The sequence below is a fragment of the Strongylocentrotus purpuratus genome, unplaced genomic scaffold, assembly GCF_000002235.5.
Source record: "Strongylocentrotus purpuratus isolate Spur 01 unplaced genomic scaffold, Spur_5.0 spur5_scaffold_14, whole genome shotgun sequence".
Classification (NCBI taxonomy): Eukaryota; Metazoa; Echinodermata; class Echinoidea; order Camarodonta; family Strongylocentrotidae; genus Strongylocentrotus; species Strongylocentrotus purpuratus.
This window is the reverse complement of record NW_022145599.1, coordinates 37,543,503-37,687,681: the sequence shown is the minus strand read 5'-3', so window position 1 is coordinate 37,687,681 and position 144,179 is coordinate 37,543,503. Positions and strand designations below refer to the sequence as shown.

At 37.2% G+C, this 144,179-nt stretch overlaps 4 protein-coding genes across 9 annotated transcripts; 1 reads left to right on the top strand and 3 right to left on the bottom strand.

The window, feature by feature from the left end:
- Window positions 1–40,242: 40,242 nt before the first annotated feature.
- LOC585817 (dual specificity mitogen-activated protein kinase kinase 6) lies at window positions 40,243–54,946 on the top strand. Its single transcript, XM_030984901.1, has 11 exons — window positions 40,243–40,697; window positions 43,339–43,419; window positions 44,014–44,083; window positions 45,124–45,286; window positions 46,224–46,328; window positions 47,440–47,559; window positions 48,344–48,523; window positions 49,223–49,300; window positions 49,861–50,000; window positions 51,008–51,053; window positions 52,429–54,946. Exons 2-11 carry the CDS (start codon window positions 43,407–43,409, stop codon window positions 52,519–52,521), a joined length of 1,008 nt encoding a protein of 335 aa, XP_030840761.1. The 5' UTR covers window positions 40,243–40,697; window positions 43,339–43,406; the 3' UTR covers window positions 52,522–54,946.
- A 1,748-nt stretch (window positions 54,947–56,694) lies between these two features.
- Window positions 56,695–102,595, bottom strand: LOC585805 (protein tweety homolog 1-B). 6 transcript variants are annotated; one of them, XM_011666599.2, is made up of 15 exons: window positions 102,150–102,594; window positions 91,484–91,659; window positions 80,756–80,867; window positions 79,900–80,144; window positions 79,410–79,505; window positions 78,717–78,789; window positions 78,231–78,306; window positions 76,219–76,274; window positions 72,689–72,781; window positions 71,432–71,565; window positions 70,729–70,830; window positions 69,977–70,147; window positions 67,625–67,669; window positions 65,863–65,989; window positions 56,695–61,887 (listed from the first exon to the last, which is right to left on the bottom strand). In XM_011666599.2, the coding sequence occupies exons 1-15, from the start codon at window positions 102,294–102,296 to the stop codon at window positions 61,774–61,776; spliced, it is 1,767 nt and encodes a 588-aa protein (XP_011664901.2). In that variant the 5' UTR covers window positions 102,297–102,594; the 3' UTR covers window positions 56,695–61,773. The 6 variants fall into 6 exon arrangements, with proteins under 6 accessions (XP_011664901.2, XP_011664902.2, XP_011664904.2 ...); XM_011666600.2 differs by having other exon boundaries at window positions 67,625–67,666; XM_011666602.2 differs by lacking the exon at window positions 65,863–65,989 and having other exon boundaries at window positions 102,150–102,595.
- Window positions 102,596–112,561: 9,966 nt separating this feature from the next.
- On the bottom strand, window positions 112,562–115,015 carry LOC100892019 (mediator of RNA polymerase II transcription subunit 7). The gene is given in 2 exon segments (XM_030984899.1): window positions 112,562–114,916; window positions 114,919–115,015. Coding segments are annotated over 2 exon segments (702 nt in total). The 3' UTR covers window positions 112,562–114,311.
- A 14,269-nt stretch (window positions 115,016–129,284) lies between these two features.
- LOC593690 (ras-related C3 botulinum toxin substrate 1) lies at window positions 129,285–136,398 on the bottom strand. The gene is made up of 6 exons (XM_793160.5): window positions 136,184–136,398; window positions 135,281–135,352; window positions 134,469–134,586; window positions 133,692–133,754; window positions 132,664–132,798; window positions 129,285–130,898 (listed from the first exon to the last, which is right to left on the bottom strand). Exons 1-6 carry the CDS (start codon window positions 136,216–136,218, stop codon window positions 130,740–130,742), a joined length of 582 nt encoding a protein of 193 aa, XP_798253.3. The 5' UTR covers window positions 136,219–136,398; the 3' UTR covers window positions 129,285–130,739.
- Window positions 136,399–144,179: the final 7,781 nt, after the last annotated feature.

Here is a 144,179-nt window from a genome sequence, read left to right as displayed (position 1 = left end):
AAGAATAAGGCAAAGAAAAGAACAAGGCAAAGAAAAGAATAAGGCAAAGAAAAGAATAAGGCAAAGAAAAGAATGAGGCAAAGAAAGGAATAAGGCAAAGAAAAGAACAAGGCAAAGAAAAGAACAAGGCAAAGAAAGGAATAAGGCAAAGAAAGGAATGAGGTAAAGAAAGGAATAAGGCAAAGAAAAGAATAAGGCAAAGAAAAGAATAAGGCAAAGAAAAGAATACGGCAAAGAAAAGAATAAGGCAAAGAAAAGAACAAGGCAAAGAAAGGAATAAGGCAAAGAAAAGAATAAGGCAAAGAAAAGAACAAGGCAAAGAAAAGAATAAGGCAAAGAAAAGAATAAGGCAAAGAAAAGAATGAGGCAAAGAAAGGAATAAGGCAAAGAAAAGAATAAGGCAAAGAAAGAAATAAGGCAAAGAAAGGAATAAGGCAAAGAAAGGAATAAGGAAATACACAGCCTCCACTGGGCAATGTTTCGTCATTCTCCTAAAGACAATCAGAGCGAGATAACCAAATCATCAAGAACCAAAGGGCTCTTACTTAGTACAGCTCACTGACCCTTTTCAGGGCTCTTCTTCCTTTGAAAGGATGACAGGACGAAACCTTGACAATTTAACCTCTGATTCAGTTTTTCAACTTTAATAGTGTTGCTGATAATTTTCAGTTAAATTAAATCATAATAATCATTACACTTTGTACTTTTTTTTAAAGACCAAGATGAGAGTAGCACAGGATCTTGCTGCAAGGGCATGGATTGCCAAGGTAACAAGGTACTGTAGTTTCATACCAAGTCAACATTAGCCAAGCTGGCATGCATTAAAGAGGAGGTTAGGTTCTGGGGAAGGTGAAGAAATAATAATATTGCTCTCGTAATGGAAATATGATGCTTAACAGCTAAAGGTTGTGGACTGCAATTTTTATGCCACATGTTTGTGTAGTTCCACATACCCATTTCTGTGTACAGTGCATGTGACCTATTAGGTTTAGCAATTAAAGCTAGGGCTGCTAGGCATATCATTTTGAGGATTTCAAAACCTCACATATTACACCAATACTTATCTGCCACATGAGCCGCCTTTTCAAGTAGCTTCCACACAGTTACTTTCACAATGCAATCGCAGGACCTGGGCCCCATTTTATAAAGAGTTGCGATTGATCGCATTTTATTTGTGATTGATATCAATTGCAACTATGTACATAAGAGATAGGAGACAGCAAACTTGTATTAATTGTAGGACTTGCGATTGATTCGGATCAATCGCAACTCTTTTTAAGACGGGGCCCAGAACTCAACTTTATCTGTAACATTTGATTTAGCCCAAACAACTTTTCTTATCTACTGGTACCCTGTACATTGCAACATATATGTTTGCTATTATATTCATTTTGATACTTTCTGGATGCACTTGTACCATATTACCGAGTACATCTTCAATAACATCCACTTTCTACTACTGACCTTTGCCCTATTGCTTTCATAATACAAATACAAAAAGAAAAGTTGACACCAGATCTCAAGGCCTTGTAAACTTGAGTTCAAATGAACAAGTGATGAGTGAAGGTTAATTGGATACTGCTGGTATACTCATTCATATCCAACCTCTCTCGCTGGGTTCAGCTACAACATTGGCCTGGAAGGCATCAAGTCAACATGTACATAGATACAATGTAAGGGCACATAAATTATCTGGAACTTCTGCAGTCCAGTATCAACATATAGTTACAGATCAACCAATCTTTCTCTTTCTTCAAACGGATAATCAAAACAACTGGATTATAAATGGTACTCTTGTTTTATAATCAAATATTAATTACTAAGGATCACTCTCAAACAATTTCATTTGCTCTTGGTGGATTAGAATCAAAGAAATCAAGAAATTGTTGATGTCTCAATGTTCCCTAACCCTTCCTTTATGAATAGCAACTGTGACTCATAGAGTAGTTCATTTTTGTACTTATCATGGTGCCAAGATCTATTGTGTATTACTATAACTGTAAAATTTCTTCTTGATATTAATATGTGTCTAACTGAATATTTTCAGATTGTCCAACCTCTTATTACCTCCCCCTGTTGTCTTGTGTTCATTGTGTGCTGTGCCTATTGTCGATGTGCTGTAGTCTTTTATTATTTCTCATATTTTCTCTTTTCTCCCGTCTTGTCTAGTCTCATCTCTCGTTTTTTTTTTTTTTTTTTTTTTGTGTGTGTGTGTACACTTCTTGTTTATTATACCACCTTTTCCCTATTGTATTCTTAGGTAGTCACAAATATGTACTCCCAACATGTTTATCTGGCCCAGAGGGGACCCTAAAACTTACCAGCTCTGCTTTCACCAGGGTCTCCTCATCTTTCTTTTAGTTAACTTTGTTTTTATCATTGCCATAATTTTTTTTTTTTTTTGCATTGTAAATGTGTAATGATCTAATGTTATGTTCTATGTGTTATAAAAGAAAGACAAATAAATATCTTATCTTATCTTATCTTATCTAACATGCATAGAAGCAAACAGCTTAGACTGGATGTTTTCTGGAGCTTGCTTGTGGGCATGACATGAGTATACAGATCTATCGCCCTTGCCATGATCTAACACACATCTTGATAACTTGATCAGTGCTTGGGATAGGTCAGTAAGAACTTTAAATAGAGATATCTTTTAACACTGTAAAAAAAAGTAAAGGTTCTCTCCTTGATAATGATAATAGGTTTGAAAAAGGAATCTGTTTTTTTTTTTTGCAATCTTGAGATGGATAATTTGTTTTTGATGGAATGAGAGATGCAGTTTTTCCTAATGGCTATATACTGTACCTTTCACTCCTTGAAATACATTTACATCCCTCTTAAAGATGAAGTTGAGTTCTGGTCATGCGATTGCATTGTGAAAGAAACGGTGTGGAATCGACCAGAAAAGGTTGATCATCTAGCATATAAGAATTTGTGTGTATTGCAAGGTTCTGGAATCATCAAAATGATAAGAAATTTGGCCAAGTCTTGGTAAAGTTACAAACACTTGCACAGAAAGATGTATATCGGACTACAAAAACACGTGGCGTCAAAAGCCGGCCCCCGATTTTTACGATGTTACATGCATATTTAGAATATGAAGGCATTTGAGGAGCCATGCTTGTCAGGGAACATGGGGGAAATGTTTTTTCTGATGTTCTTCCACACTTGCATAATAAGAATGAGTAATGCTCACAAATTATTTTTCACCTCTTCCCAGAACTCAACCTTCTCTTTAATAGGTTACAAATACTGATCGGCCAATACACACAAAAATGCCTACCTATGTAAAAGAGAGAGAGAGAGACAAAGAGAGAGGGGGATGCTTCACTTCATTCTTCATGATTCTTCATTTCAAAGCAAGTCTATTCAAACAGATATGGATTCAAAGAATCTAGTACCCTAAGTTACAAGGGATAAAGTCTTGTTACTTCTGTAGACAGTTTTATTGAATATATGCGATTATATGAACAACTGTATGTTCACTGAACCTACCAGCGTAATACACAGACTGTTAAATCAAATCAAGTCTGCCCCTTGCTGTATGTTATATGGCACTAGAGTGGTAGGTTTAATCAAAATACTAGGTTACCATTCCCTGATTAAACAGCTTGGCCCTCACTGCAGACCATGTTATTTAATCCTCAACCAACTTTGTGCTTGTATGAGAGATGGCCACCAGGGGCATGTCATTGTTTGGTGTGAAAAGGACATAAGATTCCAGGGAGTACCTCTAAGATCTAGTTTCAATCATCAATATCGCTCTCTAACTCCTTTAGCTACTTCTACCTTACTTCAATATGAGTTCATGGAAATATAGAATTACTGAATAGCCCTGTAGGCTGTACACTATTCTCCTTTTAAGATCCTCAATAGAGAGCTCTGTCAGATTTATACAAATGTGTGGCTCTTCAAAAAGATTAAAATCAAATCGTCTACGGCTATTTAACAAAGAGCTCATAATAAGTCTCTCTACTATGACAAAGAATCAATCATAGAGTCAGCGGACATTTTCATTTTTACATTACATTAAAAAAAAAAAAATCTATGAGTTTTTAATCTTATCAGCATTAAAGGTAAAGACAAGTATTGGAAACGCCCCAATTTCAAAAAATGAAATGAAAGCTCTTATTACCAATCATGTGAAAGAATATGTTATTACCAATCATGTGAAAGAATATGTTTTCCAATATTACATGATGATAAAAATTTTGACGGGAAACCGCCTACAAATTGATATAGTTGGTAAATTAATGTATCTCTCGCCTTTTGAGAGATATGAAATGCACGTGTCGCGCACATGTGTGTGTGTGTGTACATCTTTCTGTGTACAGTGCTTCTAACTTTATGAAGACTTGGCCAAATTTCTTATCATTTTGATGATTCCAGAACCTTGCAGTACATCTATGCTAGATGATCAACCTTTTCTGATCGATTTCACGTTTTTTTCACGATGCAATCGCATGACCATAACTGGTCTTTAGCTTTAAACCAATGGATATCTTAGCTTTTGGATGATACATGTACATTATTACATTTCCATACTTAATCTGAAAACATCATTGAAAAATGATGAAGTTATTGTAAAATTATGAAAACATGTTTGAATACTCATGGCAACAAGACAATTTTTCCTAATATTTTTTTTATAACACACAAGTTTATGGAAGAAATTTTAATCACCAAGATGTATATTTTGAAGAAAAAAAATAATTCAGCCATGACATGTTTTTGTGTTGGAAAAACAGTAAACACATTTAAAACTCAATGCAAAGATGAATGATAAAACGTGAATGATGAAGAACAGATTTGCAAATTCACAAAATGCAAAACAGTGTAGACATTAACAAAATTATCAGTTTCAAACTTTCAATCAATTAAAAATGTTCATACATGCCTAGGTACTTTTCAATAAATAGCACAGCATAATTATTATGATAATCTCATCAATCTATTTCTTCAGCTACTAAGGGGGAGGGGCAGGAGACTTTGCAATGAGATGGTCCACGACAGAGTGTGTATTCAACTATTTAGATGAAATAGGGCAAATATAAGACATGCAAAAGAAAGGTGGTCATTTCAGAGGCAACATTAAATGTACTTCTAAAATCAAAATGTGCCGCAAAGTTGAGTAAAATTGAAAGGCCTGGGGGCATGTGTGGGGGCATGTGGCATTTTTCAATTCTTTTTGTTTAATGAGTAAATCACCAAGAGAAATAATTAGTATAATGCTGTAACATGTAGAACACAAAAACTTGCCCCAGATGTACTAAACCGGTAAAGGGATTGGATTCTTTACACATAGTCTGATAGACAGTATCTTACAGATTACTCATTTTCATCACTTCATTTGGTTCCATGGAAATGACTGATTAGTTCTCTTTGCAATGGTTTTCATTGAGTATGGTATCATCAATGGATCTGATCCTGCAAGCTTTTGTTTTGTTTTATTGTTTGTTTGTTTGTTTGTTTGTTGTTCTTTTTTTTCTTTTCTTTTTTTTTTTTTTTTTTTGGGGGGGGGGGTCATTCTGTAGTATTAAATATGATGATATCATTAAGGAACATAAATATATATAGAGTGATATCAGCAATTTCCCTGGCCCTCGACCGACCCCATAGATTCAACGACTCCAATTAATATATCACTATTTTGGAGAGTAATTAAATTAAGGGAATACCCATCACATGACATTACAGGAGAAGAGAGGGCATGGTAGAAAAAGAGAGTGTGTGTGTGTGTAAGGCTGCGTTCATGCTTAAATTTTGAAGGCAGAATGAGCGATCTGAAACGCTCATCGTAAACGCTCATCGTGATCGCAGTTCCACGATGTAGTGTTCATGCTTACTTCTCTGGCTCCCCCAGGCAATTCTCAGTGTGTGGCCTTAATTGGTCTTCCAGCTGGATTCGCAAACCTTCACTGTGCATGCTACGTAGACCCACTAGAGGTCAGTGCGTTGACCCCATTTAAACGCGTTTACAAATTGTAAACGCATCTTTTTGTGAGTTTACGATCGGCGATCGTGATCGCCGTTTTTCAGTGATTCTACAAAAGTGAGCTAAGACGCAACCGTGTTTTAAACTAAACGCGTAACAGATGCCTGATTCTGGCCGTCAAAATCAAGCATGAACGCGCCCTAAGAGAGACAAACAGAGAGAGAGATGAAGGGGCAAAGATACATTACATTCTCCTTGAGCCCAGTCCTTGTTTGATCAAGAAGCTGGGAAATTCTTGGTTTGATGGATATTATTGCTCTTTTACAAGCATTGTTTTCATCCTTAACCTTTGTGTCATCCTAAAGCCTGTTCATATTTTATTCAAATAATTACTAAGCTTAATTATTTTTGGAATCATCCTTGGGCTTGCTAGTGTTTTATTACATTGCCCAAATGACAATCATAAAAATGGGATATGATACTGAATATGAAGAAAAAACTCATAAGTTTCAATATTGATTGTTTCTAAAGATGAATTCCTTGATTACTGACTTCGATTCAATTGCTCTATTATATTTGATAGACATTGTTTACAATTTCAGTTTACAGTTCAATTCAAAATACGACATGGTCATTAACAAGCATTGTTACTAGTTTGTTAATATTGAATCTCAAAACAGTTTTAGGACATTTTTCATTTCTTGCACTCAAAAGAAAGTCATATTCTCTAATGACCTTAACTTACTATGTTAAGAGTGTGATAGCATATTCATCAAATGCTGGTACATGTACGTTTGTAGGTAGGTAGGGGAGGGCTAGGGTGTTGTTAGTAGAAGGGCAATGCAGAGATGGAAAGGAAAAATCAATGCTCTGGCGAGGAATTTGTGCAATGAGGCTTGAGCTGGAGAAGGGCTTGCCTGTAGGCAAATCATTACTTGCTTTTCATTATAGGGATGAAAAAACAACTGTTCATGCAGGTCTACACTCCTGGTGCCAGACAACACACTTTATGAATTAAACAAATCATGTTAGCACAGATGAGGAGGGCAGATGAGGAGGGCATCACGAAACAGAGCTCCGTTTGATCACTCCTTAGGCATCCTCATTCTAGCATCATCCATCACTATAGAGAACATAAAGAGAAGTTCTCATCTTATGAACTAAGTTTGCCTCTCTATAAACATTGTCATTATTGGCCCTAATTACAAAAATAGCCTATTGAAACAAATATAGGGTAGTATGTTGAAACTCAATTAGCTTGAGGCTTGAATTACACATAATTTGAAGTGGAGTCACAAAAAAACAAGCAAGGAATTTAACTAGGGCTCAACATTAACTGGCACTTGGGACACATGGGCTCCTAAAATCTCATTCCATACCAACAAATTGCAATATTTTGACAGAGAACATGCAGACACATTCTTCAATGTTCATTCCAAACTGCTTCCCAAATAGTTGATGTGGATTTCACTTTGCATCCAATGGTTAGTTACCCTTGACTGGTAGGACAACCTAAAATTTGTGTTTATGAAACAGAAGTCGATCTGTTTTCCTTTTCATCATAACTACATTTAAGGAAGATGGTCAATGGAGGTAAAAGATAAGAGAGCAGAGATGTATATTTTGTACATGTGAGATGAGAAGACAGAAAGCAAACTAGGATTCACAGAGAGAGGAAAAGATAGATAAAGGTAGGACTCTCTAGTCTCTACTTGCAAGCAAAATGTCTAAGGGTACGTTTATGCTCAGCTTTTTCTGGCCGGAATGAGGCATTTGTTACGCGTTTAGTTCAAAACACGGTTGTGTCCTTACTCATTTTTGAAGAATCACAAAATAACGGCAATCATAATCGCCGATCGTAAACTCACAAAAAGGTGCGTTTTGGATCAGCGATTCTGGGGAAGCATAAACGCACAATCCTTTGTAAACGCGTTTAAATGGGGTCAACGTAGCATGCACAGTGCAGATTCTGGCTCTGAGACCGAAACATGCCTGGAGGAGCCAGAGAAGTGAGCATAAACAGTACACCGTGGAACTGCGATTACGATGAGCATTTACGATGAGCGTTTCAAATCGCTCATTCTGCCTTCAAAATTAAGCATAAACGTACCCTAAGTTTAGCTGTTGGGGCACTTTAAGGGTGCAGCCCCCAAGTCAAAATATGAAAGTTCCAAGGCAAATTTACACAAAATAATCCTGTTTGAAATAAGAATATTATTAACATCACAATACATATCTACAAATTAAATGGTGCAATATAAGCTAAGATAAACTACCTAATATAACTTAGTTTCCAATTGACTGGCCCAAAAGTGGTCAGATTTTAGACCCTGTTATACGCTGCCTTTTTAAAAGCTATCCAAGGCCGGTTTCGTCTGCTGCTTTCTATTAGGAACCCAAATACAATGTCATCTCCACATGTGCAGGATAGATTGTTAATGAATAAATACTTTTTAAATAAGAAAAAAAAAATTCAACTAACCTTAAATGACCTTTGACCTGAAATGTCCAGCACATTATTTGTGATACTCTACAATCATTGTGTACAAGTCTCATACAAATTAATCCATTCGGTAAAAGTGTGATCAGCAACAACAAAATGTCTGCCTCATTGGCTGAATTACGCATAGATACTAAGAAAGGCAATTTTGAAAGTTTTGAAGAAAATAATGACCACTTAGTCTGTAAAAGAGACAAATTACGTCAATTAAACAGAGGGTGTGATCATGAACCTACATGTACATGGTGTGATTCAAAGTGTACCAAGATGTGCTAGGTATTCAGCTGGAGCTTTGACTTTGAGCATAGGTAGGTGGTCTATGCTGCCTTGGAGCATGGACCTACTGCTTTGAACATACACGTCATTGGTCATTGGGCATAGACCTAGCTACCTACACTATGGCAAAGGCGTGGGCTCAGCTGTACTGGGTTTTCAATCATTTCATAATAGTACACAAAGTATGCACTCACAGAGTGTGGCAGTGTTGCATGTGACGTTATGTACATGTTTCGCACCAACTGTCACCAGAAAGCTGAAACGTGTGGTGTTTACTACTTTCTTAATCATGAGAAATTTTTGGCTTGTAAAACTTAATTACATTTCAGAATACAAGCAAAGTTACAAAATCCCGTAAACATTCAGTTTCATTTTCATTGAATTCTTTAAAAAAAAATTATTCTTCATGATTTCCAGAACTCAAGAAATGTTATTTAGTAACTAATTTACATGTATTTTTACGAGTTAACGTCTGAAAGAAAAAAAGAACAGAAGACTTTTCAAGTGAATAAATGAATATAATATACATTTACAAAGCACGGACGCTGTGCAAACATATTCTACTGTGGTGCAAGAGCTTCTGATATGCTTAAATCTAAAATAGTTTTAATGAAGTACATGTTAATTAGAGTAAAGTATTCTCATTTTGTTTTGGTAAGATGATGATGCTTCGAGCAGAGCTCCAATTAGACCTTAATTGAGATGAGTAAGCAGACTACATCAATCTCGGGTTACTCCTCATCTAAAAGCATTCCATGTTGACTGCTCAATGCACTTTCCAGTCAATGCTACCTGTACAGACATCCATACAAACAGGCTATGGATGTATTTCTAATTTTCAATTAATATCACAAAAATTACCATTCAAAATTCATTTTTTTTTAAATAATTTTCTGTCATAAAATCAAAAGGCAACGAAAAATGTCCAGGTTTATTCATGAACTCTTAATTTGTAGGCTTGTACGGTACTATGCCATCATGTAGGACTTACAAGTATTTTCATGAATTAAGAATTATATTCCACATACTAAGAATCTTGCTCTACGATTGGTCAAAAGTAAATCATGTGATGAAAGATAGTTCGCCCATCATTGATGGGAGAAGCAAAAAGTTTGTTACACTGTGTAGATAGTACTACTATCTACACAGTGCAACACACTTTCACTGAAGATTATCCAAAAGCACACTAAACAGGCGCACACCGTACCCACAAGAGGTTGGGTTAAACCCAAACTTTTTTTATGTGAATTTGGATGTAGATGCACACACGTCCTTTTATTTCTGTAGTTAAATTGTTTCAGATGTGGAATATAAAGCAAATAATCACCTTTAGGTTTCAGGCGATGGCAAACTATCACTTCCTCGTCGATCAGAATGTATACGCTATCTTTCCTCAGCTTCGCTTCGGAAAGATAGCTACATCCAGATCGCCTCGGAAGTGATAGTTTGTCCCATCACCTTCACCAACGGTAGTTATTTGCTTACTATCTCCATCTTATCAAGATCTACACACATCTTAGCACTCCCCTCATTAACATGGCTTCTTCCTATGAGGTAACCTGTATTGATACCCCTTTCATACTAATATGTGCTTCATTCACACATTTGTTTTCAATGTTTTCCTCTTGTGTGAATGGACTCATAAAGTACAGTACATGCCAACTCAAGTAGTATGCTGCTTTATAAAGGAAACCTCACTCTAAACAATAAGCAGGCGCGGATCCAGGATTTTCCAATAGGGGGGGCCGGAAATTCGAAATTTGCGCAGACCGTTATTTAAACTTACCAATACTGACAAGGTCATATTAGAAGCACTGTACTTTAATAGTGTACTGGTACCTACAAACGGGCACCATTATTTTGGAAAGGGGACATGCTCACGTCACATCTCTTGTCCGATATCAACATTCCCCGTTTTCAAGTTATGCTCGCACGCAATTTTTTTGACATTTCCATCAGTGGGGGCTGAAGCCTCTTGCTCCAATATCTGTTTCCTGGTTTAATAATTTGGCTAGCGAGCGAAGCGAGTGAGCGGAAATTTGAGCTTATGTATATATGTTGTGAAAGTGTTAATCGTCACCAAAATATACGAGATAAGATATAACAAATGCATATTGGTATTTTTTAAATTTTCGGGGAAAGAGAGGCTGCAACCCCATCCCGCATTAAACTGCAGGTGTTTTGAAATCAAATCAGACTCCCCAAAAAAGTATAAACCAAAACGCACGAATCCAGTTTCAAAAATCCAAAAAATGTCAGCTTCAGAGGGGGGCACATCACCCCTCAGACTCCCTCTAAAAGTATTAACCAAATCGCACGAATCCAGGTAAAAAAAATTCAGCTTCAGAGCTAGAGAGGAACCCCCCCCCCCCCTCCGCACACACCATGTGTGTCGATCCTCACGTAATACTTATTCATCAGGGGGGGGGGGGTGAATGAATAGATCATCCCCCCCCTGATGAATAGGTATCAGTGACAGATCGACACCCATGCCACACACACACACACATACAGACACCCCCTGTGCGCGCAAGCGCGAAATTAACGCTGGCGCTAATGCGTAAGCAGGGGCAGCGGAGCTATTTCCAAAGTGGAAAGCACCAACAAAAACGGGCACCTACAAAGCGAAATCTCAAAGCGAAAATATACATTTTTTTAGACATTGGTATATACCCTTTCATTGTGATTCCATTATCAGGGACGATTTCAATATTTGTTTTTCTTTATAAAAAGATATTGCTTAAGCATCACACTTTCGGCTGGGTGTGATTGTCTGAATATTTATTTGCGAGCGAGCAAAGCGAGCGAGAACAAAATGTAAGATCTGTGAGGTCGCAGAGTGAAAAATTACATCTTATAAAGAGGAAAAAAACAAATCATGATGGGGTTATAAGCATCACGGAAGACTGAAAAAACTTTGTTTTAAAGTGACATATATTTGTATCATCTATAAATGCGAAGGAGCGAGCGAGCTTTAGGGGAAATTACTCTTAGTCGCTTTAAATTAGGTGCAAGACTAATGATGAGCAAGTTAGGGGGGCACGTGCCCCCCCCCCCCCCCCCCCCCCCCCCCGTGCCCCCCATGGCTACGTGCCTGATGATGAGAGGTTAAGGGGACACTTATCGAAAGGGATAAAGACACTTATTAGGAAAGAAAAGGAGCATGTGTCAAGGTACAAAGAGTAATTATCAAAGATTCAAACGGGGCACTTCTTACACCTGAAAGGAGGCACTCACCAGAAATGAGATAGGGCACTTATGAGTATGGGAAATGGGCATTTGTCGACGGAAAAGGGGCATCCATCGGAAATTGATTTATCAGAGGTGAAAAGGGGCATTTATGAAAAGGGGATAGGTCCCTTATTAGAAAGGAAAAGGGGAACGATTCAAAATAAAAGGGCAGTTAGCAAAGGTGAAAATGGGCACCCATCATAGATGAAAAGAGTACTTATCAGGAGGGGAAGGGGTACTTTTCAAAGTAAAACGAGCATCTCTCAGATTTGAATAGGGGCAATTATCGGAGGTGAAGAGAGCACTGAAGTGAAAAGAATTAACTTCTCATATATGAAAATGGTCATTTACCAGAGATGAAAAGGGACACTTTTTATTTATGAAGGGCCTCATTTTTCTAAATAGCCCTTATCAGATAGGAAAGGGGGCACATGTGTTGATGAAATGTGCGCTTATCCGAGTTAAAAAGGGGAAGGGGCACTTCTTAACAAAGTAAAAGTGGCCCTTTGGGGGGTACTTGAAGAGTGGGGCGAACTTTGCCCCCTACCCCTGCCACCCGCCCCATCATCTGAAAATCCAAAATGATGTTGTAGGGGCCGGGCGCGGCTTTATCATGAGTGTTTTTATGTGAACCTCTTTTTAAAAAATATATTATGCTGGATTCCGACCCAGATTGCACACTCTAAAATGAAAGTATGATCATCCCCAATACGCTTGCAGTTCACGTATGCACCCCTTCCTCCTAATCCATCGTTACCGTCACTGCCATTTACGTATGGCCGGCCGGTGTCGTGGCGTTATGTGTCTTAGCGAATTCACGTCTGTACAGACGCATATCGCCAGGCGATACGCGTCTTAGAGACGCGTCTCGCCGCATTCCACCGGCGATATGCGTCTCCTAGATGGGCGATATGAGTCTGCGATTGGCGAAAAGTGTCCACTCTATTTGTTAACGTTTATTTTCAGAAAAACCTTAAAACAAAAAGTTTGGCGTATTATTTAGTTGTTTTTATGTTTGAAGTGTTATGTTTTTATAATGGGGCGTTGCAAAAAATGTTGAGTTGCAATCGATTGCAAATAACTTATATTTTGCAACTATATCAAACGAAATATCTACATTAAAACAAAATGGTGATATATTTTCAATAATTAAGTTTAATGTCAGTATAACTTAAATGTCAATATATTTCTAATCATCCTCGGGACAATTATTCACTGCACAGCCATTAATTTAAATCGTGTAACATGTCTACATGCATGTATATTCGGAATACGAGTCTGAATTCTTAGACTGGGCGCGCGGAAATGTACGTACGTACGTACGTACGTCCAGGCCGCGCATATTTTTTTTATTGTTCAGTCAAGTATACTGTGCGAATGACTGGAGACAGAGTCTATTTTTGGATTGCTGGAGCTGTACATACTCGGGCGTGTAGCTAGCAGCGGCTGTGATTAGCCACATTAATTGTAGGCAGGGGCGGCGATCCCAGGGGGACGGGGGACACGTCCCCCCGGAAATCCGAAAAAGTGCAAAAAATGAATAGCAAATACTGACTACAGACTGCAACACACTTATAAGCTCTGGAGGGCCCAAGAGTACAGCGTTTAGACTAATAAAAATGCAAACAAATATTCTCGCTCGTTCGCTATAGCATCCCTTGCATAATATCCTTCAAAACATACAAGTAAATATTGTAGAAAATCTATATATTCCATTGGTATCACGTAAGCACAGTTTACACTGTATATTTACAAGATTAAGAGTTATAGAAATAGATCAGTGCTAGTGTGCTACAAAAATGAATATTCCGCTTGCTCTTTTCAGTAAGGAGTAATACAACATATTAAGTGTATATATTTGCCAGGCTGATAATTTAACATCGGTAGAGCAGTGGTCTTGTCATCCGGTGACCCGGGTTCGAAACCAAGTCAAGGCGCTAGTGCCCTTTTGGAAGGCATTAATCCTCATTACCAGGCCCCTCGGAGAGGACCTAAAGCCGTCGGCCGTCTGGTTGCTTACTAACAAAACAAGCATTTATGCTTTCTTAGCAGTCAGGTAAAATAACCGCCACCAGGCTGATATTTGCCATTTCAACTCCCATAGCGATATCAATATACATGTATATGACAGAGGTCTAGAGTGGGAAATCGAAATCCCATCCATGCCCAAGCTTCCTACTGATACTAAAATTTACCTCCTAAACTGATATTTACAACCCTTCGGACTGCCCACTAGTTACCAGCAAAGTAAAAGAGGTATATTGCTTGGTTTTATAATATAGTTTTGCTAAGGAAAGTAATTTTTTAATACAACAAAACTTAAAAAAACCTGTGAGGGGATAGTCAGTGCCGTCACCTTCGCCCCTCTCGTTCTCGTCCCTCGCACTGGCGTACTGATGGGGGCTTGGGGCAGTTGCCCCCCCCCCCCCCCAAAAAAAAGAAGATTCAAACGTATTTCTCACTTTTTTGTAAATTATACTGTTGTATTCGTTTATGGAAAATTCCCAAATTTACAGTCAGCCAAAACTATGCTTATTTAGAAGCCTACGTGTCCAGGCCCGCGGATCGGGGGCTCGAGCCCCCCGCCCCCTCACTTTTTTGAAAAAGTGTCGCAATATATGCTCGTCTGACCGTAATTAAATACCTAAAATGTCTGAGCTTGCGGGGATCCACCCCTTGGGTCCTACAATGGACCCTAAGGCGGGCTCCTGGATGCTTATCTGACCGTAATTAAATGCCTAAAACCCCCGAGCTTCCAGGGGCTCTGCCCTTTGACCCCACTAAGGGCCATAAGGAGGGCCCCTATATGCTTATTTGACCGTAATTTAATGCGTAAAACCCCTGAGCTTTAGGGGGCCCCTTGACCCCACATCAATTAGCGACCTGACAGTGTCACAAATAAGGTATCAAAATATGCTTATCTTACCGTAATTAAACGCCTAAAACCCCTGAGCTTCAGGGGTCCACCCCTTGACCCCCTTTGGGGCTTTTCGCCTGGACCCCAAGCAGTAAAGGCAATATAGTCTCAAACAAATCTACACATTCAAGCTCACTCACACATGATATATTGCTTTCAAAGCTACTTATTATTTCAAGTTCATGTCGTCGCCGTTTTCACGAACCGGCACAGCCCAACGCGCAACGAAATAAGTACATTCTGAGAAAAACGCGTTTTACGTTTAGCCCGTTTTGAATTCGCCAGAAACATGCCTTATGTCAAATTTTATATCACAAAATACATATCAATGAAAGGAAAATATTCTGTATTTTCTATACATTCCATTTGTTAAGCATAATGACAATTACTATTAATATTACGAAGCTTTGGACTCTCGTGCCGGTTCGTGAAAATATTATTTTGCTGTTTACGTAGCAAAAATATTTTCACGAACCGGCACAAGCCACTGTGTCGTTTTTCCTATGTAACTTTACGCGCAAGACAAAAGCGCTCGCGCTGTCTTAGCGCGTATTTTATTTTCACGAACAGGCACAGCCGCCTGTGTCGCGTCGTCTAGGTCTTGTAAGCGCAAAGATATTTTCACGAACCGGCACAGCCCATTGACTTATAACGGCGCGTGCCGGTTCGTGAAAATATGAATCGTGCTTTTTGGCTCGTGTGTCGTTTTTGTCATTTGTGTAACCATGGATATCTCAAAAACTAAAGCGTTTTGGATGCTGAAATTTGGTGAGATGAAAGATTGTTGATAACTTATGCTAAAAATGCAAAAAAAATAAAAACTACATTTTGAAGGGATTTCGGTGGCTTGTGCCGGTTCGTGAAAACGGTGACGATGTATATACAAACGGCAACAGTTTCAATATAAAATGTAAGTTCTTCTCACTTAAAGGACCCATGACATCGAATTACAAGTGTGTTCCTGTTGGTGTGCAGTCCTGCAAACATCACATATTTTGATATGTAAACTTCTGAATTTGGTTCATAGATTTTTAAATATTTGTTGAAATATTTGTTTTTCAAACTTGCTAAGCTCCACCCCAAAAACCTCCAGATCTCATTCCCCTTGTGACATCATCTGTCAGTCATCAATGAGCTAACTTGAGAAAATGGTATGTATCTTTGCCGAAGTCGACCACCTGTTACAATACGTAATACAATAGCAACATATAAGTTGCTATGTCAGACATGCTGTAGCATCACCAGGAAGACAAAGGCAATGATGATGTATTGTACATTATGTATAGAAGCATGCAATTCTATTATGAACGTGTGCAAAGCTGGGGGAAATTACATACCATTGTCTATTCTAAAATATTAGTTTAATCTGACATGTCTGACATAGCAACTTATATGTTGCTATGGTTTGTGGTATTGTAACAGGTGGTCAACTTTGGCAAAGTTACATGCCACTTTCTCAAGTTAGCACATTGATGACTGACAGATGATGTCACAAGGGGAATGAGATCTGGAGGTTTTTGGGGTGGAGCTTAGCAAGTTTGAAAAACAAATATTTCAACAAATATTTAAAAATCTATGAAACAAATTCAGAAGTTTACATATCAAAATAAGAGATGTATGCAGGACTGCACACCAACAGGAATACACTTGTATTTCGATGTCATGGGCCATTTAAATCATTGGTCTGGAAACAATTATTTGCCCATTGTTGCATATTGTATTACATTTTCACTAACGATGAATTTACATTGTAATGCAATTTTCACGTTTCCCAGGTCTATTTAGGAGAATAGAAGATTGATATTGTTAAGTTGTTCGATAACATCACTCAATTCGATTTGATTGGAGATATATCTCAGTAAAGGCTACTATACTCTCAAACAAATCTACACTATTAAACTTCAAGCTCACTCACACATGATATATTGCGACACTTTCAAGGCTACTTATTATTAGGTGGTCTGTCAACGACAGATCACCTATTGATTTCGCTAGAATTTTCTTTCTTTCTTTCTTTCTTTATTTTTATTTCTTCCGTACACTTTTTTGTGCACACGTTTACTATGAATTGACATGGTCAATTTCCTTCAAATTTCTGTCAGTCATCAAGCCCTATAATATCAAGTTCCTAAAAACTTTTTCAAGTTCATGGGGTCATCGTGACGTCATCCAGGCGCCATTTTGTAAAAATCAGGTCATTATCATATCTCGATAACGAGTCATCAAAAATAAACCATATTTGGTATACATCAACTTCAGGTCAAAGGTCAACTAAAAATGTTAACAAATTCCGCGCGCGCACCTCTACGCGCACGTACGCACGCATCAAAATTTCATAATGCTCCGATTCGTTTAAAATTAATTTTGCATACGTTTCAGGCCATTTTAAGCATTTTTAAAATTTGCGCGCGCGTAATTATGCGCGCGCGTTTACGCGCGTATTCGCGCGTCCTGGCATTTTGCAACATAGAATCGCCAAATTTTTTCTGTTATCATATTTATTACATATTTCCAAGCATTTTGATACCTTGTTTACCATTTTCCGACCAGTAATAACGCAATTAGCGGCTGTCAAAGTTGACGCACGCGCCGACCTGCGCTATCTGTATCCACAATACATGGGCAAAAACATGCCTATACAAAATTCATTTTAACTCTTCAGAATGGATAGATACCCCCCAATTTCTTTCATATTTAAATAGATTATGAGTTTGAGATATGATTTCATGTCTCATTTGACCCTCAATTAACTCATGACGTCATTATAATGGCCTCCGAACTCAAAATTTCAATTTGCATATTATGACGTCAGCAGATTTTTAGAAAATTGATTGTATCTCTGTAAATATTGATTAATTTTCTTTCAAATTTTGATATGTTCTACCTGAGAATATTCTCTACAAATGCAGTCTACATTATATTTCATTTTGACAATGGTATCATGGCGTATTTTTGCGATTAAAGGAGGCATGTCAATTTTTCACATTTTGCGTGTATTCTCTATGGGACATGACTTTTTCTCAAAACTGGATTCTACATTCTCGTCTTTCGCGAGCAATATCTCCGTCGTTTTATCTTCGTTTACGCTGAGCTTTGAGTATGTTGTAGCTGAGACAACAAGCTATCACAAGTGTGCCCTTTATTTTGCGATCAGATGCCGGGATCATGCTCATATTTCACTTACAAAGTGGGATTTGAGAATTCCATTTTCCGTTTGCGCGCACGTTTGTGTTCGTAATGGTCGTACGCAACCTAGAATCTCCTTTTTTTTGTCTATCATAGTATTGCCCATTTTATTTCGAACAATTTGATACCATGTTTATCTCTTTATGACCAATAATAACGAAATGAGCGTCCGTTCAAGGTAAAGTCCGTTCAAACACTCAATTAACTCATGACGTCATCATGATGGCCTCCGTTCAAGGTAAATGTCCGTGCGTGCGAGCTCTTGTAATACATAGCATATATGGGCAAAAACATGCCTATACAAAATCCATTGTAGCTCTTTAGGATGCAAGATGAGCCCAATTTTGTTTTCATATCTTGATAAAGTATGAGTCGGAAATATGATTTCATGTCTCATTTGACCCTCAATTAACTCATGACGTCATCATAATGGCCTCCGAACTCAAAATTTCAATTTGCATATTATGACGTCATCATATTTTTAGAAAATTGATTGTATCTCTGTAAATATTGATCAATTTTCATCCAAATTTTGATATGTTTTAGCTGAGACAATTCTCTACAGATGCAGTATCCACGAATTTTCATTTTGACGAAAGCATCATGGCGTATTTTTGCGATTAAAGGAGGCATGTCAATTGTTTACATTTTGCGTGTATTCTCTATGGGACATGACTTTTTCTGAAAACTGGATTCTACATTCCCGTCTTTCACGAGCAATATCTCCGTCGTCTTAGCTTTGTTTTCGCTGAGCATCGAGTATGTTGTAGCTGAGACAATAAGCTATCACAAATGTGACATTTATTTCTCGATCAGATGCCGGGATCATGCTCATATTTCACTTGCAAAGTGGGATTTGAGAATTTTATTTTCCGTTTACGTGTAATCGCTATGGGAAATGTTTTGGTATATCGGTAACGCACTTGACTTCCGACCTCGAGGTCCCTGGTTCGAGTCCGGGTGTCTCCAACAATTTGTTTTCTTCACTTTTTTTTTCTTTTTGACCTTTCACTGTACCATCTCCTTTGAATATTAAAACACGTACAATCGCAAATAATGTAATAAACAACCATATTTACTTTATTATCCCCTATTATCACTTGATCCATTACTTTTTGCGTGTAGTCCCTATGGGAGATGGCTTTTTCTCAAATCTGGATTCTACATTCCTCTCTTTTACGAGCAATATCGCCGTTATTTCCGCTTGGTTTTTGTTGATTTTGGAGTATGTTGTAGCTGAGACTATATGCTATCTAAAAGTGTCCCCTCATTTTTTTCAATCAGATGTCATCATGGTCTGTTGATGATGATCATCAACATCATCATGATGATCATGATCATCATCATCATCGTCATCACCATTACTATCAAGATCATCATCATCATGATCATCATCATGGTCATCATTGTTTACATGTCTATATAACTTGAAGGCAGACCACCTTATTCGTCCTCGTGACGAATTAAATTCTAGTTTTTATTTCTTCCGTACACTTTTTTGTGCACACGTTTACTCGAAATCGACAAGGTCAATTTCCTTCAAATTTCTGTCAGTCATCAAGCTCTATGATATCAAGTTCCTAAAACCTTTTTCAAGTTCATGGGGTCATCGTGACGTCATCCAGGCGCCATTTTGTAAAAATCAGGTCATTATCATATCTCGATAACGAGTATTAAAAAATAAACCATATTCGGTATACATCAATTTCAGGTCAAAGGTCAACTAAAAATGTCAACAAATTCCGCGCGCGCACCTCGACGCGCACGTACGCGCGCATTAAAATTTTAAAATGCTCAAATTCGTTCCAAATTAATTTTGCATACGTTTCAGGCCATTTTAAGCATTTTGCAAAAAAACGCGCACACGCACATGCGCGCGCGTTTTCGCGCGTACTTGCATTTCGCAACGTAGAATCGCCAAATTTTCTCTGTCATCTTTTTTGGCACATTTTTTCAAGCATTTTGATACCTTGTTTACCTTTTTCTGACCATTAGTAACGGAATGAGCGTCCGTTAAGATACGCATCCGTGCGTGCGAGCTCTTGTAATACATAACATACATGTGCAAAAACATGCCTATACAAAATTCATTGTAACTCTTCAGGATGGTTAGATACCTCCCAATTTCTTTCATATTTAAATAGATTATGAGTTGGAGATATGATTTCATGTCTCATTTGACCCTCAATTAACTCATGACGTCATCATAATGGCCTCCGAACTCAAAATTTCAATTTGCATATTATGACGTCAGCAGATTTTTGGAAAATTGATTGTATCTCTGTAAATATTGATCAATTTTCTTTCAAATTTCGATATGTTTTAGCTGAGACAATTCTCTACAGATGCAATTACCACGAATTTTCATTTTGACGAAAGCATCATGGCGTATTTTTGCGATTAAAGGAGACATGTCAATTGTTTACATTTTGCGTGTATTCTCTATGGGACATGACTTTTTCTGAAAACTGGATTCTACATTCCCGTCTTTCACGAGCAATATCTCCGTCGTCTTAGCTTCGTTTTCGCTGAACATCGAGTATGTTGTAGCTGAGACAATAAGCTATCAAAAGTGTGACATTTGTTTGTCGATCAGATGCCGGGATCACGCTCATATTTCACTTGCAAAGTGAGATTTGAGAATTTCATTTTCCGTTCACGTGTAATTGCTAAGGGAACTGTTTTGGTATATCGGTAACGCACTTGACTTCCAACCTCGAGGTCCCTGGTTCGAGTCCGGGCGTCTCCAACAATCTTTTTTTTCTTTTTGACCTTTCACTGTACCATCTCCTTTGAATACTAAAACACGTAGAATCGCAAATCGCGTAATAAACAGCCATATTTACTTTATTATAACCCTATTTTCACTTGATCCATTACTTTTTGCGTGTAATTCCTAAGGGAGATGACTTTTTCTCAAATCTGGAATCTACATTCCTATCTTCTGCGAGCAATATGGACATTATTTCTGCTTGGATTATGTTGATTTTCGAGTTTATTGTAGCTGAGACTATATGCTATCTAAATGTTTCCCCATTTTTTTCAATCAAATGTCATCATGGTCTGTTGATGATCATCAACATCATCATGATCATGATCATCATCATCATCGTCATCACCATTACTATCAAGATCATGATCATCATGATCATCATGATGATCATCATTGTTTACATGTTTATATAACTTGAAGGCAGACCACCTTATTCGTCCTCGTGACGAATTAAATTCTAGTTTCAAGTTTATGTATATACAAACGGCAACAGCTCCAATATTAAATGAAGTTCTTCTCACTTAAATCGTCGGTCTGGAAACAATTATTTGCCCATTGTTGTATATTGTATAACATTTTCACTAACGATGAATTTACATTGTAATGCAATTTTTAAGTTTCTTAGATTTATTTAGGAGAATAGAAGATTGATATTGTTTAAGTTGTTCGATAACATCACTAAATTTGATTTGATTGGAGATATATCTCAGTAAAGGCTATATAGTCTCAAACAAATCTACACCATTAAACTTCAGTTTATACAAACGGCAACAGCTTCAATATTAAATGAAGTTCTTCTCACTTAAATCATCGGTCTGGAAACAATAATATTTGCCCATTGTTGTATATACTTGTCACTTGTTATATTTGTTATATGATACTAAAGCAAATCGTTACGCTTATCGATAGGATAATGTGAATAACGTGTCAAATAATAACATCATTGCGTGCTATTATTAACCGGACTAGACATGTAAACAAAAATTTAAACATGCATACACTTTTGCCAGCAAGCAAGTTTTTCAACAAAGAATACAAAATGTGAACAACGTTTTACATTTTAGTCAGGACAGATTAGAAGATGCTTTAAAGCATGCCCTATAGTTGAACTGTAACAGTTGTCTTCTAAAGTCTTCCATATTAAAGGAGGTCAATAATCATTATGAAGGTTGACACATCAATTATATTGTGTATACATGTAACAATTTGAAAATATTTTTTCTTGGGGGGGGGGGGGGGGGGTGAGGGCGTGGGCAATTCAGAAAGGGACCGATATGTGAAAAATTGGGTAGTACTACTAGCCCATGGACTGTGGCCTAAAATGGAGGTTTACTAATATCCTTCAAATGTACGAGTAAATATTGTAGAAATATGTATTCTGTTGGTATCACGTAAACACAGTTTACATTGTATGTGTACAAGATTAAGAGTTATAGAATAAGATCTGTGGTACAAAAATGAATATTCAGCTTGCTCTTTTAAAAAGTCCCTTCCTGCCTACTTACTAACATTTACCTAATATATATTTACAACCCTTCGGAATGCACACTAGATACCGGCAAAGTAAAATTGAAGTGTGAAAAAAGTATATTGCTTGTAATTTTTATACTATAGTTTTGCTAAAGAATGTAATTTTGTAATACAACAAACCTGTGAGGGGGTAGCATAGAGCTATATAATAAGACTTATCATATGGCTCTATGGGGGTAGTCACTTCCGTCACCTCCTCCCCGTTCACTGGCGTACTGATGGGGGGGGACCAGTACCCCCCCCCCCAATAAAATCAAACATGGTTTATTTCTAATTTGATACCAACAATTTACAAATGTTGCTAAAATGGCATTATATTCCCCTGGAATCCCGGGCTCTACCCCCTGGACCCTTCCGAGGGCCCTAAGGCGGCCCCTAGATGCTCATCCGTCTGATCATAATTTGATGCCTTAAAACCCTGAGATTCTGGGGGCGCCGCCCCTAGGCCTCACTCCAAATTAGTGACCTGCCAGTATCACAAATAAACCTTATCAAAATGCTCATCTGACCGTAATTAAATGCCTAAAGAACTCCTGAGCTTCATGGGGCTCCGCCCTTGACTCCCGCCGGGGCTTTGCCCCTGGACCCCACGCCAATTTAAGCTTTTTGCTTCGCTCGCTTTGCTCTACCTGATCGTAAACACTTGAGCCCCCCCCCCCTACACCCACACACACACACCCCAACGTTTCTGCTCATTACGCCACTGGCCCCTCTTGCTCACTATGTTCCCTCGTCCCTCGCATTTCGTCCGTCCCCCCCCCTGGTCATGAAAAGAAATCGCCGCCCCTGATTAAGATTGTAGAAGCCCTAATTGATTGGAGAGCCAGTCAGCTAGCTATTTTTTATTTACACGCTAGCGAGGGGAATTTCTCGATTAATTCCAATGGAACCGCTTAAAATTCCAATGAAACCGCTCGCGAAGAGTCTAGCCTGGATCGGAGAGCTCGCTAGTGCTATACGCTAGTGTGAATTTAAAAGACAATTTCTAAAGACAATTTCTCTCTTGAAAAGGCTCTGCCAGGCCCCTCAAGCTCTTCCATGTTGTATGGATCCATTCGAAAGCAAAATAAGCCCACTCAATAAATAATATATATTAAAACGTCATAGCGATTCATCCAAAAAATAAATCCATGTAAGAGGCATTTTGAAAGTTTTAAGAAAATTCCTTCAAATTCCAGGATATTGGGTGTTATTTTTCAGGAAACTTTATTTAAACGAGTGGAAGCACTGGCGGTTCTGTTTTTTTTTAAACTGTAACAATTCTCCTTGGATCAGATTAAGACCAAAAACAAGCCTCATTATCTTCAGTATACAAGTGTCATTTCGGACCTTACAGCTTTCATAGAATTCGCTTCTGGACCGTCAAAGAAAAAGTTTGAGAACCCCTGGTCTACACATTATACACATCAGGACCAACTTGACAACTTGACACAAATTTGAGGGGGGTTCGACCCCCCCCCCCCCCCTTGCGTACGCGCCTGCATGTGCATCCCTTTCCTCCTTATTCCCTTATCCATCGTTACCGTCACTACCATTTGAGTAGGGCTGGCCCCCTCCTTAATAACGACTCCCAAGCCATCAAGAATGACCCCATAATTTATAGATTACCATTCTGCGGTTCTTTGGAGGGGCCGGCCGGCGGGCGCGGCCTTTTCAGAAGTGTTTCTACTCTAACCTTTTCATGCACTACGGCTTAACATAAACAAGCATGGTAAGATTTTTTTTAAAAGAAGCATAATTCCGACTCAGTTTTGCATAACCTAAAAATAAGAATACGGCCAGTCACCCCTCCCCCCCTCCCCTCAATGCATCCGCCTTCACGCACCCCCCTTCCCCTTGTCTTTCCCTTATTCGTCGTTACTGTCACTAATTTTTAGTGCCATTTCGTTGTCTTTCTTTCTCCCCCTCCTCTCTTCTTTTTCTTTCCTCTTTTTTGAACTCTCTCTCTTTTCTTTTCTTTTTTCTTCTCTTTTCTTTTATCTTCTCCTTTTTTTCCCCCTTTTTTTTTCTTTCTTTTTTTCTTTCTTTTTTTCTTCCTCTTTTTTTCCATCTCAATTTTTTTGCGCCGCCAATAGGGGGGGGGCCGCGGCCGTTTCGGCCCACCCCTGGATCCGCCACTGATAAGTGTAGGTATTCTGAAAAATGAGATGTATTCTTGCCCTTTGCTGTAAAATATTCCTTACGAAAGTGTACAAGAGATATGTATTAAAACTAAAGATATTCTTGGCATGATGTAATGCCTTTTAGCATGACATGGGCTCAGCCATTTTCTTGAAAATGTGACGTACCAGAATAAGTTGTACATGTATCATGCACCAAGCTTTAGTTGGAAAGACTTTTTATTCAACACCAAAAAACTTTTACATTTCAACAAGGGAAAATCATAGCTGAGAAGTTAGAAATTGTATTTGGTGAAATCTATTTCATTAATGTGAAACTTTCGAAAATTACAAAAGTAAGAAAAAAGGAAGGAGAGAAACTTGATAGGACCCCTCCCAATCTTTCCACTACCGGTAATCAAGATGCCTTACAAATACTGGTAGCTTCCAGGAACGAAACCAGTGGAGCCCCCATGAAACCAATGTCTCTCAATGACCTCATGGCTAAGCTAATGTTCGTCCCTTTTCAAAGGGGTATATTTGTTTTCATTTAATCCTATGTAGATCCTATAAAAACACTTCACATTTATGAAGCACTTCAATATAATGGATGGGAACTCCTTGGTATGTGGAAGCACTGCACTGTGCAATACGTATTGCTGAAAGCTCATGACTTTCACAAGAGAGGGGTCCTTGGTTTTAGCCTTGCTTGTTGCGCTAAACAACTTCGGACAAGGTGATGTACCAAGCTTTCAATGAGGGTGATGTACCAAGCTTTCAATGAGGGTGATGTACCAAGCTTTCAATGAGGGTGATGTACCAAGCTTTCAATGAGGGTGATGTACCAAGCTTTCAATGAGGGAAAATCAAAGCTGAGAAAGTCAAAGTCATACTTGGTGAAAACTACATCACAGGGTAACAATTGTAACTCACTTATTCAAAAAATACTGAAATATGGGAGTTAACAAATCTATTTTATATATGCAGCACCTTCAGCCCAGAAGAGCTCTAACTTATTTATGCAAATCTCTTGCTGGCAATTGTAGTACAAAGGATAGCAGGTGAATGATGCTTCATCACCACACATACCTAGGAAGGAAACATCCATAAATTTGAATACATTTACATGTACCTGATAAATAACTTCACGTAGTACTTTACTTTATCAAGAAATGGCAATGCACATGTCTTGCTGAGAAACTGTACATTTTCTATCTTTATGTCTCTTTCATACACTTCAGTGGGAAATCTTATAGATTAATGTGCAAGAATATATAATAAATCTCTTAGAATAACTAACTTGTTTCTTAGGGTGAGGTTACCTTCAACTCCGGTTTTATTTCCCATGCAGTTTAATGAGGCTGACTTATAACATATTTATCTGATCAGAACTCCCCCTCCCTCTCCCTCCCTCCCTCCTTCCCTCTCCCTCCCTCCCCCTCCCTCTCCCTCTCCCTCTCCCTCTCCCTCCCCCTCCCCCTCCCCCTCCCCCTCCCCCTCCCCCTCCCTCTCCCTTTCTCTCTTTTTATCCATCTATGAATCTATGAATCTCATATCTTATTTTACAGCCTAAATATATCACAATAAAATTTCACCCCATACTTTGACAAATGTCTCATTTCAAAATGTATAGTAATGAAAGGGTCATACACTGTATACACATGTACAAACAAAAATTTGACCTCAAAAGTACAGGTGGATTTATGTCTTCAGCACTAATGAGTTGTATATGAGCACAAACACGTCATGAAACCTGTTCATTATTCCATCTCATTTCTCCATTCCTTACTGCTAGATCAATCACTATGGTAACAAGAGATCCTGCATGAGGAAATCTGTTTTTCTACTTACTGCAGTCAACTCAGCAAGTCTTTTGCAAGGGAAATCTAATAATATTGAACTAGCTGTAGTACAAGCTGGGTCAGACACTTGATCTCAGCTAAGTACCAGCAAGCAAGCTCTTCCTAACTTACGCATGTTGGAATCAAATATCAGCAGGTAGTTAGATCTAACATTTTCCTTCATGTGCCAAACTTATAGTCTTTATTCTCGCAACAGTTTCATTTTAATAGCTATCATTGGAATGGAAGAACATTATTATCATCTGTAATATTCCAGACTACCGGTATACCCTGCTATAGCCAAGTTTCTATTCCTGTTCATGTACAGAGATTGCTGACCTTTGACCTTGGACATGTAATACTTCAACTCTAAATGAACTAAGATGGTATACTAGTCTACGTGTATGGTACTGCTTTACACAAAATGACAATACTATCAAGGAAAACTGTATTCTTGATTTGATTTGACTTGATTTGATTTGATTTATTGTTTTTATTACTTTTGCATCTCGTTTTATTTAATCTGGTTATCACAGAAACAACTGTACAGTGATTGGACATCTCCGATTGTCATTTATAAGCATTAGCAATAGACTCTTTCACTGTCTGAAAGCAAGATGCTCTTCAGAAAGAATATTGTGATCATTAACTAGCACAAGCATTAACAATGATCAACTTTCATTTTCAAAACATTCTTTATTTTAAAAAAAGATCCCCCACTCATAGTTTCATATTTTGTAGATCAACTAATTTTTTTTCATTCCATCTTGTAATTGTTGTCATTTCTCATTTTTGTTCTTTGCATTGTTTGTTTTAATGGAAATTTGATAAATAAAATGATTTGAATTGAATCAAATGATCTTGCAGCATTCATAAACAATACAGGGTAACAAAACCAACACCAGACCTCGAATTACATCAAATTTGGGTCAAGGCCACTTTTTTGAGAGGGCACAAATCCACTGAAAGGGGCACAAATCTATTCTAGGGGCACTAAGGCCAAAGTGGAAAGTGTGCGTAAAATGCCCTCACGCCATTTTCAAGGGGGGGGGGTATTTGCACCCCCCCCCCCAAAAAAAAAAAATGCTCTTTTTACCCCCCCCCCCCCCCCCCCCCCCCCCCCCCCCCTCCACCCGCGGAAGCGCGGAAGCTATGACGTTTTAATTAAAACGTATGGGAAAGAAGACGATTCAATGTACCATTATCTCAACTCTTAATCCTTTTCTGATCCTTTTTCTTCTCGAGAAAAATCCAAGTTTTTCACTGACTAAAAACTCTGAAAACTCACCAAAAAGGTCACAACGCAAAGTCAAGATGTTGAACCAACAATGGGTAAACAAAACTTCCCGTTATTGATTGGTCCAAATAAAAGGATGGAGATGGATTGAAAAAAGCCTGGGTCATTACTTTTTTTGTGCCAAACGTTTCAGTCATTTCGATGAAGATATGCTTTCATATCTCCGTATCGGCAATGAAGTCCCACCAATAATTATTAATTTAGGAGTTTCATAGTGGCAATGAAGTCTTGCCGATAATTATTGTTTTTAGAGCTCCGTAGGGCAGCGAAGGCATGCCGATAATTATAGTTTTTAGATCTCAGTAGGGGCAACAAAGTCTTTTTGAACAACAAGTCGGGGTTAACTTATGATGACTATAATGTCGGCAAAACTTTTGTGGATTAAAATATTGTGGCCGTAAAAGGTTTAATTTTGAAGAGGGCATTCCGGCCAGTGAGAGGGGCATGGCGGCAAATTGCCGATTGCCGGTGGGTAATTCGAGCCCTGCAACACCTATTGTATATAGTAAACTACTCATGAGAATGAATTACAAAAGTTAAACTATTATGAATTTGTTTAAGTTGTAATCACTATTCCTGTGGGCACTTTGAATTGCTTGAATCCGCTGTGTCATTATGACGAAGTGCTTTCCCATTTGTTAAAAAACACAAAATGCCTAGAATTTTAATTTCTTAAAATGTATAACTCAGGATGGTATTTTCTTTTTAGAGAACATTTAAAGGCCCACTGCACTACTTGTAGCTACTTGCGCCCTCTATATAACAAACAATGCATAATCGGTGACCATTGGTCCCCATGATCCTCTTTTTCTTATGTTAACTGAGAGCTGAGTTGATGAGATAACCACCTGTCCAGTGACCTTGCAGGGCAGTCTAATCCCTCCTGTAAACTATGGCAGATAAGCTTTAATAACATATGCTTCTAAGGGCGCGTTCATGCTTGATTTTGACGGCCAGAATCAGGCATCTGTTACGCGTTTAGTTTAAAACACGGTTGCGTCTTAGCTCACTTTTGTAGAATCACCGAAAAACGGCGATCACGATCGCCGATCGTAAACTCACAAAAAGATGCGTTTACAATTTGTAAACGCGTTTAAATGGGGTCAACGCACTGACCTCTAGTAGGTCTACGTAGCATGCACAGTGAAGGTTTGCGAATCCAGCTGGAAGACCAATTAAGGCCACACACGTAGAATTGCCTTGGGAGCCAGAGAAGTAAGCATGAACACTACATCGTGGAACTGCGATCACGATGAGCGTTTACGATGAGCGTTTCAGATCGCTCATTCTGCCTTCAAAATTTAAGCATGAACGCAGCCTAAGTTCCTACAATATACTTTGAGACGTGCCCAAAGGGAAAAGGAGAAAAATTCATATTTATATTTTTGTACATGACAAAACGTGAGAATCGTCCATGAATACTTCACAATCCTGTCACCAAATTGCATATATTTGATTTGCATAAATTTACTGATCTCATATTTCAAATAAACCTTGTTAGTATTTCTTTGGTTTTTATTATTTTTCTGCTTTCATACAAATGAATTGATTTCAATGTTTGGAATGCTCTTTAGAATAGGTTTCAAGGATGTTAAGTGTTCAGAGACATAACACTTCCATGACACCCTTGTCATTGAATGAATAACAAAACATGACACTTTGATTGTCATGTTGGTAGAGACTTCTACCTTCCTTCTTGGATCTCTTCCATGGTCTGTCACACATGCACCCTTCCAACATTGTTTATTTTGGCAGGCCCAAACGCTACATGTAGTCAATCATAACATAGATAGGCCTACATGTATATATGAGAGGACCTGAACTGTAACGCTTGTTTAGATAAAGTGGTGACCAGCTGACCACTGCTTTTTTCTTCAATGTTTAAATGAATGGCAAATACATGCAACAAAGGTACTGAGCTCTATGTTACAGATTAAAGATAAACTTGAGTTCTGGTAAAAAAAGAAAATGAATTCTCACAGAATCTAACGAAACTTACACTGAATGTTCAAGATTACAAATAAATGTCATGTGCCAAACAATTTTGGAAGAAAATGTATACTGGCTGAGTAATGAGCATAGAAAGATAAGGAAAGCAGGGTAGTACTAGCCCCGACACCATGTGTGTTGTCCCATATACATCTTTCTGTGTAAGTGATTATTACTTTACTAAGACTCTGCCAAATTTATGATGATTTTGATGACTCCAGAACCTTGCATTACACACCATTACTTACATGCTATATGATCAACTTTTCTGATCCATTCCACACCTTTTCTTTAACAATGCAATCGCATTACCAGTACTCAAGTTTATCTTTAACATGCAGAAATATAAAGCCTATTACACTCATGTCATTGCCAAAAATAAAAATAAATCAATGCTGCAGTTTACCATTTCATATCTGAACAAGGCTTTAAGACAATATCTTTTTATGTAAGTGAACAATAACGTCACAAGACATTTTACAAATTTATTTCATGTGCTGAAACAGCAGACTCCCACTGAGAGCTCCGGTGGCCCAATCAAGTGTTTCACTGAATATCTCAGAATACATGTTCCTCCTATAAACTAGGCTGTTATTTTCATGAATTTTACCGATCATGAATTTAACAAAACATGGAAATATTGCACCATTTTTCAGGGCTATCTCCCATAGCGCCACAATGGAGAAGGCGCTTAGATTCATAGAAGAAAAATGAAGATTGTTATTTTTGTACACTAATATATTTGTGTACACAACTGCGACATATTTAACTAATTAAGACACAGTGGTCCACGCGTGTGAAATAATCTCTCAGAGGAAATGAAAAGTTCAACAAATATAACTTCATTTAAAGCAAAGTTGAAAAGGGTATATATTAATGATTATTCAAATTATTTTTTTTTTCCATTATATTTACAATTACCATTACCCCGGCCCCCCCCCCCCACCCTCCCTGTTTGATTGCTGGTGTCTGTTGATGTAGTGTGTTACTTATAAATCTGCATAATTTTGTATTTTGTTATAGCAATTGTTTTTACCATGTATTTTTTTCCCCTTTACTGGGACTACGCCATACAAGTTTTTAAGAACTTTTTTGTAGTTTCCGTTTTTTCTCTTACTATGTATATTTGCCATTTTTTGTATATATTATAATATTGTATTTATGCTTGAGAAAAATTAATAAACTGAACTGAACTGAACTAGCTTGCGAGACATCATATTTCAATCACTCACAACTTTCTTTGTAATGATCAAACTTTCACTATTCTTTTCGATTATTATTCCGCTTTCATACAGATGAAATTATTACAAATATTGGATTTCCCTTTAGGTACGAGTAACCCGGGGGGGGGGGGGGGGGGGTCAATCCTGAAAGCACCAATTCCAAAAAAATGTCTTTGGGCAAATCCCTTGCAAAAATAAAAAGCCTCTCTAGGCCTATCTGGAAACAAAAATATACCAATAGCTAATAGGAATGACTGGCAGTGTGCATTTTACCAATGGGCGACCTTGTGTTACCATAGACATCCATGGTATAACAAACTTCCTGATGTAAACAAGAGAATTTTTCATATTTGGCAAGATGGTTGGTAATAGTTCATACCTCATGTCCCATGACCATGTTCTTTGCAAAAAATTCATCATTCTTATTATAAAATATGAACTTCTTGAAAATTGCATATTTTTCAGATCTGATGTTACTAGACTTTCTGGTTGTCTGTGTCGGATGTACAGTATGTACAGTGTACATGTATGTTCTAGTGCTACGAGCTGTTGGTTCAACAGATTGGTGTCATTGACGTTGTGTGTCTTGAATTCAGACTATTACTGGAACCGATTGAAAAAGATTGACTTTGCCTCTTCTCTTTCCATGTCCTCTCCAACTTTTTCGTTTGCTAATATCGAGAGCTTGAAACAGAATATTGGTGCTGTATGTGAACAGAGCAAGTTTTCCTTGACAAATCTAAGGGCGTCACTGTCTAACTACATTCATCCTCATGGTAGTAATATGGACACAATCCATGAAGATACCATGCTGAGTACTGAATTAGTCTCAGACCTAGTATGTCATTCCTGGATGCATTGACTTTGGTTTCAGATCAAAGGAGTGAAGATTAATAACAAAAGAGCTAGCATAATCTGTCTCTCGAGTGAAAGGCTTGGTTGGATAGATCATACATGTAGGTCTATGGATAGATAGTCTGAAAGGGTCTAACGGGTGGGATTGAAGATGAATAGCTGTATCAGTACGGTCCAATGTAGAAATTGGGTTCTGAAACTAGGTATTTCATGGAGTGTACAGTGAAAGTAAAAAGACTCTACAAGAATTCTATGTGCAGCTAAGAACAGTCTGAAGCTCAACGGAGCTTAAAGGGATCCGGTAACTTTGTCTTAGATCCTTTAGAAATAATCCTTGATTTAGCTCATGCTGCAATGATAATTATAAACCTTTAGGTCAGTCAGGAACTCCATGACTTTTACAAGCCGATCGCCTGTCTGATTATCAAGATATTAATGATTGGAATTAAAAAATTTGAAAACCGTTCGCCGAACGGTTTTCATAGCACTACAGTCTATTGGGGAAAACGAGTATGGTAAAACCGGTCACTCAGAGATTTTTACTTTTTTGAGGCACTTCTTGATCATTATGAAGCACAATTTTTTTTAGGGCTTCAATATTACACTATATCACAGACACTGGTAACATGTAGGACCGTGTATCTCAGATTTTAACATTGTTAAACGATCCCTTTAATGTGTACAGCAGATGGTAAGGAGTTCCACAGTCGGATAGTATCTGGGTAGAATGTAGTTTGGAATAGTAGAGTTTGGGCAAAGGGGACATGGAACTGCCAGTCAATAATCCTGAAAAACTGCCAACCCTGCTAAAGGTGCTACATGTATGTCTCCCCTCCCTCCCCCCCCCCCTCCCTCCCCCCCCCCCTCCCCAATGTATTTCCACACATTGTGTGTCCAAACAGTTGGGTTATAATAATAATAATAATAATATTGGCATTTATATAGCGCTCTTACAGACATACATGTGTATCACAGCGCTTTACAACATTACATTACTTAATTAACATTGATAGCAAACAATAAAATTACGTACACAAAAATATATAAATTCAACTATTAAAGAGAAAGGTTTTTGACAGTTGATTTGAAATGATAATACAAAAATAATAAAATGATAACAATAATTTAATTGTGCTACATTCAATTCAAAACTGGTAAAAGTACTTAACAGAATAGCAGTTTGATATTTTTTTAATGATTTTAGATTTTATACTCTTCATGATGAAATTTGAATGCTATTTTTCAATGATTTGAACACTTTCATCCAGACTTTTCGAGTGACGTCACTCAGTGCGCAACTAACACTAACGTAACCAAAATTGTCCTTCTAAATTGACCACGATGTTGGAGCTCTGTTCAGCACCCTTTCCAGCTTTTTCCGCATTCCTCAACACCAATACTAACAGCAACATCCAATGTGTCGGTTCGGCTGGACTGAGATGAGTGAGATGCAATGTGTTTTTTTCGCTCGTCAGCCATCTTGATTTGAGTATAATGAATATTCATTAAAAAGTTTTCCAATGTCCATTGGTACTACATATGAGTCCAGCCCAGCTGTCCCATTGCCATTGACATTTCAATATGAAAAAAAAACGAAACTCCAAATAAATACATAAATAAAATATTTGTCATTGATCAAAGTTTGAGTACATTAAACACTACAGGTTCCGAGTTGGAATTGGACAGCTTTGTGTAAAGTAGGAGGCGAGTTGGCTCAGTCGGTAAAGAGGCTGCCTGTCGAACCAGAGATTCTAGGTTCAAATCCCACACAGGTGGATGACTAAAGTCTGCGTTGTGTGTTAACGTGCCCCTCCCCTTGTTCATAGACGCAGGCTATGTTAAGTGGAAAACACTCCGTCCCTCGGATAGGACGTTAAGAAGAGTCACTACCTGTGCACGTTAAGAACCCACAGCACACACCCAAGTATAGTACGATAATACTCTGTAAAGAGGTATGTACTCAAAATGGAAGAAGAAGTAAGCCCGTGTTTTTTTACATTTCAAATGTATAATTTGATTAAATTATATCTTTTTTAATATTATATATAAAGAAAGAAAGAAATAGTCTATCATTCTTTAATGTTCTGATGTCCGACTTATGAATCCTACAAATATAGAAACTGAAGACAGTTTTTCATCGCATTCCAGAGAATATATACAACACCCCCCCCCCCCCCCCCCCCCCCTTGCACTTGTAGTAGTTTAGTAATATTCTGACTTTACTAGACCAGTTCAAATGCACGTTCTTCTTTTGATTCCAGGCAAAAATTACAGCTTTATTTTTCTTAAGTGTCTTGCCGTCCACCCCTTTCTTACTACAAAAAATATATAAATAAACTAAAGGCTTACCATTAATTCGTTGTTCCAAGAAGCCGCAGCAGAATTCTGATGACCACCATCTCCTCGGCGAGCTTGCCGCCGTAACTCAGCGGCTCGCTCCTCGCTGTCAAGCGTTAAGAAGCTCCACGCGACTAAACACTGAACACCGACAATAGCTAATGCCGCGTACAGCACAAAGCGGTAGCGATAGCAGAATCTCGTGGACCGGTTTATCTGGATGCTACCCATTGTAATAACATTCCAAAAATCACGAAAGAATGAGGTGGACTTTGACGTTAATCTTACATTTCTAACTTCATCGCGAAGACTCAGCTAACGTGTGTAGTAGAGTCTGGCCATATTTAAAGCTAGCTTGCTAGCAACGATTGTACGTATACGATGAACGTCCACGTTCACATTCGTGCATAACGCGTACGCTTCCGGGATTTCAATGCAGTGTGTGCAGTGCAGTATACAGGGCTGAGCATATCGTCAACAGTGGTAGAACTTGTCTAGCCAGCATATTTACCGCTGAACCCCGGCCGCAGACTGAGGGCGACATAATACAAAAATCAAAGACACCTTTAATTATAATCGAAGAAACAAACATCTATACAGTGCAGTCATTTTTAGCGACTGCTTAAGTGCCCTCACAGCCTTGAAACATTTCAGTGACTCAATAATCATTGCGTCTTATTGAAGAAGTTACAACTAATGGGTTTTGATAAGGCAAGTTTAGATTGGTTTAGCAGGGACTTGGGACTTGTTAGTTCCCAAGTCCCTGGGTTTAGATCCTACTTATCTAATCGGCACCAAGTAGTGGCCATTCATGATATTCGTTCCAAACTAATGCCTATAACTTGCGGTGTTCCTCAGGGAAGCATTTTAGGCCCAATTCTATTTTCAAGTTATATAAATGATATGTGTATTTGTATAAAAGACTTCAAACTATTATTGTACGCAGATGACAGCGTACTACTCTATTCAAATCCTGATCCTAAATATATTGAGGAAAAGCTCAGTGAACAGCTGTCTACGTGTGTCGATTGGATGACTGATAATAAGCTTTCTTTACACTTGGGAAAAACAGAAAGCATTTTATTTTGTTCTAAAAGTAGTTCTAAAAAGTCATTTGAATTCAAAGTGACACACAATGATCAAGCAATCAAGAGAAAAGAGTCTGTGAAGTATTTAGGCATTGAGTTGGCTAGCGCAATTTCATTTTCATCTTTAGTAGAATCAGTTGTATAAAAAAAGCAAATTCTCGTCTGAAATTTTTGTACAGATATCAAAGTTGTATGGATTTAAAAGCAAGACGTACACTCTGTTTTGCTCTTATTCAATGTTTATTTGACTATGCTAACCCTGCATGGTATATATAGTCACTAAGGGCCTAATAGTGGCCACTAACAGTAACACTTATTCCTTTCCAGAAGCTACTGTGCAAAGCACTGTCGGGAGATAACATGCTACCATAGAGATATATCTCTATGCATGCTACCCACCACTCGTGCTGAGCATGCACAGATTTGCGAACGAGCGTTCCATACTTACATCATGTAACACTGCACATATACCGTTAACAGGCGCGGATCCAGGATTTTCCAATAGGGGGGGGGGGGGGGGGCCGGAAATTTGAAAATTGCGCAGACCGTTTTTCAACTCAACATACCAATACTGACAAGGTCTGAAGCACCATACCGGTATTTTTTTGGACATTTTCATCGAGGGGGGGGGGGGGGGGGGGGTGAAGCCTCTTGCCCGAAAAAGTAATTTTCTGGTTTCACAATTCGGCTAGTCAGCGAAGCGAGCGAGCAAAAATTTGAGGATAATATGTATTTTGTGAAAGTGTTATTTATCACCAAAATATACGAGAAAAGATATAACACATTCATATTCGGGTAGCTCGCTGTTCCCCTTCCACCCCCCCCCCCCCCCCCCATTACGCGCGAAGCTTTAATGTATCATGAAATTATTAGAGAAAGAAGAGGATTCGTTGTACCATTCTCGACTCCTAATCCTTGTCTGAATTGAGTTCCTCCCCCCCCCCCCTGGTCCCACTCCCCTCCCCTCCAGCGCGAAGCGCGGAAGTTTTGATCTTTCATTAATTGATATTAGAGAAAGAAGACGATTTGTTGTACCATTCTCGACTCTTATTCCTTGTCTGAATTGAGTTCCCCCCCCCCCTCTCCCCCGCAAAGCGCGGAAGCTTTGACGTTTCATTAAATTATTAGAGAAAGAAGACGATTCGTTGTACCGTTCTCGATTCTTAATCATTGTCTGAATTCAGTTTCCATACCCCTCCCGCGCGAAGCGCGGAAGCTTTGACGTTTCATTAAATTATTAGAGAAAGGAGACGATTCGTTGTTCCGTTCTCGGTTCTTAATCAATCTCGGTTCTTAATCATTGACACGGGAGGGGGGAACTGAATTCAGACAAGGATGAAGAGTCGGGACCGGTACAATGAATCGTCTTCTTTCTCTAATAATTAAATTAAACGTCATAGCTTCCGCGCTTTGCGCGGGAGGGGCGAACCAAGCTTTAAGAGTCGAGAAAAGTACAACGGATCGTCTTCTTTCTCTAATAATTTAATGAAGTGTCAAAGCTTCCACGCTTCGCACGGGAGGGGAAAACTGAAAAATAACTTAGTTTCTGGTCCCAGGTTTAAAGGGTTAAATTTGTAGACATTTGGACATTGGCATTTTTATATTTGTCGGTAATAATATTGGTGGCTCGATTTGTTGGTAATCGGCGGCCTCTACACCCCCCCCCCCCCCCTCCCCACTGAAAAAGATTTAGCGACGCCCCTGATAACGACACAGTTTATACACTCGAGATAATTTTTGCGAGTACTACTGGTGAAGTACCGGACCACCGTCTTTGTGCATTGTGCGGCATCAAAGCATAATTTATACAACGTCTCACGACGTGACAGATCACTTTTCTCTAACTTATAACTAATCAGAGGGCCTCTTTTTTTTTTCCATGAAGTGCCGGTGGACATTAATGCGCCAAAATAATGTGGTTCTCAAATTGCAAAAGATCCCTACTCTTGGAAGGGTAGGAGAAAGCAATTTTACGTCATATTACTCCAGGAAGTGCCTGAAAATGCGTCTAATTTGGTTCTAAAATTACAAATGCTTCTTACTCTGGGAGGGGGCCAGAACCCCCTCCCAGACCCACCCCCTGCTTGGTCGCTCCGCTCCCTCGCCGTTAAAGCCTTGTTCTGTTGCTTCATCGTTTTACATATATTTCACCCCATACCATTTTGCGCCCCCCCCCCGTAAGAAATTCCTGGATCCGCCACTGATGCCCATACCCCTTGAGCTTCGGGGGCTTCGCCCCTTGAACCCGACCGGGGCTTTGCCCCTAGACCCCACTTTGAAAAACGTAATTCAGCATGTTAGAGTGGGATGATTCGGATTTTTTTTTTTTGTCAGCCCCCCAAACGTTTTTGCTTATTACGCCACTGGGAACATTCATAATAATTCGTTTACAGGTGGGCGAGACACAATCTGGCGATTGTCTTGTAATAACGAAACTTTGCTTTAGGTAAAGAGCACTTCAGAACGTAAATCGTTTGCTGTATATAGCCTTAACTCATTTAACTAGGCGTTGTGGCGTGCACCTGTAATCCAGCTAACAGTGGAAGTTACAAACTGATTCAGCCGAGGACGCAGGTTCGAAACTGATTCACGTCTTTCGGATGGTGACGTTAAAGGTCGGTCCCCCTATCTGATATTATTGATACACGTCTGTAAAAACCCAATTACACACACACACACACACGCCTTAACTCATCATGCTGTTTAATCAATAAAAAAAATTAAAAAAATTTAAACTCATTTTCAGCAACTTTCTGGATGAGGGAATTGATTGATTGATTCGAATTTATTCCATTTCATATCAATAAATGTTTGCACAATAGGCCTAACTTGGAACATATTGACAAAGTAAGTTCTATATTATGAAATGAAACAGGAACCTACTGGAAAGCATATAGCTTGTTTTTGTATAGGTTCAAAAAAACAAATACCCGGTATAATATAAAAATTATTTTCATAAATCGTTTTAAAGTGTCTTAATAATTACAGTAAGAAAGATTTTATAATAATAGCATATTTTCATGAACCATTTTAAAGTGTCGAAATAATCGAAATATACGAAAGAACATGATGACAAGACGGGACACAAAAGACAGGAAACTTACATAATAAGATAAGATGGGATATGACAAAATAATTCATAACAGAACAAACCAAAACAAGACATGACAGGATAAGACAAAACAAGACAAAGCTGCACACTACATAAATTAGAAGAAGAAGAATAGAGAGGGAAAGGGAGAGAGAGAGAGAGAGAGAGAGAGAGAGAGAGAGGGTGAAACAGGGGAGACATTTTTTGTATCATAATGGGACAGATACCGCCCACCCGCTTTTAATCACTCATGCGTGAACTATGCATCATTATGAGTTGCATCAAATGAAAGAGGAGGATCTAAGCTTTACAATATGTGTCATTTATTAATTATAATTGTGATTAAGTTATGATAAAACATCGATAATTCTCGGTTTTGTTTTTTCTGGGTCGCACTGTATCAATCCTCGGGAGCCCTCAACCCCTCCCGCTGCCTTGTACGTGTACATCTTTGACTGCATCCGAGCAGCAGAAATTCTAATTTTGAACAAAATCGGCTTTGATTTGAACTTCTTCAACTGGGCGGAAAACTTACTAGGCCTAATGAATATAATCAAAATTATTTCCTGGAGGAATATAGTTAAATAACTTATCAGATTGTTGCCACGTAACATTAGGGCAAACGCACTTTCTTTCGTTCTCTCGCGACACAGTTATCACACTGACCAGTTCAAAATAATGTGTGTGAACGTGTGTGGTTTAACTAAAATAACAAAACAAGTAATATATACACATGTATGTGATACATAACAATTAAGTTACCTATTCTTAGCAAGAAAACTTCGAACTAAATGTAGTAAACAACCGTAGTCTGCTACTGAGGCATTAATGAACCAAGTTCAATTAACTATTATGTAATGTTGATATATCTGTATTATATCTTCTTAACTCCAATTATTCCTTTGTATTAAGGAAATATAGAAATCATGAGTATGAATCTAACTAGTGAAAATGCATAATTATATGTTTACTAAATTACTTTACAAAGATGTTATAAATATAAGAAACATACTCAAATGATTGTACATGTACAGTACTACAACTGTATGAACTTCAAACCAAGTATTTGGTTAACACATCGATCAAATATCCAATGTATAACTGACTAAAATGTCACTACAAAAAGTATGATACATTAGAAGAGAAATATATTAAATGAATTTACCAACTGTTAAAAACCCTATTAACAACAGCTAAATCAAAGAATACTGCTCTCTCTCTCTCTCTCAAGTCTTACATCTCAGAGTGTCCTCATACACATTGGAGAATGTTCCTCCTTATAATATACTCAACATCATCATCCCACACAATAACCCTCTTGGTCACTGCTTTGGTCAAGAGTTAATTGGCTAGCCCAAACAATTCACGGCTGACTTTGGGGTGTAGAGCTCGAGCGGTCAGCATACTTATTGTACACTCTGTATGCAATGTATGTGTATGCTTCTATGTAGTGATTAAAGGTAAAGTAGACTAATGCTAGCTTCATACTATTTTCCGCTACAAAGATAACTGAAATTTAACATTCTCTTCAAATGCTGAACTTTCCAAAATGAAATATTTATACTGAAGTATATGATATATCGAGACGCAATAAAAGGCAAGAAAATGTAAGCTATATTTATCGTGACGAGTTCCTCTAATTATGAAATGAGTCAGAGTCGAAGAGATTGATCAAAAAGCCTTCTGCAAAGATATGAACTTTATCTAATAGTACAAAGAATAAACCATAATGGTCACGATCAGGCGCGGATCCACGGGGGTGGGGGTGGGGGGCGATGGGCCTGCCCCCCTGCCCCCCTCCCCCTACCCCCCCCCCACAATAATTTTTTTTTTATAGCGCTCTGAACCCCCCCCCCCCCCCCCCCCCCCCTCTGAAAGGAACCCCTTTTAGTTGGTTATCTTTCTTTTTTTTTCTTTTTTTTTTCTTCTTAGTTTGTCTTGTATACTGTTTTTCTTTTTACCTTTTCCCCTTCTTTTCTTCCCACTTTCTGGGCTTAGTTATATCCTTTCTTTTCCCATTTTTTTGTTTTAGTACGCGAGTGAAAATAAACGGAACGACTTCTTCACGGACGATATGTATAGGGTCGATAGTCTACGTGCCAGTTATGACTCATATAAATGTTCGGGATTGTCTGGCTTTTCAGTGTGTCTAATAATACTTATTTATAGTAATGATAACAGGTTGTTATACATGCAATTCCGATAATTCTTCTCAGTAGTCTGTTTGGGTCCACAGCTACAGGAACAGACGTTATTTAATGCTCGGAACTTGTTGGAGATCTGTGGCTTTCTTTGCCAACGCCCAGCTGTCTGCAGGCTGCAGTGCCCGATATACTGGAGTAAAGCAACCGGCCCTCCTCCCAGAGAAGACGGTGCGGAACCGTATCGAAATTCTTCCATAGCACTACAAATATTGTGAGAATCCTGTTGAGCTGAGGTCACCACTCAATGAATCGGTCATCTGAACAATTTCAAGAATCCAAGCCAACCTGCCAGTGTCAGCTGTATCTTCTTAGTCACAAGAAGGTAGACAAACGCTCTGAATCTGATTGTTTTTACTTTTTAACTGAATCTGTGAGTGTTAATACTAGGGAAATGTACAAGTAGACTAGACTAGGTCTACGGTACTAAATTTAATAGATCTAGGCCTAGACAGTTAAATAATTGTTGTCAGCATGGTCAGATGGTAGACGGTATCGGTAGAGAGAATAGGCCCTAGACCAAAAACTATAGCTTCATTCTCTGATATGATATGAAATTATGAATGGTCGCTGCCTAATTTTAATTATAGAGACTCAAATTTAGTCTGTAGTAAAGTAGATCTATGATTGAATGATGTGAAATATGAATGATGTGTCCTTGATTTTTCAAAAGTTTCTAGAAAATTTTGTTCAATTATTACAAAATGGATGGCAAAGTTTTTGACAACAAATTGGTGAAAGAGAAAATTTATCATCCAAGAATTCTGGAGATATTGAGATCTCAAAATTTGATGTCGGATCGGCATGCGCTGCAATAACTCCGGGAAGCTCCGACACCGATGGCAAAGGACTCGGAGCTTCAGGTGGTGCATCGAAAAACATTCTAACAGCGGTTGGGTGACATTATCTCAATGTATGCAAAGTTGCAAAGGGAGTAATTAAAATTTTGACTTACTAGGTTGCTCGATTCTTCCATGTTGTTTCGTTGATTCAACCGGCGAAGAGAAAGTACATGTATGCACTAAGTACGCATGCGTGGTCGTGCGTACTTTCTCTTCGTCAGTTGAATCGACGAAACAACATGGAAGAATCGTCGGGTAGGATGAAGAATCACCCCCTTTTCCCATAAAAGACTTCTTCAAATTATAATTTCAAGTTGATGGATAGATGCCCAGAGGAGTCGATCAACCTAGTAAGTCAAAATTGTAATTACTCCCTTTGCATATTTTGAGATAATGTCGCCCAACCCGCTGTTAAATGTTTTTCGATGCACCACCCAAAGCTCCGAGGCCTTTGGCATCGGCGTCGGAGCTTCCCAGAGTTAGTGCTGCAACTGATGAAAAGTCATTTTTAATAACAAGACCTTAGTTCGCACATGGGAGTTTACAGCTGATTTATCACAGATGGCGATCCATCAAATATAAGATAATTGCATAATTTGCAAGGCGAAATATCACCCAATCAGTAGGTATCACTTTTGGTATCGTAAATTTTTATGACATCTGCTCTCGATATGAAGATGCCTAGACCTTTCTTGGTAAGTTCAAGCTTCAAAACTTTTGAAATGGACGCATAAGATAGCAAAATAAGATAAGGCAATGTTTTGTCAAAATTGTTATAATTTCAAACCCATTCCAAAGAAAATTTTGTCTCTGTGTAATTTGAGGTTCTGTCCGCGAATTAAGGTCACGTGCAAACTATGGTCACACCACCATACTTCATACTACGGAAAAGTAAGAAAACTATAATTTTCAACCAAATCATCGAAATGACATGGAAAGTTGGTGACATACAAAGAAAATACCCATGAATAAAGTTCACAATAATGACCACAAACTTAAAAGCTGTGAACTCGGGCATTTAACGAGGATTGTCAAAACAAGGGAATCATTCAAACTGTTTTGAATTACATTTTCAAATGATTAACAAGATCAAAATTATACAGACTTAACTAGTTTTGAAATTAAAAAACACCTTTGAATTCGCTTTTTTAACAGATATTTCTCTGGTACATTTTATATCTCCTGTTTTTCCTATAAAAAAACTGGACTTCTGAGTCTTCTGAAAACTCACTCATGGTGTTTGCGTAGTTTAAGGCATTATGCAGATCTACAAATTGACCAAAAAGCACTTTTTACATCTAGGTACAAAATGCATGCATTTGTCAAAAATAAGTTTCTGGACACACAATTTTAGAACCGAGTCCCTTGTATACTTCAAAGTATTCTTGTTCTCAGTAGAATAAAATATAACTACGGTGATTATAGTAAATGAAAATTGTTTGCGTACCGGTAAACAACTGCAATTTACTTTGTGCGCGCATTTACATGCATGTGAAGCTTGAAGTACCGGGTTACATGAACATTGTAGGTCAACTCGTCAAATGCCTTTGCCTTTCGATGCATATCATTTATAATGCCTATTATATATACGGCCATTAACAGGGTTTTCTGTATTTAGAGGCGTACGCCGTACGGTATTTGGTTATAAATGTGACCATACATCGTACAGATTAGTGAGGGGAGTAGCCTTAAGGGCTAGGTGACATTATGAAATATGATATTGATATCACCCAGCCTTTATTGGTACGCAGGGCCATATGCCTGCATTAAGAGTGATGTTAAGTACTAACAAAACCTAAAATGCATTTGGAATCACTGATTCCCGCACCCGGCAAACCTTGCAAGCTGGTTTGGTGTTTGCTAGTCGACTCTTCTTTCTTCTCATACAAAGCACTTTGAAATCACTCGAAAATTGAACTTCAAATTTGAAAATGTATTACATGTACATGAGTGATAATGTTTTCCTTACCTTCCATGTGTTCCTGGTGATAATGAGCTAACATGTGATTTATGAGAGTTAGCAATTGTGGTTGCAAAAGGGAAATATCCTTTGTTGAATAGTCATCCTTGTAGTAGATGGTTCGTAAAATGATGAAATTGTTTTGATGTGTTTGTGTCATACAGGAAGACTGGTGTGCTGCCTGTGGTTGAGTTAGTCATCCTTCTAAACAAAGCTGTTCCACTTCACCTCAATGGCTACTAAAGGTAATTAACAAGAATATTTAAAAAACGAATATTGATCTTTATGAAATTTGTCTGTGGCTGTACTGTTATCATTCTTATTTATATTCTTATTACCGGTACCTACATTTTCAGTCCTCTAACAAATGTTAACCAGTACATTTGTAACGATGGAAAAAAAAAACATGGATGTTGGGTTTAAACTATTGATTTTTCATCAGAAAAGCTCGTTGAAAAAAGGAAAAAGCTAGAAAAAAATTGTTTTTTAATACAGATTTGTTTTGCAAATCTGTTTTCTATACGATCCTGAAGTTTACATGTTTATGATATGCATTAGAAAATTATTAAAAAAAGAAGAACGGACTTGGGACTCCAACTTGACCTCTGTGAATTAAACTGAAGAAGTTTGAACTTGCCCACTCCTTTTTTCCTGCAATTTTAAGTTTTTAACCCTCCCTCAGCAACATTTATGTTAAGGTTTTAAAGAGGAAAAATTAAGCAAATTTTTTGTCCACCTAGTAAATAACAGTGATCTTAAACGGAGTCGCACAAGTATAACAAGCTTAGAACTGCCGGTAGTCTTATACATGTAGATAATTTACTTGTTCATTCTTACAGGTAAAAAGAAATTTGGAGGAGTCAAATTCAAATTTGATGCCGAAGAGGCTCCTAAGCGGGAGGAGAAAAAGTAAGTATTCAAACTGTCCTAACTTAGCTATTTACCTGTTAAAGACTCGTAGTGGTGGGTTTTCAAGGGAAATTTGAAATCATTTGAGAGTTTACCCCAAAACAGGTGCTGTCAATCACCAAGAATGGACTTCACTTGTACGACCGGCATGTCTTGTGTAATGTCATAGCCTACCGACATGAGAAAATCTCATTATGATATCAAATTCCCCTCACCCTTGATATATGAATGCAGCTTGGAGTATTTTTCCAGTGGTACCACAGGTTGGGTTTGCTGCTTCAGAGACCTTTGCACACACATGCATGTACACTTTAATTCAACCAAATCTGGTGTCAGTGAATTATGATGCGATTCTCATGGACAGTGACTACTAAGTGGCTTTCAAAGAGAGGAAGTCAACCGACTAAATGAACATAGAAGATGAAATCAATGATTGTATGAACATAATTAAGAAATTAAATCAGTGACTTCTTCTTCTTCTTCCATTTTGAGTACATACCTCTTTACAGAGTATTATCGTACTATACTGGGGGTGTGTGCAGGTAGACCACTACACCGGGGTTTCCCCTACTCTTATACGAATAGTGCAGTGGGTTCTTAACGTGCAAAGGAAGTGACTCTTTTGTACACGGGGCCTCCATTTAACATCCTTTCTGAGGGACTGAGTTTTTTCCATTTAACATAGCCTGCATCTATGAACAAGGGGAGGGCACATTAACACACAACGCAGGCTTCAGGCATCCGCCTAGGTGGGATTCGAACCCGGGATCTTTGGTTCGAGAATCGAGAGGCAGACGCTTTACGCCTCCATACTTTTAGTTAAATATGAAATCAATCACTGTATGAACATAATTAAGAAATTAAATTAATGACTGTATGAACATACTTTAGAAATGAAATCAATGACCGTAAACGTATGAACATAGTTTAGAAATAAAACTATTTTAAAATTTCTGTATGAACATGGATTTTTCAGATTGATATGTATTGATTTGGTATTGATATTTATAGAGTTGTTGAATGAATGTTTCATTTGATAGGCCACCAGGTGGGCTGGACAACAAGGCTACACTGACAGTGAATGGGCATGAGTTTCAGGTGTATGCCAGAGATATGATTGTGATTGAGAATCTAGGAAGAGGAGCATATGGCATCGTGGATAAAACTAGACATGAACCTACTGAATCCATCATGGCTGTTAAGGTAAGGCTTTATTTTAAAACACAATCATAATTATCATCATCATCATCATCATCATCATAATCACCATCATCATCATCATCATCATCATAATCAGTCATCATCATCATCATCATCATTATCATCCCCATCCTCATTATCATCATCATCATCATCATCATCATCATCATCATCATCATAATCACCATCATCATCATCATCATCATCATCATCATAATCACCATCATCATCATCATCATCATCATCATCATCATAATCAGTCATCATCATCATAATCACCATCATCATCATCATCATCATAATCAGTCATCATCATCATCATCATTATCATCCCCATCCTCATTATCATCATCATCATCATCATCATCATCATAATCACCATCATCATCATCATCATCATCATCATAATCACCATCATCATCATCATCATCATCATCATCATCATCATAATCAGTCATCATCATCATCATCATTATCATCGTCATCATCAATCATCAGCATCAGTTGTAATATTGTTTTGTTATGCCAATGGCAGTAAATCTTTGAGCTTGATCGAAAGAATAGTTTCATAGTTTCACACACACTTTGACTCACTTTTCAATTTCCCAGTCAATTTGAAAATGTAAATGAGCTGAGTGATTAAGCCGGAAAAAAAAGAAGGAAGAGAATTTGACCTGACTGATTGTTGAGCAGTAGAAGATGCAGTTTCAATGAATGTGATTTCCAGCTTAATCATTCCATGATTTGTATTTCCTTTTGCTGGTTCAAAACAAAAATCTACTTAGGGTTTGCAGTTTCCTTGAAAATTGTGTAAAATATTGGGACAATATTACTTTGATAATTTCGTAATGAAGATCACAATTTCATTTCTGCATACCGATATTCATATGGATTTTGATTATGTCTGATTGATTGTATTTTTATAGAAAATGCGGCCCAGGTAAACAGCACAGAGGATAAAAGGATTTTAATGGACATGGACGTAGCTATGAGGAGTTCAGATTGCGTGTACACAGTAGAGTTCTATGGTGCTCTCTTCCAAGAGGTATAGTAACCAGGTTCACTCTAGATATAGACACATCATTCTTACGATATTGTTTTAAAAAACCAAAATTTTGAAGGGAAATACTTTAGTTGCTCCTAAACGAAGCAGATTGGTGAAAGTTTGAATGAAATTGAACAAACAATGTGATTTGATTTTGGATTTACATTTACATGTCAGAGGTCAAATGTGAAGATTACAAGGTTGGGAATGTGTTAAAAATCCTGAAAGGTTTCTTATTACTGCAATTTTACAAAAATTGAACCAATGTTAACCAAACTCTGCTCAAGTACGTTTGAACATTAAAAGATAAAAAGAAGAGTTGGGTTTGTGAGGTCAGCTGCTAAAAACCTCAAGATCATTGATCAATGAACATATGGACCGACGCATATTGGATACGCAGTCACATTCATCATATTTTTTTTTTTTTTTAAACCCGAACCTGACAGTCTTAAACTGAATAGGCTGGTCTGCAATGGCAATCTCTATACTGTCTTTGTTATAGGATTTAGGCAGGTCAGGAAGATAACAAGAATTGCAACTTTTACACCAGGTGAAAGCTCATGCCATGAATTATTCTCCAATGAAAATAATAGTACCTGTATTCTGTCATGTATTCCATCATGAAAAGTTTTGCTTGCTCTCTTTAAAAAAAGCCTATAATGTTATCTGCTAGGTGCTGTGTGATGAACAGTATCAATGATCCTATAGAATGAGGAGCAAAGAAAGATTAATGTACCAGGGAAGAGGGTAGTGTGAAGTTGTTCCACTATCCCTAGATGGACTATTGTTATATTTGTGTACTTTATAATACTCAATGTTTTCAGAAATATTTAAATCCACTGACAAATTATTAAGAATCCTAGGTTTACAATAAGAACATTTTAGAAGAAAAAGTGCTAATTGAGTCAAAAATAATCTCTGTTCTGTATGGATGGTTTTTGTTCTTTGAAGTGCATATAAATGTTAAAAGATTTTATTATCTACAGAGATCAACCTGAAGGCTATCCTTGGTATTAAGTTGCAATATTGCATTGATGTCCGCTAATGACTGATATATGTCTGCTAATGACTGATATATGTCTGCTAATGACTGATAATTATTTGTTGACAGGGAGATGTATGGATCTGTATGGAAGTCATGGATACATGTCTCGACAAACTCTATAAGAACAAACTCAAACCTCAAAAGATATTTGTTCCTGAAAATATCCTCAGCAGGATATCTTTCTCAGTAAGTACATCAAAATAATACAAAAATAGTGTTTTAATACACCTACTTCACAATGCTTAAATCCCACATTTGATTGCAATTTGGTGCAAGAAATGAAGCTATTTAAATGAAAAGTTCTTTGAATAAGGTCGAGTGGTCATGCCTTGTCATGATTAAATAGGGGGGGGGGGGGCAAATCATGTTATATTTAATTTTTGTATTATCCATCCACTCATGCAAGGTGGAAAAAAAAAAATATTTTGCATTTGAATGATGTATAGTAATCTTTTAAGTGCTCTAAAATGCAAACTTCCAGCATTTCAGCATCCCTCAAATATTTAGTACATGTAGATGCACCATTTCATATGTCTGTAAATCCTGTTTACAATAGGCACCGTATAAATCAAGGGGCAGATGCTTTTATCTATCAAAGGGAGGGGGCCAACTAATTTTGCCCCCTCCCCTGACTTCAAATATATTTAAGTAAAGCTCTAAAATGCAAACTTCCAGCATTTCAGCATCCCTCAAATATTTAGTAGATGCACCATTTCATATGTCTGTAAATCCTGTTTACAATAGGCACCGTATAAATCAAGGGGCAGATGCTTTTATCTATCAAAGGGGGCCAACTAATTTTGCCCCCTCCCCTGACTTCAAATATATTTAAGTAAAGCTGTATCAGACAGAATACATGGGCCTATAATTCACTTTCTGCAGGATGAAATGTTTATAATCCATTCATGATTAGAAAGTTCATTCTATGTGATACGATATATTGATGTATTTGTTTATATGACTATTTTAGATTGTGAGTGCCCTCAAATATCTGCAGACTAGACTGAAAGTGATTCACAGAGATGTGAAACCATCTAACGTACTAGCTAATCACAATGGGAAGATCAAGCTCTGTGACTTTGGTATCAGCGGTCAATTGGTCAACTCTATGGCCAAAACACAAGATGCAGGTAGCAGACAGTATATGGCTGTGAGTAGACCCTCATCAAACTATATATAATGCTCACTGGTCAATGTTGTTTTTTAATTTTTATATTAATATAGATTATAATGGAATGAAGAGGTGAAAATAGGCTTCACATTGAATTTCATGGGAATTATTTATTGATACAGTGTAGGAAGTCATTTGTGCACTTGAGACAAATATAGAGAGAAAGGTAGTCAATTATGATACTATTTGAAATAGTGAATGGTGAGTGATTAGCGTGTTACATTGACACATTTATAAAGGGTGAGTATCTACTCATACATTCCAATACCATCATTAACAGGCCTTTATGTCAACAGAAGACAATTGGATTTAATTAACATTCTAACTTTTTAGAACTACAATGTACATGTACACGTCCCTCGGATATGATCCTAAATGTAGGCCCCATGTAGAGGAGAGTCACCACCTTTGCATGTTAAAAACCAACTGCACTATTTGTATAAGAGTAGGGGGAAACCCCGGTGCATTGGTCCACCTGCATACCCCTCCCAGCCTCCAAGAGACAGATGATGCCCAGTACTGTACAGTACTACAACTGTGATGGTAATCAAACTTATCTTAGAGGGTTGAACTTAAGTAATACAGGTATACTCAAGTATATAGCCTTGTGTATGATGGTAATACAGCAATCTATGAGACAGTGTGTAGTGTAACGTGTGATTGTATTTCTTTATACAGCCAGAGAGGATAGACCCTGACATGAGTGCTAAGGGGTATGATGTCAAATCAGATGTTTGGAGTTTTGGAATCACAATGGTAAGATTTGTTTCTATTTCATAACTTTCTTGGTTTTTATTTTAATGTTAGAACAATTTATCACACAAAGGATATAAGTAACAATGTCATATTTATATGCACAAATAATCATCAGTGCATGATATTGGGAGGTAGTTGTGTTCAAACTTACGGTTGTTCTGTCGAGTAGGACATGCTCTAAATCATCTTACAGTGAATATGGATGGTGGATGGACATTTCACAGTAATTTTTTTCCTAATCATTTTGCAAAGTATAAAACTATGCATCCTTCAATGACTTTTACCTTCTTTTTTTTTCTTTTTTCAGGGGGGGGGGGCTGTTAGTTTGAAGTTTAAAGGTGACCAGTCTCAGTCTGTCTGCAATGTTCTAAAGCATTTGAACCATAAATATCTGACAGTGTCATGGGCTGATTTATATGGGATTTTCCTGGAAGTGACATGGTCTTTCATTGCCAATACATGTATAACCAGTATCATGCAACCACACACCCTGACCAGTGGTTTACAGTGCAGCATTCAGTAATATTCAACATTGGTCGCACATATGTTTTATTTGTCAGATTGAGATAGCTACTAATGCCTACCCATATGAGAGATGGCATGATATGTTTCAGCAGCTCACACAGGTTGTAAAGGGCACTTCTCCAGCACTACCTAAAGAGAAATTCTCAGAAGATATCCAGGATTTCATTAACAAATGGTAAGGCTGCAATGTTTCTGACTTGTGCTCTAGATACAAACCTTTTATCAATATTTTCCCAATGTTTTATTACACTTTTTACACTGGTAGAAGAAAACCTGAAATGGAAATCCAACCCAGATAACAAACTACTCTAGAGGAAAGCAGAACAATCAGAGAAGTAGACTGGTGAAAGTTTGAATGAAATTGGAAAAAATAAATTATAAAGTTATGAACTTTTGAAAGTTATAATCACCATTGGTATGGGCTCTTCAAATTGGCTGAATCGGTAATGTCTCTGTGAAGTAGTGGCGGACAACTTGCCATTTGTTCTAACACACAAAATTACTAAAAAATTCAATTTTTCAAAAAATATGACTTTGTAGTGTCCTTTCTCTTTAGAGGACCTGTAATACGCTATCCATTATCGGAGAGAATGCGCTAAGGAGATATATAAAAAGTTATTTTATTTCTGTACATGACAAACGGGAGATGTGTCCATAACAACACCTTAATCTACCAACCAGACTGCAAATTTGAGATTTGCATAGACTTTGTGATCTCATATTTCAAACATTCATAACTTTGTTATTGTTGATATGATTTATTTCAAACTTTTGCCATTCTGATTCTCTTTATTTTTCTGCTTTCATACAAATGAACTTATTACAAGGGTTGGATTGCCCTTTAATGTCACATGTTTGGTACATTATAAACTCTGTACAGAGAGGCCTGAAAATGTGGGACTATTGCTTGCCAAAGTTTCTTTTAAAGGATACATTGTATACCAAAGATATTGTAAATCTTGATTTGCAATATTTTCAAAGATAGATATTATTCAGTTGTAAATGAATTTGAAAAACTGACAAACATAGGTTACATAGGAAAGCAAAGAAGTTATTTTTTCAGATAAAGTGAATTTTATCGCTGATTTTTTTATACAAAAGTTGATTTTGTTTGTTAAAAATGTTAAATGTCAGGCAGTATTTCATTCAATTCTGCTCTTCTCTTTTTTCTTTTATATCTAGTTTGAAAAAGAACTGCACAGAAAGACCTTCATATACAAGACTATTAGTAAGTGGATCAATATTACATCATAGATCTTTATTTTCAGTCAAAATAGCGGGTAATATACAGTTACCGTATTTGCCGGCGATAAGGCCACACCGCGGCATAGGCCGCACCCCAACTTTGACATTTCAAAATGGGAAAAACAAAAAACAAAAAAACAAAAAACAAACGGACAAAACAAAATAATCATAATTTTCTCTTAAAACACTATTTTTTTTACAAACTGATACCAAATTCATCAATATTCTTATAATTTACCGGAAGTTTAGCTAAAAAAGCGATCGCAGGCAGATTTGGTGTCCGATATACCCCTACCACAATGTATGGTGTAATCCGAAATTGCATGAAATGGAAAAAACAAAATGGCGACTTTGGATGGATGCTTCGCGGCAGGTCCGTTAAACGGTCCCTTCCTTTACTTTTGCAATGCATTGGCACGAACTTAGATCAAGATATATCGGCAAATGTTGTTTTTAGGAAGTTATTTCGTCTTCATGTCAACATTGCAAGATAAAATTGTCGGTAAGATGTTTGAAAATGTCCTGTACCATAGTGGTATAGTTTTTTTACCGTTTCCAGTCCCATATGTGCAAATTCGTGTTGGTTTTGAGTTTCATTTTTAAAATTTTTTTTTTACTCTTTCGTCGTAAAGGCCGCACCCCGACTTTTTGATATTTTCTCTTCCAAAAATACTGCGGCCTTTACGCCGGCAAATATCAGTGAAGAACAAGACAGTACAGTTAACAGAGTGCATGATTCTATTCCAAACCTATCTGCACTAGTTTGGCCAGGAGAGATTAGACCTCCCTGCGTGGTCATTGGCAGGTGGTTATCTCATCAAATCAGCTCTCAATTAACATAAGAAAAAGGGGACCATGGGACCAAAGGGTACGGCTTAGGTATTGTTCGCTATATAGAGGGGCAAGTAGCTACAAGTAGTGCAGTCCCGCTTTAAAGAAAACGATGTAGTTAACATTATTTAGATCAGTTATAAAACATCATTATAGAGTAGTAGTGGAATGATCATTGGATGACTATGTTAGATCAGTGAGGAATATTGGGGAGAGATTGTGAGCTAAGACAGTTTTCTCTCTTCTTTCATGATTTAGAAGAAAAAGTGTCTTCTTGATAATTTCAAGGTTCAGATTATACAAACATAGCTTACTAATAAGTGTACACAATTTGTCACCATACATTGCATTAACCAGGTTGACCATTAACCCCCCCCCCCCCCCCCCCCCCCCCAAAAAAAAAGATATATAAATAAATAAATCACATTGTAGAATATTGAATAATTTAATTTGATGTGTTATATTTGTTTTGTAGGAACAAGAATTCATCAAGCAGTTTAATGTGATGTGTTAAATTTGTTTTGTAGGAACATGAATTCATCAAGCAGCATGCTGACATAGGAGACGACGATGTAGCCAGCTTCATATCTCCTATCATCGGTGATACAAATAGCAGTTAACTCTACCTCATTGCTACTAGCTTTTTATACAGTTGGTAGTCTTATTGTATACAAGCTGCACTTCAAATATGGTTTCATTGTGGATAAGTCATTGCTCTCAAATATATATCAGTATTTGATTTGATATTCACATCTTGTTTCTCATTGAGATTCAACATGTTTGGGTTTGGGCTCCATTGATGCATGTGTTCAAAATATCACTTTTATGACAGAACTACACTAATTCTGTACATTTAAGATGAGCTGTTATTTTGATATATTGTGACCAAGCACCAGAAAACCACCAAACAGTCACCAGATATGACATTTTTAAAAGTTTAGATCTGATTCTAAAAGAGGAGATTTGGATGTTTGTATCCCAATTCAAAATGAGTAGACTATGACCAGTCTTATGGAATGTTACTGTAGAGAAAGAAGTGTTTAAGTGTAGTCTATCCAAGCACTTTGACGACCAATGAGTTATGCAAGGTGACAATTAACCCACTCCTGTCCTGCATTGTGACATCTTACTCTCAGTACCTTCTAGTTACAGGAGATCAGAATGAAACTGGTCAGTAGCCAGAGTCTGTAACAACCTCAAGATCAGACAGACAGAGGTCTACAAAAGCAGCCCAAAATACCACTTTAGATTTCTTAGTGCTTCCAAAGTTTAATACCAGTAGAACAATATAGAAAGGAAACACTGGAAAGCAACATTTGTCCTAAACTAACTGACCAAATATACCTCTATTGATTTCTCACTGAAGATCACACCGTGTGACTTTAAGGTGGTTTTGTGATGCCTGGTCACAATTGGTACGAATGTTTGAAGAAAAATATATAAAAATTAATAAAAGTAAGTAAAAAATAATAGTCACATTCATATAGTGCTTAATACTAGGTTTCTAGGTGCTTTACTTTGTAATTTAGAAACAAATAACATCTAATATGGGGAAGAATACTTTGAATATATGTGTGTGTGTGTGAAGATAGATTGATGGAGGATATTTCTAGTCACAGTCAAGGATAGAGTTGAGTGCATTAATAAATGGTATCAAAATCAATGTGTAAGGAGTCTGTGAAACAACATTAAGGGCATGATACAAAGAGCTGTATCTCTTACATTTAGTTTTGGTGAAGAACAAAGTCCCTTTGAAAAATACCATAGAGCATTTAAAAAACATTGCCAATGAATGGAAAGGAATTGGGGCTTGAAGACAACTCGAGACCAATCACCATGTTAGTGTAAAGTGTTTTGAGTCATATTTTAGAACAGTATAATAAAGCTTATGTTGATCCGGTTTGCAGGAAGATAGGACAATTGTTAAGGTTCAAATGATAATAATAAAGTTTATTGCATAAGTTCTGTGTTAAAAGAACATATACAAGTGCAATGTAATCGAGTCAGTATGGCCTTAGTGTAGAAAGGATTATGATGGACAATCGTACGCTCTCTCTGACTTTGCCCAGAAAAGAAAAAGCGAAAAATTGAAAAGGAGTCCACTTTAAGGTCCATTCTATAACTTCTACTAAAAAGATAGCCAGTCAGGGAGCTGGAAAGTATTGTCAGTTAGACTCGCCTGAATCAGTGTTATCTGTGATTGATTATCCCTTGATTGAAAGGTCTGAATTCACTCTACATGTACATCTGTCTTGTACTCATAATATTTTGAGCACCTCTCCCTTTCCTTTGTTACGAAAATTCCATATATTTCATAAATTTGTCATGTCATTTTTATAGACAGTTGTTACAAAACATGCCCATTAATATACATATATCTATGACAAAGGTATAGTTACATATTTTCTTCAGAAAAAGATTGAGATTTTTTTTTTTTTGTACAGACCAAATGGGAGAGATGCTCAAAAGATAACTCATATTTTATCAACTACTATTCCTAATTTCATTCAAACTTTTTTCTGAACTGGTTCTCTCGTTAAATGCTTTGTACAAGGCCTACTTGATGCCAGAGAGGACTTTTTTATAATGGTGGTGCTTTCAATATTACATGTAGGTACCTTATACAAAACATAGTTCTTATCTTGAATATATCATTGCAATGCAATAGATTATTTTATCATTGTCTCTTATAGGATTGATTTTTTATGATTAATGAAGTATGTCTCTTTATATAGAACTGATTTTATGATATTATGTAATCCAGTGATTGGAAGCTTATAGAAATGATAAGTTTGTGAATAAATGGCTCTGTAGGATCAGAGATGTACATAACACGTATATTTTCTCACAAGATGAATTAGAGATTACTTGATTCTATTTTAGGCTTTTCATGACTCTATGTAGCAATAATTATAAAATATGATGAAAACCACCCAATATGCTGAGGACCTATTTATATGCAAGAATTATGAAGATTTGTTTTGTACATACAGTGGTTGGAGTCTTGGAATTAAATGAAAATGATGACCATGAAACAAACTTAAATCATTTTATTCGTCTCTTTCTTCTGAAAACAGAATCTGTGTGTTTTCTATTGAGACCATCTTAATGCTCAGATTCTCATAATAAAGTACATTCATCAAGATTCTGATTAACATGTAGTGCACGAATCAGGGGTAATTGCGGCTCGTATTGCTTTCTATTAATCAGTACTTTGTCGTGAGATTTCTTAATTACTTATGTCGGCTGATACACTTTACACAGCTACCAAACAATATATTAATATATATTCAAAGTTAGCAAGCAAAGCAAAACGCCTATCTTTACTGTGATCATACAACCATTGTGTTACAATATGTGGGTGACCATCCACTTTACAAAGTCTATGGATGGAAGACTACAATAGCCCAGAACATCATCTTCACTTGGAACCCAATGCACAGCTGTAATTAAAGTTGATTACCAGTTCATGATAAGTTTATTAATAAACAAGTTTCATTGAAAAATAATAGCATACTATCTACTGCAGATAAATGAAAAATGAATACGAATGATATACATTTACATAACCTTGCCACACCCACTGAATTAAGTTTACTTCAATAAATGTGATAATAACCATACACAACATGCAATATCTGTATTGATCACAATATACATAATAACGAATGTAACTTACATTTCAGGTTTCAAAGTGATCAAAACTTCTAATTCTTGGCCTAAATGTGGTCCATTAGCATACATATATACCTCCATTGCACTCATATCCTCCCTGCAAACAACACACAACCTCCCATCTCAAAATCGGAGCGTTATATGCCGTTTATCTTTTTTTAAAATTTGTTATTTATTTCATTTTTTGTTGTTGTGTGTGTTCCCTTACTCTTCTCCCCCCCCCCCCCCCCCCTCTCTATCTCTTTTCCCCTCTTTACCATCCTCCTTCTTTAACTCTTTCCTTTCATTATTATTTATCTACCCTCTCTGTCCATGTAAGGACAGCTTCTGTCTCCTTGTATTCTTACATACTAGTTGCGGTTTCCCCACCCCTCCCCCCCCCCCCCCCTTTCCCTCTCTCTCTCTCTCTTTCCCTCTCTCTTTCCCATTTCTTTTCTGTTTCATCCATCCTGACTGTACTTTTTATCAATGAATAATAGTTTGATTGTAATGTTACCATGTTTTACCTTATGCATTTTTGATCAATTGTCACTGTGTTATTGTTAATTTTCGCAATTCGGCTTTGCTGCAGTGAAAGTATTTTAATAAACCATTGTGAATTGAATTGAATTGAATTGAATCTACTTCTAAACTGTACCATACTTTTCTCACCCAAACAAAGAACACACCTGGTTATAATCAAGAACTCTATTTATGTAAATTATCAGATTACTGCCTGGGTTTAAGACTCCATTATATAGCTACATGTTTTCACTGACTATATGACCAACATGTAATTAGAATAAAAGGAATGCATTCACTGCAATCATCCGACGATGGACGACATTATTGCATTCATTTCGTTATTCAATACAAAAGATTTTTACCTAAAAATTAAGAAATTGTACGGCGAAGCAGTTGATTTTGTATGTTGTGTTGTTTTGTATCTAACTATGAAAATTGTCAAGATTATTAAATATATAAGTTTGTGGCTCAAATGGTCATAGAGACATCGATGGTAATAGTGATGCTAGCGAAAAAATCTCTTTTGTCCGGTCATGTTAATCCACCTGTGACCTTAAACCTACTCCCCCTCCCATGTATGGAATACAGATACAAAGAAACGCACAACTAATACATGGTTTGTCTGTACAATTTTATTCTCATATGCATAAAAAGTGCTTCAATTGCATTGTATATCTAATTTCCGGATATGCAAATACATGTAGATATACACAAATTATATATCTATACAATATAATATTCTGTGCAAAATAACAAATTAATATATACCCAGCTATTTACAAGAGTATTTATCAATAAATCAACTCATTCTAAAATAATTACAAAAAAGCCTTCAAAATGTGTAAATCTTCATGGATGTAGTCACTAATTTAGTGAAGTTCTTTGGTAAGAAATTACTCACCCAAATTACCTTAAATCATTATTGGTTTAGTGAACTAGAAAATACATTATTGTCATCAAAGAAAACAACAAATAATTATAAATTTTAGACTCTTGATTGTGCTTGTCTGTAGGAAGACTACATTGTTTCTAGAGAAGACTTTCCTCAAAGCAGACAAAGTTTCCGAGACTACCGAGTATGCCTGACCATGTGTAGAAGTGCTAATACAAGTGTGATTAGGCCAGATGAACAGGCACTTATAATTAAACAACCTGTTACTAATACCTTGAAAAGGGAAGTGTGTGGGAGCTATTAACAAATCCAACTTCCAACTGAAAAGGAGGGTAACACACAACAGCCAATAGGCCTATCAACTACTACCATTCATGCCATGTTAACAGAGAAAGCTAAGATTCATATATGGCTTACATCTGAACATAGAAGTGAACATCTTAATTTCATAGTTTTATGTTTGTTTTTATTGTATGCCTTTTTGATAGGGTTTTAACATCCCTTGGAAGAAGATTGGTCAAGATAACTTCATCTCTACTAGGAGTGTAAACACAAGCATTTTTTTATAGCTGTGATATTTAAGTAAGATCATTGTTCTACCAATTCCCCCTCTTACTTGAGCCAGCAAGGAAGTATTCTAGAGGAATCAACGCTCCAACGTAGGAAGGAGGGAATCTACAGGTATTGATGTTGGTACACAGCTAGGTCTAAGTTGGAAGCATTCTTTGAAATTAATTGATAATTGGCAAATCAAAAAATGCAACAAACTACCAAATGTATGGAGATCAAACCAATTTCGAACTATTTCTTGCAAGACAAGTTCATTAAATCTTGAGATAAAACTCTGCATCATCTATAAAAAATTAAAAAAACTAAGACATCAAAAAGGCAGTAAACGAATAAGAAAATGTACACTACTGCAGCACTATGTAGTAAAAAATAAATAGCATTTAAAGCCAAGAAATAGTATCCTAGCAGAACTTGCACAAAATCATAATACATATAAAGTGAGAAGGCATTTGCCCGGCAACATTTCTCCTCGTAGGCCTTATAAAGGGATATAGGATTATGACTTGGAATGCAATTTGGTTTTGGGGGTTAGGTAGTGATGGTCATTATTGGAGTTAGGTTTAGTGATGGTCATCAGAGCAAGTGTCATTAAAAACATCCTGATTAATACTGTACAATCTCCTGGATTGAGTTTTCAGTCTACACAAACTTATATTGAATGATCATAATGGAACAGTACTGTACAAAATCTCTTCTATTACATCAATGGTTAAGATAAGACAACCCTGAAACAGCCTTCTATAGTTACTCTGCCAGGTCTTACAGCGATCATACTGTATGCACAAATAGCAACTTGAGATGCGGTATCCATAACTTTCATTGGTAAATGGGTTTCAATATATAGATATACATGTACCATATACCCTATGGAAACCACAGTCACAAAGGATGCAGATTTGAAATAAACATTTTTCACAGGACAAAATGCAAGTATTTGATTGTTGTGAGGAGGGTGGAAAACAAAATATAATTAAAACATTGTTAAATGTTATCAAACAAAAATATTTTGTATGATAAATTTGTTATCCATTTACACATTGTAATATTCATCAGTTAAAACATCTTAAAGCTTGGATTTAATTATATTTGTTTTCAATTTTTATACTAACTTGTTCATTTTTTCTTTGACAGAACTTCATTTTAGATGTGTTGAATTATAGAGACAGAGATTGATGGAAATTTGTGCATTAAATCATTCATTCACATTCACTTAACTAAACCTATCCAATTATATTGACATAAAACATCCCTTTGACTAGAATGTAAGATGGTGAAAACAAGTCTGTTCCTCTGGTAATGTGCCAATCCACATCAAATCTTCATCAAATTCTTCTGACTATACTCATTTGCTACCATTGTTTCGTCCATACTACTTGTCTTACCGATTGTCTTAGATAAAAGCACCATAGGTATTTCAAATCTGAATAATATTACATGTATTTCTACACAACTTAATTCCAAATCTTATAATGTGAATTCCATCCTGATATAAAGTACTAAAAGCAGAAAAATCAGACCAAAAAAGTAAAAATGTTGACAACATTTTACAGAAACTGTCATGTCTGATTTTATCTCTGATTATCCTTGCATTCAATATTGGTGCTAAAATCCTTCTTGGTGGTGATGAGCTCATTATTTAGTTGTGTAAAAGTATATCCAAATAATGAATCTTTAAAAAAGGGTGTGAGAAAAACGTTCTCAGTAAAATTGAAAGAGATATAGGCAAGGGATCACATATTTACTACTTTTTCTTTGAACTATCATGAATTTCATTTACTTCTTTTTTTCTCAAAATGTTCTATAAACAGACATTAATCTGTCTTCTTTCACTTTCTTTCTGCTGTTGATAAAAGCATCAATACCAGGGTGGTCTTCTCCAAATAAGAAATCAATATAATTTACAGATATGTACAACACAATGTAGAATGTAGTATCTTAAGCATCTGTAAAAATACATAAATATCATCTCATTAAATATACAGATTATATGTCTCTCTCTCTCTCTCTCAAAATACAATTTCAATAGTCATGATGCAACATTTAAATCATCATTTAGTAGAAAAAATATACTGTTACTAAGGCGTCAACTTTTCTTGTATTTTCAAGCCCATTATTAATAGCATTAGCCATGATAAATGTTACATTTGCTAGAGTCAACTTTCTATGAATGAATTAACATAGTATTAACATGTATGTAGGCTTACTTGCAATATCCATTTTTTTTTAAAAGAGGGGGGGGGGGGGGGGGGGGGTATTGACTACAAATGACTTGAAAATTTCCCCAAAAGTGGCAACAGCTTTCAAAATTGTTCATCGCTTAGTACATTGTTCCTTAAAATCATTTGGAAATGTTCCCTGACTTCTAGCATAAATTTTATTTTTATTTTTTCTTTCATGTTTAGTAAAACCACCATCTAAAAACCTTTAGTCTCTGACTGACCTTTAAAAAGAACCCACAGCAGTATCAATACAAGTCATAATAATATACACATAACTATGGCAAATACAGTACATTTCATGTTCTATAAAATGTATACACGTACACTGGTCCATTAATATACTTCTTTATACAAACAAACAAATTCATTATCTGACAAATATACATACATGTAATAAAGAGTAGACGAGAACAATTAAATCTACATATTTAGAGTTTGCCTCACACATGATTGAGCATTACTCTCTACTGATCCACTATGACTAGCAATTCTATCAAAAATAATTATACAAAGTTTATGATGATATTCAAAGATCTTTATATTGTTTGCCTAGAGAGGATTAACTCATTTATTTTCCATATCTTTAGGGTTATTAGTGGATGTTGTTCAATGATTCTAAATGCTTCTATCAATCCTTCACATATTTGAAGCAAACATTGATGGAATCATGAATCATTCAGAGATTTTTTAATTGCATGCATGTACATGTATATGTGATGCATGTTCAGCATTTTCATACGTATGTGTGTGCATCCTTACCGCATGTGTATGCAAACATTAAAAAGGTCTACTTTTGTTGCACATGAACACATAAGAATAGAAAAGACGTTGATAACATACATGATTATCATCACTAGTGTAAGGCCTATTAGATTGGTAAATATATATGTAGAGAATGTCATCCTGGTCATATTGTTTCCTATGGAATGTTATCTTACCCTCTATTATCATAACAAAGGTGAGATCCAAACAATAGCTACATAATATCAGGGAACATTGAATGGCTCAATAAATAATAATAGACATGTGGGCAAAGGAAAGGTCGTCCTCTCTCTCTCCCTCTCTCTCTCTCTCTCTCTCTCTCTCACACACACACACACACACAATTCCCCCTCTCATTCTCTTTAAAAGGGAGTTCAAATTTGGCACAAACTAAAGAGTGCAGGCACATTGGCTGGTTGATTATCAATAAGCTTCTTCTTTTTTTTAGGAGCTGAGAATTTTACTCTCTGCCCCAAGTACATAATGTTTATTTTATTCAAAATCATTTATTATAAGGTTTCTGACAAACGCTTGTAAAATCTCCACCCTATTCAATAAGAATAAGATCCTCCGTGGGTTGTTGATTGTGTTTAATATCAGATACTTAGTTATGGATCTTCTGAAATGGCAAGAAAGCTCTATCTAAAAAGCATAAATGGTAGTAGTTCCTTAATAGCAATTTAGTCCATATAATCAAAGGAAATTTAATTGATTAGGAAAACTGCATGGAAAGTCATGATCATATTTTTCTTTAAATACTGTTTTTTTTTTTAAATACTTGACAAGCAAAAATGTTAAAAGGTTTATGGAAGAGGCATTCAGAGCCCCTTTGTCATGTATTCCTTGATAGCAGACTAAGTTATACATGGATTAATTTACATTCCATCTATCTCTCCATACTGAGATGAATCTCTTGTTTACTTGATATCAGCATTTCCTCACCCAGACTAGCCTCTTTTGTTGTAGGACATACACAGAAAAAAACAAATTCAATATATCTTATATTTTCAGATACTTAACAAAACATTGATTTCTTAACAACCAGCATGAGTAGAAGAGGATAATGAATCCTATCTATCCATGCATCAGATTATCAAGATTGGCTGTGATCCTCAAGTTTCACTCCCTCACTCTCTCATTCTCTCTCTCTCTCACTCTCTCACTCCCTCCATAAGATCAGCAGTCTTTGAGTGTCTTTGAGTGTCTTTGAGTAATGAGCAGACCCATTATGTCTGCCATAGAAGCCATTGTCAGACGAGACTAGCTGATCCTGCTGATAATCTATTCTGATTGGATTGTTCTTCTCTTGCTGATCTCCCGTCAGGTGTTCGTCTGTTCCCATCCCGCCTCATGGCCATGGTATACTGTGGGTCCGTCAAAAACAAAGCAAGTTATTATATATCACATTTCTATATATTCAAATGCATCGTGAAAATAATCATCAACTATGTAGACTTGAGTGGTACATTCTCATTCAATCCTTCCATTTCTTCATGAGAAAATATAATTTCAAATGACTCTGTTAAAAAGTAGCATATGGTATGCAAACTTTAAATTAAAAATAAAGTGAATGCATAATCATCATAATAGCAACATTAAGCACCAATACATCAATAAAGAAAAGAATACCATATACATATATAAGGAAAAGAAGAAAATCATTTGGACACCGGACACAAACATACACAGACAAACACAGACAATCAGAGCATACATAAGTACATGAAATACAAAATATAAGATTATTGCCGAAATCCAGCAGAATTCAGTAACCAAGTTTACACTATGAAACAACACTACGCATATGTACAATTTATGCACATTTAAAATGAGGCAAAACATGCTTCAGAGATACAGTCTCTTTGAAGGGGGCTAAGAGACTATACTGCCCAGGTATGATACCTGTAATCTCATATCACAGTCCCACTGCTAAACCGACTTTGAATGACCAATAATCAACAAAGTCCTGGTCATTCAAAAGGAATCTACTGTTATGTTTGGTCTGATGTTGATATGATGTAGTGATCTGAGGTATCAACAGGGTAACTGAATAACAGTCAGCACAGATCCAGCAAATGGTGAGCTCAGAACCAGCAGCATTCAGTACAGCACCAGCAGCAGTCAGCACTGAACCAGCAGCAGTCAGCATGGAACCAGCAGAAGTAAAAAAGGAACCTGCTGCAGTCAGCAATGTACCAGCAAGCATTTAAGCAGTCAACACTGAACCAGTAGCAGTCAGCACTGAACAAGTAGCAGCCTGCACTGAACCAGTAGCAGTCAGCACTGTACCAGCAGCAGTCAGCTCAAAACCAGCAGCAGCCAGCATGGAACCAGCAGAAGTAAAAAAAAAAAAAAAAAAAAAAAAAAAAAGGAACCAGCTGCAGTCAGCCCTAAACCAGCAGCAGTCAGCACTGTACCAGCAGCAGCCAGCATGGAACCAGCAGGAATAAATAAGGAACCAGCAGCAGTCAGCAATGTCCCAGCAGCAGCCAGCATGGAACCAGCAGGAATAAAGAAGGAACCAGCTGCAGTCAGCAATGTACCAGCAGCACTGAGTCAGCACTGTACCAGCAGCAGCCAGCATGGAACCAGCAGGAATAAAGAAGGAACCAGCTGCAGTCAGCAATGTACCAGCAGCAGTCAGCAATGTACCAGCAGCAGTTAGCTCAGAACCAGATACAGACAACACAGAACCAGCAGCACCATAATGTGAGGGTCCTCTTAGTGTATATACGGCCCAATTTTGGTCACAAAAGGCTTAACGGTTTATACCTATTTTTTTTCACAAGAGAGTCCTGCATGTAAACTTTGAAATTTGTAAGGAGCGACAGATGGACACATATTTGGATCCTTTAATCTCAAGTTATGAAAAAATGTGCTTTATGGCATGCATGCCTGCTAGGCCTGAGTCATCACGGGTTTTGCCGAACCCGGGTTTGACTTGAAAATTTCGGGCGGGGACCGGGTACCCGAAATTTTCACCACTGCACTGACACTAAAAATCGTGTGCATGCAGCGGCGGGAGTTAGACTAAGTTGCTGTTCTAATAATGCGACGGAAAAGACAGTTACTGCTTTCAAAACAATAAAATAATCAATGGAATTAAATTAAGATGCTTTAAAAAATAAATGGATATCGTTTCAGTTGACGGTAGGTGTTTTTATCGCTCTAAAATTGAGGCTGCAAGAAAGGAATCACGCTGCGCGGTACCGATCGGGTGCGTTCAGAAACGGAAGTGGAAATAGATCTATGACCCACTGAAGACAGAGCAAGAAAATGCCACACACAAGACTAAAATGTTGATCAGACTATTGCAATTAAATCGTAATACTAAAGGCATTAATTTAATTGTCAAAATATATCCACAACATAATGGTTTACCCTTGATAGTTTGATGAAGGAAAATAAATTAAAGCTCTTGAAATAACATCGAAGTGCCTTTCGTTCGTTCTAAAAATGCGTGTATAACGGCAAGCAGAAGTTACGAGTAGCTTGATCTGCACGTTTACATCCCTACACCGTCATCCGACCTGATCGGAACAATAAGCATTAAACCAATTAAAAAACATCACGGAAGACTTTAAGGGACTCCAATTCAACAAAATTACCGTAAAATAATTATTTGCTTTGACAAATAATACTATAGATATTCATAATATCTTACAGAAATAATAATATTTCATGAGCTACGTACTCGATATCGAGTTCAGCTAGCCATCATTTTGAAATGAGACGTAGTTGTCATGCAGTAGACTGTAGAGGGCAGTATGCAGAAGAGAGAGGAAAAAGCGCGGGCCTGAGATCACGTGATATTCACGTGACTATTACGTGATTTTTTTCCCTCTCTAGCTGCGAGCTGTCGCATTCTGCGCTGCATGCATGACAACTACGTCTCATTTCAAAATGATGGCTAGCTGAACTCGATATCGAGTACGTAGCTCATGAAATATCATTATTTCTGTAAGATATTATGAATATCTAAAGTATTATTTGTCAAAGCAAATAATTATTTTACGGTAATTTTGTTGAATTGGAGTCCCTTAAAGTCTTCCGTGATGTTTTTTAATTGGTTTAATGCTTATTGTTCCGATCAGGTCGGATGACGGTGTAGGGATGTAAACGTGCATATCAAGCTACTCGTAACTTCTGCTTGCCGTTATACACGCATTTTTTTAGAACGAACGAAAGGCACTTCGATGTTATTTCAAGAGCTTTAATTTATTTTCCTTCATCAAACTATCAAGGGTAAACCATTATGTTGTGGATATATTTTGACAATTAAATTAATGCCTTTAGTATTACGATTTAATTGCAATAGTCTGATCAATATTTTAGTCTTGTGTGTGGCATTTTCTTGCTCGGTCTTCAGTGGGTCATAGATCTATTTCCACTTCCGTTTCTGAACGCACTCGATCGGTACCACGAAGCGTGATTCCTTTCTTGCAGCCTCAATTTTAGAGCGATAAAAACACCTACCGTCAACTGAAACAATATCCATTTATTTCTAAAGCATATTTATTTGATTATATTGAAATATAAGTTTGTGAATTCCATATTTTTAGTTCTATATTTCAAAATATCAGTGTGAAATTTAATTTTGAAAAACCCGAAACCCGAAAACCAAAAACCGGGTTTCAGCTCGACGGTCGGGGCCCGGGCGGGGACCCGTTTCGGACTCAGGCCTAATGCCTGCTAACGTCCTTCTACCAGCCACAAGTCGAAACATCAAATTTGACAAATTTTACTTTGATAGAATTTGATCTATAGGGGTACACTGTATCACAAGAGCTAATTTGGATTTTAATGCAAGTCTGATAGTTTTCCACTTCTTCCACTTTCCTAACATTTTAGCATTTGTTATGGGTATTGTAGTAGAAAACTTGATTATAATTAATTCTGATGCAATTATTTTGGATTTAAATGTAGTTTTGTCTAGACTATGTAATGTTTCTTCTAGGAGTACACTTTGAATCTTCAAATATTCTTAAGGTTTTGACCAAATGCCATAATATTATACATAAAGACAAAGATTACACAGACTAAAAAGAAAATATACATGTACATATGTGCACAGTGACATTACAGGTATAATGACACATACATACATACATACAAAATTGAATACTTGAATACTTGAATACATACAATTACACAATAAAGCAAACACAATTCCAAAATACAGGTACAATGATACACAAAAAAACATACATACAATGATATACCCCATATACACATAATGACGACACCAAGCAAATACGACATCACAACGATAGACTAGAGAAAAAGAATGCATAGAATAGTGTTGATGGAATGGATGAAGCAGGCAGGCATAGACTCACAGTGGGAGGGGGAGTGTCATAGTTTCCTCTTGTTGTTGTTACAGAATCTTCCATATAACTATCTCGCTGGTGTGATACGTATGATGTACGGCCGGCAGGGGGGCGAGGGTTCACCATTTCAAACGGACTGTAGTAGAGAGATAAACAGAGTCATCAAACCTAACTAACCTTTTTCCATTCTAATAAACATACCTTGAGATACTTGGTCAGCAAATGCTGTCTTCTTGTTGATATGATTTAAAGGTAAAGACCAGTTTTGGAAACGCCTCCCTCTCAAAAAATGAAATGGAAGCTCTTATTACCAATCATGTGAAAATTTTGCCAAGAAACCGCCTACTAATTGATATATTTGGTACATTATTATATCTATTTGGACCTGATAGATATAACGCACGTGTCGTGTAGTCCCATATACATCTTTCTGTGTACAGTGCTTGTAACTTTACCAAGACTGGGCCAAATGTCTTATCATATTGATGATTCCAGAACCTTGCAGTACACAGCAATACTTATATGCTAGATGATCAACCTTTTCTGATCAATTCCACTTCGTTTCTTTCACAATGCAATCGTATGACCATAACTGGTCTTTATCTTTATTCAAGATGTATTTTGGAAAATCAATTTTGGATCTTTTACCAATCCAGACTAATCATGAACAGATAAGATTGGAAAACAAGAAAGCAACTCCAAATATGTGGGAGTAACGTGATATTTGCCTCACTCAATTTATTTTGGTATAAAACATTTCAGGTATACTCAATTGATTTCAGATAATTTGATTAATGAGTACTTCACAAGGATATCTTCATATCCTGAAGTACTCTTATCAATGCAAATCATGATGCAGTCAAGTGCAAATTCAATCATTAAAATGAATGGTTTTAATCTCAACTCGTTTTAGTGCTGAACATGCTATTCATACTATCCAATACTAGTAGACTGATGTTAATGCATGGCTTGGGGTTAGTTGGTTATGAGTTAATGATAATGATTGGTTTGTTTGTTATTTTGATCCTCTTTGTATCATTCCGAGAGACTCTTTCTCTGAATGAATGAGCATGGTATTGTTAGATTAAGCCTCATTTGATTCGCAAACATTACTTTTCATCGTCTGTCTAGCGGTGGTGGTGGATTCTGGATGAAATGTAGATGCCACCTCCCAGTGTGATTTGAACACGATGCAAAAATCAAATGATAAAACCATGCACAAGTATCACAATGACTGACTGACTGATACACAGTAGTGGTAGAATGAATGAAGGAATGGTGGAGTGAATGGAAGAAATAAGATGGATACGGTATGCAGAAGGTTAAACAAAACAGCATACTGCTTCACATCAGGTTCATCAGTAACAATCAAAACACAAGACTAGAATCTTGACAAAACTACTCGGCTCTTTACATGACATCCATTAAGAACTACCTGTCTCCAAGTCAATCCAGAGTATATTTTAATCTCTATCAGATACAGAATATCTTTTGAGAGTTCTTTCAAGTCTTCATATAATTCTGCTATCCCTCTCACAAATAACACCAGTTATGAGTTTACATGGATTAAACAGTTTTGATTTCATTTCTTTAAAAAAAACTAAAAAAAACAGATGATTTCAATCAAATGATCGTAATTAAAAGAGAATCATGATCTCAAATGGTTGATATTGATATCTCATGTAGTCTAAATCTTTTATATTAACGAGCCCAGTAGTTTACTAGTCTATCTAATGATCTCATAATGCAATATATCAACTGGGATACTTGCGGTTCATATCTGTGATATCTAGGAGGAGATGGAACCGACCTGCTGCTGAATAAGGGTTACAACATTACAATGAAATGATCATATTAAGGTCTGATGTTTACAAACCACTCAAGCAGTCATGAATCCACATAAAGATCAAGTCCAGTATACCAGTATGTACTTCACATAGCACACTGATGTGATGTGTAGTCTAGACAGAAATAACGGTCTTATATTGGAAATTCTTTTATATAAATGACATTTGTCACCCTTAGTCCCAGACTCCTATGACTACAGTGATGATGTAAGTCACTGAGTACTGCCTAGCATCACAGGCAGGTTTTTTACTTGCCATATTTATTGTATTCAACAGTAAAATGCTGTCAAATGACTTGTGCATTATACAACATCTTAGACTAAAGTTCATTTGTATATTAAAATTATTTAAAAAGTAGATATACTAGTATAGGGACTAAACATTCCATTGAGCTATTCTGTAAAAGAAGTTGCTGCCATTGGTTTGGAAAATCACACGTAAAGGTATGTTAAGCACTATGGAAATCACAAGTGATGGGTTGGAGGGTGGGGAAGGGCGATCAGTGGTGACACTTATTGTCCAATCTTTGTAAACATGTTCTCAAAAGTAGAAAGAAGACTTCACTCACAGGTTTGTTATGATCTGTGGTAGTTGCAAGGTAGTTGTACAGGAGAGGGTCAAAATGAACCATCCAACAAATTAAGGATAGGCTTAAAACAAGACTGCACTGATATAAATTGTTTTTCGATAACTTTCAATTCTTACATCAAATTTCTCAAATTTTCTGTTATAAAATCATTCTAATTGAATATTTCAACACATTTACTAAAAACCCATATCCTAGCAAACGTAATAAAAGAAAGCATTTGTTAGTATGACATATATACGTGGTTACTCTGCATATGGAAAGGACAATTAAAATTGAAAGTATAAATTAAAAGTTAACAATGACAAATGAATTAAGGAGCCAATGTAACAAGCAAAGGATAGGATACCTGCTCTTATTCAATGTAATCTTGAGTTATGGTAATGATGAAAAATAAATTCTCACACAATCAGTTAAAAACAGATAGAAATATAATGGAGACAATGGATAATGATTATCACGGGTTATCAAGATTAATTGATAATGAATGCAGATTGAAGGCATGGTAAGCATGGAAATATTAAGTGTACTTAGAAAAATAAAATGAGAAATATGTGAGAAAGACTGAAAGAAAGGAAAAGAAGTACAAGTAAAAATAAATGATACCTTCTAAAGCCAAAGTCACACTTGGTGTACGACCAATTTCCAACTTCCTGCAACCATCTAACGCTGTCACCATTGACAACCAATGTGCACGAACTCAACGTGGGCAATTAATCACTTATAGGGCAGATGCCTATCGGTTACAGAATGTCTTACAAAAATTGTTCAATCATGGAAATGTTGGAAGAATGAGCACTGATTTATTGGCGATAATAAACACCTAGGCCCCCGTCTTATAAAGAGTTACGATTGATCCAAATCAATCGCAAGGTTGCAGTCTCTTGCCTCTTATGAACATAGTTGCGATCGATATTAATCGCAAATAAGTTGAAATCGATATCAACTCTTTATAAGACGGGGCCCCGGTTAAACATCTTAAATATCCAACTGACCAAAATGATCCAAAGACCACTGATGACCTAGGGAAGACAGTCATCTCTCTTGCGATTTCTGATTACTAAAGACGAATGGTTGTCCGAGGTCAGTAACCGATCGTACCTCTTATGTGACTTAGGCTTTAGAAAGCAAAATCTAATCACTACAAATGAAAAATGAGTAACCATGAGCAAGCTTTTAATGAACTGAGAAGAAAACACATTTTTATGACAGGAATACTAGTTAGAGAGATGTACACCCATTGTCAAGGGAATAAACTTTTGTTTTGTGTCTGCATTTCACTGTGATGCTATACATCTTTGTTCAAATGCGTCTTACTATCTTATGTATTCCTGGACATATATGAAGCAATCATGTACAGACAAGGTTATCATTAAAGCCAGTGAAAATGCTCGATTTTGTCTAAAGTTTGTTCTAAAGCTATGCTGATCATTTTAACAACATATAGTCTAAAACATGGAGTTTATTGGCTGTCCCTCTAAAGTAAGGATCTGTTCAATTTAATGTACAATTTATCATACGTTTATTTTGACAGCATTTCTTCTTTCATTGCTCTGACATATGCTTCAGCAACACTTCCTTCATCTAAAATAGGGTTAGAGCTAAGGTTAGAAATGGGCTTTAGGTTAGGTTCAGTGTTAGGGTTAAAAATGGAGTGGGGAGGGGGAGGGGGAGGAGTAGAGTTACTTACCCAAAGCCATGCTGTGAATGGGGTCTGGTAGGTGAGATGGGGGCAAGTGGGGGCGTGACCCGAGCTGAATCCGTTGGTTCTTGACCTCTTCTTCTGAATCTCTCCAAGGTCGCCGTAGAGTTTGGAGTTGGCAGGAAAGGATCTTCCTGGTCCACCTCATAATTTATCTTCCTGAAAATTATTCATAAACAAAATACAGACTAACAGAAGGCTTCAACCTCGTAATTAATGTTCAAATAAATTTGGTGTGACGTTTATCTTTGGTTCTCATAAGAATGTTATCAAAATCGGAATGATCTAACTGGTAATTTTGGTCATCATAAGAAAAGTTTATTACTTCTATTCCTTTTATACTTGGAGTCAAGGCACATCAGAACTCTATAAGGACACTGCTTTAGATCTGCTTGAATAGCACCTAATCGGCATTATAATACTTCTTTTATACTGGAAGTTTGATAGGGTGTTTCAACAGCACCTCTGGAGTACGAAAACAAATTGTACTACCGGTATTCAGTTCTGGGCAACATATGATTAGCATTCCATTCCATTCCAGGGTAGCTGCCTTGTGTTTTTTTTTTTTTTTTTTTTTTTTTTCCACATACGGGCGGAACACCCTAGTCAGCACAGCTGTTTTTCATCTCATTAGTTGGGATACTTCAGAAATGGTTTTGAACTTTGGATGTAGTATAAGAGGAGTGCTTGAATGTTCCAACAGATTGATCATTCCTTATGCTATGGATACAAGCACGTACCTTCTTGCTATCCTGGCTGCCAGTGTGGATGACATACACAAGACCAACGTGATCAGGAGACCCAGGACTATGCCACTTACTAGCAGGAAACCAACACCAGCTCTAATAACACAAAACAAAACACAAGAATTAATAGCCTGAGATAATGGTTGTTCATCATTGATTCATTGCAAGAAAAAGGCAGTTGCTATTAAACACTGCTTTCCTTCTTCAAAATATTTCATTTATGTAGTATTCATTTATAAGCCAAACTGTTATATCTTAATGTGCCAGTATCATATATGAGACAAACTTTCAACGAACTAGGTTGTGTTTCATTCCACTTTGCTCTACAAGACAGTGCATTATGTGTTATTTGATTAATGCTTTGAGCATGAAATGATCTTTCAGCATATATATATGGAGGTAGCATTTTTTAAATAAATTTTATTAAGCAATTTAACAACAAAATAAAAGAACATGTGGGGCAAAATATAAAGTCATTATAATTGAAGATTAAACTCATAGTAAGTACGAAACACATTACACTTTTTTGGTTTCATTTACAATGGAATTCCTACACGAATGTGAAGAGATGCAAGCATTGTTCACATTTAGTTAGAAAATAGAAATATACAAAACTCCCACACATATCAAGATTTAAGGAGATATTGAGAATGAGAGAACTATTAGTTGAGGTTCATTGAAGCATAGTTGAACTCACATTGTATGATAACATATGCCATTTAGAGCAGTGATGTAATCTTTGTGAATGCCTGTACAGTCTACTAACGCTGTCACATGTTGTGTATACTCAGACACATCAGCCAAAGCAACTCCAACAGCATCAACGTACGTCTGACAAGAAAAAATACAAGAATCATTACGTCATTAACAAATTCTCCTTAAAATTAAGACCAATATAGTAATTCATTTCGAAACACAGAAAATAATATGTTGCTCTGTTCTTTTGTATGCACACTGAAATTTGTTGCACATTAGTTACAGGATGACATTGTGAGGGCTCTGTAATCTTTATCTAATAACAGCTGCCAATTAACTCTGAAAAGAAACATGGAACTACCGAGCAAGCAATAAAATAAACAAGGCATTCCATTAAGAGTCAAGACTATGTCCAGGCCACATAACATAAAAATCTTTCTTAACTGTGAGTTAAATACTGACATACTAAAACGAGGGGTTCTGTAAGCAATCTAGTCGGAGAATTGAATTAATTGGCTTCCAATCTGGGTAATATTAAATACAAATCACAGGATTGTCCCTAATTAGTGCTTAACCATTAACATAATTTCTTTCATGAGGTTGGCAGTGGCCTGAGTGTCTATTAGTCTTACACAGGGCTTTCCTTCCAAGTAAAGTGACAAGTATACGGTAGTGATGGTTATAACACCATCCTTGTAGTAAGTATAGTGATGGTTATAACATGGTTATAACACCATCCTTATCCTTATAGTAAGTAAATTTTTAATTTAAAAAAAAAAAAAAATTATGCCCACGGCTAACGTAAAGTGACCTTACCCCCCCCCCCCCCAACGAAAAAAAATGTCAAATTTTTTAAATTTTGAGACAAAAAAAAAAAAAAGTGTCCGCTTACCTCCCCCCCCCCCCCCCCCCCCCCCCCCCCCCCCCCCCCCCCCCCCCCCCCCCCCCCCCCCCCCCCCCCCCCCCCCTGAGCGACTTTTCCGCTAGCGCGATTTTCAAATTTTCGGGAGCAAAATATTTTGGGCCAGATTTTAAAACCCCCCCCCCCTTGAAAAAACCTGCGTACGCCCCTGGTGATGGTTATAACACCATCCTTATAGTAGGGGAGTATAGTACATTGTAGTAGAAGTATAGCGATGGTTATAACACCATCCTTATAGTAGGGAAGTATAGTACATTGTAGTAGAAGTATAGCGATGGTTATAACACCATCCTTATAGTTGGTTGAACATTGTAGTAGAAGTATAGCATGACATACCTGTGAAGATGGGGCGTATTCTCTCACCATGCCCTCCAAAGAGAAAACAGATTTATGAGCCGAAGCCAGATAATTGTTTGCTTCAGTGATTGCCTGAAAAATATAAAAATATTGTATTTTACATTGAATATCATCCTACAGCACGCACTTTCAGAAATTGAAAACTACAGGTAGAATCTCTAGAACTCACTTTACAGTATCAATCAAATGTGAATTGAGATGTAATACACCCATTATGAAAAACAAACAACCAAAATAAACAACACTTCATATAAGGCAATTCAATACTCAATAAACAAGAAATATCAATCCATGTTTGTCAAGATGGGGGGGGGGGGGGGGGGGGGGGGAGGTTGCTTTACCACATCTAAGTACATCCTATCAGGATTGATAAATAACATTGTGACTTTTCTTTTTCTATAAATCTGTGTGCTACGTCGACTCAATTGACATACATTTATTATACCACATTAAGTTTCAGTTTCATTTTGTGTAATGAAGTAATGAAAGTAATTGTTCGTCATAACAATGTTTTAGGGATTCATCTTTTACAACATTGAATCATACACCTTGTTATTGTATAGTATATATCTAGAAGTTCATTTTTAGTTCTGGCAATGATCAAAAATTAATTTTGATAATCAAACCAAAGTTTTATTGACCATTAAAGGCTAAAAATAAATGATATCTTCCTACATTTGTGATAGAAAATGTCTGATTTCTGGATAATGAGTAGAGAAATTAGTTATTCGTGCCATGTGTATACACCTTGTGGCATCAAATGTAAACTATTCTTTGAACAATTATATTCCAAGCAAGTTTAATCTACTATCCATATATTTGTTTTCTATTTTAAAGGTTCAAGCAACCCATCCACTTCATAATAACCAATTAAGAATCAACTTTAACCAACTTTCTCTTAATGCAAGTGCAATATTATTCCCAGATTTTAAGATTGGTTTTAAGATTGGTACATTATTAAAGTAGAATGTGAATGAAATACCCTTTCCTAACTGCACTGATTTTCATCGGATGCATCCGGACGCATCCGATGAAACGGCCAGTTAGAAAGCAACAGAGGAGAAAAAGGCGATTAAATAGCCAATGAAAAGAAGAGAAATAGGCGATTAAATTCTCATTCTATCGGTGTGACACCGATGAAACGGCCAGTTAGAAAGTGTCCGGAAGAAAAAGGCGATAAAAACAGCGATTAAAATGGTCAAAGGTCGCAGTATACGCGCGCTTTATCGTAACCAGCTGTGTTTGTTGACTTATGGTTGAACATGCTGCATGCTAGCTAGATGGAGCGCGGGCTTAATAATTACACAATAATTCTTCACTTCCGACAAGGGCTCGCCACAGCGAGTGAATTTCACCGGCAGTTAGAAAGCGTCAGGGGGAAAACTGCGGTTTAACCTTTGTTTACATAATACAATACAATACAATACAATGAACATTTAGGGCGCCATTCCCATAAGGCTCAGAGCGCTAACATCAAATAATATTATTGGTCTTTACTACATGTAGTAATTAAAAGGCTACAATTAGATATTCCATATAAAATATTAAATTCAATTGATTAAATTAAATAATTAAACATAAGGAAAATTCAATCTGTATTTTCATCGGTGTGACTCCGATAGAAGCCAGTTAGAAAGCAGTATAAGACACCTCTTTTGTTGAACAACAGGTCAGATACCAATCACTTAAAAATAATCATGTATGTGGTGTAAAGCATCCAAACCTATCTTTAAAACAAATATACCGACAAAATGTATGTGGCATTCTATAGGTTTGACAGCATTAAATCATACCTATGGAAACCAAATGTGTTTGGGTTCCATGCAGGCCCTATTCAATGAGCATGTACAGGTGCATTTAACTAATCTAATACTCACAAATCACTTTTATGTTATTTGAGAATGTATTTGAACTTGCTATGTATTATTACAGAAGAAGGAGTTGAAGTTTCTATTATGAGGGCAGTACAGCAACATGGAACCCCTGACATACAGAGAAAAATATTTGTTATGGAATGGTCCCCTTTATCATTCGTGGGAAGTTACCCAATGCCAACACAATGTGGTACTTATTAACAAACAATAGCAGGATATGCTACTTTCCTCTTCCTTTTCTAAACATGCAATCAAAATCCCCTGACATTTTATCCATGAAATGTTACTGTTTATCCTATTACCGGTATTCATCATCTCTATTCATGTGACTAATGACATGCCATTCCAAGTTGCCTATTTCACTTGATCAAACAAGGTGTCAGATTGGACTTCACTCCAGATGGAGTGCTTATTTAAACCTGATTTCTGATATATCCAAAAGAAAGAAGTGATATAAATCTATTCATCCATTTCTCATATTTATCCAAACTATATCAAATGATATCTAGCATCCGGTTCAAGATACTATTATTAGCTAATGAATGATTTAATGGACTAGCTCCCTCCTATCTAAATGAATTACTCACTGCTTATAGACCAACAAGAGATCTTTGATCATGAAGAATGAAAGTTTGTTTATTGTTCCTCACATTCTGTCCCAGTCTTATGGATGGAATAGCATCTCCAACTCTCTTACAAACAATAGATAAGTTTAAGTCTGCCAATAAAACACACTTATTCCTGATGTTAAACATATAAAAGGGACTCAGTAACCCATTTGCTTTTATTATCTGTTTTCTTCTCAAGCACATCGGAAGTCAGAGATATACTTACAAGTGTTATTCTGTTTATGCACTAAAGGATGGTTTCTTATTACTATCATTATCATCCACATACACCTGTACATGTAAGTGCTTTGTTTACAAACCTTCTCAATTAAAGACTGTTTATTGCAAGAGGAGCATAAACTCTTTACACACTATGGATCAAAACCACTGACTGTCTGTCACACTGAGTATATGGTACATGTATACATTGTACTTGTGACAAAAGTTGACTGTGGTCGTCCACTATTTGTTCCATTAATGTATCAGAGCATGTAAACATTTAATATGTCCTCATTTACATATTCCCTTTTTACTACTTGATAGATTACTTCATATGTCCTCCATCTATAATCAGCTAGGTCATTTTAGTTTCTAATGCATTGTGTCTCATGATAACATACATAGATCTACTTCCTCATTTCACTTTGCTTGTATTAGAGTTGTTCATTCCCTTTCCAAGGTAACCTCTTTATTCATCATATTGCATTCTTTCAAGATAAACTTGAACGTTTTCTTTAAATTATGACAAAAATTTGTCTAAATTGTAAGGGTCATCTACAAAACTAAATAAATGAAATGCAAGGAAGAATATTCCTCTCCAAAATTTAAATATGGGTGTATGTTTTCTTTTTTCAACAAAGTGTATTAACAAATTGCACTTGAAAAAAAAAAGGATATAAAAGAGGCAAATATCTTGTAATATGTTGTCAATCAAAATCTTGACACATCTTCTTTTGAGACACCCTGAACAACTCACATATATCTATATAATTAAATATACTGTTAAATCTTCCTTGTACAAACTTACCAAGCTAAAGGGATTTAGACTGCTGTCTGTGCACTGAATGTAGTATTCAAGAACATCTAAAGAAAAGAAAGAAACATAAAGATACAAATCATTTGTGCATACCAATATCACTAGTATTTATTATAACTTTAATAGTTCCAGGTTTAGGCTCTGACTCTAAAGAGAGTAGGGTTAGTCTTGTGATTTATGGAAGGTAACCGTTCTATCTCTTCATTGCCCAAGTTATTTTGTCACTAGAAATAAACAAACAAACAACATGTACACATTAAAATCAATTTATCATGTTATTACTGGATCCACTTCATTGCAGAATGAAAGTGATAAGTACAGAATGAAAAGCTTGCCACTCCATGAGAGCTAACAGCTTTTGAGCATTTGTATTGATAATCATCTCATTCAAAGTACATCCAATTAAATGATCCAATAATGCCACTGCTGAGCACTCCTCCCAACTTGTTCATATCCAATCTCACTAATGATTCATAACTCGGAGAGAAAACAAGAGGTTTGACATTTTAGCTGCAATACACACTGGCAATTATGTTCTGAATTAAATATTGATACATCTAAATGTTGTGGTCTTGATTTATGAAAAAGTGAAGTACAATCAAATATTCAGACCATTAATTAAAAAAACAACATTCAAGAAATCATAAAATTTACTCCAAATCAATTTGTCAACTTAATAAGAAATCTCAGTTTGATATTGAGTTTTGAGTTATCAATAACCAAAGTATGACAACTAGTATCTTTGCTCTGTATAGCTGAAAAAAGTTCAAGTTCTGGTTCAATAAACTAAGCAAGATAATAAATTCCAAAGTGCTGTTTTGTCTATACAAGCTGACAAAATACAACAAAATCTATCAAAACAAGAGAGAGAAAAACAAAGCTGAAAATGTTTTTCTAAGCTACAAGCATATCCAAACAATTAGTACTGAAAAAGATTGAATACTGAGTTCAGGCTCGGTCTAATAATGCAACATTAGACAGAATGAAAGTTACTTTGCTGAACGTAGCTTAAACCTAACATATAATTCCACTTGAAGAATGGGTGTAATTGTCAAGTACAATCTGTTCCCCCATGATCAATACAAAGAACTGACTTTCATTTCATACTAGATACCATTGCATATGAACTAGTAATGAAAGCAGGCCTGTCATGAAAGAGCTTTACTCTATCACATCCCATGGCCGTTTGTCATTCATATGCAAATCAGTATCACATGTTTTTGTAAGGGCTTTCATTCTACAATAGATACTCTATTGTTAACCACAATAATAGACACTACAGGTATGACTCAGATACCATTAAGTTAAGATGCAGGTGAATATAACACAGATAATAAACTTATATGATGACATTATATGAAATAGGGTATTTGTTGGATAGGAGTCTATTGGCTGAGAAGTTATCATGTGACTTATATCAAGTATACACTTCATGTTTAGTATCATATCGTGTTGCGTATCACTTTTTTCAGGAAGCACAAGTAATACTTGTCATAAGCAATATCCAATATAAATGAAATTCTTATAAGTAAATACAGGTGTGTCAAATAGTCTACTCACAAGCTACCTTGTTTGTTGATTGAGGGTGCATTTAAACTTCTCTGCAATTTCTCTTTATAGAAGTAATATTTGAAGCCAATATATATAGCATAGCAACATGGAACCAGTAACATACAGAACAAAATATTTCCTGGTAATTGATACAAACTGCATACCTTACATTATGTTAATAGAGGGTACCTCTATTAATAAAACATATTTGATAAATAAGAATTACCATTCATATTTTACAGAAAATTGCATAATTGAATACAAACTTGATTTTTCGTTTTGATGTGAAAATTAACTGCTGTGAGATGATTTTTAGCAATTATCTATTAAACACTATCTGAGTGTCAATACTTCTTTAATCTGTTACTTTGTGTTAGCTTTTGATTCCATGTCAAATACCAAGAATATGAAATAACTGTTTTCCAGATCAATGTTTTATGAGCGCATCTTACCTTGAGATATTTCAGATTTCTTACTGGTTTCAGTCATGATATACTGACTAGGATCGACACACAGATCACCAAGCCCCTGCAATTAATCAACAAGAATCAATGCAATATTTAACAAATTACATATACACATCAAGAACTCATATGAAATGTGCATGCTTTTTTCATTGCCATTGTTTCATTTTGTAAAAGAAACAAAATCAAAGGAAATTAAAAATAAATTAAACACTCTTCTTGCAGACACTGCAATTTTCACCACCTACATGTATCTGTCTAATCCTTCTCTTAAAGTTTTAACATTTGGATCCAGGCTAGGGACATCTCAGACTCTGTAGGACATCATGGGAAACTATCAAACTGATTTGGCTTAATGTTTGATTTTCAATACTGGGAGTATGGTAAGAGGGAAGGTTTGGGTAATAATTTAATTTGAACACTTTTACAAAAACTGATTGAGCATAAGACTCTCGACAGTGTGAAAGTACTTACCACTTCAATGAAGAGTTCTGCTCCAACTAAACACCAGATCATCAAGATACACACGATACATAAGATACTGGACCTGTAACAAACAAATTATTGAATTGAAGTCTGATATCACACACAGAGAAAACACTGGTTCCAAATTCCATGCATATCACATATTCAGCATATTCTGAACTTAAACTTTGTTCTCAATCTGTCTACAAAAATTCTTAGTTGCAATTTCAAATATAAAGCCACTCTGTTACCGTTTAGAGCTTTTTAATTATGCCTGTAATGTTACTGCTTTGTAAAGGACAGAAAAACATTAAGAATCTATAACATACAATTTACGCTAATTTCTTGAATTGAGTGCCATTTAATTTTACTTGATCTAATAACAAAAACATAGACAGAATTACAGCATTTTGAGATTGTGGAAGGACCCTATACAAACTTGACATCGCATAGGGACATGCTATCCTGTAATGTGTTATGCGCTATAAAAGAACTGAGTATTATTATTATTATTATTATTATTATTATTATCTAGTTCCTCTCAGTTAAAAGACCAATGCTCCAATCATTGCAATACTATTTTATCAATGGGAACTTATTAACTTCAGTAACTTAAATTTTAAAAAATGCTTTGTATATTTGCAACAAAGAACTATATCTTTCCGAGTTGAGCTTCACAAGAAACCTGTTAGATTTACTCACAAGACTAGGAGATATCTTGATGCCTTTGATGCAGCCAGTAGGATGAAGAGACAGGTCACGACCTGGAAGGTCAGAATCAGGGTCATTCCCATCCACCTGTAAGATACAATTGTCTCTTTTATTCTAATTCAATTCATTTCCTTGCATACAAATACAAATCTACATGAATGACTTACAATGTGTAAAATAAATCAGGTGGTACATATACAGTAGTTCAAATTCTAGTTGACATTTATTGTATTTATTTATAAAAAGCATATTTACGAAACTTATAAGATTAGATCACAAAATAATAGTGTATGAATGAGGAGACAGCTTTAATATAAAGGCAAGATCCTTATTGGTGCTGCCACCAAAAAAAGAACAAAATCAGTATGGACCATGCAAAAGACCATAGTGTTCTAAATTTGAATTGGTCATAGTAAGGAATAACACAACCCTAAAATGACATACATACACTGTACGTGTGTATAAAACTGAGATTACAAACCTGAAGTAGTCATAATATTTGATATTACTGATGAGTTGACTACTATCCAATCCACTCAGAGAGATCTTCTCACTGATTTCCGTCAGGTTAGCTGCTGCCATCTCAGATGCTTGCGTCAATGAGGCAGTCATCTCAAGCATTATACCTAGAGCTGTCGTATTGCTCACGTTCTTCCGTAACTCACTTTCCAGCGATGCCACCTCAGATGGAATAATGCTCCCAAGATCATCTTCAATCTTATTGATCTGATGAACAATAATTCGAAATCATAACAAATATATTTTTAGATAACATAATTAAACAACATATTACATATTAATTGTTTGCATAATGATGTCTTTTTTAACACAAAGAAATGAATAATTATCTTGAGCAACCCTTTAACAGCTAGATGAATAGTATCATCAAGACCTTCTTGGTATCATGCAGCATCAGTCACATTTACCGGTATACACTGACCTGTGCATTCTTATAAATCTTTAAATACTGCCCATCAATTGCATCAACCATCAGCTTCATTTAACAAGGGTTGGTGGAATAAACAAAATAAATAGATAAATAAAACAAATCTGTTACGTACATATATGTAAGAGATGGATACTTTACGACTTTAAGAAATACTAGAAGATGTAACTGCGTCACCAATATGCCTCTGCCTACAGGGAATGTCCATTGATCAATTATTCTATGATCTTAAACATCTGATCTCAAGAAAACTCTTTTTCATTCAATGCACATTACAGCAGTGCCATTAAAACAATGATCATCATTTTGATGCAGGTACAGGTAACTTCATAAAGTTCTATTAATGCTTCTACAGTATTCTACAACCAAGGGATAGGGAAGATGTTCTTACCTTGTAATCCACATTGGTAACAGTGTCATTTATCCCATTGGCTGAGTTGATGAAATGATGGATTCCAATAGCAGTCGTCTCATTGCCATAGTAACCAACTCCGAGAAGCCCTCTGTATAAAAACAAGAAGATTGGACAGATAAATGCATTAAAATCAATAACACACTAAAGTATTCTAACATGTTAATGTGATATGTCAGGACATAATGTACAATGTACTGATATAAATCAGGTTTTTTCATCCTTAACTGTCAAATGATCAGAAGATGAACATTTAGAAGCTTTTTCATATCTTTAACCAGTCTGTAGCGGCATGAAACCAAAATAGTACAAAAAGTCTGAAGTTGAAGAATATCAGGCCAAATGGGAAATATTCATGAATTAGTTTCACCAAAAAAGGTATAATTATTGTCTATTGTTCAGCAGATACACAATCTGCCTTAATTACTGCTAGCATCAGGAAGGAAGAAGAAAGTTTCACTTTCAAGGAGTTGTTCATACCGTTTGGATCAAAAAACTACTGAAAGTTGTGGAAACCCAGAGGTCAGACTTAAAATATTGTTTTATACATGTATTATCAGTCTTCACACTTTGAAGTTTGTAATATATACTTAAGCTCAAAAGGGATAAAAGTTTCAAGAATTAAACCCTATTGATATATTGTGTCTGTAAATACCCAAATGCATACACACTGACAAACACGAGAGGAAGGTCGTAAAAACCTAGTGAAGGAAATGACTTGGTCCTCCATATTTAGCACACTGTAATTTTCTGTCTTTACTTTTTTCCCCTCGAGAAAGAAAGTACACCGCAAACATGAGTGAACCAATCACATGAAAAACAATTTGTTTTGTACATCTGTATACAGCAACAACATATAAAATCAAGTTCAACCTAAAAATACTTAACATTCTATGGGCTTACAGATAAGGAGTCTGAAGAAAATAGAGAATGACATGATTAAACTCCTTGCTCACAACCTGAGACAGACAGACTTGGGTTCCATGAACTTCCATCACTTCCGTGTGGGTTTCTTTCTATGCAAGAGCAAACTGGTGCATCAAGCAATTATATACAAGTCATTTTTGGTTAATAACAGAGTGTTTTCAAACTGGCAATATATCTTTATAGAAATTATATTTGAAGCTCACATTTTGAATATATAGTATAGCAACATTGATCCCCTAACATACAGAACAAAATACTTAGTGATTTGTAAACTTACATGTAAATGTATGTACATGTATGGTAAATACCCCCCCCCCCCCACCTTAAACAAAAGGGGGGGGGACACTTAATTCACTCCCAAGAAAGAGCTTGTGATTTTATACACTAAATATATATAGTATAGTCAAAGTAACAAAGTTCATTCTTTTCGCTGTTTCATTATTTAAAAAGCAACACAAACAGTAGTTGCTAGCTTATTCTCAAATTCCAAATTTAGTACTTTCAGTTTCAGTTTGAGTTTTACTTTCCAAGATCTAATGTTGAATCACTCTTTCCAAATGTATACACATATTTCATACATGTACATGTATAATTGTAGATAACTGTAGAAACAGAATCAAATCTGACATCAAGCTCCAAAATTAACATGATGGGTCTGAGTTCAGAAGACTATGGGGTACAGCCTGGGAATCTTTTGTTGCTATGGCAATAAAAGGGCAAAGTGTTCAAGGTTGCTTTATTTTTGTACCTAAAATGACAAAAGACATTTTGCTGAGAAAAGCAGAGCCTCAAGGGAGAGCTAAAGAAACAGGCTAGACCAAACAGTGAGATATTAAAGGGAACAGTCACCAGTCACTTAAAGCATTTCACTCTATATTAACTGTCTCTGGGGTTCAATGCTGCTGTACATGTAGGCATACTATTCAAAGCATACATGTAAGCTTCAAACAGATGAATAATGCAGGTTTAAATACATAAAAGTAGAGGGAACTGGTGAGAAGGTGCTCTCATTCAAAATTGCAAAGAAATGCTGCAAACAGAACAGAACTGACTTGGGTTCCATGCATGGGTTTATTTTTTTACATACATGTACTATGTTACCCTTTATTTTTTTTCATATTTGTTAGACATGGTTGCACACCAACTTTTTTTCTCAGAGGGTTCTCGACTGGGGTTTATTTTAGAGTCTGTATGTATGGGCACTTTGTGTACTTGTACATTCATGGGAGTCTGGAGTTGGAATTGAAATTGAAGGGCCTATTTGCATTGGACCCCTATTAAATATTATCGCCCAAGACTGCTGAGTATTGGGTAAAGTCTTATGGGTTGATATTTACACTATACTCTGTATAACCCCTATAAATTAGCACTTGAGGTGACTGGTCTCCTATTAAAAACAGGCTGTAACTTAGCTGAGCCTGAGTGAAGAAAAAAGAGACACTTTACTGTGTTATAATTATGTTTGTGGACCTTCAAGATGATGGTATTCAGGTAGCAAGGTGCCCAACTATCATCAAACGGTAGTATTCTGCCTGAAACCACCCATTTCTAAATTTTTAGAGATTAGGCAAAGCAAGCGAGAAAAAACACACTTCTATAAAATGTTATTTCCTTATCAAATACACAAGCTGATATTTGGGCATCTTGTGGTTTCTGATACTTTGTTGTCATGAAGTTCACTTACAACCTCTTGCGTCACCCCTTGTGACCTTGCAGCATCCTGGTTGAAAAAACGCTTTATTATGTGACTGAAAGTGTTTACTTTGTTGTCTTTCATGCATCATTCTGAACTCCCTCTCGAGTCATAGCAATGGCATGCATCTATGCATGACAATGAGATTCATCAAGTCCACATCAACTCTGGTAATTGATGAGGCCAATGCGAGCGGGCAGTCAACCATAAACACTACTAATTAATAACTTCATGGCTTGAACATGTATGACTCACACAAGCTGAGAACAAAGAAAGACATTACACAAACTACATGTACATGTACACAGATGGCTAATAGACTACGTACAGTGTCATTAAGTGATAGCGTTTTCTGAATATACTGTATGCTAATTGCTTTGATAGGCTTTACTGCAGAGAATGCTTGCATGATGACTTGATGTGTGTCAATATAATGCTTGCATGCTGTGTATGGATTGTTATGCTTACAAGCCTTGCATGCCTTGCATGCTGTGTGTGTCAATATGGGATTGGTGTTTGACAGGGAGTCCTCTTCCCACGCCTTGCATCATTCAAGCTGAACTAGACATTCAAAGGGGAAACCCCCATACCGCTCTAATCTCATAAAGCCCCTGATAATCATCCATATCATACATGTACATCATTTGACAGGACTGGCAACCACAAGCATAATGCAATATTTTCCTTCATGAAATTTTACAGATACCGTATATATGTACATGTATCCATTTTTTTTTTTTGGGGGGGGGGGGGAGGAGATGGCTTTAAAAAAAAGAATCCTGCTTTGAAAATAATAATAATAATAATATGGATTTATAATTCATATAGCGCTTAATATGGAAAACCGTCTCTAACCGCCTAAGCGCTTTACTGATAATATTACCCCGGTCATCAGATACATTCACGCACAATGTGCACCATCTCCACCCCATGAGGAGTATTCCTACAATATAGTCACCGTGTGGGCATCTACAGGCAATAACTAACACAAATGCTTTTGTCATCCTACCGGGTCCTCATTTCTCTCTTGGGCATTGAGTGGCACATGTAAAATGCCTTGCCAAAGGACATTAGTGCAGTGTCGGGATCGATCCAAGACCTTTGAATTTTAAGTCAAGTGCTTAAATCACTCGACTACGACACTTCTACAATAGGATAAATAGTTATTACCAATAGCTCACAAATCTATGAACAGTATCCGCAAAACTGCTGTAATGTTTACAGCTTTAGTGTCTGAGAATCTGACAATTTGCCAAAAAGCACATTGCATTACTATTTTTCTTTTTTCCAAACACTATGATAACTTTCACCAGTTCAGTTTGATATGCTGTCTTGAGACTGTCTTGAGACTGTAATGAACCTAGTCTGTTAGCCATGAATCATTTCCTACTGTTTAACAAACCATGTCCATGGTTTTGATTCTACATGTAACTCAGACATGGATATAGGACTGCTGCAGGGCAAACCTCTTTGATCAAACATGTATCTCTAAAATCTAAATAAAATAGCCTTTAAAGACCTTGCATTAATTTTTGTTTTAATTTCTTCTGTTCTCCTTTTCCAGGGATCTTTTGCTAATCTTATGTCCATTGCACTTCTCAATTTTCTTCAGTTTTTTCCTATTCTCCCTAACTATTAATTTTCATATTTATATCCAAATCATGATTTTCTGTTCCTCCGCTAACTTTGTTTTCCTTCTCTTGTTGTTGTTATTCTTTTCTTCCTCCTGTTGTTTCTCCTATGAGCTCCTGTGACTATCATCATAGTTCACTTATTCTTCAATTCTATCATACCGTATTTGCCGGCAAACATGTAATGTATGACTATGTACTGTGTGTGATGCAGATACACATCACTTTCTTTTACTAAAAGGGAAATCAAACCTTAAAAGCAGACTACTACTAGAGAAGCAAGCAGAAATCAGAAAAGTAGGCGGGTGCAAGTTTGAATGAAATAGGACAAAAAGTGAAAAAGTTGTAATTAGGCCTTGTAATTACCATACACGAACCTCATTGCCAATTCAAGATTCACACTCATTTAGTCATCTCATATTTAAAACAATTCTAATTCTTCTTGTTATTTGTCTGATTTGTTTCAAACATTCACCATTCTGTTTATCTTATTTTTCTGCTTTCATACAAATGAACTTATTATAAAGTGGGATTGCCCCGCCTTCAAAAGACTACATGTAATTCCAATGAAAAACTAATAACTTCTTCCTCAAAATTTCTCATTCAATGCTATTAAATACCCATGTCTTCATGATTTCATGTTACTGACAAAAACATTTATCGGGCAAATCTGAGCCCTTGGAAACTATGGAAAATGTCAAATTACAACATTATATAATGAATTTGATTGGCAACAAATCATTGCTAGAACCTGTTTTCTGTATGTTATCTAGATTTTAATACAAAATAAGGAACTTGTAAGAATTCCAAAAAACTAATGACTGGAATCGTTATAAAGAGACTAGAAGACATGTTGTGTTAATTAAACCCTGGCTGGCCAGTCTCTTCATTCCTAGCCCTTTCTACATGATAGAGCAAAGTGTAACCGAGTATAAAAGTACATTTATGTGATGGCAGTCGATCAGGCCGGGCCTCCATGCATGATGGCAACGTTGATACTCCATGCATTGAAGTGAAATGAGTGAGGGTCGTAAAGTAAAGTGACAGGTGATATTAAGCCGCTGATAGCTGCTCATAGCTGATAAACTGGTAATCTCATAGGAGAGAGAGAGTTCACAGCCTCTCCTAATCATCAGGCTGTCTTCATTCAACACAGATTCTTCGCATATATGCCGCCATCTTCTGGATCATGCCGCTCAAACGCTCAACTTCTATCCCTACTCTATGCTAAATAATACTAGGCTCTACAGTATACATGGATTCACTGTCAGGCAGTCAATCTTCAATTATCACTCCAATTAGAGACAGAGCTCTAGTCTTCCATATCTGATCATTCAGAACAAATTATACCAGTTTTACTTTCAGATTGCACATCTATAAGAAATTTTTAAAAGAATACATCTGTATGCTGACAAGGTTTGCCAATTTATTCTGTAGATTAAGATGCTGTTTTATGAATAAGCCACTAAAATTTTTCATGAAAATCAACTCACTACACTTTACCAAGATCATGACCAAGAAATTAATTTTCTGTACATTGATTGACATGTACTTGGCCAGATGCAGTTCATACCACCAATTTTTGTTTAGAAGTGAGTCTACTACAGACTACAGTACAGGTACACGTACTGATACATGTATTTAACTTTGGCAATAGCTGTTTAAAAATAAGTCCAAAATGTGATGAATAGAGAGATGTTGGTATGGAATTACATGTAAATTGTTGATTGCAGGGGCTTTCATATCACAATTCTTGAAAATGAACAGTGATTACGGTACTAAAGTTAACTTATTTATAAGTTATTGTCTTCAAATTTTCAGGAGTATTTTTTTAAAAATCATTCTAAACAAATGTATGCATTTAACTCAATACTTCTACATTGTGTGTAAGATCATGGCAAATAAATAATATTATTGTTATTGTTATTCACAATGGGTTAATGTCAATTGCTATGGATATGAAGTAAAAAAAGCATATTTATAAATAATTTAAAAAGCAGTGGTAATAAAATGGTTTCTACTCAAATACTGTAACTCACAGATATCACAACTAAGGGGAGTATTTCAAAGAAGTCACAATTTATACATTCTTCCTTTCTCATCACAGATCTTTTCTACTATTTGTCCAAAGTTTGAGCGTCGGGTACGTTGTCATTCTTAGGCCTTTTGTCAAAATTTATGAAAATTTTACTACAGCCCTCAATGTCCATTACAGACAAGCTTCAAGTAAAGACTGCTTAATGAGTATCCCTTTATCACGACTTGCTTGCATGTGAATTCAGGGTTGAAAGTGACACAGAGAGAGTGAGAGAGAGGGGGAGAGAGAGGGGGGTAACCATGGACCTTACTGTACATGTAAAATGGGTAGACCAAGGAGTAAAATCTCCTTGAGTAGACAGACAGAGAGAGGGAGAGAGAGAGAGAGGAGGGCAGCTTAGCTTAGACGGACTTACTCACTTTCCTGTTGGCTCAATCTATAATTATGACCTCAGCTATGCTTCTTTATTCTACAGTCTACACTGACTGTACACCAGTCTAATTCCACAACTGTATGTGTACACTGTACATAGAACTCAAATCTCCATCCATATATACCCTGGCTTTAAAACCACAAATGAATAGATATTTGGATATCAAACTGGTTCAATACCTATTCCAAGCACACATCTACTAGAGGCCACATTACATTGATTGTCAAGTGGATTTAGCACCATACAACTCTTACGTATTATTATTATTATACTTGTACATGTACAGGTGTATGCTCATTTATCCCTACAAATTATACATCGGTGTACACCTGTATCTTGCAGAAGTTTGTCTCACATTAAAACAGTTACAGTATACACCATACAGGTGCACTGTACAGGTGCAATGTACGTACATGTAGGCCATCAATATCTAGAGCGTATGACAACAACGCGTGTTATTCTTATTGAGGCCACGGTCAATAATCTGCAGTAAATACAGTGGAAATATGCCATATGGACATCAAACAATAAGAGGCTACAGATAGTGATGGAGGGCTTTCCATGCTTATGCACCATGTAAATCAATACATTAATATCAGCATCATGATTGCATGCATTCCATGTACATGTCCAGTAAGCGTCAAGCTTGTGTGATGTGATGCATTGCAACAGATACTGTATGTAGTAAACCAGTGCAAGTGTGGGAGGGTTTGGATAAAATGAGTTTTAAGTTTTTGTAATAATTTTTACCTAAGTATGATACCAGACTTTCTACTTTACACTTTGGTTTGGTTTGTTCTATTTTTTTTTTTAAATTGATGATGATGATGATTATGATGATGATGATAAATCAATAAAGATATGATGATAATAATAATAATAATAATAATAATAATAATAATAATAATAATAATAATAATAATAATAATAATAACAATATTGTTATTGTAATAATGATAATTATAATGATGATAGCCACAATAACAAATGGCACATAGCACCTGGAGCTTCTAAACCTTGAGGCAATTACGACCAAAGCCATACCGAGTAGCTTTATTTCATTATGAAAATCAAATTTATCTATTCATATTGAATAGGCTACAAGTACCAGCTATCTATGTACATTGTTTTGTACATACTGTACATATACTGTACATTTATGAGATCCAATATCCACTGCTGATATCAATGACGGCATCATCCATATTACAATAATTCATTTTATTTTCTATTATTGTCAAATTATTGTCAAAACGCATGATCGTAATTAATAGTAAGGTCGGGCTTATCAAATTGTAAATTGAGATGAAGAAAAACTTGATTGAAAACATGCTTTCAATAAATGTTAATGATATGTTAATGATATGTTAATGATCATGAACATCTATCATCTATTCTCAGAATATAATTCGCATCATGCATCTCTACGCCTCTACCAGTGAAATGATGCACATAGCAGCAGGCTGGATATCATCTACACTGAATCCATTCCATACTGCATGGTAATTTAATATCACCCATTCTGTGAATTACAGACCTGTGTGTGGATAGTGTATGTCTGAGAAGCCCAAATATCTGAGAATGCATGTACAGGTACCTGCGCAATTCCGCACGAAACAAGCCGCAAACCGACGATCTATACTAATGCTAGAGTACATGTGTAGATGGACGTTGTACATGTATGTATTATTAATGCATGAAAATGTTCATAAAACACAAAATATCATATTTCATGTCATTTGCATACAATGGATGAATATGAAAACATGTACATTTCAAACATACAAGCAGATGTAGATGTATGGCAATTTTGTGTTTGCATTAATATCAAAATGACATTGCTGTCTTTATTTTAGCAGAAAAGAATGAAATAATTATCTTTCAGAGATTTTGGAGATGCTTACTATTTTCTTGGAAACTGGACTTGCTGATTTTCTTTTTTGATTGTCTGCTTTACATGTACATACAATGTACAATGTACATGGACAAATACATGTGGTGTTTGTTTTCAAGAATGGGGATCAAGCATTTCCATTTATTTCTATCTCTGATAAATCCTGATCATTGTGATCAGCTACATGTATGTATGATCACCCTTGAATGCTGTCTCCCTGCTTCCATCCCCCTTAATTTGTATTTTTCAAGTCACCATGGATCCTATTTCTGCTCATTTACATGACAAGCTGTAGTGTATGTACAAAATGAAATCATCTTTTCATCTCCATGTCTAGAAGAGATATATCGACTCTTCACTTGACCTTTGACCTTCTGTCAGTCCCTGATATTCCAAGTATTTTTCTCAAGAATCACTTTCTACCAAGATGGCAGACCAGCTGAAGTTCTCAGGTGGTATTCTGAAAATTATGTTAACTATTGTATGTTAGTTTAAAAAAGATTTTAATTGTCATTTTAAGTAACAAATCTACAAGACATGTATCTTTTGTTAATTTTGACACAAAGCTAGAAGCATAGGCTTACAGTTTAGAGAGACATCGGCGCAAGATGGCCCCTGGTTCATAGTGGTCAATAGGCCAAATGTGTTTCACACATGATCCGATGCTGCCCAAGTCAAATGCCCCAAAAATTTGTATTTTCTGATGACATACTGAAAGTTCACGCCAAGTTCAATAGCAATCAGTGAAACAAGACAGGCCTATAAAATAGATATAAATGTCTGGTATGAGGAATAATAAAACTGACATTTGTTGACCTTCCCCATTCTGACCCCATACACGGATGATATTCCAAGTCACTGGATTGAGGTGGTTAGATTTATCACAATTTTAGCATACCGGTAGTAGGTCCATGATTTTAGTCACAACTTAGCCAAACTTTTAAAAGGCTTTCTTAGGTTTGTCATTATTTCCAATGTCAAAATACAGAGATTTAAGATCTAAAAGGAAACAGATCTTCCTATAAAAAATATGTTGGAAAATGGAAATCAATGTAAAATTCAAAATGATATATGGTAAGGACTGCTTTCAGCTATTCTGTCCTGTTTGCTAATTTGCAGTGAGATGACCAAACTGTGACTGCATCAACATACAATGTACATACTACCTGTACATAAAACCTCTACCCACTATGCCGTACAAACCCCTTCACAGTTTTTGTGAAGGAAGTCAGTGGAACTGGACATCCTCTCAGTGGGACAACCATTGACTGGTACAAGAGACAAGCTGAAGCATTTGGTCAAGAATGGAGTCACTGGACATGCCTCAAACATGGGTCAAGTAACAGACAGCAACATACCATGGACATACATTTACCATATACAACTGTATGTTAATGTATGAACAAGCCAAAGTTTGTGTATCTAATGAATGCAATGTTATTGAAGATCAAATCTGAAGTGCAAATGTTTGTTTACTCACTGCACTTAGAAAATCAAAGGAGAAAAAAGGGAATGGGCTTACGAGCACGTACATTTTACCTGTTTAGACTGAAATTGGATCAGCACTTGAGCCAGCCACCAGAATAAGGGCGCGTTCATGCTTGATTTTGAAGGCAGAATGAGCGATTTGTAACGCTCATCGTAAACGCTCATCGTAATCGCAGTTCCACGGTGCACTGTTCATGCTCACTTCTTCAGGCAATTCTCCTTGGGTGGCCTTCAGCTGGATTCGTAAACCTGTGTGCACATGCTACGTAGACCCACTACAGGTCAGTGCGTTGACCCCATTTAAACGCGTTTACAAATTGTAAACGCATCTTTTTGTGAGTTTACGATCGGCGATCGTGATCGCCGTTTTTTGGTGATTCTACAAAAGTGAGCATGAACGCAATCGTGTTTTAAACTAAACGCGTAACAGATGCCTGATTCTGGCCGTCAAAATCAAGCATGAACGCACCCTTAAACAGGTCACTTTGACAGGTTCAAGAGCCTCAATACAGTCAGATACAATTGTAAAAAGGAGGATTCTCAGCCGATCTAGATATGACGTGAAGACCTACAAACTGATATGAATGCACAGGTGATACTTACAGGCAAACAAATGATGCTATGATGAGGAATCTCTGCGGACAATTGACCGATAGTCTAGCCCGACTAGGATCCAATGACCGTCGTCTCTTACAGCACAAACAACAGCTGAAGAAAAGTGAGAGGACCAGAGTCAGGAGAAGCCATAGGATTGGTACAGCGGCCCAGAAGATCAGAGACTGTCAGGAGAACAAGGAAATTATTAACTTTATCATACACTGAACAAGAAAAAAAGGAAACTAATTTGTAGCTGAGAGACTTTAGATCATAAAATGACATAAATTCTTCTTGTGATATTTCAAACATTTTTTACTCATCTCTTCTCTTATTCATACACATGTACACTGTAGTTTAGGTTTTTCAGGAAGGGGACTAGACAGGCAGTGTTTCACCAAACCATCATACATGCACATGTACTGTAAGTACAAGTTCACTGAAATTCTGACAACCTATTTAAATGCGTTTACTATATTCAACATGTGATTCGATGGGATGTCCATGAACTTGTACTGCATTGATATAAAGCTCTTTTTTTTTTCAATTTTGTTGTTTTAGAACAGTAAAAAAAAATTAAAACCATTTCATTTTCTTGTCCAGAATTATGGTTAGTCTATTAACAGTTGGTATTACTCAGGATCAATCTTACAATTTAGAATTCAAAAAATAAAATATATTATGATCAACTTTTATTTTTCCTAATATTGTAATTTACTTCTCCTATCTTTATAAAACTACATGATATTGTGCACAGCAGCCAGCAAGGATCCAACACTTGCCTGAGATTGCTTGTATGCATACATGTACAATGTATGAACACATCTAATAGTAAACAAGTCTAGTGTCACATACAGTTCAATCACTTCAATGATTTGTCAACCAGAACAGTTGATGAGGCGTGTCTATAAAATTACAACATTCATCAAGTTTTGTCATTATGTACATACATGTAGTACATCATCTAAAGTACCGTTATTAGGAGCCAGTATTTCAATTTCATTTATTTCCACAGATTCATAAAAGACAATGTAAGTTACAATCAAATATAAAAGTATTACAACAAAAGATGAACCTGCAGAGGGGGTGATCAAAAACCACAGAGGTTTATCGGGGATCATCCCCTGCTTAAAATTACAATATAAAAATACAATAGTTTTTTTTTAATTAAACAATAACACATACATGTACAAAAACAGATATTACATGCAAATCTATGCGTGGGGTGAGTAGTAGTGGGTTGGTGGTACCAAGAAATACAATATAAAGAGGAAACTAGAAATGCAATCGTGTCGGAACGATGTGCGTGCAATGACGCCGTGTTTCTACGAAAGAGCTTCTCTCGGACTATCCAGAGCAATTTGCACGAAGTCTGTAGCTTCTGTGATATTGGAGATAGGTAGGGCGAAAGAAAGGCATCAACAGTGACCTTCATGGGATGGTAGTGACTATGCCTACGAAGTTTGAAAGAAATTGGGATAGGGGAAAGAACCTAGAAAGGGCTCGCAAGCACTGCGTGCACAAACCAATGGGATTTGGTGCATGTTTGACATTGCAATCAAGTTCGTTCTGGGGGCCAAAAGCGTGAACCCGATATGCCCCATAGACAATGCGTGTAATGAATGGGCGGAAAACGTGCAGGATCTGTATTATGGCCGGAGTTAAATTGTTTTTTCTCTCTCTCTTTACGTCTCTTTATGGGCCGTATTTGGTATCATTAGAAAGAGAATTTCATGGTTGTTATTGTAAACCACTCTCTTTTTTTTCTATGATAATCATATCGAAACACGTGATGTAAAATAGATGTATAGGACAAAATGGCGTCTTAAATGGCCCCCTTGACCAATTTCAAAAATCCGGCCAAGAGGTGCCCTGCGTATTGGAACTCGGCATGTCACTGCAAATTTTCAAGGAAAAAAAAGGACGTTTAAGGGGCGAAAAGCAGTCTGAAAAAATGACGTCATAGCCGAAACGTGTTAGGTTCGGGCGGAAACTCGGCGGAATTCGTGTAGTGATCTTTCTTCAAACGCGATTTACTCACAATTTTCTGTGTGAACATATATAATACTTGGTATCATCCGAAAGGGCACTTCATTGCGGTCAGTCTGACACCATTGTTAAGTGCGCGCAATGTATTGCGCGCATTGAACGCGCTATTACGTAATCCATAGTAAACTCATCATTTTTGGCGATAACTTTGCGCTGACATATTCGAATTTTACCAAACTTGGTAAACAGTTATCACGTATATGGATACATATGTCTGCAAAGTTTCATTGATGTAGGTATAACGATCGCCATTTTAGAGCAAGTTGAAGTTATTTCTCAATTTTCTTGAAAATGGCGAATTTGGAGGGCAATTTTCTCAAATTTGGTCAGTGATAGGGTATATAATTTTGTATATGGCTGGAAAGGGCATATCTTCAAGTATCTAAATCCAAAAAAGGGTACGGGTTTGCCAAGCCATTATGGAGATACGGCCACAGAGAGAAAGCCAATTCCCAGAACTTTAGAGGGCGCTATTTATGTTGTGCATAGCCATTGGAGCGTGAAATTTAGCATGGCTATGTGCAATTATGAGATAAAGATACTGTGAGATTTAAATACAAAACGGAATTTATATGAGAAAGTTATGGCAGTTTTAGATTATTTAGGGGTCCATTTTTCAAGAACTTGAGAGGTTTTTGACGGAGTCGGTTTTAGATTTGAATTTCGAGTATCAAGATGGCATTTTGAAGGTCAAGTCATTTGTCGCAGATGAAAGAACATCTCTTAGACTATCTAGAGGAATTTGTTAGAAGTTTGTAGGATGAAGGATAGTGGAGATAGGAAGGAAGATATAAAGGCCTTAAAATGGACCAGAAACGAACAAAATGGCGCCTGGACGGTCATGCATGAGTGATTTCCAAAATCGAAGAATGTAGTGACCTTGATGAGATGTTAGAGACTATGCCTATGAAATTTGAAAGGAAAAGGACATGAGGAAAGCACCTAACTAGGAATCACAAACACTACGTGCAAAACGAATGCGATTTCCTGACGATAAGGATAAGGATAAGGAAAAGGAAAAGGAGAATATTAATGGGGCAGAATGTGAACGAAAACAAGGCAATGACGAAGGTCGTCATTGCAATGAATGATATACAGGAAAGAAATATTGAGAACAATAGAAAGAAACACCGTACAAACTATATCTTAAGAGTTGGATACGAGATCAAATATTGTTTCAACTTTGACTTGAAAGAATAAAGTGATGAGCAGCTGACAATACCATTGGGAAGTAAATTCCATAGTGATGGTCCACTAAAATAAATGTTCCTTTGAAGAAAAGTTGTTTTAACAGAGGGCAAATGAAATTTATTTGAACTTCTTGTTTCATAAGAGTGAATTTCAGCATTAACAATGAACATCTCATTAAAAATACATGGTAGCTGATTTTTCTTGAAAAGAAACATAAATTGAGCAAGTTGCATATAATATAGAGATTTCACATTCAAAATATTCAGGCGTTTATACAAGGGTGCAGTATGTGCAAGAGGGGGGTTAACCCATATCATTCAAAGTTAACAACCTTCTGGCTCCAAACAGATAACGTGTCAATGTTATTTATGACTCATATGATGCAAACAATGACTTCCATCCTGGTTGGTTGAATGGATGCCATCGGGTGGGTAGGTGGGAATTCCCAATTACATGTTAATATTGACTCACTTTTTCCTGGTACCCATTCATATCCTCCAAGTGCAGGTCATTCTATTCAATGACCTTAAGCTCTATTATCTGCTCTCGTTGGAAGCTTTAAGAAAACTTCCCCTAGCTACCCTCAATGGACCATTTGAATACTAGGGGAGTATAAGAAGTGTTTCCCTTTCCTTGTGATGTTGTGAGTCAACACAATGTTATGTATTATTCACTAATCCTTTGCCGTTCACTGGATCATTTCAAGCTTACAATGTATAGATAGACTCTAGTTATTTTCAACAAATGTACATGTACAGGTACAGTACATGTACAAGTAGACCAAACTCAAGAAAGTGAAGAAACACAGTTGTGGAGTACAGCAGGTGGGGTCAATTTTCATTATCTCAGCTCTATGACTTAAAAGCTTCATAATTGGCATGAAGTTTCCACATCTGTTACGATTACATGTATACTAAATTCAATATATTTTATTGAAATAATATGCTTACAGAATGAGGTTATCATCAAGATCACAACAGAATGAAATAAAGAATATTTCAAAAGTCATCAACTGTTAAATGCGATGAATATTATAAACATGTGAGTTTAAAAAATGTCTAGTTTGGAGAATTCTTTAATCTTCCCCATACACTGTATAGAGGTAGTCAGTGGAGCCAACACCTGACAAATATATCATCAAGATACAGATGTAAAATGACAATAGTGCAAGACCCGGAAGCTGGGACATCCCCCCCCCCCCTTTGAAGTTAGACCTGGAAGCTTGGCAGGTTTTGTGTACATGTCTATATGGAAAGTAGGGTCTATGGCAGGAGTGAGGACCTATTGATTTGGAATCATCTTTGGTCGAACATAAAAAAAAAAAAATTGATGACATACCTGTAGGTCTAGAACAGATCTAGTAACTTGTAGTGTCGTAATGAACAGGTATTACACACTTGGCGTTCCATAGCCAGTCAGTAATCATGGCGTCGAAGTAACTAATAAAACGAGTACACCGTACTGCCTTGAACTGTAAAGCAATGCCTTTAACTGAGTCTTTGATTTAACAACTAGTACTCTACATTGGCGACGAGGGAATGGGCAAACGATGGCCACATTCACAATACCACCGCCTCCACCTCTGGAGATTGATTCAACAAGTCTTGCGACCAGTTTCAAGAAGTTCAAGCAGGCATTCACTAACTTCGAACTTGCAACGGGGATAGCAACCCGAGACGACTCGCTGCGGGTAGCAACTCTGCTAGCCGTGATCGGGCAGCCGGCGGTCGACCTCTACAACACGTTTACTTGGACTAACGAAGCTGAATCCAAGGTATATCAGAAGGTGATCGATCAGTTTGAAATACATTGTAAGGGACATGCTAATACTACATATGAACGGTACATATTCAACACGAGAGTACAAAGAGAGGGTGAAACGTTTGAGAGCTTTGTTACATCTCTAAAGTCATTAGCAGAAACATGTGAATTTGAAACATTGACAGAATCTCTCATTAGGGACAGGATAATTCTAGGCATGAGAAATGCTAACATTCGTCAACGCCTCCTCCGTGAAGCACGCCTGACCCTAAGCCAAGCCATCACAATTGTTAGAGCAGCTGAAGCAGCCACTGCTCATGCCAGTGAGATTGCAAAGAGCACTAGTATGAGTGACATTTCTGACGTGCACTATGTCAAGCACGAACGTCAAAACCGTCAGAAACCCGCTAAAGCTAAACAACAGCAGTACTCAAAGTCAAAAATCTGCCGAAACTGTGGTGACAAATACCCTCATACTGATCGTCCATGTCCAGCACAAGGGAAAACCTGCTTATTCTGCAACAAGCAAAATCACTTTGCGAAAGTGTGCAAAGCCAGGCTAAAACAACAAGCAGAGATTAACCTTGTAGAACAGACAACACAACACTCGCAGTCACAACCATCTCTCCAAGCAGCACAGAGTGAGTCAACTAATGAGGACTATCTATTTACCATAGGTCCATCAGATGAGAGTAATCAACTGCTCAAAGTATCTGTGCTCATCAATGATGTCAAAACTATAGCTATCGTTGATACAGGTACGTCAGTGAACATAATGAGTCGAGAAACTTTGAACACAATCTGCAAAGGACAATCACCTCTCGAACCTACAGGCAAGCAAGTCTATGCATTTGGTGCCAATAGTCCCATTGATGTTCTAGGAAAAATCTCTCTGCCAGTACGTCACAAAGCGCAGATGCAAAGAGCTGTATTCTTCATTACGGAGCACAATGGTCCCACTCTACTACGCTTGCACACTGCAGAAGAGCTCCACATGATCGCTGTTACATACAATGTTCATGTAGCACCGTCACTCATCGACGAATTCAGCGATCGATTCGTGGGAATAGGCAAGCTAGCAGGCAACACATGCAAACTACACGTGGATAGTTCTGTCACTCCTGTTACTCAGCCACATCGCAGGATACCTTTCCACGTCAGACATCATGTCGAAGCTGAACTGAAACGCTTACAGGAATTGGACATTATCGAGCCTGTGCAGAATATGCCTACACCATGGGTCTCTCCAATTCGAGTTGTGCCTAAACCGAAGCAACCAGGCAAAATCAGGCTTTGTGTTGATATGCGAGCCGTAAACAAAGCTATCGAGAGAGAGCGGCACGTTACTCCAACCATTGACGACATATTAGCTAAGCTGAATGGGGCAACCGTATTCACCAAGCTGGATCTAAACAGTGGATATCACCAGATTGAATTAGACGAGGCATCACGCTATCTCACTGTTTTCTCCACTCATGTTGGCTTGTATCAGTATAAGAAATTGAACTTTGGAGTGAATAGCGGAGCAGAACAATTCCAAAATCTGATACAGTCAGCCCTGGCAGGTCTTCAAGGCGTGATTAACATCAGTGACGACATATTGGTATATGCCGAAAATCAACAAGAACACAATGAGCGGCTGGTGAAGTGTATGCAACGTCTGAGAGAAAAGAACCTAACTCTCAATGGCGATAAATGCGAGTTCAACAAATCTTCGGTTGAATTCTTTGGGCATATCTTCAGCTCATCAGGCGTATCACCAAGTCCCACGAAAGTCCAATCGTTGATCGAGGCAGCACCTCCTAGCAATCGGGAGGAAGTCAGAAGTTTTCTTGGCTTAGCAACATATTGTGCAAGATTCATTCCAAACCTTGCATCACTATCCGAACCACTTCGTGATCTGACCAGACAGAGCGTTCTATGGTCATGGGAAGAGCGTCACATCAAATCCTTCAATGACATCAAGCATGCAATAGCACAGCACTGTCACATGGCATACTTCGACCCACGTCTTCAGTCCACAGTCGTTGTAGATGCTAGTCCCGTAGGGCTATGTGCTATGCTAGTACAAGGCAGTGACCAAAGCAACAAACTTGTAGCACTAGCGAGCCGTTCACTTACAGATGTCGAGAAGCGGTATTCACAAACCGAGCGTGAAGCCCTAGCAGTAACTTGGGGAATCACACACTTCTACCTCTACTTATATGGCAGCAAGTTCACGGTCATCACTGACCATAAGCCACTAGTGCCATTGTTCAACAGATCTAACTCATCTCCTCCAGCGAGAATAGAAAGATGGATGCTACACCTTCAGCAGTACGATTTTGTGCTAGAATACCAACCAGGTGCAACCAACCCGGCCGACTATATGTCACGACATCCGTCACCTAGCACATCAACCGTTGAGCCAAACGCAGAAGAGCACATCAACTTCATCGTTGATAACGCAGTGCCTAAATCGATCAGCATGGATGAAATAATTGCAGCGACCACATCGGATCCTGTTTTGCAAGCATGTATCAAAGCTGTCGAAGGGAATAGCTGGCACTCAATTACACCAGATCTACAGAGCTTCAAAAATGTAAAGGATGAGCTCAGTGTAGCAAAAGATGGAAAAGTGCTACTCCGTGATCACAGAATTGTGATTCCGTCTATCCTTCGCGATCGCATCATCACAATTGCACACCAAGGACACCAAGGCGTCGTTCGCACCAAACAGCTGATTCGCGAGAAAGTTTGGTTTCCAGGTATCGACAAGCGCGTGGAAGAAAAGATCAGTCAATGTATTCCATGCCAAGCAACAAGCAGTTCAACTACGCGTGAACCTATCCAAATGTCAGCACTTCCAACACATCCTTGGAAAGAAGTCAGCATAGATTTCTCAGATCTTCCAACCGGAGAGCATCTTCTTGTCATCATCGATGATTATAGCAGATTCCCAGTGGTTGAAATTCTCACATCTACTTCTAGTCAAGCGGTTATCCCACATTTGGATCGCATATTTGCATTGTTCGGTATTCCAGAAGTTGTCCGTACTGATAACGGACCACCTTTCAACAGCGAATATTTCCTGAAGTTCGCGAAATACTTAGGATTCCGGCATCGTAGAGTCACACCGCGATGGCCACAAGCCAATGGAGAAGTTGAGCGATTTATGCGAGTTCTAAAGAAAGTTGTTCGCACAGCAACAGCCGAGCGTAAATCTTGGAAACAAGAGCTGTTCACGTTTCTGAGAAACTACCGAGCTACTCCACATACATGTAGAACGTCTGGGGCACCACCAGCTACAGTAATGTTCCAGCGTCCAATCCGCACTCGCTTACCTGAGCCTCAATCGCAAGCAGCAAATGACAGCGAAATTCGCAATCGCGATAAGTCCATGAAGCAGAAGCAGAAGGTGTACGCGGAAAAGCATCGAAAAATCGGAGAATCAAAAATAAGAGTTGGTAACCATGTCCTTGTGAAGCGTGATGGGCATATCGGTAAATACACCACTCCTTTCGACACCAGACCATTGAAGGTCATAGCAATCAAGGGTTCGCAAATTGTTGCATCTCGTGGCTCCTACCGCATAACGCGAAACTCATCACACTTCAAAGTCTTGAAAGGTCAGCATGACAATCATGCTGCAACAGAAGATTACGATGATACACCATTGCCACAAATCGCAAACCCCCCTCGTAACGAGAGAATACAAACTCCTCCTATGGTAGCACGAAGAAATCCACCCCGTGATCGTGCTCCACCTAGGAATCTACATGACTATTATACTTAACTGTATAACTCACAAGAACAAAACAAAGACTTTTAACAAAGACAATTTGTTGCATCACTATAATGTTTATGTTTACAAAGTATAAAATTATCTGTTGTTTATCTGTTGTTCATTTCCGATCACAGATGTTATTGATGTATTAGGCAGACAGAAAATGAACAAAAGCAAACAAAATGTCTCAGATATCATTTTGGAAACAGTTATTTTATTCCTTGTTTGACAAATTACACAGGTTTGAAATCTTACACAAAAGTTAATGTGTTTTTGACAAATAATCAATGTTGGTACATGGACAGTTAATTTTGAGGAAAAGCACATCATTCAACTCACTTGCAATTCATGTTGTGAAAGGAAAGTCACCGTCTATTTAAACATATAACCCTTTGAATTCGGTCATAGTTTTATATTGTGTTGTAAAGAAGAAAGTCACTTCTTGTACATGTATGAATATCACAGAGAGAAAGTTGTATGGTGAAAAATAGAAAAGATCTATATGATTTGTTTAAAGAGAAAAGTCTCTCTATTTTTGGAAAAAACAGAAACGTTTATCTGTGATGTAGTTTAAAGAGAAAAGTCTCTCTGTATAGTTAAAAACAGAAATTGTCTGTTGTGTTAGTTTAGTTTACTTAAAACAAAAGAAGTTTAGAGTTCATACAGTTCAAACAGTTTGTTTCACATGTCATACAAAGAAGATATAAAGGTCTTTAACTATACTGTATCTTCAAAAGATTTAACATAAGTTATATATTTTGGAAACGCAATGCTAACATTTATTATTATGATCTTATGCACAAATGATAAACAGACAGTATTCATGATATTGCATATTTGAAGCAACCTATTGTGTAACACATTTTAAGACATTCAGATTGATACCAAATGTTCAATATATACAAAGCATATTGTTCGGATTGAGATTTGATATACTAAAGTAGTATTATTTCAGTAACTGACAAAAGTTATTTATACAATGCTTGTTCTCATCGTTCAGAGCAAATCAAACATTTGTATTGTTTGAGTTCAATCCACAAGTTAGGAGGATTGTAGTGTCGTAATGAACAGGTATTACACACTTGGCGTTCCATAGCCAGTCAGTAATCATGGCGTCGAAGTAACTAATAAAACGAGTACACCGTACTGCCTTGAACTGTAAAGCAATGCCTTTAACTGAGTCTTTGATTTAACAACTAGTACTCTACATAACTCATAGACGAGTAGTGTAGACAGCTATCATTATAAAAACATAAAATTGACAAAAAGGTCTTGGTAATGTCGGTCATATTTCTTTCAACAATTCAAATTCAGAATAAATTGTTGAAGGGTCTAGGCCTAGTCAATTTAACAACATTTCCAGGAACTTGCTCTAGATCTACCACCGCCTTGCCAATCAAAAGCCACAATCTCAAGTTCCCTCATCTACATCTAAGGTGGTACTGGACAGGACCAATTGGTATACTTTATACGTCCAGATTTCTGTGGCATCGCAAACTTTCAACAAACATTACAACTGAGGGTGCAGAGTTCAAAAATCAAAAATAATAAGGTGCACTTAGATAAAGACTGGATTCTACAACATTTTACTTTGCATATAGATCTAGACTCTAATATTATACTTTGCATTTAATATTATACTTTATAGCTTTTGAAAAAAATTAGTGCATTTGAGTATTCATTAGATTAGATAGTCTTGCTAATAATAATATCAAACGTTTGCGATGTGTTTCCCCCAGGCCCCATCCCTCATCATTTGCATCACTAAAATAAATTGACATTGACAACAGGTGGCAGAAAATTCCTTCAAGAGAGTGAATCTATAAATATGACATTGAGTTTGAAAACAAAATTAAAGCAAAGAGTAACTTTAGGTTCACATTAATCCAGTCATCATACCGTACGTACCTCGATATATTTTTGATTTGTGGGATCGAATGTTGAGTCTTGTTTCTTCAGCCCGTTGTACGAGATGTGTGGCCAGCTGTGGAAGAACTCTGCCAGCCAAAAAACAGTGTAGTTTTGCGAATAGTAATGTTCTATTAATTGCCACATGATAATTCAATTAATTGAAACTTCAACGAGAGAATCCTAAGTGAATATCCATTGATCCAAAAGAGGAACGTGTTCGTATTTGCTGCTTGAAAATAAATCCACTTGACAGCAACTTTTTCCGAGGCGAATGCGAAAGTAAACGTCACGTCTGTGACTAGACTCTAGACTGTGTATAAAACAAATAGCAAGAGATCTCGCTGCAGAGAATTAGTATACTGTGCATGTATATACCGGTACGGTATGTATGGGATCGCAGTACGCCAGAGCTAGGGGCTAGGGATGCCAGAGGATTGACTCACCGCTTGTATACAGTTGTAGTGTGTGTGGGTGTTTTTTTCAGAAATGCACAAGTCATGTACGGTAGATGGCGCTCATACAGATAAGATCATCTGCTCCCATTTATGATGAATATTTATTAGTGTCGGATTCAGGGGGGGGGGGGCACAGGGGGCACGTGACCCCCGGTAAAACAAAAAAAGAGGGGAAAGGGGGAGGGGGAAAGAAAAGGGAGAAGAGGAGAAGAAAGAGGGGAAACAGAAATAAAAGGGAAGAGAGAAAGAAGAAGAAAAGAGGGAGGAGAGAAAAGGGGAGAGGAGAAAAAAGAGGGGGAAAGGAAGAAAGGAGAATAGAGAGGAGAAAAGGGGGAAAAGGGAAAGATGGAGGAGAGAAAAGGGGGAAAAGGAGAATAATGAGAAGGGGAAAGAAAGAGAGGGGGACTCAGATATTATAAGAAGGTTGTTTTTTTTACCGGGAAAGGGGGCGGGGGGCACGCGATTTCCCTCTTGCACAACGTGTCCCCCCCCCCCCCAAAAAAAAAAAATATATATATATATATATATGTAAAAAAGCGCAAGAAAAACAACAAAAAATGGAGAGAAAAAAGGGGAAAGAGGGAATATTTTAGAGTTAAAGGAGAAAGGAAAAAATGAAAGAGAACGAAAGCATGCAGAATTGCATTTCTTTTAAATGGGATAACAACCAGGGGCATGGGTGTCGATCCCGGGGGGGGGATGGGGGGATATATCCCCCAATATTTCAGGTGGGGGGATGGCCTGTACAATCATCCTCTCAATAATTCACCATCAAAAAAAAAAAAAAAGAGAAAAATTAATGATGAGAGCCCGATGAGAGTAGTAATGGTTATAACTCGCGAGATGACCATCAATATACACATTTTGCTATCTCATTTTCATAATACATACATATATAAATAGAAAACGAAGTAAATGAGACGACCGTATATGAGACAAGTATAAATTTAATTCTCGCTCATACGGCTTCATTAGGAATTGATGAATTTATTCAATTTATTCAATCAACAGCATCATAGAAATGCAATGCGCCAAATGCAAAGCCGCAGCGTTAAAAAGCAACGAGCTTAAATGTTAAGCGCGAAGCGCAAAAGTGCAAAAAAGCAGAAGAGAGTGGGAAAGAGAGAGATAATGAGAGACAGAGAGGATACAGGTGAGTAGCCAGGGGGTGGTGGGGGCGAGAAAGAGAGAGAAAGAGGATAGGAAGATGACGTAGGAAGAAAAAGGATTAAGAGTCGAGAACAGTACAACGAATCGTCTTCTTTCTCTAATAATTTAATGAAACGTCAAATCTTCCGCGCTTTGCGCGGGAAGGGGGGAAACTGAATTCAGACAAGGATTAAGAGTCGAGAATGGTACAACGAATCGTCTTCTTTCTCTAATAATTTAATGAAATGTCAAAGCTTCCGCGCTTCGCGCGGGAAGGGGGAACTGAATTCAGCAAGGATTAAGAGTCGAGAATGGTACAAGAATCGTCTTCTTTCTCTAAAAATTTAATGAAATGTCAAAGCTTCCGCGCTTCGCGCGTGAAGGGGGGGGGGGGAACTGAATTCAGCAAAATAAATGGTCGAGAATGGTACAAGAATCGTCTTCTTTCTCTAATAATTTAATGAATTGTCAAAGCTTCCGCGCTTCGCGCGGGAAGGGGAACTGAATTCAGCAAGGATTAAGAGTCGAGAATGGTACAAGAATCGTCTTCTTTCTCTAAAAATTTAATGAAATGTCAAAGCTTCCGCGCTTCGCGCGTGAAGGGGGGGGGGGGGGGAACTGAATTCAGCAAGATAAAGGGTCGAGAATGGTACAAGAATCGTCTTCTTTCTCTAATAATTTAATGAATTGTCAAAGCTTCCGCGCTTCGCGCGGGAGGGGGGGGGGGGGGGGGGGAACTGAATTCAGACAAGGATTAAGAGTCGAGACAACGAATCGACTCTTTCTTTGATAATATAATGGGCATTCTATTGTTGGCCTTCGTATTTTGTTTGTCGTTTCCCTCTTTTCTTTCTTTTTTGGTACACTTTTTGCAGCACTTCCTTTTTCTTTTTTCTCATGAGGGGTAATAAACTACTCTGTCAGAATTGTTCTAAATTACAATCACTCAAAGACGATGCATTTTGTATTATTTGCAACTCTGAAATTTTTCCTTTCAATCATCACCTAGACAACGATGTGTTTTTGTTATCTATTTTTACTTTCTTTCACTTAGACAAATGTATCGATGAGGACAAATACCACTCTCTGTCCGTAAATCCTCTTAGTCTAAATGAACTTAATAATGAGCTGAGTTCTACAAAATATTACAACCTAACAATGTAACTAATGATTCCTGCAAGTATTATGTTTTCTGATGATTTTGTACAAAAATATAAATCTACTCCAGATAATTTTTCTATATTACATGTTAATTCAAGGAGTCTTGTCCGTAATTACGACGATCTACAACTTCTTCTTAGTTCATTAGATTACAAATTCACAGTTATTGGAATTTCTGAAACATGGTTTCGAAACAACATTTCAGTTAATATGTTTAATATTGACGGATATTCACTTGTTCATATTGATAGACTTAACAAACATGGGGGAGGAGTAGCTTTATATATAAGAGATGATATTGATTATAACCTGTGTCCTAATTTATCAGTTAGTCGTAATCATTGTGATACTGTCTTTATTGAAATGCATCAAGAGAAAAGAAACCTATAATAGTTGGCTGTGTTTACAGAATACCTAATACTGATGTTAATGATTTCAACGAAACACTCACGAGTCTGTTGGTCGAAATAAATCCCCTAAATAAAGATGCTTATATATTAGGCGATTTCAATATAAATTTACTTAATCAAGATACTGATCACAGAACTAATGAATTTCTAAATATAATGTTTACATATGGGCTATTCCCTACTATAAGTAAACCAACTCGTGTAACTAGACATTCTGCTACCGTGATTGATAACATATTTACAAACTGTATTCACATGCATTTAAACTGTGGTATCATTTATTCAGATCTTTCGGATCATTTTCCAATATTTTGTATAAGTGACAATATATCTGTCCCTATTCATTCATTCTGTGGCAAATCAAGAGTAATCACCAAAGAAAAGATCTTGTTATTTAAGAATAAGCTACGATTGATTGACTGGTCTGTAATTTATGGTATAACAGATGTCACTGTGTCATATGATCTATTTATTCATAAGCTTAGCTCCCTTTATTTTGAATGTTTTCCCCTTACAAAGGTAAAACTTAAAAAACACGATAAACCTTGGATCACCCGTGGTATTTTAAAATCTATTCAGAGAAAGCAAAAGTTATATTGTCGTTATATGAAGAAAGGTGACACCCGTACGCGAAAAAAACGTTGAATATAAGAACATATTCACAAGTATCATTCGCCGAAGCAAAAAGATTTATTATGAAAACCTATTTAAAAAATTGAGAGGTGATATGAAAAAAAACCTGGTCTCAAATAAACAATTTATTAGGTAAAAAATACAAAACATTACCTTCTCACATGTATTACAATCAGGATAAGATACTTAGTAAAGCATCTATTGTTGAAGCATTTAATAGGTATTTTGTTAATATTGGAAGATTACACAAGAAAAGATACCAACTTCTTCCTATCACTTTCTGGATTATTTATCAAACCGTGTACCAAGTTCCAGTGGCGGATCCAGGGGGGGGGGGGGGGCCCGGGGGGCCCGGGCCCCCCCCCCCCCTTGAGAAAAAAATCATGTAAAATCACGTGATTTTTACCTTTTTTGGAGGTTGGGCCCCCCCCCCCTGGCGCTCAAGGGGGGGGGGTGCAAATTGAAAATTTTTTGAGGACCAAAAAAAAAAAAATGTGCTCACTACCCCCCCCCCCCCCCCCCCCCCCCCCCCCCCCCCCCCCCCACTGAGCGAATTTTTGGCCGGCGCGATTTCCAAATTTCGGGAGCAAAAAAAAAAAAAAAGTTGGGCCCCCTCCCCTAAGAAATCCTGGATCCGCGCCTGCCAAGTTCACTGTTCTTTAATCCGACTTCCAATACTGAAATAATCAATGTTCTCTCATCCATGAAAACATCTGCTGCACCAGGTTCGGACTCTATTGCTGCACGTGTCATTAAGGAATGCATTCATACAATTGTTGATCCACTTTGTTATATCTTCAATGAATCAATGTCACAAGGTATTGTCCCTGATAATCTCAAGACCGCTAAGGTAATTCCAATATATAAAAAAGGTGACAAACATGACATTGTTAATTACAGACCAATTGCTCTATTACCTTTTTTTTCAAAAATGTTAGAAAGGATAATCTACAACAGGCTGTATAAATTTTTTTGCACTAAACAATATTTTGATACCCAACAATTTGGATTTCGAAAGAATTTTTCTACTGATCTTGGCGTACTGAACTTGGTTAATACTATATCACATGAAATAGATGTTGGTAATTATTGTCTTAGTGTATTTATGGACCTGTCAAAAGCATTTGACACCATTGATCACCACATCTTGTTAAAAAAATAGAATTTTATGGAAATAGAGGGGTTCCACTTCAGTGGTTCGTCAGTTACTTGTTACATAGAAATCAATATGTGGTGATCGATGGTGTCAAATCTCAACATATGGATGTATCCTGTGGAATTCCTCAGGGATCTGTGTTAGGGCCCTCCTTTTTCTCGTCTACATTAATGATATAGTTAAATGTTCTTCAATTCTAAACTTCTCTTTGTTTGCTGATGATACCACTGTTTCATTATCACATAAAAAAATTGACAATCTTATATCATCAGCAAACAATGAACTAGACAAATTAAATAAATGGTATGCTTGCAATAAATTGTTTTTAAATTTTGACAAAACTAGGTATATTATTTTTCGTGCGGGAGGAAGGAGGGTTCCGTCAAATCTGTCAAACCTCATTATTGGTGGAAATGTCATAGAAAAGGTCGATAATATGCAGTTTTTAGGTGTAATTTTGAATGAATATCTTTCTTGGAAACCACATCTTAGCTCAATTTGTACAAAAATATCAAGATCTATTGGTGTTCTTTCTAAATTAAGACTTTTTGTGCCCCAGTCTATTCTGACGACTCTTTACATAGCATTATACTCCCTCATTTCAATTACTGTAATACTGTCTGGGGTCACACCTTTAAAACCCATTAGATAAATTATGCATTTTACAAAAGAAAGCAATACAAATTATCTTTAATGCTCCTTTCAATAGTCATACAAAACCTTTATTTTCACAATCAAATATATTACCGTTAAAGGACCTGATAACCTTGAATTCCCTTGTGTTTATGTATAAATTTCATTCGAAAATCTTGCCTCCTCTCCTTAGCGATATCTTTGTTTTGAATTCCTCAATATTACCAAACTCGCCAAATTAATTTAATACACTTACCTCAGGTTCGTTCTTCCGTCGCCTCAAATTCATTTATAATTCATTTTCCTAAGTTATGGAACCAAACTCCCCAACAATATCAAAAACAGCTCAACTCTTTCCAGATTTAAAAAGCTGAGCAGAGAAATCTTACCTTCTTTATAAAATATTCTTGATATTCTTGTTCGCTTTCATTTGTACTGCCCTCTTATACATGTAGATACAGTTTTTTTGTTGCTGCTGCAGAAGTGTACTTCTCTTCTTTTTTTTTCTTGTTTATATTAATGTTCGATGTTGATATTTTTTAGTATAATTAATGTTGATCTTTTATGTATTGGTGGCCCCTTTTTTATAAGCTCTGCTTTCTCCGGGGTCACCAACCATCATTGCATTATTCTAAATCTTGATGAACTTATTTTGATTGTATATATATATATATTGATGGTTGAACAATAAATGAAATCTTGAAATCTTGAAATCTTGAAATGAAACGTCAGTGCTTCCGCGCTTCGCGCGGGAAGGGGGAAACTTTCCCTCCCTGCACCCACCCCCTAGGAGGTGCTCACTACCGCCCCCCCCCTAAATTAAATCCTGCTATATGCTTGAGAGGATAATAACCCAGGTAGCAGCCCATGTGGGACTCACATGGGTCCCATATTCTCTAAAATGGTATCTTTATTGAGGGTGACTTGGAAAAGTAAATAACTTGGAAGGGAGTGGGTGCAACCTGCCACACGCCTCTACCTCTTGGTTGCTTTGATCCATTGCCGAAAAATATTTGGCACCTATCATCCCCCCCCCCCCCCCAACCGAGGATACAAATCGACACCCTGACCAGGGGTGTCGCTAAAGGGGGGCTAGGTGGTGCGACACCCCCCCCCCTCATTTGTCAGGATATTGTCGGTAAAATTGCGCTGCTGTCGGGAAAAATGAGAAAAGGAGGAGGGGAAATGAGAGGGAAAGGGAAGAAAAGAAAACAGAAAAGGAAAAGAAAGGATAAAGAAGAGAAGAAAGAAAGAGAAAAAGAAAATAGGAAGGAGAGGAAAGCAAGGAAAAAGAAAGAAAAGAAAGAAAAGGAGAAAAAGAAAAAAGAAGAGAAAAGGGAAACAAAAGAACGGGGGAGGGAGAGGGTGGGAGTAAGAGAGAGAGAGAGGGGATGTTGGGTGGAGTCACCACGTCGAGGGAGCAAGAAGATACTCATAGATAATTATGTTGCTATGTCGGGTCCGCTGTGTCGGTATTCTTGCTCGATCCTCGTGTACTATAATATCAATGTAAAAGTTTAAAGTCGGCGAGATGTATTATGTCGGTCGGTCGGTAATTTTTTTTTTCCCCTACGAGTTGTTACTTTTTATCTGACAAAGAAACATTTTTGAAAATCCAGACAATGATCAAGAGTCGGTACAACGAATCGTCTTCTTTCTCTAATAAATGAATGATAGGCTCCTATACGTCAAAATATCCGCGCTTTGCGCGGGTAGGGGGGGGGGGGTGACTGTATTCAGACAAGGATTAAGAGTAAAGAATGGTACGACGAATCGTCTCCGTTCTCTCTAATAATTTAATGAAACGTGAAAGCTTTCGCGCTTTGCGCAGGAGGGGGAAAACTGAATTCAGACAAGGATTAAGAGTCGAGAACGGTACAACGAATCGTCTTTTTTCTCTAATAATTTAATGAAGTGCCAAAGCTTCCGCGTGGGAGGGGGGGGGGGGACTGAAAAATAACTTAAAGTTCCTGGCCCGGGTTTATAGGGTTAGACATTGGGACATTGGCATTAATATATTTTTCGGTAAATGGTTGCTAGTTTTTGTCGGTAATCGGTGTCCTCTACACCCCCCCCCCCCTCCTCCCCTTGAAAAAGGTCTAGCGACGCCCCTGATAACAACCCCGCCACCCCCCCCCCCACTCAGTGTTATTTATCAGTTTATACACTCTCGAGATAATTTTTGCAAGTCTCCAGGCCACCGACGTTGTGCATTGTGCAGCAATCGACATCCCATTAATAAAGAGGAAGAAATTACCATACCCATTGCCAACATTATACATAATACCTAGGAGCTCCTAGCTCCTAGCTCCTCCTTTACTCCTTTACGCATACTGACAAACACTGCTTTTGCGTCGAGCGGGGACAATTACACCCTGGGCAACCACCCCAGGCCAATTACCCGTGGGATAAGTGGAAAAAAAAATGTTAAGGGTTTATTTGACTTTTCACCCGGAGATTTCTTTAAAAAGGGGGTGTATTTTCTTTCATTGGATTCCTGAGAATTTAAAAAGGAGTTATAAAATATCAAAAAAGTGTTTCTCTCTCTCTCTCTCTCTCTCTCTCTTTCTCTCTCTCTCTCTCTCTCTCTCTTTGGAATCCTGAGAAATTGTAAAAAGAGGTTATAAATATCTTGAATATCATAATTAGGGGGGTAGTTTGAGCAGTGTTCCGGATTTAGGTGGGTCTCCAAGGCAGGAAAAAGCCCGCGAAAGGGGGGTGCAGAAACGTTGGCAGTCCTGAGATAGGGGTGCTTTCACTCCCCCCCCCCACCCCCTCCCCCCAATTGAGCCACAAAACCACCAAATCAAATTTAGCCCCCCCCCCCTCCCCAACTGAGCGAAATATTGGTCGCGCGATTTTCAAATTTTGGGGGCAATTCTTTTAGTGCTCACTACTTCTCCCCCCCCCCCCAACTCTTAGAAATCCTGGATCCGCCACTGAACAGACGATCTCTACCTCAATGTCCTTCCACGGCACCCTGAATAATTTGCTTTTCAAGGCGTTTTCCCTCCTCATCATGATGTGCCCAAAGTATTTAAACTTCCTTTCTCTTTTTTTTCCTCAGTTTTTTGAAGGATCCAAAATTGCCCCTTTTCATTTTCCCTTCTAACAAGAAACCCTTTTTATATTTTCCACACTCTGCGCTTGGTCTATCCCAGTCCTTTAAACAAAATAATATAAACAGGTGCGGATCCAGGGGGCCGAGCGGACCTGACCCCCCCCCCCCAAAAAAGAAGGGCAAAAAAAAAAGTTTTTAAAAAAAAATGTGACCAGAAATTTACATTTTTTTTTTGGCTCATAGGGGGGGGGGGGGGGGGATTGAGGTTTTTTTTTTTAAAGCGCTCACTATGCCACTCCTCCCCCTACCCCCTCCCCCCACTGAGCAAAATTTTGACTGGCACGATTTTAAAATGTTGAGGGTCAAAATAGAAAAAAAAAGTAGTGCTCCCTAGCCCCCCCCCCCCCCATATCTTTGCCTTCTATTGAAAATTAACAAAATTTTCTCGATTTTATAACTTATTAAACACGATCGCAACTGTTTTCGAAAAATCAACTCTGGGGCAATTTCAATAGCCTACATGTATTGTACAAGTTTGTCATTTATAAGTCTTGTTTGGATTATGCGATATGAAATTGTCTAGTTCGCACTTTCAATAGGTGACGCACAAGGCTAAATTAATATATGTTTTAGGTCTGTTTTTTTTTTAATTGAAATTAATTGATATCGTGTTATTAGTGAAATGATCATTTGACACCAGATTACACCTTAGAAATTATAATAGGCCTACTAAAGATAGCGCTACTTATAAAATTAATTGAATATATTAATGGTAAAAAATGCTCCGTTTGTTTTACCCGATTGCTGGGAAAGCATTGTATGCTTGTAATTAAGCAAGCAGAGGGACTTGGTGATGAAGATTACTGTCTAAGCAAATTACATCGACTTGGTTTTGAACACGAGAATGACTGATTACAAGACCACTGTTCTACCACTGAGCTATCGCATCTTGTTCAAAAGTGTGAAGTTTCGTCTATGGGCACCCCCAAAATGTTACACAACAATTTTTTTTTTTTTTTTGGGGGGGCGTGGCTGTCTGGCAACCCAAACTATTGGACATTTTTTAATGTCAAATGAACAAATGCAGTTGAATAGCTTTCTGCGTGTATTTGTTCATTCACACATTTTACTGGCAGTAGCGATTCTAGAGAAGGTTTGGGAAGAGGCATGACTCGTAGAAAAATGAATATAAGAACCACTGGGCACACCAATTTTGCTACCCCCCCCCTCCCCCACCCCGCCCACACACAAAGGGATCTTCTAGATCCCCTCCTGTCACGTCGTGGAACACCCAAATGGTAAAAGCTGATCAGAAACACACAGATTTATGTGTAAGTAATGTAATGCATGTACGTGAGTAACTCTGTGAGTAAACAATGATAATTTGTAGACTAGTAAATATGTGAGGAAATGAAATATCAATAAATGTCAGTTATTATGGGTGTGCACAAGCTTTTACTGTTTTGCCTGGTTATTCTTTTATGCATTTATCTTGTTTTAAGTCAGGTTAAAGATAAAGGTGAGTTTTTTGTTTGTTTTTTGTATTAATTATTCTCACAGAATCATATGAAACTTACACTGAATGTTCAAGATTACAAATAAATGCCATTTGCCTAACAATTTTGGCAGAACTCACCTTTAACTTTAAGAAATTTAATTACAAAATTACAGTAAGAATTAATGCAGACAAAAACAATTGTACTTTAAAAGAATTTTAAATTTAGAATGAAGACACATTAGAAGGCAGGTTGTCACTGCTGTACATAAAAAATGGTAATTTATTAGCATATTTGTTCATAAACAGTTGAGAAAAGAATGATAGATATGAGACTGCTTCTGTCTTCTGCTCCTTTACTGTAGTTCTACATGTACCTGATATTGACATTTATTCCTGAATTATATGTGATAAAAAATGTAACTGCTACTCTACAAAGAATTATGAGTGTTTTCTTATGTGATTGTCATATTGAACAGGGTCATTATACATTTGTACATCAGAGTACATGTTAATAAAGATCTCCCAGGATTAAAGGGTCTACTTCAATCATAAATATCTTCATTTAATCCTCTGAACCTTTCTAGTTTCTATAATGGTCTGTTTGCATTTCGGCAAGTCCATGTACAATGAACATGTATGTCCCATATTAAAGATCAGTTAACAAGTATTTGATACTGTTATGAAATGGTGACCATAAATTTACATAAAATACAATTTATTCCATATTTTGTCTGATTCAAGCTCTAGTAGGACCCTCAGCTTGATACGGTAAAAAATCTGAAATACTAAAATCTTAGATATGGTTGGTTTGGTAAAGTATGGGACAAAATGGCTTATACTTCGCTCTTGATGAATGACTAACAATTATGCTCAGTCACCTTCAGTGCTGCACTACAAGCAATTTAATATTGATAGCATGTATTTATTTTATAGGTACCGGTAATCCATTCAACATTATACTCTGTGATGCAAGTAAAATTTTCAAAAATGGTATTTCAGTAAATTGTGAGATGGAACAAATGACGTTACTCATTTGCTGATTTTTAATAGACATATAATGTAGTACATGCACATAGTGAATTACATCATAACTTACTTATATATATCAGATTTCTTTCAACTTTCACCAATGTATCCCTATGATTTTTTGTCCTGCTTTTCTTCAAAGCAGCTGGTTACTAAGTTTGGATTGCTTCATAGCAATTAATGATCTCGTTTGATACCAGTGTAACCTTCTCAATATATTCATTGTCCTCTGTTAAGTTTAGATGCAAAAGGTGTTTGTCATCAGAGAAAAAGACATTCTTTGTAGATCTATAGACAATCATTACAAACATATTTATTCAAATACATGTAGCCTTGAAATGAAGAGGACAATGTCTTGAACAACTCTGCCTTCCACTTAATATTTCTTTCTCCTGTAGCAACTCTCACTTCAGTCACATGACTGTAAACAGCACTGTGTCTGATAAGTATAAGCTCAGAAACAATGTTTTTCATGATTTGACAATTTACAGGAGTTGACCATGGACTGAAAGATGACTTTAATGAGAGGGTGGGCTCAGAGATTGAAAGCAAACATGTCTTATGGAAAGGACTCTTAGTTGAAGATAATTCCAAGGATGACCCCCCCCCCCCCCCTCACTAACTCCCTCCCCTCTTACCAAGGCTAGCAGGAGTCCAACAAGATGAGATATTCCAGTTTCTAGATATTATATCTGAGCTCCCTATAAATGTGTATGTACACTGTAGAGGGTTAGCAGGATTCATGATATTCAACATTTTTACATCAGAATCTACTTCATTATGACAAAACAAAACTTACACTGACATCATTTGGCACTGTGGCCTGAATCAACACTGGTACAGTATCTTCATTCAAAACAAAAATAACTACAAATCATAGTGAGCTGATCTGTCAATATATTCTGAAGATAGACCTAATCAATGAAGTAATCAACATCCATAATGGATGTTTAAAAACAAGTCTCTTGACAACTGATTTACAGTTGATCAATAAGATCACACATGAGTTTATCCTTGTAGCGAGATCCATCATTCTTTTCTTTATCTATCTTGTTTTCAGTCTCTCTCTTAACAACGACATCATTTCCCTTTGCTCTGGCCATAATTTCAGCTGCTTCTGGCTCTATCTTGGCAGCGACTTTACTGTCAATGTTCTCCACATTCTCAGGTAATGATGTAAAACAACCTTGAAGTATCTCTGTTACTTTCTCCAGGTGTTTTTGGAACCGCTCTGCTGTATCAAGTCTTTGTCTTTTCTGTACTTCCATCATGACGCGCAATGTCTCCCTCGCTTGATGTGGACGAAATTCATTGATCAAATGATGCATGTGAATAAAGAGCAAGTTCATATCGTCCAACTTTTCTTCTCGTCTTGGGCCATTCGGACAGACAATAAGCGTGTCTATAAGGTCTAGAAAGTTGACTAGAATAGAATGGTTGATTTTTTTCAGCTCCTTCTTATGATCGAAACGCTGCGGATGAAGACGTTTAAGACCCTGTGACTCAAGAGGACGAATAATATCATCATTAGAAACGAAATTAGCTCCAAACATTCCATACGCTTCTTGCACAGGTAGAGGAGGCTTGGTGTGGTCTTGTTAAGTACTCTATCATCAGAGTAGTTAGCTATGTACATCATAGGAGGCAGAGGTAACGAGCTGACTCCCTGTGGTTCATTCATCCTGTGTGAAGAAGAGAAACAGAGATTAACAATCAATCATTACATAAATCATCAGCTGTCTATAGACAAGTTCTGCAATTTTGTATATGTAATCTGTAACTGAATATCTGTCATGGATATAGCCGTGCCCCTCATAGGAATATTAGTCATGTCACTTAGGGGACCGTCTAGTTAAAGGTAAAGACCAGTTTTGGAAATGCCTCCCTCTCAAAAATGAAATGGAAGCTCTTATTACCAATCTTGTGAAAGAATATGTTTTGACTAATACATGATGATACAAATTTTGCCGAGAAACAGCCTACTAATTGATAAATTTGTAGATTAACATATCTATTTGGACCTGATAGATATAGCGCACGTGTCACGTAGTCCCATACACATCTTTCTGTGTACGGTGCTTGTAACTTTACCAAGACTGGGCCAAATTTCTTATCATTTTGATGATTCTAGAACCTTGCAGTACACACCAATACTATATGCTAGATGATCAACCTTTTCTGATCGATTCCTAGACCGAAAGCTTCAGTCTCTATACCGTCGGTTGTTCCACTGAGACTACGTCTGGCTCCACTAGACCTCCGGTTATAGAGACTGAACGATCGCCTATGCCAGCCTATGTTGAAGATATCACGGCTAGATTTTAGCCGTTAGGCCCCTCCCACAAACATGAACAAACTTGCCACGGCCGTATTGTTTATGCCCCCAAAATCCCCCAAAATGTCATTTTACCTCGTGCATATCCAATTTTACATTAGGCCTAGGCTATAATACATAGGTTCCACTTACTAACTTGATTGAAATAATCCGTTTAATGGTCCCTTTTAAGGAAATTATGGGTCAAAATCGACATCCATGTTGAAAATCTTGCAAGCCGTGTTAAACTCTCGCTGCCGTCAATCTCATCCCTTCTAGTCTACTACGCCGAAGGCAAAAATGATTATGAAGGAAAAACTGTGATAACGCCATTACGAACGTGTAGATGGCGCACAGTTTTTCCTTCATAATCATTTTGCCTTCGGCGTAAACTAGAAGGGATGAGATTGACGGCAGCGAGAGTTTAACACAGCTTGCAAGATTTTCAACATGGATGTCGATTTTGACCCATAATTTCCTAAGAGGGACCATTAAACGGATTACTTCAATCAAGTTAGTATGTGGAACCGATGTATTATAGCCTAGGCCTAATGTAAAATTGGATATGCACGAGGTAAAATGACATTTTGGGGCATTTTGGGGGCATAACAATACGGCCGTGGCAAGTTTGTTCATGTTTGTGGGAGGGGCCTAACGGCTAAAATCTAGCCGTGATATCTTCAACATAGGCTGGCATAGGCGATCGTTCTGTCTCTATAACCGGAGGTCTAGTGGAGCCAGACGTAGTCTCAGTGGAACAACCGACGGTATAGAGACTGAAGCTTTCGGTCTAATCGATTCCATGCTTCTTTCACAATGGAATCGCATGACCCTAACTGGTCTTTATCTTTAAAACTTGACCCTTTCATATTTGTATGTAACGTTAAAGGTCTTTCATGGATTAGGAAATCACTGCTCATTCATTTCCACAGACACACTTTTACATTTGCTGCACATAGATCTACATGTAGATATGTCCTTAAGCTTAGCTCAAGATAAAAACATGAAGAGCAGACTCCTCGGAAAGTATCCCCCCTTATTCTTTGACCCTCTAGTGGCTCTACTTCTGTTTCCATAACACAGTTTTGTTATGATTCACACACATAACCAATGCCATGGGCTCCTGTCCTGATGTCACTCAATCAAAGTCAGAGGCAAACATTGATCTAGACCGAAAGCTTCAGTCTCTATAATCGTCGGTTGTTCCACTGAGACTACGTCTGGCTCCACTAGACCTCCGGTTATAGAGACTGAACGACTGCCTATGCCAGCCTGTGTTTGAACTTATTCCGCTAGATTTTAGCCGCTAGGCCCCTCCCACAAACTTGCCACGGCCGTATTGTTATGCCCCCAAAATCCCCCAAAATGTCATTTTACCTCGTCCATATCCAATTTTAAATTAGGCCTAGGCTATAATACATCGGTTCCACTTACTAATTTGATGTAAATAATCCGTTTAATGGTCCCTTTTAAGGAAATTATGGGTCAAAATCGACATCCATGTTGAAATCTTGCAAGCCGTCCGTTAAACTCTCGCTGCCGTCAATCTCATCCCTTCTAGTCTACGCCGAAGGCAAAATGATAATGAAGGAAAAACTGTGCGCCATCTACACGTTCGTAATGGCGTTATCACAGTTTTTTTCCTTCATAATCATTTTGCCTTCGGCGTAGACTAGAAGGGATGAGATTGACGGCAACGAGAGTTTAACACGGCTTGCAAGATTTTCAACATGGATGTCGATTTTGACCCATAATTTCCTTAAAAGGGACCATTAAACGGATTATTTACATCAAATTAGTAAGTGGAACCGATGTATTATAGCCTAGGCCTAATTTAAAATTGGATATGGACGAGGTAAAATGACATTTTGGGGGATTTTGGGGCATAACAATACGGCCGTGGCAAGTTTGTGGGAGGGGCCTAGCGGCTAAAATCTAGCGGAATAAGTTCAACACAGGCTGGCATAGGCAGTCGTTCTGTCTCTATAACCGGAGTAGGAGGCCAATGCCCGGCGTAAGGCTTCTACACCTACGATTTGTGCGCTCGTCGCCCACTTCAAAAAATTAGCAAAGGGAAAAAAATGATGTAAAAATAAAAATTGAAGAAAATATGAAAAGAAAATACAATTATACATTTCACAACATACCTATAATCACGGATCTGTAACAGTCTTTCACCATTTGTTGACAATCTTGCAGATTTTGACGTTTTTTAATCCAATAATTGTGGTTGCAGACGACCTTGACGCACTCGCACCACCGACTAAGAAAATCCTAGAGGGCGTAGAGGTTTGCTCACTAAAAACCTTCTCATTGGCAGAAGGTAGACCCTAAAATATGGGATCCGTTTTGAGTAAAGAACTTTTGATAGAGATCAACATTTCAGATGTTCACAATTGCCACTTCTTACAACTAGAAAATATAAAGAAAAAAGATTATATCTTTTTAAATACAGATTTTTACAAACTGAACATTCGAAAGTAGATAGAGTACGATGTTTCTGTCAATCTTGCGTTGGTTTGAGCCCTATAACTACATCCATCTCAAAATGAGAAGGAAAACAGTGAACAGTGACGTCATTGTTCGCGCCAAAAATAAAGGGTATTGCGACATAATCTGAGCTCCGGTCAGATCGTGCGCAAAGCGTAGTCTTATTTATAGACCCTAGTACCTTATTCTCACAGCACTAGATACGAGTGTCGTGCAGTAATGTATGAGAAGTGTTAAAAAAGATATTTCAGTAAAAAAAAAAGTCTACGTGAGCAGTCTATACTCCAATTGAGAATTGAAATGAAAGCCATGATTTGAAGGTGTGTGTTGTATCATTGTATGATACATGGTTAGTGAGTGTGTATGTTACGTATAGCGAAAGGGAGAGAGAGAGAGAGAGAGAGAGTGAGAGAAATATTAGTACACGTACGTTGCATGCATGGATGTTCGCTATGATTGTGTTCGCTGCAAGATGGATTTTAATTGGACCTCGTAACTTCTCGATCGTTGATAATAAGGAATACTCATGAGGAAATCAAATTATTGGAATACACATCAAGGTAAATATCAATGAATATATATATTTCTTCCTTTTTTTGAACCATCGTCTTCGGCTCGTAGTAGTAGAAGATGTAATCGTTCGCACATTGATGGCTGGACTTCAGCCTGCATCGGGGGTTGCCTGTGTCGGTGGAGGGATCAACTAAGAAGAAGAAGGTGTGTACGTGTGCGACCGATTCAAGGCTAGCCGCTGTTGAGTGATTGCACTTTCGCGCGAAGTTTTAAACTTCATCATGAACTTTGTCCCTCGGGCCTGTCTAATTATGAACGTAACTTTGCGACATGAAATATAATTGTTTCAAGGCTCTTACGTACGGAAAGGCGTAGAAGGAATTGGCTACAAACCAGCTGGATATCTCCTATTTGATGGAACCTATGGAGTCGGCAGATGGGTGGATTTTCTTAGTGAAAGTAAATGCTTTCTTTTAATCTTAGTTTTAGTATAAACAAATTAGTAATTAAAAAGTTAGATTTGGGCATTGGCCTCCCTAACCGGAGGTCTAGTGGAGCCAGACGTAGTCTCAGTGGAACAACCGACGGTATAGAGACTGAAGCTTTCGGTCTAACATTGATCCAGCTGGGAAAATTATTGTCAGTAGATCTAGACTAGTATTATTAAATCTTTGTTCTTTTGTTTTGTATGTTAAATCTCAATGGTTAATGGTTGGGAGTCTCCCAAAATCTGCTTGAGTCTAGACTTCTAGTTCTACAGAATTACTAGGCTTAATGAGCCGCCCTGGCCTAGTCTACACTGCCAATGACATGTACATGTAACGTTAGGTATAGGCCCTAGGCTATGTTCCGGAGGAATCCAATCCAAGATCCAAGATCCAAGCGTTCATCGAATTCAAGCTCGAACGTTACCCAGTACTGTGGGGGAACACTGCAGGTGAATGCCACTAGCCAGTGCAAAGCCAGGCCAGTGGCGTTGGCAGTTATCACCGTTAAGCCATTTTATATTAAATCTAAATCATAGCTCACCTAAAGCGTGCGGGTACTTCGATCACTCAGAAACTCAGCATTTGAAACAGATCCCAGTGGAGAAGCTCAAGACATCGACAGAAGTCAAATTTGGAAGGAGCTTGCTAGACTTTCATTGATTGCGTTGCCGATCGACGTTGGTACGATGTGGCCGATGAAGCTGAAGATGGCGCTACACAACTCGCGCGTACATACTCTTTCTTCTCAGTCGTTTTCTTTACTTTTCGAAGCAAAGTTCCGAGTACAAGTGTTTGAGTTTGAGAGCGTGTCTTGAAAGGGTCGGCACCTCACTGCATCCATGCAGAAAAATAAAACATTAAATCGATAATATACGAAGAGAAAGAAATAATAAATCCTCAAGAGGTTGTAAATGTGATGGCTAATCATTTTGAAAATATTAGTGAGAGTACAATAATAAACAATGAAGCCGAAAATATAGTTAAAGAATATATTATGCAAGAAAATGTAAATGACGATCAAGACAACGTAGAAAATCAGTCTTTGAATCAAAAATTTACTATGCAAGAATTCAATCAAGTCCTGAAAAATCAAAAAGATACAGCACCAGGAAAAGATAAAATTGGATATGAAATCTACAAGAAGTTACCAGTACAGATTAAAAATAAAATGTTAAAAATTATGAATAAGATTTGGGAAAGTGGAAACATCCCCCAACAGTGTAAACACGGAATCTTGATACCGATACTAAAAGCAGGTAAAGATCCACAAAAACCATCATCGTATAGACCAATAACATTAACTCCCATCTTTATAAAGATATTGGAAAGATGGTTTATAGAAGACTAGATTGGTATTTAGAAAATAAAAGTATTTTTCCGAGCATACAGAGCGGATTCAGAAAAGGAAGAAGCTCTACAGATAATATTATACTACTTGAAAATAGTATTCAGCAAAGCTTAGGGAACCATGAACATACTCTAGTCTGCTTTATAGATGTAACAAAGGCATAGGTACAATGGTTTATTATATAAATTACTCAAATTAGGAGTGAAAGGAAACATGTATACATTTATTCAGAACTTACTACAGAAAAGAACCTTCCAAGTGAGGAATGGACAGACATTATCTAAAATATCTACCCTAGCCAATGGATTACCACAAGGAAGTGCCCTTAGCCCAATTTTATTCAACATTATGATGCATGATATACCATTGGAAAAGGAAGTGAATTTATCATTATTTGCAGATGACTGTGCTATATGGAAATCAGGTAAAAATGAAACGTTTGTTCAAGACAAAGTTCAAACATACCTACATCGGTTAAATGAATGGTTTAAATACTGGGGAATTTCAATATCTCATGAAAAAACAGTTTCGCTTCTATTTACAAATAGTAATAAAAAATGTGAACTGAATCTTGAAGGAGTACCCTTGCCTTTTGTACAGGAGCACAAATTCCTAGGCTTAATGTTTGATAAAAAATTAAGTTGGAGACCACATATTCAGGATATAGTAAAAAGATGTAAAATAAAATTGAATATTTTGAAGAAAATAACTGGTATATCATGGGGAAATGACTCCCACTCTATGCTTATTGTATATAAAGCATTAATACGTTCACTATTTGACTATGGATGTGAAGCATACGATTCAGCTTCAAACTTAGTAAAGAATACGTTGAACTCAGTACAATATCAGGCTTTAAAAATTATAACTGGTGGCCCTATTGGAACTTCATTACAATCCCTGCTTAAAGAAACAGGAGAAGAACCACTAGATATAAGGAGAAAAATGCTGACGAATAGATATTATTTTAAAGTGAAATCTACTCCCGAACACCCAGTCCGAAAATGTACAATCAACTGTTGGCAGTATGAAAATCTTAAAAAAAGAAAGGAAAAAAGCCCTTTGGTTTTAGAATTCTAAACGAGAAAATAGTTCAAGAATCGGATGAAGTTGAAGAAAACAGACCAATACCATTTCCACCATGGCATTACATTCCACCCACCATCTCCACTGAATTACATACTTTAATCAGCAAGAATGACAACCCACACTATCAAAAAGCCAAATCTTTAGAAGTAATAAACACTAGATATAAAACACACCTACATATATACACAGACGGATCTAAAGATCCTAAAAGAGGCAACGCAGCAGCAGGCTTCTACGTACCAGCGATGAAAATTCATGAACAGAAACGATTACACAATGACACATCGTCATACAGGGCAGAACAAGTAGCCATTATTATGGCATTAGATTGGATTGAAAACTTGAATATTTATGTTGGTATAGTTATTCTTTCAGACTCTCTGAGTACAATAAATGCAATAGAATCGCAGATAAAAGAAATTTCGTAATAGAAATACTGATAAAAATAACACATCTTCATTATAGAGGTATAAACATAACGCTAGAATGGATCCCATCTCACTGTGGACTAGTAGGGAATGAAGTAGTAGATAGTTTTGCTAAGAGAGCATTAAAGAAAAACTAGAAATTAACAATGATCTTAATGTACAAGAACTGAAATCAATACTGAGTAAAAGAGTACGAGAAATTGGGAAAGAAAGATGGAAAACGATAGAATCACCTTTAAAACGATTTGAGAATCATTCATGTATATCAATCAAGGTAAACAGATACAGTGAAGTAATATTACATAGATTGAGAATGGGTGTTCTTCAACTGAACCAACAAAAGGCTAAAGTGGGTTTAAGTGAAACAGAATATTGTGATTATTGTAACATCAGTGAAACAGAAGAACATTTTATTTTTATTGTAATAAGTATATCATTGAACGAGCAATGCTTTTCTCAGATTTAGACACCAAAACAATAGAAGAAACAAAAAGAATACTTTTCAAGTTTTCACAGAAGGCTCAATATGCCATCCTACTATATATCCATAGAACAGGTCGCTTCAAATAAAACAAGAGACCTAATAAGTTTACCTACAAGTAAAGTAAAATAAGCCAAAAGTACTTCTTTCCCCTATCGCTTCTTTAGGAGATTCTCATAAAGAGAATAAAAGGAGGAATAAATAAAGAAATATAATGTATGTAGGTATGTAATATATAGGCCTATATAGGCCATATATAATATTAAATAAAGACGTTAATTTTTCAATTGTTCTATTTTTATGCATTGATACTAACAAAGAGCCCACTTAAATGTTTGCTTACAAATAGTGATAATGTGATAAGATTTGTATATCAATTTACTTGAATGGATTGGAAATTCGGTTTCAGGAGCGCCCTGTACGATGTGTCTCAATTTATAGTGTTTCTGTGTTTCTGAGTGGTCTAGGCACCGTGCGTTATAAAATTAAAAGATCACTGCGCACGCACGCCGAGTAGCCGAGAAGCCTGTTTCACATCGGCAAAGCTAGTTTTCCATGCCATCGAAACCGGGCTGACCAGATTAAACTTAAAAAAAAAGCAGAAACACGAAGTTGCAAACCATCCAGAGACTCCTAAAAAATTGCGTTACTTTTTAATTATATCATTACAAATCTTTATCCTCAGTTTTCTTATTTATAACTGATTTTCCTTTATAAATTAAAAATAAGTATGGCGTATATATTCAACATTGAATGAACGCCAATAAACAATTACCCAACAACAACATGCAGTGGCGGATCCAGGGGGGGGGGGGGCCCGGCCCCCCCCCCCTTGAGAAAAAAAATCATGTAAAATCACGTGATTTTTACCTTTTTTTGGGGGGGGGTGCAAATTGAAATTTTTTGAGGATCAAAAAATAAATAAATGTGCTCACCCCCCCCCCCCCCCCCCCCCCCCCCCCCCCCCCCCCCCACTGAGCGAATTTTTGGCCGGCGCGTTTTTCAAATTTTCGGGAGCAAAAAAAAAAAAAAAAAAAAAAAAAAAAAAAATTGTGCTCTGTACCACTCCCCCCCCCCCCCCCCCCCCCCCCCCCCTGAGCGACTTTTCGGCCGGCGCGATTTTCAAATTTTCGGGAGCAAAAAAAAAAAGTTGGGCCCCCTCCCCTAAGAAATCCTGGATCCGCGCCTGCATCCATGAGATTGACTTAGATCATGTAAATGAAATCATTCACAAATACATGTATATTATCAAATTTTCCATCGGGAAGTCGGTGTAAGATCCTCCGGGGGGGGGGGGGTAGCTTTAAAATTAAGATGATTCCTTTTGGCAATTTTTGCTTCCAAATACTTTGCATGTACTTGACTAAAAAGAAAAAAAGTATTTTAATCTTCAAACTTTGTTCAATTTCATTCAATTTGAAAGTACATAATATACCTTTGAGTTTAATTCTTTTTCTTGAGGTGCGTGTGCATTACATTTTAATTGATAAGTTAATGAACTTGTGAAATATATTGCTTTCTCATAAGAGTATCCAAGCAACAATTATATACGAACAGGATTCATGTCAACAAAACAAGCTGTTTTCATCTGTTTGACAATCAAATGCATAAAAGAGGATATTGCTTGGTGTCTGGGTCATGCAATTATGACTGGCACTTAATTTCTACAATGGACACTTCATCTCAAAGTTATTCGTTTTGGAACCTAGCTCTCTCTCTCTCTCTGTCCCCCTTTCAATACCCCCTTCTCCCTCCCCCTCCCTCTCTTCCTCCCTCTTCCCCTCTCTCTCTCTCTAGAGCTCTTTTCCAATCTCTCCAAGTACCAGGGGCAGATCCAGGGGCCCCCCCTTGAGAAAAAAAAATCATGTAAAATCACGTGATTTTTACCTTTTGGGGGGGTTGGGCCCCCCCTGGCGCTCAAGGGGGGGGGGGAGGTGCAAATTGAAAAAAATTTGAGGACCAAAAAAAAAAAAAAATGTGTTCATTATTCATGGAAACTTTGTGAGGGTATAAGGGGCACTACCGATAGAAAAGGGTGCCTGAAAAGTTATCCTTCCCTGAGCACTGCCTCTACATGATCTACTGTATAATATACAATTCAGAATCAATTTAAACCATTCTATTGAAATGCAACCCATTATCAAGAATAATAGAATATGCAAAATATTTACTTCCTTATAGTACTCTAACAAGGGAAACGCTCTCGGCCGTCTTGCCTGCATTACGCAATTCGATATGATGAAAATTGAGGTTGGGACATTATTTATATTATTTAAATGAAATCCTCTAAATATAATCACATTTTGAAGTGAATATTGACTAAGAATCATCAGAAGAATTATTTATTTACTATTAAATGTACCACGATCGAATAACTTGAATGAAATATGAACAAATTAATTAAAAAATATATTCTCATATTAAGTTGTGAAAACATAATCCAAGTCTACTGACCTTTGACCTTGTGACCTGGAATTTGTGTCATATGATTTGTGATACTTGATAACCCATGGGTACAAGTTCCATGGAGTTTGAACAATCGATCTTGAAAATATGCTAAAAAATTCAAAATCTTGATGTTGATGCCACAACAAAGTCTAAGTTTGTTGACCTAAACTGACCTTTGACCTTAACTTAGTGACCTGAAATACTACTCACATGATTGGGGATACTTGATAACCCTATAGTCCAAGTTTCATTGACTAAGAACTTAAACTTTCCAAATTATATCAAAAATTCAAAAACTTAACCTTAGGTTAAGTTTTCGATGATGAGGCCACAACATAGTCCCAAGTCCGTTGACCTGAAATGACCTTTGACCTTGACTTTGTGACCTAACATTCTACTCACATGATTAAGGATACTTGATTACCCTATAGGCCAAGTTTCATTGACTAAGAACTTATACTTTCAAAATTATATCAAAAATTCAAAAACTTAACCTTAGGTTAAGTTTTCTATGATGATGCCACAACATAGTCCAAGTCTGTTGACCTGAAATGACCTTTGACCTTGACTTTGTGACCTAACATTCTACTCACATGATTAAGGATACTTGATTACCCTATAGGCCAAGTTTCATTGACTAAGAACTTATACTTTCAAAATTATATCAAAAATTCAAAAACTTAACCTTAGGTTAAGTTTTCTATGATGATGCCACAACATAGTCCAAGTCTGTTGACCTGAAATGACCTTTGACCTTAACTTAGTGACCTGAAATACTACTCACATGATTGGGGATACTTGATAACCCTATAGGCCAAGTTTCATTGACTAAGAACTTATACTTTCAAAATTATATCAAAAATTCAAAAACTTAACCTTAGGTTAAGTTTTCTATGATGATGCCACAACATAGTCCAAGTCTGTTGACCTGAAATGACCTTTGATCTTGACTTTGTGACCTGAAATTTACTCACATGATTGGGGATACTTGATTACCCTATAGGCCAAGTTTCATTGACTAAGAACTTATACTTTCAAAATTATATCAAAAATTCAAAAACTTAAACTTAGGTTAAGTTTTTGATGTTGACGCCGTCGCCATCACCGGAAAAGCGGCGCCTATGACCCGTTCTCACTCACTTTGAAAGTGGTCTTAGTTAGACCGCTCCAGAGGAACGGGTCTTGAGGAACGGTTTGCGAGCGTTCATACTCCGAGCAGTTTTTTATGGCTCAAACCGCTCCACGAGTCAAAGTGGTCTTGTTGCTATGGCAGCTCAGGTCAGCAGGTCAATTTTTTCGCGCGCGGAATACAAACCGTATGTACCTTACTACATGTTTCGCACGGAACGTCACTAGCTCACTTCCGGTCAAAGTACGCTTCCGTTCACATTGCACGTTAGAGCGGTCCAAACCGCTCTTAATAAGACCCGTTCCTCAAGACCACCTCCCGAGGTGGTCTTCTGGAGCGGTCCAGAAGTCCACTTCCTGGACCACTTTGACCGTTCTCACTCACCTAAGAACTGCTCCTGAGGAACGGGTCTTAGTTAGACCACTCCAACGAAGTGAATGAGAACGGGGTCTATGTCTCGCTTTTTTGCTATGCAGGCGAGACAAAAACCAACACAATACAATCAAGCAAAATATCAATTTTCCTACATGAGTGAGAGACATGGAAGATTTATTTATTGTTGGCCCAATGATTCAATGTACAAAACATGGTACACATTTCCATTGCAATATTCTTAAACTAAACAAGGGGATAGTTTGAGTGTGTTCTGGTAATCAAACACTGAATATAATAACTTATACACATAACTGGTAGTTTTCATAATCAAGTTTTGCATGTCATATCACATGGCTTAAATAAAAATTTATAAAAAAATCAAATACACTTGATTTGAAACAATAAAAGTATGCAGCTCCTAAACCCATAGCATTGCACTTTGCTTCATGAAGATTATTGTCCTGATAAACCAAACACAGATTTATAATGTGCCAGCAGTTTTAGACAAATATCTATTGTACATGTACATAAAGGTGTAGAAATTACATTTACTGAAGTATATTTACTTTTTAGAGTGACATTAATTGATGTTGAATACATCCTTAAGGGTTTCGTTAAAAAATTCCTATTCGTGTATACAGGAAAGTTTTCTACTTCCTAAATTTCTAAAAAATGAAATGTGCTACATAAACATGAATTGAGAGTTTCCTATTTACAATGTACCATTAATAGACTAATATTCTAATTGCACTATGTTAGCTACACAGTTTTATAAGATACCATAGTGGCAGTATCTGGCAGCATAATGCAAGATTTTTAAAATGTAAATACCGGAAAATAACGAGAAAATCCTAAATCAATGTAGACATATTTCAAAATAATGTAGACACTGACACTGATTGAATACAAGTGCATTAAATAGCAGCATCTATCTATACTTATAATTGGAGAAGTATAGAGTGATACAGAAACAATGTTTAAAATAAATTTCCATAAACACATAAGTTGTTGTACTTCTCCAATAACAGTAAATAGCTAAATTTACACTACTAACATATCTGGGGGATGCTCCAGCCTCAAGGCAACTACAAAGTACTGCTATTAGAATTATATAAAGCTGATATGTCACCTAGTATACCAGCATGAAACCCCAAATTTACCGAGCAAAATATTATCTTCCGGTGCCATTTAAATTTAAAAAAAGAAAGAAAAACCTTTCCTCATAAAAATTTCGTAGTATAAAGCAACAATCAAATAAAAAAGAAACTTGGCTTTAAAGGGGTTCAAATCACCAACTTGAGCCACAATGCTGGTATCCAACCAGTCCAAAATATAAAAGGAGATATTAAAAACGTTACATACCACAATAATACTCTTTCAAAATAAAAGTAAAAGGAAACACGGCTTAGACTTATAGCACTCCCCCAAAATGGAGGGAAGTTAAATCAAGAGATACTCTTTTGTACTGGCCTTCATAGTATTTTTTTGTAACCCTTCATTCTCTGTAATAGGGTGGATAAGACTTATATTTAATAAAAAACCTTCTGACCTTTTTATCATTTGTGGTGTCCAATCTTTCACCACACATGAATTACACAGAATATATTGATAAGAAATACACCCAAATGAATTAGACTATCATTATTTGACACTGCTGATACTATCTTTGATATTAATTTTACCATGTTATGCATGCACATGTGTATGATGTACATGTAAATACCCTTAAATTTATGAAAGATAGATGTATACTTGTTAACAAAGTTGGCCATTTTCCTTCTGCTTCGACACTCTAACACTGCACATTTTCTACTGACCAGAGTAATAAATAAATGCTACTGTAATTTACAACATTTAGAACAACTGGAACATTCAATAGTCTCTACTCTCTAATATAAGTTTTCAATGGGTCGGTGGTGAATTCCAAGAAGAAGAAAAAAAGTCTATAGTTTCCAAAAAGTTTTGCTTTGTCATTACTGAGTTGACAAAAAACGAGTACGAGTAGTACTAGCAAGGATTGGCAGAGAAGCAATTCAGCATGCTACAATAACATTCATAGTACATGTAGTACTCTCTGATATAAAACAATGTACAAGACTTATATCAGTAAAAGAGTAAGATATCAAGAAATAGAGACACAATGAACCAGTGTATCTCAAGAGGAATAGTCTGTACAGTATGGATTCATTTCCTCACAGTACTTTCACACTGCACAGAACTATACAATTATATACATCTATTTACAAAGTCATGTCAGTACTCTTTAAGATGGGAAATCATTGCAAGATTTAACAATAGTTTACATATTATGGCACTATTCTGGCTGGCACAATAATCCTACATTGACTGCAAGCAAAACATTTCAAATAATCCCTGTACCATGTCCTTTCATCTCTTTTATTGAGACATTTTGCCTTTATTAATACTGGCTAAATACACTACATCTACAGTACATCCATGTTAACCCGTTAAGGACCGACTCATTTACTGCTTGGCACATTTAACTTTTTATCTATGAAGTCCATATTCAGAAGCAGATGGATATCTTATAACAACTTCTATCCATTCCAAAATCACACTTGATGCTTATAATTTCTACAGTAAGAAAAATTTCACTTGCCAATCTTACTACGAATCTGATTCACGAAGTCGAAGTCGAAGAAAAAGAACATCAACAAGAAAAAGTAGAAGAAGAAGGAGGAGGAGGCGAAGGAGGAGGAGGAGGAGGAGGAGAAGGATGAGGAGGAGGGGAGAAGGAGAAGGAGAAGGAGAAGAAGAAGAAAAAGAAGATGATGATGATGATGAAGAAGATGATGATGAAGATGATGATGATGATGATGATGATGATGACGATGATGATGATGATGATGATGAAGAAAAAGAAGAAAAAGAAGAAGAAGAAGAAGTAGAAAATGAAAGCATTCAGGAGTTAAAGACATATAACATACATGTTTATCGCAAAATGTCGCAAAGTACAAAATTTTCCAGTCACAAAGCGGAATAAAAGTCTAGAAATAAACTACAAATACATCAACAAAATTATTTTGAATGAATCATCACCAAAAAAGAAACCATTTCGTCAAAAAAAATGAATACATCAATCAGAATACATTCTAGGTACATTCCTTGATCTAGAATATGCCACTTGTTACCTATCAACTCATGACTATTGAATCCAATGAGTTCAACTAATACCTATCTCAGTCAGGCAAACATGTCACATCTTCCTTGCTTTCTAGCAGAATACTTTATAGCGTTTCTTCCTTTCAATTATATTATAGATTTCAACCAGTTACTATATTTCATGCTCCATAGTCCGCCTTAACCAAATTTGTAACTTGTAGCGAGGATCAAACACTATACCTGTCCTCTGCCTAATGACAAACCTAACCCTTTACATTTCATGACAAAAGCGTGAAGCAATTGTCACTGAATCACCCCTCAAAACACCTCTCAATCATATGACCTGTATCATTTCATCCAAATAACCAAATCATTAATGTTGTTACTGCTATACTAGTCGAGTTGGAGTGAAATCCTTTGATTAAAAACATTGAAAAATTGTCTTATTTCTTCTTTACAAATGAAACAACAAAAATGTTCAAACTATATTCAGATAAAATATACAGTATGTATTGTAGATACAGGTTGAACTGGCCTATAATTTTTATAATAAATGTATTTCATCATTAGAACTGGCCAAGAATTTCCCTGTAATTATGTAAACACAGTATGTGCCCCTACTTTGTACTTAATTTTTATTTCAGGTATTGGTAAAAGAATAACTTTGAAGCAATGATATTGAGGAGCAGTCTAGGTTTAATTAATAATGTATGAGTTACATACAGTGTTCAGGATTACCTAGGTCATACTACCTTTCGATGGTTCATCACTTTGATATCCCTGAACAGTTTTGTTTATTTCTTTTTTGGTTTACTTTTGGAATTTTCAAACTTTGTGTACACCAAAAATAATAATACAATACTAAAAATAAACAAGATGGAGGGCAAAGATAAAACAAATAAACAACATCTGATTTTCGACACTTTTACTGTTTGTTTGGTTTTTTGGTGCCCCAAATATCATACTTCTTTTTATCTTGTCTAATGTTGAAATCTTTTCTTCTTCTTTTTTTTGAGAGAGAGCTATATCCTAATTCTGCACTTCTCAGTAAGCTAACATAGTACATATCTTTCTATACAGCATTTGAATGAGTTTTAGTATGAGGAATCCACTTACATGTACATTCAAGTTACCTTCCTCCTCATACTTAGATACTGAGTCTACCTGATTTATAGAAACTCATAAAACTGTGCATTGATGTCTGCGCTTCTTAGGAACTTTGGGAGGATAGAGGAAGACTCTAATAGCCTCCTCAAACACCATCTTAAGTCCTTTCTGAGTTAATGCTGAACATTCCAAGTACTTCACAGCATTGATTTCTTTATGCATCTGTATTCCCTACAAAAGAAGAAAAATAAAAACGTTTCTAAAATATAAACATTTCTCACATGGAACATATCACAGCTTGTAGCAATGAGGAAAGGAAATTAGAAATAAGTTGTGTACATGTTCATTTAGTTGGTTTATACTGTTTTTTCCCAAAACAGATTACTGTATTAACCAGCAGTAACAGTTCTTTACTAATGGATAAGTAAGGTAGCATTATGATCTGTTTGAACCCACAGGGTAATAAACTCATATACATAACACACAGATAACACCCTTCTGGCTCCAAACAGAAGGCTCTAATTGGTCTATATCATACCTCTCTCACAATATAATATTCTGTAGAATAAATAATGGCAGTATTTATCATTTGGTGCATATATTATGAATTTGAGATCCTCTTTTGAAATTGTCCATCGACTTTGTTTTGATATGAGTACGAGTAACATGCCATGATTTTTACACCAAAGAGATAATGAATTTTCATTGAATTAAATTGTATATAAATATTTTATAAAATGTATATAATAATACTGATATTGGGGATTAAAATGAGACTAGTAGCCAGGATAATAAAGAAATCATTAGTAATAAAATCAAATAAGTATGAGTTTATTGATGGTATCTGCAGTTCCTTACCTGCTGATATCTGATTGGATATTGGTTCCTATCTTTGAGTTTATTGGTGGTATCTGAAGATTCTTACATGCTGATATCTGATGGATATTGGTTCCTATCTTGGAGTGTATTGATGGTATCCGAAGATTCTTACCTGCTGATATCTGATGGGATTTTGGTTCCTATCTTTGAGTTTATTGATGGTATGTGAAGAATCTTACCTGCTGATATCTGATGGGATATTGGTTCCTATCTTTGAGTTTATTGATGGTATCTGAAGATTCTTACATGCTGATATCTGATGGGATATTGGTTCCTATCTTTGAGTGTATTGATGGTATCCGAAGATTCTTACCTGCTGATATCTGATGGGATTTTGGTTCCTATCTTTGAGTTTATTGATGGTATGTGAAGAATCTTACCTGCTGATATCTGATGGGATATTGGTTCCTATCTTTGAGTTTATTGATGGTATGTGAAGAATCTTACCTGCTGATATCTGATGGGATATTGGTTCCTATCTTTGAGTTTATTGGTGGTATCTGAAGATTCTTACATGCTGATATCTGATTGGATATTGGTTCCTATCTTTGAGTGTATTGATGGTATCCGAAGATTCTTACCTGCTGATATCTGATGGGATTTTGGTTCCTATCTTTGAGTTTATTGATGGTATGTGAAGAATCTTACCTGCTGATATCTGATGGGATATTGGTTCCTATCTTTGAGTTTATTGATGGTATCTGAAGATTCTTACCTGCTGATATCTGATTGGATATTGGTTCCTATCTTCGAGTTTATTGATGGTATCTGAAGATTCTTACCTGCTGATATCTGATTGAATATTGGTTCCTATCTTTGAGTTTATTGATGGTATCTGAAGATTCTTACCTGCTGATATCTGATTGGATATTGGTTCCTATCTTTGAGTTTATTGATGGTATCTGAAGATTCTTACCTGCTGATATCTGATTAGATATTGGTTCCTATCTTTGAGTTTATTGATGGTATCTGAAGATTCTTACCTGCTGATATCTGATTGGATATTGGTTCCTAAATTTGAGTTTATTGATGGTATCTGAAGATTCTTACCTGCTGATATCTGATTGGATATTGGTTCCTATCTTTGAGTTTATTGATGGTATCTGAAGATTCTTACCTGCTGATATCTGATTGGATATTGGTTCCTTTCTTTGAGTTTATTGATGGTATCTGGATCATCTCTCAAATCTAGTTTAGTTCCTACTAGGATGATTGGAGTGCTTGGACAGTGGTGTCTCACTTCTGGTGCCCACTGTTCAATGAAAAAATTATAACATAATATTAGTCCAAATTATCTCAACTAAAAGTAAACAGAGCATAAATTCAACAAATTCATTCAACCATTATGATTAACAAATATGAATCAGTAAACAATCAAATAACACAATACAAATTAATTCAACTTAAAGTAAACAGAGCATAAATTCATCAAACTCATTCATGCATTATGATTACCGGTAACAAATATGAATCAGTAAAGAATAAAATAACACAGCACAAAAAATAATTGAACTTAAAGTAAACACAGCATAAATTTAACAAATTCATTGATGCATTATGATTAACAAATATGACTCAGTACTGCAAAAGAAAATAATACAAAACAGACTACAATATACAATTACTTCATTTGAACAGATAATATATATTCATGTACATGTAATGTACTTTGACACAAGGGAATGGCAACAAAGTGTCTCATCCACCTGTGACCAAGCTTCATAAATGTTTCTAAAGAGCGTCCCTGACCCAAGTTTGGTTGCATGTGGTACAAAGTATGCAAATTTACTAGTCATAAGAGAGTCTTTGGCATAAAAACTTACATTTAACCTAAAATTACCTTCGGACACAACCTCCGACATCACTAGAACATGAAAATCTCCTAAATGCATTCATTTGTAATTTTCTCTGTACATCTTAAAACAAGTCATCACATTTTTTGTCACCTCAAATTTTAACATAATAATTGAACACCTGTGACACATTTTGTTCATTTGTATCCTGTTCACTTCATAGAATGATTCATATCCCTGTTTTTACTGCTTGATACCACATATTACTGGATATTAGATTGAAAGTTAAAGAAGACTGTTCAAAGTTCAACAATCAAATATGTGAATGCTATTATCATGAGTATGGTCTTACCTTCGCTCTGACGTTCTCATATGATACTGGACTCACCACAGAAAAACAGATCAAAAATACATCCTGTAAGACAAAAAGAAAAACATGTAAATAGGCTTAAAATCATCTTCACTGTAAATAATTTCATATTGAAATAAGCTGCCTAGATAAACATGTACCCAAGTGATATGGATGTATTGGTAAGCTTTGCTTAATTGGAAGTTGAGTTGATTTTTACATGTATGAATACATAATATTTCTGATTTTAAAAAGCAAAAGTATGAAATTATACACAGACTTTTTAAAGTTCAAATTTTAAACTTCAATGACACTGTGCAGTGCTCAACACATAAGATTAACAACTAAATAATTCATACTCTTACCATGTTTTTTAATGTTTTAAGTATGTGAAAAATTGACTCGTCCCACATTCATATTTCTTAAGAATGTGACATATCAAAGGTCACATCTAAAAGTAATTCAACCAGTCCACCTCTCATTCTTGACTTACAAAAAACACAAAAACATCACAATTACGAATACGAGGGGTATCAATGATTTAGTTGTTAATACTGTACATGCAACCTTTTATCCAGAAAGTCATAACCGAAGAGGGCTTGAGCTGCTAGAGGGAGAAGTGCCCCCTCAACTGAATGGCAAAACAATAACAATTAAAACTAAAATTAAATAATAAAAAGTGGAGGGGGAAAAAGTGGAGGGGGAAAAAGAAGATGGTCAAAATGAGAAGAACAAAAATCCATGAGAAATATGACATCAGCTGCAGAGAACATGACTTACTGTTTGGGGGTAAGACAAAGGTCGTAACCTATCGTAGTCTTCCTGTCCAGCAGTATCCCATAATCCTAGGTTGACAGGCTTACCATCCACCATCACATTAGCAGAGTAATTGTCAAAGCTACAGAGAAAAAATGATAAAGAAATCTGATGATTGTCTTACAATGGATGCAAATGATGCATCAATCTTATTGAACTTTAGCACATATTATACAGGATCCAGTCAATATGTAAGTGTTGGGTTCACAATGGCTTCTGGTTTTGTCAATATTTGTTCATTATGACAAATCCAAAATTTTCATCCTCGTCAAGAAGAAATGTTTGCTGAGAGACAGCATCTACCAGTATGCCTACAGTAGGCTTAAGACTACATATGTATGTATGTACCTTGATGTGCATTGGGAATGTATAATTATACTTTCATGTTTAATAATCATTAATCTGCAGGTTTTAAGGCAAGGCACACTTTACAGTAATGAATCTCACATTTCTTAATCTGAAGGCCTTTCAAAATTCAATTTCTAACCTAAAGGCAGGATATAAAGGTGTTTTTTTTTACCCCAATCTCCACAAAAAGGCTGCCCAAAATAGCATTTTGGCACTACCATATCTTTATTCTGCTTTAGATTTTCATATCTCTTCCCAATTAATGAATTAATTAACAATAACAAGTTCAAAGTCTCATATGTGCACTTTTCACAGACGGAAATTTTCTTATGTGATGTGATCTTAATTTATCATAAGCACTATTCTGTTGTGATGTTATCATATTTTCACAAAAGGAATATGTTCTTTCATGATCTTATTATACTTACACAGTGGGAATGTATTCGCCAGGAAAAGCATTTGTGGTGTAGCTGATGAGAAGACATGTCTTACCAACCGCTCTGCACAGAAACATTAAAATAAAGGAACAGTAAAAATAACACCATCTTGATTGTTGCTAAAAACTACAACTGGGCACGATGCTAACAAATATGGTAGTGGTACCTCTGCATAATTATCACCATAATAACAACAACTACAAGTAGCTTTCACTTTAAAAAATCCCGGACTGCAGCCCAATGAATGAGTGCACAGAAATAGATTAAGGATTAGAAATCTATTTTTGCAAAGACCAAAGTCAAATTACATGGCAAAATTTTCTTGGCTGTATTTCGACACAATTTTTTATACTTAACTTAAAGTTTTACAGGGATTAATATCAGACTGAGCATCATATTCATAAGACTAAATCCTCTTCAATTTCAATTTTCAAGTCATTTCACTTTTAATTGTAGGTAAGTAAACAACAACAGACATGGATCTAGCTCTAGTGAGTCTAGTGTAGCATGCAAAGTCAAGCCAAGCCCAAGCCATCATGATTCAAGAATCGAAGCTCGACATGGTCTCAAAATAGTGCCAAAATAGTGCCCAGAAATAAAATAACATCCATGCCCTACCCTAGTCACTAGTCTTGAGTTTGCCACACATTTCATTAAGTGACTAATTTTCAAGGCTTTGGCCTAAATTAGCCACTCATCCAATGTACGGGTTACTTGCTTCAGCCAGTATTTAGGTAGACTCTAGGCCTATCTACCGTAAATGTTGTTTACGTGTAGCACTATGACTGTGTACTGCACTGTGCATTTGCATGTACCCTATGCTAAACCGTAGGCGTAAACAGTAATGACTAAGAATGAGATGGGAGTAGGACTACTACTCTGAATGATTCTTACCCGTCACCTACAACAACGCATTTGATGGATTGCATTCTTTCAAACACAATCTAGCAGACAACAGGAACAGAAGTCCCTTTGATCCAACACAAGAGAGTCCGGGAAGAGATGTTATCTAGAGGTAGAAGAAAAGTTCAGCGAGCATAGCATACGAGCCAAGATCACGAATCGCCCATAGAGTTCATTCCGAGCCAAAGAGTTTAATCAGCGAAGAGTGCACAGTTCCGAAACTAAGCACGTGAGCATACTGTGGTATGGGTATACCACAGTGAGCTCTCGTACACGGTACAACCGAGATTTGTACAATGGCAGTTGGGGGAGGGGGGGGGGGGGGGGGGGGGTTGCCCCTTTTGTGGTAAACATTCAATACAATTATGTATTCCCTGAGATTTAGCGGGGTCTGAGCCTCAGTAATACCATTTATGAATGATCTTGACATTTTAAGAAAAGTCAAAGAAATATTTATGGATGATGGAAATTATGATAAATTTTACTGTTTTCACTTTTAGAGTCTATAGGGGTCTGGAAAAGCATATATGTTTATGATGGGGGGGGGGGGGGGATTTCTTCAAAAGTTGAGTCTTCATTTTATCCTTTCCCAGAGTCTAAAATGTCATGAGATCGAGTCACATTTTACATAGTTTTCATGAAACAAAAGGGGACATATAATTAATTTTAAAATCTTGTTTTCACGTGTAAGCTAATTATGGCAGCCTCATGGAGTCATATAGTCCCTAGGATTTATACGGGAATCATTCTTCAAATTGTATGTTATTCACATTTTACATAATTTCAAGGAATGCCAGGGTATATACTAGCTTTCATCAATCTTATAATCATTGTAAAAGGTTTTAACATGTTTTTCGAACTCTCCTTCATTGCTTTTGTGCAAAAAAAAATCAGATTATTAAAGGATATAGTAAGGTATGAAATACATGTATAGGAAAATGAGACATATTTTTACTTTCCGGGACCGTTTGTTACACGTCAACCTCCGCCTCGCCTGCCGAGCGTACTACGGAAGTAAGTCAGAGTAAGATGTCTACTAAAGGTCTTTGTCCGAGATACATATACATAATTACACGCACTTGTCTCACCTAGCTAGCTCCCTGCTCTAGCTCAGCTCCATGTATATGTATGTACGTAAATGGACGCGGCGCGGGGAATCGACGGGGTCCGCGCGTCTAAGTTTTTTTTTTTCGGGGGTGGGGCGGGTGAAAGCTTTTTTTTTCTTCGGGGGTGGGGGGGGGGGGGGGGGTACTACTGGGATTCTTGCATTCATTTTCATACTTTGCTTTGTTCATAATCAATTTTTTTTTTTGGACGGGGGGGGGGGGGGGGGGGAGGGCCTTAGGATTTTTTGAGCCCTGATTAGCGATCCCATAATCTCCCCACCTAAGAAAATTGTGATAGAATTTTTTTTTATCCATAATGATGTACACAGTACTGGCGGAGATCCTAAGAAAATTCAACCATAAAAGAGGTAGGCCTATATAGTCTTTTGTTTGTGTTTTTTGCACAGGCTTATAGCATTATAGGCCTGTCTGTAAAGAGTAGGCTACATAAACATGAGAAGCCTAAAGGCCCTTGATTCTTGAAGATTTTGGTATGAATCATATAAACCCTGTAGATTTCTTTTTTAAGGAAAACAGGAGGAAAAAAATACATATGTGTATCCAGTTATTTATCATTAGGCCTTCCAATTACTTACCAAAATAATAGTTTCACTGATTTGATGAAACCAATGTCATTATTACATAAGGGGTGGCCCAATTAAAGGTAGGAAAAATAAAAAAAATTAAACAATTCACTCTATATCTTTTTTTTTCCTTTTTATTCGGGGTGAAAATTGGATGGAGGACTGCAGCCCACCAACCCCAGTGTCGAGTGTATTGTATGTGTGTACTCTTTATATGGTATATCAATTAACAAGAACATGTGCCCCCTTCCCCATCCAATGCCTGGTGAAATTTAAATTAAGATTGAGAAAAAACAGACGAAATAAGAGAGAGAAAAGAAGGGAGGGGGATAGGTAATGCCACTGAAGGGACTTGCCCCCAAATTCACCTCGTTGAAGGGGGGGGGGGGGAGGGTGCATTATTGATCAAGCAACAAAATACATGAAGTGATCTAAAATTTGGAATATATAAACATCAATTTGTGTAAATATAAGCAGGGTAGCTAGGTCATAACTTTGTGAGAAGGGGGGGGGGGGTTCAATGATAGAGGGATCAAGACTACACCTCTCGATCTCCTCCCATCCTCATATATACATGAATTTCATACATCAGTCATTTTCCCCCAACAATTAACTAATGTGTGATTAGTTGATCTTTATCTCTCTGAATAAAATGTAATAGAATAATAGTAATATAAACAAAGATTGTCTCCCTCTCTCTCTCTCTCTCTCTCTCTCTCTCTCTCTCTCTCTCTCACACACACAATCAAATATCTTTCATCTAGGTGACCATAGGCGCCGGAAGTGGGGGGGGGGGGGGCAGGGGGCAGTTGCCCCCCAACCAAAAAGGTGGGGGGCAAAACGCATTTTTATCCCCCCAAAACGCCCCCTCCCCCCCAAAAAAAAACAGTAAAGGAGTAAAGATGGTTTGTATTTTTAACCCCAACGGAACATAACAGTAATAAAAACTTCAATTAAATCACATGTAAAATTCTATTCAAAGAAAAGGAAAGTTAACAGGAATTAAATTTCCTAAACATTGCGCATGCCACCTATATTAATCAGTGGAGGTTTTCATAATATCGATACGCGCATATCGTGGACATATTGTGAGAGAATGGGAAAGCGTGTCTGTTTTTTGCTATAGGGGTGAGAAGACATGAGCCCCTGAACACTAGCGTACTGATGGGCAGGTTCGTAGCCACGGGGGGGGGGGGGGGGGGGGGGGAAGGCACGGTTGAACTTTTTGAGACCCCTCCCCAGGACGTCGATCAATAACATGTATGTGCCCCCCCCCCCCAAACATCAAACTCTGGCTACGGCCCTGCTGATGGGGGGGGGGGGGGGGTCATTCCTTTTTATGCGTTTGTTGGAAAATTAGAAATTCCCAAATTTACAGTCGGGCGAAAAAATATGCTTATTTAGAAGCCTTTATGTTATGGTTTGCAAAACCCCTCTCACTTTTTGAAAAAGTATATTACAGAGAAAAAGAAAGAAATAGAGACCTGCCAATGTCACAAATGTGGTATCAAAATATGCTCATCTGACCGTAATTAAATGCCTAAAACCCCAGAGCTTCCGGACCCCACCAAGGGTCCTAAGGCGGTCCCCTGGGTGCTCATCTGACCGTAATTAAATATCTAAAACCCCTGAGCTTCCGGGGCCTCTGCCCCCTGGACCCCACCAAGGGCCCTAAGGCAGGCCCTTGGATGCTCATCTGACCATAGTTAAATATTAAAACCTTTGAACTTCCGGGAACTCTGCCCCCTTGACCACATTAATGGCCTTAAAGAGGGCTCCTGGATGCTTATCTAACCGTAATTAAATACCTTAAACCCTGAGCTTCCGGGGGCTCTGCTCCCTGGACTCTCCGCCAATAAGGGACCTACCAGTGTCACAAATTAGGTTTCTAAATATGCTTATCTGACCGTAATTTAATGCCTAAAAACCCTGAGCTTCCGGGGGCTCAGGCCCTGGACCCAACGCCAATTTACGCTCTACCTGATCGTTAATACGCCACTTTGTAAAACGTTCCGCGGGGCCTGCATATAATGTGTAAGAGTGGTGGTTTAAGCAGATTTTTCTTCTGTCCCCCCCTTCCAAACGTTTTTGCTCAATACGTCACTGCCCCTGGAAGGTGAGCCCCTGGAATGTTTGCCCCCCCCCCCAATCCCAAACTGCTTCTGGCGCGCCTGGTCAGATGAGGATGAGGTTGGGAGGAGGGGGGTGGTGGGGGGGGGGGGGGGGTTTAAGAAATTTGGAAGAGAGAGGGAGAGAAAAAGAAAGAAAAATAGGGAGACGATAGAGACAAAGACAGAGAACTATAAACGGTGAGACAAAGTAGAGAATGAAGGGATGAGAAAAAGAGAAGGGCGCGAAAGAGATAGTGAGGGGGTAATAGAAATATATTGAAAAGGAGAGAGTGAGAGAGAGCGGTGAGATGAGAAAGAGGGAGAGAGAGAGAGAGAGAGAGGGGAAAAAAGGTATGGAGAAAGAGAGCGAGGGGAGTAGGACGAGGAAAAGGATAGAGAGATAAAGAGTGAGTGAGAGAGAAAGCTAGATAGAGAGAGAGAGATACTGTGTGAGGTGGAAACAGGAGGGGACGGACGGAAAAGCTTTTATGAAATAATTCATTCTTACAAAGTAGTTTGGCAACTTTGCAACGTTGACTAATCTTTGCATCCTCAGGATGCCAATCACTAGGATAAACAATAATGCCGTTACCAAGGTAATCAATGTTATTCTTCATCGGCTGGCATCTGCTACAAGACCAAAAACAGGGAGTCTGCATGCCGCATTTGTTTTCCATTAGAGGACATTTGGTACTTTGGGTACTCTTTGAACAAGTGAACTATGAAATTTTATACGATTAAATCACGATTCTTAGCAATCTTTTATTGGATTTTTGGACCCCGTCTGGCAAAACTTGCGATTTCGCGACGTGTCATTGACAGCCGTTCAGAAACGAACAAATTTGTAAATCGATCAAGAACCCATATTTTTGGTTGAAGATTCATTAAGCGGCTCGTCTTTTACCGTAATGTCGACATTCTCTTTGGTTATTTTTGTTGTATCTTTTTCGTTTTCTATTTACGTAGGACGAGTTGAGTATCCAAATACAATGTATTCATATTACGTGCATAGAATTATAAGAAATAGCATCCATAATAATCAAAATCGTCTAAACTAAAATGTAATGAATCACATATTATTCTAAAAGAATGTACGGTTTGTTAAGGCCTTATATTATCATAATTTCTGGACCTGTAAAAAGGATAGAACTATTAAATTAATGGCTCTGAATACAGCGATCCGTCCGTATTATTTTTAGGGAACTATTATTATTTGTTAATGTTTAGAGGATATGGTCAGATGGGGATAAGGTTAGGAGGGGGGGGGGGGGGTTAAGAAATTTGGAAGAGAGAGAGAGAAAAAAAATAGGGAGACGATAGAGACAAAGACAGAAAACTATAAACGGTGAGACAAAGTAGAGAATGAAGGAATTAGAAAAAGAGAAGGGCGCGAAAGAGATAGTGAGGGGGTAATAGAAATATATTGAAAAGGAGTGAGTGAGAGAAAGCGGTGAGATGAGAAAGAGGGAGAGAGAGAGAGAGAGGGGGGGGGCAGGTATTAGGAGAAAGAGAGCGAGGGGAGTATAGGAGGATGAGGAAAAGGATAGAGAGATAATTAAAGAGTGAGTGAGAGAGAAAGAGGGAGAGAAAAAATAAGTGACCTGCCAATGTCACAAATGTGGTATCAAAATATGCTCATCTGACCGTAATTAAATGCCTAAAACCCCAGAGCTTCCGGGCGCTCTACCCCCTGGACCCCACCAAGGGCCCTAAGGCGGGCCCCTGGATGCTCATCTGGCCGTATTTAAATACCTAAAACCCCTAGGCTTCCGGGGGCTCTGTCCCCTGGACCCCACTAAGGGCCCTAAGGCGGCCCCTGGATGCTCATCTGACCATAGTTTAATATTAAAACCTCTGAATTTCCAGGGGCTCTGCTCCCTGGACTCTCCACCAATAAGGGACCTGCCAGTGTCACAAATAAGGTATCTAAATATGCTTATCTGACCGTAATTTAATGCCTAAAAGCCCTGAGCTTCCGGGGGCTCAGCCCCTTGACCCCAAGCCGAGGCTCGATCAGGCCCTGGATCCAAAGCCAATTTACGCTCTACCTGATCGTTAATACTCCACTTTGAAAAACTTTCCACAGGGCCTGCATGTAATAATAATAATAATAATAATGAACATTTGTATAGCGCCTTTTCTACAAGTAGATACAAAGCGCTTAATTAACATATACAATGAACAATTAACAAAATAGAAAGATGCTTAACAACAGACATGTATGTAACAATATAGGAATGAACAAAATAAAGGGTAAGACAGGTAATAGAAGAGCAAGAACAAGTGCTGGTAAGCGGGCATTAGTTAAACAAGTGTGTTTTGAGGTGTTTTTTGAAAGTCATTAGAGAATCAGCAGTTTGTACAAAATTGGGGAGATTGTTCCATGATTTTGGAGCAGTGGCTATGAATGCCCGCTTACCAGCATTGGTTCAACACCTTGGGGTATCTAAAACTGTACGAGTGTTGGATCTTAGGTTGTAACTGGAGTGCCTAACATGAACGAGATCAGTAAGATATGAGGGAGAGAGATAGTGTAACGACTTAAAGACAAGGGTGGAGGTCTTGAAGAGCACTCGCTGTTGAATAGGAAGCCAATGCAGAGAGTTCAACAAGGGCGTGGTGTGTGTGCTCTTTGGTTGTTTGAAGATGAGGCGTGCAGACTGGTTCTGGAGAAGCTGAAGACGGTGAATGTTCTTTGCTGTTGTGCCACTCAACAAACTGTTACAGTAATCAAGACGAGATAAAACTAAGGCACGGACTGCAGCATGAGTGGTACTTTCGTCAAGATATTTTCTAATCCTGCATAAGTTCCGGATATGATATTTGACAGTCCTGACTACATTTGAGACGTGAACATCTGGCAGCATGAGGTTGTCAAAGACGACGCCAAGAATACGCAGCTTCTTTGACGGTTTAATCACAGTCCCATCATGAAGAGTTAGAGTGAAGTTCTGGAGCAATCGTTGATGGACTTTCGAAGCAAAGACTACTAACTCAGTTTTGTCTTGATTAAGTTTCAATTTGTTGGATGTCATCCACCTGTAGACATCTCTCATTGCATCCCGTAGTCTGCATGCAGCATATGATCAACAGAGTCCTGGCTAGAAGGGTCGCATTGTATATACACCTGTATATCGTCGGCGTATACATGATAGCCTATGCCATGACTGTAAAGGATATCAGATACAGGTTTCGAGTAGAGCGTAAAGAGCAGCGGACCCATCACCGATCCTTGCGGGACACCGAACTCCAACCTGGTGTCTAGTGATTTCACTCCTCTGATTCGCACATGTGATAGTCGGTTGCTCAGGTATGATCTAAACCAGTGCAGTGCTGTGCCAGAGACACCATATTCATCCCGAAGCCTTGTCAGCAAGATCGTGTGGTCAAGAGTGTCAAATGCAGATGACATATCTAGCGACAGTAGAATGACGCATTTCCGATCATCCAGAGCACATAGGATATCATTCTGAAGACTCACCAATGCAGTCTCAGTACTGTGATTTTTCCTATATGCAGACTGTTTAGGATCACCAAGGCTGTTGTCTTCCAAGTAGTTGGCTAACTGTGATGAGACGACTCTTTCCATAAGCTTGGCTACAAACCTTATGTTCGAAATGGGCCTGTAGTTTTTCATTCTTTCTTTGTCAAGTCCTGGCTTCTTCAAGACTGGTGTCACAGATGCAACACCTAGAGATGATGGAAAATCGCCTGATGCCAACGATGCGTTGATGATATGCGTCAGCTTTGGCAGCAAAACAGGAAGGTGACGCTTCAGGAGCCACGTTGGAAGAGGATCCAAAGGACATGTCTTGTTGGGTGAGCGTTTGATCAGCCTCTGAACCTCCTCTGATGTGACCAACTGGAACTCCACGAATGAAGGGGCTGAGATTGCCATACCATTTGGATTGTCCAATTCGTCAACGTTTAAGTCATCTATACATCTCCGCAAGTCTCTGATCTTCTCACTGAAGAATGTGCAGAATGTAGAGGCAAGCTCAACTGATGAATCAGCATCTGGGAGAAATCGTTTACTCTTATTCAGAAGATGCTTCAGTTCTCTATACATGTCCTTTGGAGTACTTTCAGAAAACAGGTCATTGTAGTAGAACCGTTTAGCCCTTGACAGAGCTTCAGCTGCAGCAGCTTTAGCTTCACAGTAGGCCGATCGATCGCTATCGGGATT

What these genes read in the sequence shown, in the direction of transcription:
- LOC585817 (XM_030984901.1), top strand. An exon ending in CCTAAGCGGGAGGAGAAAAA is followed by an intron (nt 44,084 to 45,123) that starts GTAAGTATTCAA and finishes TTCATTTGATAG; the next exon opens with GCCACCAGGTGGGCTGGACA. An exon ending in TCAGCAGGATATCTTTCTCA is followed by an intron (nt 47,560 to 48,343) that starts GTAAGTACATCA and finishes TGACTATTTTAG; the next exon opens with ATTGTGAGTGCCCTCAAATA.
- LOC585805 (XM_011666599.2), bottom strand. Translation starts at nt 102,296, where the DNA reads ATGTGGCAATTAATAGAACATTACTATTCGCAAAACTACACTGTTTTT. An exon ending in CAAATCAAAAATATATCGAG is followed by an intron (nt 91,660 to 102,149) that starts GTACGTACGGTA and finishes TTCTCCTGACAG; the next exon opens with TCTCTGATCTTCTGGGCCGC. An exon ending in CAGAACTCTTCATTGAAGTG is followed by an intron (nt 78,307 to 78,716) that starts GTAAGTACTTTC and finishes GATTAATTGCAG; the next exon opens with GGGCTTGGTGATCTGTGTGT.
- LOC593690 (XM_793160.5), bottom strand. Translation starts at nt 136,218, where the DNA reads ATGCAATCCATCAAATGCGTTGTTGTAGGTGACGG. An exon ending in TGCGTTGTTGTAGGTGACGG is followed by an intron (nt 135,353 to 136,183) that starts GTAAGAATCATT and finishes GTTTCTGTGCAG; the next exon opens with AGCGGTTGGTAAGACATGTC. An exon ending in CTTTGTCTTACCCCCAAACA is followed by an intron (nt 133,755 to 134,468) that starts GTAAGTCATGTT and finishes TTTGTCTTACAG; the next exon opens with GATGTATTTTTGATCTGTTT.